Consider the following 101,294-nt stretch of genomic DNA (forward strand, 5'->3'; position numbering starts at 1 on the left):
AACAACAAACAACGAAAACAAAGCCGCCCTCGTATTGTCCGGATGCCTTTTGTTTACCAACTTCGTTGATTCTTTGGTGCTCATCTCTCAAGGGTTCGTGTCAACCCTTTTTGTTAGTTTATATGTGGAGCGTGTAGGCTTCTATTTGGATGAAGACGAAGATGCTATATGAATAAAAAAAAGTGTGTGGGGGGGGGAGGACTTGTTTGGAAATAAATGCGGGCTGATAAACAGCCCTATGATAACATAGGGTAATTGTGTGTGTGTGTGTGTGTGTGTGTGCCATTACATGATTCTTGAACACACTAGACGTAGTTAAGTGCATTTATGATAACTCTTTGGTAAAAAACTTGGGGTAGGGGGGTAGAGTTTGGAATGCTCAATGGTAGGGCATCTCCCCGAATTTGAAAGGTGTTTCCCCTTTCTTCGAAGAATATGAAGTCTTACTAGACCCCCATAGATGAGATCTCTCCTTCCCGCTGAGGTGACATCATATATGAGCTACCAAATATCAAAATGCATTTAAAATACCCCATTCTATATGAGCTACTGAATATCAAAATACATTTAAGCCTAAGAATTGGACACTTTGAGAGGTTACAGCACAGCTATACATTGTCAGGCATTTCTCAGAACACACACACACACACACACACACACACACACACACACACACACAGGAATATGCTGTGACAGACCTTCAGTTCATCTCCCAAGCCTGACATACCCACAGTCACATTACTCTCTAGCTCTGAGGGGCCTCTGGTACCCTCACAGATCTCTGCTGAATTGGTCAAACCAGTTTCTCCTGAGAAGCACTTACACAAAGGTGTGTCAAGTCTTTAATTAGACTGGACTTTCAGAAGAGGCCTGCTTCTATCCTGATTTCAAAACTCACTCACTATGTGGTTGTGCCTCATCTGCTAAGTGTGTTCCCCATGAGGTTCTTTCATGTTATTCTCCCTCTTTTAAATAGTGTGAGCAAAAGGCCAAAAGTTTCCTTTGTGTGGCAATAAGCTGTGTTGTCCGTGAAATCATTTTGTTCATCTATTTTCCACCAAGCAAACCACTAAGGAGCTGGAAATGAAGTTCAGAGCTTTGATTTATGATTGACTCATTTCTCTTCCTTCTTTGTACAAGGGTCTATAATTACAAGGAAATCTGTTGTTGCTGCTCAGACCATGTGTTTTATGTGGACCGTAAACCCTCTCTGCTCCCCTTTGTCTTTTGGATTGCATCTGTGGTCTGAAATACAGCCCAAGTTCCAGCTTTGAAGTTGACTCTCTTCTCCCACTCCTCTTACTAAAGTAAATTATTTATTTTTATTTTATGTGTATGAGTGCTTTGCCTGCATATCTGTCTGTACACCAATGCCCTTGGTTATCCCTGAAACTGGAGTTACAGACTGTTGCAAGCCAACATGTGGGTACTTGGAATTGAACCTGGGTTCTCTGGAAGAACCAGTGCTCTTAACCGCTGAGCCATCTCCCCTGCCCCAGTAAAGGATTCTTTAAAGGCCAATAGGATTTTGAGCTTAAGGCCTTTCCTTTGTTTTATACCCAGAATAAGGTTGTATGTTGCAGCCCGAGGAACAAGCTCTAGAACCTCAGAATTTATGTTCCAGCCTTGCAGATATGTGCAATTCCCAGAACACATCACTGTGGTTTCATGCCATCTGAAACATTATTTCCTTCTTCCTGAAATGACCTCCTCCTTCTGCCTCTTGTTCTGGCAGATGCTACATTGGTCTTAATGTTTCAACCCCTCAGCTGTTTCTTTGCAGAACCTGTCTTCATTGACTATAGGCTAGCGGAGGCCCTTTCTGCTTCCATGTTCCTTGAGCACAATATGCACACACATTATTTTCATGCTACTGATACTGATTTCCAAATAGGGTTTAGGGCCTTCACAAGGGCCAGGATTGCTTGGTTGCTCTTTTCACATGCCTACCTCAACTAGCAGTATGGTGAGCTTCTTTTATGAGTGAAACACTGTTCCACAGTAAAGGACTCATGATTGATCAAACACTTGCTCAAAAAAGCCGAACCAGCTAATAGGGCAAGCCTTGTTGCTGTTGAACTCTTGGGCCCAGCACAACTTCGTTGTCTTTTACTTTTTCTTTTTCTGAGACAAAGTTTCTCTGTGCAGCCTTGATTATCCTGGAACTCGCTTTGTAGACCAGACAGAGATCTACCTGCCTCTGCCTCCAGGGTGTTGGGATTAAAGGCGTATGCCACCACTGCCCTGTTTTTTTTCATCATCAGACTAAGCCTCAGCTGGTTTTCCCTGCTGTTATGATCCACTGCTGGCACATACTTCTGAGACTTCCTTGTATACTGACTGCCAAGTACCATACCAATTCCTCTTCCCCAGAAGAGCTAACAGGACTTATCATCAACACTTATTTTTGAAGGGAAAGAACAGAGATCTCATTACCTTTTGATCATTTTAGTATGGAACATTTCAAATAGTTCTCAGAGTCGAGAAACTAATGGAACGAAGCTCTATACATTCCTTACTTAGGTTCAAGAATGACCAGCATGTGGCTATCAATTTTAGATTGACACATATCTACCTCTTTTCTCTTCTATAACATTACTTTGAAGGACACCTCAAACATCATATCAATTTTTGGTAATACTTTTAGTATGTACTCATGATTATTACTTTTTTGTTAAGTTGATTGGATTTAGAATCACCATGGAAACACACCTCTGGGTGTGTCTATGACATGTTTCCAGAAAGGTTTAATTGAAGAGGTGGTTTAACGGAATGTGAGTAGTACCATCCCACGAGCTGGGATCCCAGAGTGAATAAAAAAGGAGAAAAGTGAGCTGGACAATAAAATTCATCTCTTTCTGGTTCTTGTCTGCAGATATGGGGTGACTGGCTGTCCTATGCAACTACCATTTTTACTTCCTGGCCATAACAGATTAGCACCTTCAAACTGTGGACCAAAGGAAACCCTTTGATCCTTACGTTGCCTTTGCCAGGCCATTAGCCATGGCGACAACAAAAGTGTATGTCACAGAAAACTGGTTCAGTTGTTGCCGAGATGAACCTGACTATGTGATTTGAAGGCTTTTGATACTTTGTGGGAAGAATGTGGAAGAGTTTGAAGTTTTTGTTTTTGTTTTGTTTTTTTTTTTAAAGATTTATTTATTTATTATGTATACAGTGTTCTGTTTGCATGTATCCCTGAAGGTCAGAAGAGGGAGCCAGATCTCATTACAGATAGTTGTGAGCTACCATATGGGTGCTGGGAATTGAACTCAGGACCTCTGGAAGAACAGCCAGTGCTCTTAACCTTTGAGACATCTCTCCAGCCCATAAGTTTAAAAAAAAAAATCCAGAATCCCTGAAACTCTGTAAGCTGAGCTCCATGGACAAGGCTTGTGGGAGTTTGCAGAGAGAGAGTGTGGGGGTGCACGTCTGGCTTTTAGGCTGGGGCACAGTCGCCCACTGATGACGTATGAAGGCGCCAGATGAGACCCCTTACAGTCAGGCTGTGGCTGGGCTGTTGTTCACTCTGTTTAATTCAGAGCTACAGTGAGAGCAGAACAACAGGAAAAACAAGCGAGAAATTTAAAGTTGTGGGCAAGGAGGTTACAGACAACACATCTGTAATTGTTAATGAAATTAGCCACGTTTAAAGAGAAATCTCACATTCTTCACAGGGACAACAGGAAAAAGGGCAAGAAATAAGAGTCAAAAACAGAAGACAGAGGATGAGGGAGAAGGGGAAAAAACAAGAGAGGGGAGGAAGGGGTATTTGTCCCAGAGGTAGGGACAAAGGACTACCTCAGAATAGAGGAGCCAGATGTGGCCCACCAGTAAATGGTTTATAAAGGTAAAAGGGGAAACCCCTGTGTTAGGATAATTTTAATTGAGTATATTAATTGGGTGAACCAAAGGGGGCTTTTGATTACTAGACTTCAATACTTTGATAGCTGGACCTTGGTTGTCAGCCTCAGGAGGAGGAAATGGCCAAATAAGGGAATAGACCTTGTTGGCTAGCTTTAAGAACGTAATCTAATGGTTTTTAACGAGGCAGAGGGAATGAGGGAGAAGGGCAAGGCCTGCCAGAGCCATGCTTAGGCTGGCTAGAGTCTCTACACAGGCTACATCTCAAGCTAATAGCAGACCTGGGCAATGTTGTCCATGTAGTATTTGTTTTATAGGCGAGAAAGATACAAAGTAAGAGGGTTATAGTTGCTTACATCAAAGTTCCAGAAAGTCAACAGGACAAGGCAATGTGCAGTAGGGTTAGATTCCCTGCAAGGAAGACCTGATAGGCTTAAAGCCAGGAAGATGGAGTCTAAGTTGCAATGCAGACCCAGTGTCTTAGTGAGGGTTTCTACTGCTGTGAAGAGACACCATGACTGCGACAACTCTTCTAAAGGAAAACATTTAATTTGGGTGGCTCATCTACAGTTCAGAGGTTCAGTCCATCATCATCATGGTGGGACATGGAGGCATGCAGGCAGACATGATGCTAGAGAAAAAGCTGATACATCTTGATCCACAGGCAACAGGAAGTGAACTGTACCACACTGGGCATAGCTTGAGCATAGGAGACTTCAAAGCCCACCCCCGACCCCCAGTCACACATTTCCTCTAATAAAACCATACCCACTCTAACAAAGTTACACCTCTTAATAGTGCCACTCCCTTTGGGGGTCATTTTCTTTCAAGCCACCACACCCAGGGTGCTGGAAATGTCCAGAACATGGGATGTCAACAGAAAAATTCTGTAGGCCCTTAGTGGAGCTACACCAAGAGAGAGGCTCTGGGTGCTTGCAGGAAGCAGAACTGGAGAAGTTATGATGACCAAGGCCATTGGAACCAGGATGATTCCATCATGAGCCCCAGACACTGGACAAGGATCTTCAGGATTTAGTGTTTGCTCTGCTTGGTTTCAGTCTTGCTTTGGTCCTGTCTTTGCCCTTATTTCTCCCTTATGGAGTGGGAATGTTTACTGTGTGCCATTACGTGTTGAAAGCACATAACTTCTTTTAAAAAAATTTACTGTAGTTCATAATTAAGAAATTCTTTTGCATTTCAGAAGAGACTTCAGACTATTTAATATTTTTCATGTAATATGTTTTGAGCATAGTCTTTCTTTCCCCCAACTCCTTCCAGGTCCTCGTAATGCCCACCCAACTTCATAATCTCTCTCCCTCTCAAAAAAAAATCAAAAAATGAAAATCAGAACAAATAAACAAAACCAGTAAGACAAAAGAAAAAAAAATCACACAAAAAATATGGAGTCCGTTTTTGTGTTGGCTAACTACTACTGGGTATGGGGTCTACGCTGATGTGGGGGGTTAATATACCCAGTGACACTCCATTGTTGAAAACTGATTTTCCCTTTCCCAGCAGGTATGAGTTGCAAATATTTTCTTCTTTAAGGGTTTTGTGTCCACATCTTCTTCTTAGTTCAGGGATTTTTGTCTGTTTTGAACACCCGTGCAGGTCTGTGCATGCTGTCACAGTTTCTCTGAGCTCGTGTGTGTATCAGTTCTGTTGTGTCTGGAAGATACTGCTTCCTTGGAGTCATCCATCAACCTTGACTCTTACCATCTTCTTCCTTCTTCTTCTGCATAGATCCCTGAGCCTTGATGGGAGGGGTTTGACAAAAACATCCCAATTAGGACTGAGTGCTCCAAAGCCTCTCACTCTCTGCACATTGTCCAGTTGTGGTCTCTGTGTTAAAGACCATCTACTGCAAAAAGAAGCTTCTCTGATGAGGGGCAAACAATGTGCTGATCTACGAGTATAGCAATATGTCATTAGGAGTCCCTTTAGCAGGATTATAGTAGTAGGTTTTCCCCTAGAGCCTATGACTTATGTAGCTCAGGTCCTTGGCCACTTTAGCAGTGTCATGCATGGGTTCCATCTCATGGAGTGGGCCTAAAATGAAATGATAAAGTGGTTGGTAATTTCCATAACATCTGTGCTGCTATTCCACCTTTTTAGACATCTAACCTCTGTGGTTATCATAATTTAAACACACATCTAAAACCCAAAAGCTGACATTAACATATAAGAGAAAACATGCAATATTTGTCTTTTGGGGTCTGAGCTACCTCAGAACGATTGTTTCTACCTATATCTATTTACCTGCAAATTTCTTCATTTCATTTTTCTTAACAGCTGGATAATATTCCATTGTGTAAATGTACCACATGTTCATTATCCATTCATCAATTGATAGACATCTAAGCTGTTTCCAATTTCTGGCTATTCTGAATAGAGCAGCAATGAACAGGGATGAGCAAGTGTTTCTGTATTAAGATGTGATGACCTTTGCGTCTGTCACCAAGAGTGATACAACTAGAGCTTGAGGAATAGCTCTTTCCAGCTCCCTGAGGAACCTCCACACTTTGTTCCATAGTGGCTGTACCAGTTTGCACTCCCGTAAGCCAGGAATAAGTGCTGCCCTCCCTCCGGGTGCTTGTCAACACTTGCTGTTGTTTGTTTTTACTGATCTTGGCCATTCTGACTGGAGTGAAAGGAACTCTCAGAGCACTTTTAATTTGCATTTTCCTGCTGACCAAGGATGTTGGACATTTTTTAAAAGTGTTTTTCATCCATTTGAGTTTCATCTTCTGAGAACTCCTTTTTAAATTAGGTTATTTGTTTTCTTGTTCAGTTGTTTAGCTCTTTATATATTCTGGATACCAACTCTGTCAGATGTATAATTAGTAAAGTCTCCCCCACTTTCTGTGGGCTGCTGCTTTGTTTGAATGTTGGTGTCCTTTGTTGTAACAGAGAAGTCTTTAGCTTTGTGAGGTCCTGTTTATTGTTGTTAATCTTAATACCCATGCGTCTGGCATCCTGTTCAGAAAGTTCTTCCCTATGCCAATAAGTTCAAATCTATCCTTACTTTCTCTTTCAACAGATTCAGGGTATCTGATACTATGTTGAGGTCCTTGATTCATTTGTAGTTGAGTTTTGTGCAGGGCAATACATATAAATCTATTTGCATCCTCCTACATGAAGCTATCTAGTTTGACCAGGACCACTTGTTGAAGATGCTGCCTTTTCTATAGTGTGTATTTTGGGCTTCTTTGTCAAAAGTCAGGTGTCTGTAGATGTATGGAATTATGTTTGGGTCTTCAATTGTATTCCATTAATCAACATGTCTGTTTTTATGCCAACACCACACTGTTTTTATTGCCAGCTCTACAATAAAACTTGAAATCTAGGACTGTGATACATCCTGAAGTTTATTTATTATTCATGATTGTTTTAACTCTCCTGCTTTGTGTGTCTGTGTGTGTTTCCATATGAAGTTGAAGACTTTTTTTCAATTTATGTGAAGAATTGTGTTGGAACTTTGATGGGGATTGTATTGAATTTGTAGACTGATTTTGTTAGGATGGCTATTTTTCCAGTATTAATCCTACTGACCTATGAACATGGGAGGTTTTTTGCATATTCTGGTGTCTTCTTCAATTTTTTCCTCAATATTTAAAGTTCTATTATACATATCTTTCACTTGCTTGATTAGAGCTATCTGAAGACAAATTTTTTTTTGGTTTTTCAAGAAAGTTTTCCCTGTGTAGTTTTGGTGCCTGGTCTGGATCTCGCTATGTAGACCAGGCTGGCCTGGAGTTCACAGAGATCCGCATGGCTCTGCCTCCAGAGTGTTGGGATTAAAGACATGCACCACCGCTCCCCAGCCCAAGATAATTTTTGAGGCTGTTGTAAAAGGTACTGTTTGTTTTTTTGTATACAAAAAAGCTATTGATGTTTGTGGGTTTGTTTTATAACCTTCTACTTTGCTGAGAGTATTTATCAGATATAAAAGTTTCCTGGTGGAGTATTTAATGTATGCAACGTAATTGTCTGCAAATAAGAATATTTTGACTTCTTCCTTTCCTTTTTGTGTCCCTAGCTAAGACTTCAAGTTCTATATTGGAGCAAGATATTTGTTCTGAAAAGGCTGATCTGTAATCACACATTTATTTTAAGTTAATGCCATTATGGAAATACATGTACAAATTAAAACTGACAGTGCCCCAGCCTATGTCTCTAGTAAAATGAAACATTTTTTTGCATATTACAACATAAAGCATATTATAGGTATGCCACACAATCCTACAGGACAAGTAGTTATAGAAAGATCTAATTGTACTTTAAAAGATATGCTTAATAAACCGATAGGGGTAAGAAAGACCCTCCCCCTAGAGATAGATTACACAATGCCTTATTAACTTTAAATTTTTAAAAATGTTAATAAGAAAGGAATGACATCTGTGGAGAGACACTGGACAGTAGGAAAATGGCTGAACTAAATCAGCCTGTATACTGTAAAGATGTGTTGACCTCAGAATGGAAACCAGGATATGTGTTATATTAGGAAAGAGGTTTTGTTTCTATGGAAACCATCAAAATTGATAAAGATTAGACTCAAACAGGAAAGACCTCTTGATTAGGAGAGGCAATAGTTTATCAGTGTGCCTATTCAAATTAAACTAACTTATAAGACTAACAAATGCTTTTCATTTGATCAGATATAACTTGCCAAAAAGGGGAACTCCCCAAAGTTAGGGTTGGAGCACGGTTTTGTTTTTGTCTTTTCAGGAGAATGAAAAGGCATTTTCAGGCATCCAACTAAGGAGTCTGAAGTCCACTGGACAAATGAGACATCTGGAGAAAAAGGACAAATCATCAGAGAAAATGTCCCAAGAAAAGACTAAATTGGCTTATTGGTATAGCACATTCCCAACAGGATAAAATCTCATAAATCTTCCCAGATGTTTGTTTCTGCTGTTCTCTCCAGACATATAAGGCAAATGGTCTTTTTGGAGTCCCAATTCAATTAAAAATTTAAGTTGGCTTTGGAGTTGGAACATGACTCTCTCCTTCTCTAAACCCAAGCATGCTTGTTAAAATAAAATCCAAAATCTCTATCTCATGTCAGATGAGCCACCTGATATGGGACAGAAGAAAAACCAAAATTAGAGACTATTCTGTTGCCACTAATCTCATAATCCCTTGGTTTTATTTTAACTCTTTAAAATTTTCTTAAGGTATAAATGTTATCTCAAAATTTATATATATATATATATACCTTCTGTCATGATATTAAAGGTCATATAGAGCACTAACTAATTCTATTTTTGGTTGTGAGCCTAGCCTTTAACAGCTGAGCCATCTCTCCAGCCCTAACTAATTCTGAAAAAAGGCTTCATCTCACTTCCTGTATGTGACTTAGGGCTTGAGTCTGAAGCAGGTAATTAGGAACTAAATTTGTGTACCCCAGACGCTTTTCATAGATTGTGGGCCTTTAACCTCTCTGATATATGCTGCATATGACATTCAAAATGTTTACCTTTTCTGCAGTAAACCATGAACATTCGTAACAGTGACCTTTAAAGTCTCCAAACGGCCAGGCGGTGGTGGCACACGCCTTTAATCCCAGCACTTGGGAGGCAGAGCCAGGCGGATTTCTGTGAGTTCGAGGCCAGCCTCGGCTACCGAGTGAATTCCAGGAAAGGCGCAAAGCTACACAGAGAAACCCTGTCTGTAAAAACCAAATAATAATAATAATAATAATAAATAAATAATTAATTAAGTCTCCAAATGATGTTGCGGCCCTACAACGATGAATCCACCTGGATTGTGGTAGCACCACTAGCTGCCAAACACCACCCAAAGATCAGCTTCGGAACACAAACAGCTCAGTATAACTTCAAAGCGGTTAGCTGAGATGGTCCAGCCTTGTAGACTGCTCCAGTCAGGACTTCAGATAAGCCTTGCACTCTCGCATCACACTGAGACTGAACAATAGCTAGCTCTCCTAGAACTTGATCTTTATCTTAATTTTTTTCAGCGCCCCCTAAAGATACCATTGCCTCCAGACAGCAAGACATAATTTTAAGAACACAACATCCACATTCCCAATAAATGAGATGGGTGGCTTTTGGTCATTCAATCATTTAAGGGGGTTTGTTACTATTTGTTATTGGTCATGGTTAGAGAGGAAACTAAGAAAAGGAAATTAGATTCAGGGATCTCATTCTGAATAAAAGAGAGGATATAGAAATGATAGGATAGAAGGGTAGGTTATTGAATCTACTTTCAAACTAAAAAAAAAGCAACTACTAGTCTCAAATATTTTACATTGGTATGGATTATTGTATATTGATACAAATCTAAGGTTATTTTTGTTATACTATATATGTTTCTACTATTGTTTAAGATATTTTTGTATATTGACACAAATCTAAGGTTATTTTTGTTATACTGTATTATATGTTTATATTTCTTAGGGATTGTACCTATGCAGCTCATTTAAAAATATAATGTAGGCTGGTGGTAGTGGTGCATGCCTTTAATCCCAGCACTTGGGAGGCAGAGCCAGACGGATCTCTGTGAGTTCGAGGCCATCCTGGTCTACAGAGCGAGATCCAGGACAGGCGCCAAAAAACTACACAGAGAAACCCTGCCTCGAAAAAAACAAAATAAAAAAAATGTAATGTAAAGTTCTAGTCCTTGAAAGCTATTTAGGATAATAAAGAAATACAGGTTAGTAGTTAGTCATCTATAACAATCAGACTTATAATCATGTAAGGTATGTTTTCAAGGTCAGTCAGAGACAAAGTACAAATATATAGAGACCTTACAGAATACAGCATTTTAATTTTTAATAACCTAAGACTTTTTTTTATGACAGTTAGGTACCTTTGTTCCTGGCAGCACCAATTTACTTCAAAAGAGGATGACAGACATTGAAGACCCTTCATATGGAGTTTGCTTTCGTTTGTGGCAAAGTTAGCCACTGAGCAAAGAAACTGCTCTTGCTTCAACTACTGACAGTGTGCTGTCCAAACTGGACAAGCAGGACACAAAAGAAGGCAACTGCTCAACTTTGCCAAGACAAGGTAGGACAGTCCTTTAAAATTCCTGCTTCGCCAGGCAGTGGTGGTGCACACCTTTAATTCCACCACTCGGGAGGCAGAACCAGGCCGATCTCTGTGAGTTTGGTCTCCAAAGCGAGTTCCAGGAAAGGTGCAAAGCTACACAGAGAAACCCTGTCTCGAAAAACCAAAAATAAATAAATAAATAAATAAATAAATAAAATAAAAAATAAAATTCCTGCTTCACAGAAAAGTCTGTCAGCACAGCCTGTTGGCCAAAGATGAATGCCTCAACATTACAAAGGAACCCTGGGAGTGACTGTCCAGGCAGCCAGATATCTCTGTCATTTCTTAGTTTGGAAGGTTACTTGCTCTGCACTTCCTGTTTACTCAGGTGATATTATATCCTTCTTGGGTCTTTGATGGAGTTGAAGATTGGATAATTATAATTACAGTTTTCCTTAGTTATGATAGAAAGTAAACTAGGTACAAAACTTTGGAATCACCAAGATAGAATAAATAAAGTATTTTCTCTAAATTTGCCAAACACTAATGGACTAGACATTGTGAATGTATTTCTTACTTGATAATTGTTCCTATTGTATATATTTTTACTATGTTAGAGTTGAAACCTTCCCTTTCTATTTAGACAAAAAAAAAGGGAGAAATGTAGTTGGAGAATTGTTCATACAGCCATTCCACAGTGCCAATAAAGCCACCTTGAATCAAAGGATGGAGTCAGCAATCAGCTGACCAGGATCAACCACAGAGTTGCTGGAGGACTGAGGAGGTATGCTAGAGAGGAACAGGAAGAGAGAAGAGGGATTTCCAGGGGGATTTCTGGGGCTGATTGATTGGGAAAAACATAGAGAGAGGGTCAGTCAATCGACTCTCCACTGTTCTTTGAATATATCAGATCATTATCTCAATTTCTGACTCCTGAGTTTTTATTATACTGGAATAATTTAGGTAATCATTTCACTATATTGAATAGGTATGGACAGAGTGGACATCTTCTTGTTCCTGATTTTAATTGAAATCTTTGAATTTCTCTGTTTAGGGTGAGCTTGACTTTGGGCTTGCTGTAAATTGCTTTCATTATGTTGTGATATGCCCTTGTATTCCTAATCTCTCCAGGTCTTTTATCATGAAGAGATGTTGGATTTTATCAAAGGCCTTTTTGGTGAATGAGATGATCATGTGGTTTTTGTCTTATAGCCTTTTTATGTAGTATATTATGTTTATTGAACCATCTTTGTATCTCTGCAATGAAACCATCTCTATCACACTCTGGATAATCTTTTTATGTGTTCTTCAATTTGGTTTGAAAGTATTTTACTGAAAATGTTTGCATCTGTTTTCATAAGGGATATTGGTATATAATTTTCTTTTGAGGGTGTCTTTGAGTGGTTTTGATAACAGAGTAGTAGTGGCTTCATAAACAGGATTAGGAAATGTTCCTTCATTTCTATTTTGTAGAATAATTTGAGGAATATTGATAGACTTCTTTGAAAGTCTGGTACAATCCATTCTGTGTTAGATCCATCTGGCCCTGAGCTTGTTTTGGGAGGAGGGGAGAGATTTCAGTTGCTACTTCTATTTCATTGAAAGTTATTGGTCTGTTTAAATCAGTGGTTTTCAACCTTCCTAATGTTGCAGCCCTTGAATACAGCTCCTCATGTTGTGGTGACCCCCAACCATAAAATGATTTCATAACTCTAATTTTGCTACTGTTATGAATTGTAATGTAAATATCTGATATACAGGATATCTGCTACATAACCCCCCAAAGGATTATAACCCACTAGTGGAGAACCACTGTTTTAAATTGTTTATTTCATCTTGATTTAACTTTGGTAGGTTGCATAGATCAAGAAATCCAGGCCAGGTGGAATACAGATTTTTAAAGTCTATCATTATGATTGTATGAATCTCCTCGGTATCCATTGTACTGTCTCCCTTTTCATCTCTAATTTTATTAATTTGGATCTTCTCTTTCTGCTTTTTGTTAATTTAGCTAAAGCTTTGTCAATCTTATTGATCTTTTTAAAAACCAAAACAAAACAGGAATCCCTCAAAAAAAAAAAAAACCACAACTTTTTTTTTTTCATTGATTCTCTTTGTTTGTTTCTATTTCAATGATTTCAGCCCTGAGTTTTGCTATTTATTCCAATTTATTCTTTTTGGGTGTTTTTCCTCTTGTTTTTCTAGCACTTTCAAGCATGTTATTAAGTTACTAAAATAAGATCTCTCCAGTTTTTTGATGTAGGCATGTAGTGCTGTTTGCTTTGAACTTGAATCTGAGAACTGCCTTCATTGTGTCCAATAGGTTTGGTATGTCATGTTTTCATTTCCATTCCATTCTAAAAAGTTTTAATTTTTTTCCTTGATTTCTTTCTTTACCCAATTTTCATTCAATAGTGAACTGGCTAGCTTTCATGTGTATCCTTTCTGCTGTCTCTATTGTTAATAGCCAGCTTTAACCCATGGTGATCAGCTAGGATACAGGGTGTTACTTCAATCGCTTTATGTCTGTTGAGACTAGCTTTGTTTCATAATATGTGGTCAGTTTTGGGCTGTTGAAGAGAAAGTGTATTCTTTAGTATTTGGGTGGAATGTTCTGTAGCTATCTCTTATGTTCGTGTGATTAATGATGCTATTTAACACCAGCATTTCTCTGTTTATTTTTGACTGTACCATCTATCTATTGTGGAGAGTGGGATATTGAAGCTAACTGCTATCAGTGTGTTAAGGTCAATCTGTGGTTTTAACTGTAGTAGTATTTCTTCTATGAACTTGGGTGCCCTTGTGTTTAGTGCATAAATGTTTAGAGTTGTAAACTCTTGTTGGTGGATTTCCCTTACTGAGAATGTAGTGTCTTTCCCTATCTTGATGTTAGACTTTTGAATGGTGGTGATGCAATTGAAGATTATGGGAACTTTTGGGGTGAGTATATTTTGAGTTATGAGATGGTCATGAACTTATATGGGGGTAGAATGCTGTGATTTCCAGTGATGTCCTTGGATTTCAAGTTGACATTGGGTGGAACTGTAATGGCTAATCTGCTTTGTCAGCTTTGCTGGACTTAGAATCACCATGGACACGTACTTCTAGTTGTATCCATAAGGGTGTTCCTAGAAAAGTTTAATTGGAGAGAAAAGACCCACCCTGGATGTGGGTGGCACCATCCTGTGAGCTGGCATTCTGGACTGAATGAAAAGGAGAAGGCAAGCCGAGTACGGGCATCCATCTCTCGCTCTCCTCTTTCTGGCTGCAGACGCAATGTGACCATCATCCTCAAGTCAACCACTGTGACTTCTATGATGGACTGCACCTTCAAAGTCAACCCTTCCTTTCTTAAGCTGTTCTTGTGAGGCATAAAAATGTAATGAGTAATGAGACAGTAACTAATATAGTGCTTTTTAAAAGATATGGACCTGTAAAAAGCGTGAGCACAGTTATCATATTTTTTTACACTGTCTTTCATTCAGCCATGGTGGCATGTGCCTATCATGACAGCTACTTGGGAGACCGAGGCGAGAAGATTGTTCCTAGTAGCTTGAATTTATTCCTACTCTTCTAGGAGTGCCAACTGTTGAAGTTGTAATTAGAAACTTAATTCACTTTTAAAATATATATTTTTTCCTGTACTGGGGCCTTGTGTATTCTACAGAAGTGCTATCCCACCGAACTACAGCTCTGTGGAGACCCACAGAGGCTTCCTAGTGAGAACTTACTCAGGGGTTGAGAATCTGAGCTTGCTTTACCCTGCAGGGCTGCATAAGGGGATGATTTGACCAAGGGTGTGGTTACCAGGTGTTTGGAAGGGTCTCCTTTTGGCTCTGTGGTATGCTTTGATCTTGCTAGAGGGAGGGCTTTTTGCCCTGCCCCTTGGCATTGTTATTAAAAGCCCTTTTGAACAAATGCAAGGGGCCATTGGGTAGCAATCCAGGCCCTACTGAAGCTATCCTGTGTTTCTGTCTTTCTTCTCGTCAACTAGGGCTCTCTTTCTATCTAATATTTCCTTATCCCTCTCTCCTCCTCCTAAGAACCCTAGACAAGGCAGAAAAGGTAGGAGCTGAACTCGCACAGTATCCCACACAGCTCCAGGTAGAAACATTATTTCATTCACACCAGAGACTTTAATGATACTACCAAAATAGCCCCCCCCCCTTCCCTCCCCTCCCTCCTTTCCCGCTTTCCTCCTCTTGGTCGAATTCAAGGTGTGCTACAGAATTCAGAGTACAACAAAGATGAACAGGCCATTCTGGCAAGATTTCAGATTGCGTTTACTCTAAATTCAAAATGTGGACGTAGCTGAATGAAAACAGAGACAATGAGCCACTGTACGATATCTTTGTTCTTTTTTACAAATATTTAAACGTACAACAGGCTCCAGGATGACATTTCATTCTAACTGTAAGTGGGAAGAGACGTTATGGCAAGGAATCCAGATTCTCAAGAACAGCTTACTTTTTGCCAGTTTTCTTAAGTCCTTCTGCGGCCAGAGGGTCATCCTCATGGCCATGCTTTTAGCTCCCAAGTTTCTGCTGGTCCTCTCTTTGTTTTTGCTCCAAACCCTCAGCTTCCACACCCGCTTCCTAGGTCCGCTTCTTCGGCTGCCTAAGGGCTTCCTTTTGTCACTCTCTGTGCCCAACCTGGCACCCATCACTCCTTTCCTGGACCCTAATCCTTTGCCTTCATTTTTTAAGGTTTTAAAACTTATTTTATGTTTCTGATGTTTTGCCTGCATGTATGCCTGTGTATTTCATGCATGCATTGTCCATCAACACCAAAAGAGGACACTGGATCTGGGATTGAAACTTGGGTCCTCTCTACTATGTCTTCCTTGCTGGACTTTCTTTGGGACCGTCCACTCGCCAGTAACGACACAGAGACTTTTTATTAATTATAAAAGCTAAGCCTTAGCTTACGCTTGTCCCATTAGCTCTTATAACTTAAATTAACCCATTTCTATTAATCTGCATTTTGCCATGTGGCTCCTTACCTCTCCTCTGTACCTAGCATCTCCCACCATGCCAGATTCTAACCCTGAGTTCTTTTCTCTGCCCGGAAGTCCCGCCTATTATCTCCTTCCTAGCCATTGGACAGTCAGCTCCTTGTTAAACTGATTGGGTGCCTTAACCACTGGGCCATCTTGACAGCCCTCTCTTCCCTTCACTTTTGTAGTATGTCAAAGTTGTCATAGTCAAAATGTTGTTGGCTTACAGAAATTTAAAAACAAAAATAAATAAATTAGGCAGGGGATTCAAGAAGGAGCAAATCTCAGGCATGCATTCCCTGCCAAACAAGTTACACCCCCCCCCCACACAGACAGACAGAGAGACAGAGACAGAGACAGAGAGACAGAGAGACAGAGAGTTGCTACAGCCAGTACTTTGCACAAAGATGCTTGTCTAGTCTTGAACTAAGGTGACTCTTGCTACTGATCCATCGTCAGTCTTTTTGCTTTAAGAAACTTCCTCTTGCTTTAATATATCCAGACTTGGATACACTCGGACTTTGTTATATCACATCTATTTCCACTCAGGACTACTTCTAAAGAAGCTTATTAACCCTTGGAGACCATCCAGCACTTCAACTTCGATGGTCATTTTAGGTTGGTATTCTTATTAAAGAAATGCCTTAAAGGGAGGCTGGCTTAAGAGAGTGTCATTCATAACTCTCAACTGAAAAATTAAACATTTGTCAGCATCATTTATTGCCTCACTTGTTTTAAAAAATATTTTATTGTCATGGCATGAATATGGAGGTCGGTGGACAACTTGTGGGAGTTGAATCTCCTCTTCCATCACTGGGGACCAAACTCAGGTTATCAGGCTTTGGGGGAGGTGATTCCCCCTTCTCCAGCAGTCTCAACAGCCTCTTTATGTGTTGGCTTTATACGATGTACGATGGAGAAGAATTTTAGCCTGCAGTCTCAGGTGCACAAATACCTTCTGACTCTTTGTCCTTCCAAGTGGTGGGTTTTGACTGTTTTAAACAAAAACAAACTGGATTATGATTGCACACCATGGTGGATGTCTCGGATAGCTAAGTACTCCTAGAAAGATGATAGGCAATAATGTGGTGTAGAAACCAGGCTGGAATCTGAGAAACATTTCCTGGTTAGCTTTGGGGATAGGGGCGGGAGATGATTTTGATGGGTCATGAGTTGCACCCAGTGCCTCTCATCCGCTGCATCACACATTCATTTGAGTATGTTTCTGCTTGGGGATGTAGTTCCGTGGTAGATCACCTGGCTAGCATCCCACAAGGCCTGACATCTCTTTACAAAGTAGCGCTGAGCTTTGTGAGTCCCTTGGGCGGATTTCTTTTCTTCCTCTTCTCCAAGATGTAACACTCAGCTCTCCTGAGCCCTTTCTTCTAGTCACATGACTCTCACACCTTAATGTGCACACTCATTACCAGAAGAACTTGTTGGAAGGCTCTGGGAGCTCCTCTTGTGGAAGTGGGGCAGGGCTCATTAACTCACACTTCTAAAGAGCTCCAGGTTCCAGGGAGGATCAGCCTTCTGGAACCTTGCCCCTGCCCTTTCCAATGGTGGAATAATCTTAAACTCTCTGTGCTGTCCACTCTACAATAGTCCCTTGGGCAAACTGATGGTTCACCCCAGCCCTGGTTGGACTGAGTGTGGCATGATGTGGGCTCAGGGAGAAGACATTTGGGTTTCAAAGTTAATATTAACAGTTTGGGATTACAAATTGGGTCCTACTAATAAAATGCCCCCATCACATTAATATATAGACTTTATATTTATTAGAAATTATTGAATTTTTTTTGAGGAAGGAAAAGGTGATCATAAATGAATCCATTTTCCCGGGCAGGATTCTTTCATAATGGTTGGGGGCAGGGATGGCTTTTAGATTTGTATATCCTATCATTCAGTGATAAATAAATATTTATTGCAACAGAAAAACACAATCACCTTCACATATCCATTAAAAAAAGGCTTCAATGAATATCACATAATTGTTAATAATCATTGTTTATGATGTTGGTTCTACTCTGAATAAAATTTCTCTGAGCTTAGTTTCATTTTAGACACACTTACAATATTTGTTTTTCTATTTTGGATACCTAATGCACTTATAGGAATTTTTAATTTTTTTAAACTTTTTTTGCTAATAGAATATAAACAAACCCAATTCAATCTGGATTGGTAGCACTAAAAATCTCTTTGGCTGTGTTCAGGCTGTGTAAATGTGTATTAGGGGAGGAACAGAGAGCAAAGGACATCTGGGAATACAAAGATCCTGTTTTTCTAGGCTGTCATGGTGAACTGGTCAAAGGCTCTGAGCACCTGACTTTTGTGGGGGTGTTAGAAGAGAATGGTGAACTTCCACTGGGTTATACACAAACCAGAAAATCTAGGTTGGCTTCTGAGAATTGGGAAGACTCATTTCAAGTCTGGAGTCCAGGTCCACAGTGGGTCCCCATGGACTAGACTTTAATGTAGAACAATGTAAGCAAGGCCTTCAATATTCCCGTCTCTGTTTAAAATAAATACTAATAAAAGAGTTCATAAATGTGACACTAAATCACAGAAAGGGGTAATTTGGTAATGTTGGTCATGAGGCTGTAAACTGGGACATTATCAAACATCTTTTTGAGGGACTGAATCAAACTATAATTAGGTAGATACAAGCCTGTGCAACTATTTTCATAGTAACCTATTTTTTTTTTTAAACTTGCTAACCAACTTTTCAGCTTTATGAACACTGTCTGTGTCAAGAAATGATGGCCGGTTGGGGATTTAGCTCAGTGATTGAGCGCTTGCCTAGCAAGCGCAAGGCCCTGGGTTCGATCCTCAGCTCCAAAAAAAAAAAAAAAAAGAAAAGAAAAAAAAGTGATGGAGAGCTGGGTGTGGTGGTGCATACTTTCAATCCTAGCACACAGGAGGAAGAGGCAGGAGAATCTGAATTCAAGGCCAAGTTGGTCTATATATAGAAGGTTTAAGGCTACCTAGTGATATAGTGAGGACCTATCTCGAAAGAAGTAAGAGAGGAGGAAAAAAGAAATTGTGGTGAACCCTGATTCCATTCTCAACCATTCTGAACCCCTTTGGCCCCAACTATCTGTAACATTGACTACAGTGCCCTTCCTTTGCTGTGGGATGTTCTGTATGTCAAATGTGTTGCTCTGATTGGTTAACATAAATAAAGTGCTGATTGGCCAGTAGCCAGGCAGGAAGGATAGGGTAGGTGGGACAAGGAAGAGGAGAGGGCTGGGAACAGGAAGGCTGGGAGGAGACACTGCCAGCCGCTGCCATGAGAAGCAACATGTAAAGACACCGGTAAGCCACAAGACATGTGGCAAAGTATAGACTAACAGAAATGAGTTAATTTAAGATAAAAAAAAAAAAGTAGATAACAAGAAGCCTGCCACGGCCATACAGTTTGTAAACAATATAAGTCTCGGTGTGCTTTCTTGGTTGGGTCTGAGTGACTATGGGACTGGCGGGTAAGAGAAATTTGTCCTGACTGTGGGCCAGGCAGGAAAACTCTAACTACATTCCTTGGCATTGCCAATCTGTCTGTGATAAGACCACATCATTAGTATCCAACAAAGATAACATAGCCATGTGTGTAATATAAGTTTTTAGTAGCCACATGAAAACACAAAAAGAAATAGATGAAATTTGTTTTATCAATGCATTTTATTCAGCCTAACATACCCCAAATATACCAACATGTAAGCAATATAAAACTTTTGAGATCATTACAATTATGTTTTGCAAATGCTTTAGAATTAAAATATGTTTTATACACACAGCACATCTCTGTTAGTATTTGTTTCACTTCAAGTACTCAGCAGCCACATTGGATTATGGAACAGTGCAGGACCAGGTAAATGCAGCTGCGTCTAATAACAGCATATTATTTGTTGTTAGACTCCAACTATACCTTGATGTCCTGCATAAGCAAGATCTTAAAAGACCTGTTCTGACATGTCCTGAAGACCCAAGTGTCAATCATCTTAGCTTCTAAGATTTTTATTTATCCAATATCTTCTACTTGTAAAAATAGGATTCTCTAACAAATGGCCTAAAGTGGCTCCACAAATATTTTGTCAATTATGAGGTTGGGTATTTAATGAAATGCTGATGGAAAGTCTGTCTTATCCTTGTGAAACATGAACCTAATGTACGTGTTATGCAAATTCCTACATAACTCGTAAAGGTGCAGATTTGTAAATGGTTGCTAGAAGCTCATAAAGAGGTGCCATGATCTATTAAGTTCCTCAGCTCACTCTAGGTCATTATAGGTTGTCTTGGCGAGGTCTTGTGCAATGTTCATCATGTGGGAAACTTCCTTTCCCTCAAGTCTGTGAACTGCATGGCTGACCTGGAAACAAGGAACACGTCCATTTGCTTAGTCTCATGCAGTGAGCCACTGCCAGTGGCTATGTAGAGGAAAAGGCCAAATTCTTTATTGAACTTAATGAATTTAAAGCAAAAAATATTGTTTTAAGCCCAAGGACAATATCATGAGTTTGAGAGTAAAATAGCAGAACAAGCAAGCTGTGAGCTTCCACAGCAGCCGGAAGGGAGATGGAGGGGAGACAGTGAGGAATCCATGCTGCTTGGCTTAGACCGCCATGTTTCACAAGGGAAGTCAGCAAGCATTCACATGGAAGACAGAGGCTCATCGTCCTCTGTCATCAGTCAGTATTGAGAACACAGCTAACTTCTTTGCTTACTCTCTGGAAACACATGTCTAAGGCCAGGCAGATAAATACATCGCCATTGTGTAAATGTGTTAGAATTGTATTTCTAAGAATTTGTTCCACGTAGAATATCTCATTTATTGCCATGTAATTGCTCATGTTATTCCTTAAAGCCCTTTTTACTTCTGTCAGTTTGGTGGTGATGTCTCCTCTTTTGGTGATAATTTAATGATTTGAATTCTCACATTTTGGCAGTATAGTGCATGGTGTATCTTCTGGTTTCATGACTTCTCTCTCATCTGATTTGCTTATTTCTGTTGTAGGTTTTGACAAGTTCCTTCTGGTTGCTTGGAGGTTATTGTTATTGTTTGTTTCTTTTTCTTTTTCCTTTTCTTTGGACAGGGTGTTTCTGCCTGGCCTGGAATTGTGTCTAGTAATTCAAGGCTGGCCTTGAACGCACAGAGATCTGCCTATTTCTGCTTCCTAAGTGCTGGAATCAAAGGCCTGGACCACCACACCCAGCTCTTCTTTTATCTTTTCTTTTTTTAAAGATTAAAGTTGTTAGGTTATTGATTTGATATCTTTCTAATGAAGACAATTGAAACTGTGTATTTCTCATTAAGTACTGCTTCAATTGTAATAGTGTAGTTTTTTGTCATTTTCATCCATTGTATTTTCTTTTTGGTTGTGTTTTGACACAGGGTGTTATGTAGTCTGAACTTCTTATATAGCTGAGGATGTTCTTGAACCAGGATCTTCCTAACTCTGCCTCCCAAGTGCTGGGATCACAGGCACGTGTCAACATACCTGGTTTATTTTGTTGTTGTTCAATGTAAGGTATTTTCTGATTTTTCCCTTTAAAAAAATTACTTGATACATTGATTATTTAGGAATGAGTAGCCTAATTTATAAATCTCCCAAACTACTTTCATTTCTTGTGTGTGTGTGTGTGTGTGTGTGTGTGTGTGTGTGTGTGTGTGTGTGTAGGTCTGAGGTAGACATCAGATGCCTTTTTCCCATTGCTCTCTAACTTTTTTGAGACAGGTGAGCTCATCAGTTTGGCTAGGCTGGCTGGCCAATGAACTTAAGGATCCCCCTCAACCATCTCTCTCCATCCAGCAGCCCAGGGCTGGGGTTACAACTGTGCTCCACTATGCCAAGCATTTTATGTAGGTTCTTGGGATCTGAATTCAGGTTCAAGTACCTTCATGGCAGACACTTTGCTGATCCAGCCATCGACTTTCTCCTCGTGTATGAACTATTGACTTAGAGCAATAAAGATGTGTTAATACTCAGCAGTCAAGTGTAGCACATGTATTACCCTGTGGGGGATGTAGTAGTGAGGAAGGCTGTGCCTATGCCAGGATGGGGGGAGCTGAGGACACTCTCTACCTTCTGCTCAGTTTGGCTGTGAATCTAAAAATGTTTTTAGAAAGAAAGGAAGAAAGAAAGGAAGGAAGGAAGGAAGGAAGGGAGGGAGGAAGGAAGGAAGAGAGAAAGGAAGAAAGAAAGAAACAAAAACAAAAACAAAAACAAGGCCTTCAGAGAAATCTATTGAAAGGTACTGTGTGCTATGACAATCTACTGAAAAGTGTGGTCTGTGCTTGGGGTGCGGATCAGAGAATTGTTTGTTACTGTTCTGCTCTAAGATAAGGAGCTTGTTCTAGATGTCAATCAGTCTGTTGTTTCCTGTTTTCATAAAGCCTTTCCATAAAAAGACAAACGGGCTCAGCTGAGTAGGACAGTGTGCTTGTTTCTGTGGCTTTTGCATGTAGGAGACTTTGTCTGAGGAGATACAAAGAGGAGTCTGGCAGCAGCCTGCTCACAGGCTGTGGTGACAGAGAAAAGATGCTCCCATTTGTCTTGTTTCTCAGTAAGCCGAGCTCAGGACAGTAAGAGGCACTGAGCAAGAGGGAAACCACGAGCTGCTTCCTGGAAGCAGGGAAGGAGAAGGGGACTTGACATGCTGGTTAACATTTTGACGATATGTAGGGGAGAAAAGGGAAGGTATTTGAGGTAAATGCAACCTAAGCAAAGGTCTGAAAATGTGAAATTAGAGGTTGTAGTCAGAGACAAGGAGACAGTTTTAAATGGAAATGAGACATATACGTTAAATACATTGAAGAGAAGTCAGGAAGGGTTTGAAGGCAGACTAGGTAGGGCTTAGATTCCATACCGTGAACTTTGTCTTCTAGTTGGAGGATAATAGGAACCAGAAAATGACATGGCTCAGGTGTGATTTAAAATTAACCTTGCACCTCTACGGGAAGCCATCCAAACAGGAGGAACCTGGAGGAGAGGCTCCTTAGGATGCTGCTTAACCAGTAAGAGCCCCACGTGAGGGACTGAAGTGGCTCCTAAAGCAAGGGTAACATATGAAGCTGTGATGGAGGGAAGGCTGAGGATCTGAAAACCACTCAAGCGTGAACAAGGGAAAGAACGGGTGCCTGGAAGGATGACTGCACCAAGCCCAGGGTGGAAAGTCTGCATGAAGAACCGGTTGGGTGGGAAGATAATGATTTTGGCTTGGCTTGAGCTTGAGGTACTTGGCAAGACATCCAAGTAGAAATGTACGTAGGAAATGTAGGTCAGCAGCTCCAGAGAGGCATGAGCTCTGGGCAGCCAGCAGTGTGGAGATGCCCAGAAAGAGAAGCTACAGGAGAGAGGGAAAAGCTGTTCACCCGGGGAGAACCCTGGAGGTGCAGTGGGGGATGGAGGGGAGATCTGAGAATGGAGAAGAGCCGGTGAGAATGATTAACAGACAAATGTTCAGGGACAAAGACCCCCCGAAGAACATGACACCCACAGAGGGACAGGAGCAGACAATGGTGAGCCATGGTCATAGGCAGCAGGCTAACTACTGACTGTAATATTAGGGCACTAAGCTTAAGTCACCTAGGTTGTTTGAAAAGGCTCATGATGGGTTATCCCAAAGAGCAGGACTGAGGGAAACAAAAGGAAGCAGGAGAGCAAGAGAAGACAGGCTGCAGGGTAGAGGAAGTTGTTGAGGCAACAAGTCTGGAAAAAAAAAAAAGAGCTAAGAAGTTAAGGGTGGTGTAGAGATATGACCCTAGAAGAGTGGTTCTCAACACGTGGGTCATGACCCCTCTGGGGGTCAAACAACCCTTTTACAGGGATTGCATGTCAGGAATTCTGCATATCAGATGTTTACATTATAATTTGTAACAGTAGCAAAATTACAGGTATGAAGTAACAATGAAAATAATGTTGTGGCTGGGGGGTCACCACATCATGAGGAACTGTGTTAAAGGGTCGTAGCATTAGGAAGAGAGAACCCCCGCCCTAGAAAGAAGGAGGTGTGCTGCTTTATGTGGTTCAGGGGAAAAATATAAATGTAAGGGGTGCATAGTCAGTTTCACAGCAAGGACAAAAAGCTGAAGACATTCTTGGCAGGTGCTCTGCTCTCTTCTCAAGCAGGAAGTGAAGTCATCAGAAATAGGCAGGGGGCAGGGTCGGGGAAAAAAAGGAAAGATTGACCGGCCTGCTAGGATTGAAATGAAGAGCCTGCTATAAATGGGTAAACACACTTCTCACATCCATCAAAGGCCTGAGTCAAAAACCCAAGAGCGGCCCGGCGGTGGTGGCGCACGCCTGTAATCCCAGCACTTGGGAAGCAGAGGCAGGTGGATCTCTGTGAGTTCGAGACCAACCTGGTCTACAGAGTGAGATCCAGGACAGGCTCCAAAGCTACAGAGAAACCCTGTCTCGAAAAAACAAAAACAAAAACAAAACCCAAGAGTGTGCAGAGAAATCAGCTGGCAGGTTGCCAAAGTGAAAGCAGCAACTCTAGAGTGGGAACCTGAGTCAAGCCAAGCAGCCCCCTGTTTGTTTTATGTTGTCATTGAAAGCTAAGAATTGGTCTGGACTGCATTCGTTATTGTATTTCTAATACCCACAATGGCGTATTTTCGCGTGTGTTTACAAGTAGGTGTCAGCAGCACAGGTTTGCATGTTTACAGGTTGCTATTGTATGTGCACAGGGCCAGTGATCAACCTTGGGCTGCTCTCAGGTGTCACCCACCTTGTCTTCTGACGTGGGGTCTCTTATTGGGACCTGGGCCTTTTTGGCCAGGCTAGACCAACTCCAGGGAATCTCCTGTTTCCACTTCCAAGTGTGTACTGCCGTGCTGAGCTCCTTACATGGTTAATGGGTGGCAGGGGTAGGAGGCTGCTGATCACAGTGCATCTGAAGTTTGGAAGCAGAGAGATGAAGGTATAAGATAAAATCATTACTCATTTTGATGTTACAGGAACACATACTTGCTGGACATACCTTTTAAAAATTCATACTTTTACAGAGAACACTCCCTTAAGGGGCCAGGGGACAATGACTTGCTCTTGCTATTGATTGCATGTCATGGTCCTTGTACTACAGGAAGAGTAAATGATATGATGGCTGACAGGGAGCTTCAGTAAGGGATGCTAAGATAGGTCCCAGAGCGTACGGACCTCAACTTTGGCTCGAGGGCTTTATTTTGGCCTTGTGGCCTTCCCTGGGTCCCCAAGCAGTCTAGGGCACATCTGGACACTCTTCCCTCACTCCTTTACTTAGTGTCAGGACTTTCATGGAGTCAAGGGGATTTCTTCTTCTTAGGACTCAGAGAGCCTTCCGTCATTCACCTCATCATGGATTCTCTAAGGTCCTGGATTGACACAGATCTTTGATACCAGAGCCCAGATGTTAGAAAGGGGTGGAGGTGGGTGTCAGGCATGGGTTTCCATAACAACTCAGATTCTTCAAAGTGAGGCTTTCTCTGAGATCCTAAACTAGAGCAGGACAAAACTGCAGACCCCAGGGAAGGATTCCTTGAGGGCCAGGACTACAGGGAGGCCCTTCCTTAGCCCTCATGTGGGAATTTGACTCCTCTGTTTGACCTTCAGAAGCCAGGAGCTTCCGCTGTCTTTCAGGTCTAGGGCCATGCCCGAAGCCTCCAATGTTCCCTTGCGCAGTTGACCGGACGTGGTTTCCACTTTCGAGTTGTCCTCCGTCCTTCAGGACACATCCCAGGAAGGGATGGCAAGGAGACACTGAAGTTTGTTTATGCGTCTAGACTGGATGCCTCATGGTCATCACAGTGCCTCTGATGTTACTGTCATCATTATCACTGTTGTCATCGTGGCCCTCTTCTTCACGGTAAGTAGATCTTGCCCAGCTTCATAATTAGGAAGTGGCAGGGTTGAGACACACAGTCAGCTCTGTCTGACTCAGCAATGCATGCTGGGATCTCCAAGCACGCTCCTTGAGGGCATGTCTTATCCTTAGGTGACGACTCTGGTTTCTTCACTTTATACTTTGGGAGATGTGGGGCCTGGTGCTTCCACAGCTCCAATTCTATACTTGCAGCATGATGCTAGCAGCCTGCTTTCTTTCTTTTCTTTTTCCTTTCTTTCTTTCTTTCTTTCTTTCTTTCTTTCTTTCTTTCTTTCTTTCTTTCCTTTTTTTGAGACAAGGTTTCTCTGTGTAGCTTTGGAGCCTGACCTGGAACTAGCTGTGTAGAGCAGGCTGGCCTCAAACTCACAGTGATCTGCCTGCCTCTGCCTATTGAGTGCTGGGGTTAAAGTATGCCATCACTGCCCAGTCTGCTTTCTACAGGCTCCTTGCCTTCTCAAAAATCAGTCCCTCCCTCTCAAATATAAATGGAAAATAGAATGTAAGAATAACATTTCCTCAGCTGGACATGCTGGCTCACATTTATAATCTCCAAGTTGGGAAGGTGAGGCAAATTTGATTCCTGTCTGGACTATATAGTAAGTTCCAGGTAAGCCTGGCTACAAAATAAGATGCTGTCAAAAGAAAGAAAGACAGAAAGATAGAGAGACATAGACAGAAAAAGTAAGTAAGAATGATAGAAAGAAAGAAAGAAAGGAAGAAAGGAAGGAAGGAAGGAAGGAAGGAAGGAAGAGAAAGGAAGGAAGGAAGGAAGGAAGGAAGGAAGGAAGGAGATATTTAGATGGATGGATGGATGGATGGAAGGACAGAGATTATTTCCTCTGTGCTTAGTATGTGCCAGTCTCTATTCTAAGCACTGTTTGTTTGTGTGTGTGTGTGTGTGTGTGTGTGTGTGTGTGTGTGTGTGTGTTCATTCACTTAGCTTCATAACATTCTGATGAAGTAAGTGCTGTGTTGCTCTATCTCACAAGTGAGGAACTTAAAGTCTGGAAACACCTGAGTGATTTAGTCAAGGTCATACAGACAGCCAATGACAGGTCCTCTCTGGGACAGAGTCCCCACGAAGGCATGGGGATTGGTTTGTTTATTATTATATTTACTCAGTGCCTGGTATCAAGCGGGTAAGTGAATACCAGAACAGACAAAGGAGCAGGTCCAATAAGAAAAAGGAGTAGCTGATGAGTACAGAGGGGTATGAGGACACAGAGTCCAGATTTCTCCCACGCTAAACAGGTGTTTTCTGCATTTCTTGGTGCATCCCTGTGTTCCTATTATTTCCCAAGTCGCCTGTAGGTGTTTTAATGAGATTCCTGAATTAGTTCTTTTTTGTCCAGCTGATGTAAAGATATGGTTTCTGAATCTGCCACATTTTTTTCTGTGTCTTCTTCCACATAAGATTAATAACTATGTGAGCGACAGCGGAATATCATTTATCTTCTCAGGATTAGCTATGGCAGAGTCCTGGGGTTGCTGCAGCCCCTGTACCTTAGACCCAGTAGGAGATTCCATGGCTGATGCTTAGAGAAAGGCTTTGGCTCAATTTGTTATCCACAGGCATCACTTGGGAGACGTAGCTGCAGAGCACGCCCGACAGGCAGGGGTAGAGGACATCCTGGGCCTAACTTCTTGGATGGAGAGGTAGCCAAGGAGATCATTTGTGTTGTTTGTGGGTACTAGTGGAAGGTTGGCTAGACAGTCAGGAGCCTGGAATGTAGAAGGTTAACAACTGGGCGTTCTGGGAAAGCAATGCATGGGTGGGTCTCCAGATAACATTTGTGGATATATTCAGGTTCTAGAAATAGTCACCAAAGAGCAACTTTGGCAGAGGAGGACCATAATGAAAGTGAACAGGCTGTCCTATGCTGTGGGCATCAGCCCGTGTCTTCAGGCTCCCCTGCTTTTGCACAATGGATGTAGGTGAGATGTAGACTCCACGACATTTTTTCTTTCAAGGCTTATTAGCTACTGTAACTACCATGGCTTAGATGTTTCAAAACTAGAAGTCCATGTTTAGTCCCCCAATATGGTGCTGTTCCCAGAAGGGCTGAGCATTCACCTGGTGGTCAGTTTTATTATAAGAGACTATCATTTGACAGTCAGGGTCTTTATGTCTTTGAGCCAAACATCTGGGGTGATTGTGCCTGGTAACCTAGAAGAAAGCATTTCTGCCACACAGAAGGCTTTTAGACATCTCTTAGTGAAACACAGGGAGAGACTATAGGAGCCAAGAAAAATAGGTTTGCCAAGGGACAGGACCCGGCAGAATGAGGGTTTGGCCACTTGCCTAGGTGACAAACCCCATCTGAGCTGCTAACAGGAGCAGAAACGATTCGAACTCTACAGTAGAAGAAAGCTGTGGATGGCAACTGCGACCAGCGGCACAACAAAAGCTGTAGTGTCCATTCTTTGTTTTCCTTCTTGTTTATATTTCTATTAATGAAAAAAAAAATCCCCCCTCTCCTATTGTTTTGTAGAAAGAGTATGGGTGGGAACTGTCCACTTGGTTTGGGGGCTCTAGGGTGCCCAGAGTGGGAGACAGTGCCTGATGGCCTTTTCTGGAGACAGCAAGAGTGTCTTTGTGTAAAAGCATAGTTGCATTCTAAGGGGAGAAGCGCGTGCCTTGCTGATGAAGGGATGTTTAGACGTTATTAAATGGGGACGGATGCTGAGTAGTCAAAGGAACAGACTGTACCAATTTGGAACTGTCTCTTTAATCCACGGTAGCTCTTTTTTCTGTGGTCACATAAGGTTAAGCTGAGCACCAGCATCCATGTGAGAGCCAGGAAGTCAGTCTCTCACACTTCCTGTTAGCTTTTCTACTAAGAGGCACTGGTGGTAAGCCGGACGAGAAGGGGAGACACTACTTCTTTAATCGGCGAAACCCTTACTCAGATGAACTAAGATAAACCGTTAGCCTCTCCGGATATTTGATGGTGGTCACTGATGAAAACTTAACGGGGCTGAATTAAACAGCACTGAAAACCACAAGTCAGTATGCCATCAGTGCCTGATGTCATTGCTACCTATCAGAGTTAGCCTGGGTATTTTGACTGCTCTCTCTTGGGAAGCCTGGGGACTATTATCTGCCCTGGAGATCACTGTGCATTCCTGGCTTATTAAAATGTGCGAAGCGAGCCTGCGTTTTCCTGAGGTAGCGTTGAACCCCTTTGATCTTTATTAACTTCCACTGACAGGCTTTAGAAGTCTCTGTTGGCATCAGAAAAGACAAAAGAGGGGGTCAGATAGCTGTTTGATATTTGGCCTCTTTTAACTGAAACAATTGCAGTCTTTATAAGTTCATTTATTATTAATATTTGGTGACTAACTGTGCTTAAACATCTGTGAAGATGAAATTTCAAAAAATGATTATTTTGGCTGTACTGTGTGGTTGATTATATGAAATGTGACTGAAGTGGGCACGTCAGAATGGTTAATTCTCTGTTATGGGAATTTTACTTTGATTAAAGAAAAATCAAGTATCCTTGTTTTACAATGAATATTTTTGTTTGTGTGAACTGAAGTTCCTAGAAAAAAACCATTGATATGTGAAAGATTCTACAAAGATGATGGATAGATTAGAACATTAGGATTGTGGACTTGTAGACCCAGAACTAAATTATTTTAGACTGTCTTTGGCCCCTTAACAGTTATTCACCACCCACCTCTGTTTTACCTAGCACCCCGTGAACTCTCAGGGAAATGTCTGGAAATATATTAACAGACCATTAGTTTCCCTCAACCCCAAGGCTCAGACTACCACCAGACAGCATCTGAAACTAACAACAGAGGTCACGCCCCTGCCCCTCCCCCATCGCTCCCCCCATGTTGTTTTGTGACCCCCTTCTCTGTGACCGCCCACCTACCGATTTCAAATATGAAAACAGTAATTCACGACTTTCTTTTGCTCTGTAACTGTAAAAACCTCAGGAAACCATTTGCATGTCAGAACACAATATCTGGGGCAACCCGAGTTAATCCGTGTTTCCGGGTTATGGCCACTTATGTTTGGATTCAGAATAAACTATCCCTTGTTTCCTGTGAGGTGAGCTGCGTTTTGCCTGGACATGTGGCTATGATTTCACCTTGGTTCAAGGATATCTACAGGAGAGCTCATTGCCTGTTTCAGCTTATCTTTATGCCGAGAGCCAGTTAAAAGAGTTCTCAGATCTCAGGCAGTTTTTATCTCTAGTGACGTTCATGAATTTTAATCATATAATAGATAAAACAAGCCAGGAGCGACTCCCACTAACTACCAACTACATCAAAAGAGTGAAAACACCCAAGTATAAAAAATGGACAGGTTGTCTCAAGATTCTTTCTTATGAGAACTTAAAAAAAAAAAAAAAAAGACCAGTTTTAAACTTTCATGAAATCACTAGCATGCACTGATTGGGTAAGATAGTTATCATAAGATTTTATAATGTGAATACAAACAGCTCTGATTCCTGTTCAATATTAGTTTTTCATAATGCTTGTGTCTGTATGGATCACACTGTTCTCCTTTCAAAATGAAATATTTAGAGAAAAAGCATACCTCCTTTCAGGATGCATATTCATCTTCTTCAGATGCTGTTGAGGATTTTGGGGGGCCCAAGAGATGGCTTAATGGGTAAAGGCACCTGCTGCAGAGGCTGGTGACCTGCGTTTGATTCCTGGACCCATGGGTAGAAGGACAGAACCATCTCTAGCAAGTTGTCTTCTGGTCTCCACAAGCAAGGTGGCACCCCACACACACACCCATAAGTCAATAATGTAATAAAATTTTAAATATTTTTTTCTGGACTTAATATTGTTGGTTTGTTTTTCAGTGCTGGGGATTGAACTCAGAGCCCTGCACACGTTCAGCAAGCACTCTCCCTGAGCTACATCCCCAGCCCTGTTGATGAACATTTTCTAAAGCTTACAGTTATGAAGACAATCATTTTAAGTTTGTTTGGACATTCAACTGGATATTTATTGGTGGAATATATTTTCTATTTATTATAGCTTATCTTTAGTCTTGACTTAAAGCTTCAAATATTCTAATCCTTTTCTTTTTCAAAGCCCAAAGTCTTATTTACTTAATGGTAGAATCAATTTATACTAAGAGACATTGTTATTATTATATATTGGTAAGGGGCACCTTTTTGTTTGTTTGTTTGTTTTGTTTTGTTTTTCGAGACAGGGTTTCTCTGTGTAGCTTTGCGCCTTTCTTGGAACTTACTTGGTAGCCCAGGCTGGCCTCGAACTCACAGAGATCCACCTGGCTCTGCCTCCCGAGTGCTGGGATTAAAGGCGTGCACCACCACTGCCTGGCTTGGAGTTTTCATAGGGGCTTCAGAACAGAATTCTTCTCTTGGTCTTCTCCAGCTCTGAGAAGGTTCTTCAGCTCATGGCTGTCTGTTCTGGAAGCCAGATGTCCTGCATGGTCTGGGGAATGATCCCCTATAGCCCTGGCCCTAATTTTGGTTTTTGAATGAGTGAGCTTATTAAGTACATAGCAAGCCAAAGTACAAGAATAAATAGTAAGAGGTTGTTAGGGAAGTAGATAGGTAGGTAGATAGATAAATAGATAGATAGATAGATAGATAGATAGATAGATAGATAGATAGATAGATAGGTGCTCAAAACAACCAGCGGTAATTGATGTGGAAATACCCTTAAAGGCAGCCAGCTGAAGTTCTCAACTTCAAGTCCCATGCAAAGCAGAGTGTCCCCTCAGGTAAGGCTTCTAAAGAACAAAACAAAACAAATATCTACAGAGATAACATCGTCAAATCTAGTGTTCACCACAGCCAACAGAAACTAACTGAGAAAGCTGAGGCGGCCAGCTGGAGTTCCAAATGGAGCTTTCTCTCTCGTGGCTGAGCTTCCGGCTTCTCTATCTCCCTGTAGTTATTTTTATATCATGAGATAAACAATAGTAACGTCCTCTTGGAACTGGTTCACCTTCTCGTTGTTCTCAAGCGCACAGTGTTTTCACTCGTAGACTGTTTTTCTGCCTGTCACAGAATTTATAGATGAAGGGGATGAATGATGGATGGGTGGATGGATGGATGAATGGGGGCAATCTCATCTTAGACAAGGGGTCTTAGAGGACACTTGACATAAAAATACATAGGTCTAAAATGTGTGTGTGTGTGTTTGTGTGTGTGTTTGTGTGTGTGTGTGGACTGCTTCCAGAGCCAGCGTCTCAGTGAGCTTAAACAGCATGTGACAGTTTACCAATCTAAGCCCCATTATAGCAGCAGACATATAGCTTGTTTGGAATTTCTCACACTGCATCATTCAGACACCCCCCTCTTTCACTTACAATCATATCTGCAAAATTCATTCGGCTATTTGAGGTAATCAGTCCACAAGTTCAGAGGAGTACAGCGCTGACATCTTTAGGGGGCCATTATTCTGCTTGCTGCATGTAACAGTAAAAAAATAAATCACCAAAACCCAATGCTGCAAGGGTATGGGCCATATGAGTTCAGTTATGTTAGTTCGATACAATACCATGGTTCTGGGTGGTGGAACACACAATTTGGGTAAGCATGAAAAATCATCAAGAAGATGATATATTTGCCATCTGCTGGGGTGGGGGTGAATAGCAAAGGTCCTCACTCATAATGAGAGTGCTGGTGATTCAGACTAGCAAAACTAAGGTAGTTTATTCTACAGCTTTGCAAAGTCCAGTATCAGCCTATGAGGACTGATGGGCATGTTGACCATGCAGAGGATGGTTTGTAAATGCTAATAAATGACCCTTTCTCCTGTTTCTCTTACTGAAAGATTAGGAGGGCACAGTTCTGCTATCATTCATCTTTGTCTTTTCTCAACAAAAACTATATGTGAGTTCGTGTCTACATGTTACATCCTGTTTGTTTTAAAGCTTATTAGATGCAAGACCTTGCGGCAAGCTTGGCTATTAGTTTTTTTGATTTTTGGTTTTTTTGAGACAGGCGTTCTCTGTGTAGTCTTGCTCTCTAGATCAGGCTGGCCTTGAACTCAGAGATCCACCTGCCTCTGCCTCTCAAGTGCTGGGATTAAAGTCATGAGCCACCACCATCCATCAAACTTGGCCATTAGTAATTTTCTCCTCTGAACTCATAGTTTGGGTGTGTATTGAAAGGGGTAGCTTAGCAGACTTTGGATTGGGGGCAGGGAGAGGGCACAGGTAGATTAGCAGGCATTGGTCAGACTCTAAAGCAGTCGTTCTCAACATTCCTGATGTGGTGACACTTTAATACAGTCCCTCATGTTGTGGTGACCCCCAACCATAAAATCATTTTTGGTGCTACTTCATAACTGTAATTTTGCTACTGTTATGAATCATAATGTGAATATTTGATATTCAGGATATCTGATATGTGACCCCCTGTGAAAGGGTTGTTTGACCCCTGAAGTGGTTGAGACCCCACAGGTTGAGAATTATTGTTCTAGAGTTTTCTGTTCATTTGAACCTAAGTTAGATCAAAGCATCTTTGAAAATGAACCACCAGATTTTATCTCTTACAATGGGAAAGGGAGAAAGTGGGGAGACATAGATCAATGATAAATAGAAACAGTTGGTTTACTTCTGTAGTCAGATTTTTCTGTCCTTCCTGATAGCTCCCAAATAACCACATGGAGACTTATTAATTATGAAAGCTCGGCTGATAGCTTAGGCTTGTTTCTTACTAGCCCTCATAACTTAAATTAACCCATTTCTATTAATTTACTTTCTGCCTCATGTCTTTACTACCTCATCTCCTTAGTACCTGTCCTGCTTGCTCTGTGTCTCCCTTCTTCTTCCCAGCATCCTCTCTGGCCTGAAAATCCTGCCTAGCTATTGGCTGTTCATCTTTTCATTAAACCAATCTGAGTGGCAATATTTACAATGTACAAAAAGATTATTCCACAACATATTTCTTTAAATAAAATTAAAAAGATAGTTTTCTAATGAATGAATGTCTAATATTTATGATGATGTGCTTCATAACAAAAAGAAAGATAGAATTAATGAACTCACACATTATGAATTAAGATAACTATAATCTGACTTTATTATTATAAGGGGATAGTTTTCATAACAATTACAAAACATACTGGAAAGTGAATGAAAATTTGTTTAATATTTGCTGTATTTATTTAATTTAAAAATTTATGTTTGTTTTTCAAGTCAAGGTTTCTCTGTGTAGGTCTGGCTGTCCTGGAACTCACTCTGTAGACCAGGCTGGCCTCAAACTCAGAGGTCTGCCTGCCTCTGCCTCCCCAGTGCTGTGATTAAAGGTGTGCGCCACCACTTGCCAGCTAACATTTGCTATTTTTAGCATTTAGCATTCAATTTGATAGCTTAGTTCAAAGAGTGATACTTTTTTGCTTCAAGGAGGGAACTGTCTGTTTAGTCATAGCATTTGCATATCAACCTGGTCACTGGCTAGAAGAGCAGGAAGAAATGAAAACAGACCCATCTTAGGGGTAGACTGGACTCTCTGGGTACTATGGTTTGATGTTGAAATGCCACCACAGATGTATGTTTTGATACTTGGTCCCCAGCTGATGGTGTGGTTTGGAAGGCTGTGGAATATCTAGGAAGTGCTGTCTAGTAAGCAGAAGTAGGTCATTGAGGGTTATTTTTTCCCCTTGGTTTCTGCCTCACTGTTGGCTTTCTGGTCTACCAAGATGTGAACAGCTGTCGCCACATGCTCCTGCCACCATGAACTAAACTGTGTGACACCGAGGACCAAAACAGATGTTTTTTTCCTCTCTTAGGCTGTTCCTGACAGGTGCTGAGGTTACAGTGCTGTACAAGCAATGAATACACCAAGTACTGACCTGCAGAATATCAACTCTGTGGCAGAAAGAAACCTATTAGTTTAATAGAAAAAAGAAAAATAAAAGCTTGAAAGTCCCCTACAGATAAAAGTGTCAAAAAAAATTTTAAAAGGAAAGCAAACCCAATCAAACCAAAATAAAACTAGTATCAAAAATTTCAAAGTCAATTATGATGGTTATTTTTAATTGTCAACTTGACACAATCTAGAATTGCCTGGGAAAAGCATCTCTGAGAGGAATGGTCTGGGTTACGCTGGCAAGGGATTTCCTTATTTGGTTTCACTGAGGTGGGAAGAAGACCCACTCTGAATATAGGTGTTGTATGATATTTTGTTTGTGTTCTAACAAATAAAGCTTGCCTAGAGATCAGAGGGCAGAGCTAGCCACTAGTTAACCAGAGCCCAGGCAGTGGTGGCTCACACCCTTAATCCCAGCACTTGGTAGGAGGAAGCAGGAAGATCAGGAGTTCAAGGCCACCTTGGGCCACAAGAGATGGAACCAGTCTAAAAGAGAAACAGAGCCAGGCGGTGGTGGTGCACGCCTTTGATCCGAGCACATGGGAGGTGGGCAAAGGAATATAATGTGGGTGAGATAGGATCTCAACAGCCCATTCAGCCTGAGGATTCGTAGAGACAGGATCTCGGCCCCCATTCACTCTGAGATTTCATAGAGGTAAGAAGTCTCTCTAGTGGCTGCTGCTCTGCTTCTCTGATCTTTCAGCTTTCACCCTCAATGTCTGACTCCAGGTTTTTATTGTTAAGACTAATTAGGGCCGTTTTTCATGTGGGTGGTACCCTTTCCTGGGCTGGACCCTAGAAAGCATGAAAAGGAAAGAGAGAGTTGATCACTGTTAAGCAGGCATGCATTAACTCTCTTTCTTTTCTAGATGTTCGAGATGAGCTGCTTCAAGTTCCTGAGACCTTGATGGATTGTAACCTAGAACTGTGAGCTAAAATAAAGACCCTCCCCCCTCTAAGTTGCTTTTCTTAGGGTATTTTATAAGAGTCACAGGAAATGAAACCAGGACACCGATATACAAGCAAAGTAACAATAGACGTCATTTCCAAGAGCAGTGAAAGAAAGTGCAATCCAAACTCTATAAAAACTACCAAGTCCTGTGGAATATACTTTCAACCTTTATCCAACTCTGCCATCAACCTGAGGAGTCTCCTCAGGGAAGATTATTATCTCACCCACTGTGGTAATTACTATTGATTGCCAACCCCACAGGACCTAGGATCAAGGAAACAAGTCTCTGGGCGTGTCTGTGAGAGAATGTCTAGGTTAAGTTAGTTGAGGTTGGAAGACTCCACACTAAAAATGAGCAGCGCCGTTCCATAGGCTGGGGTTCCCTATAGCATAAAAAGGAGGGAAACTATTGGAGCATCCATGGCCCTCTCTCCCAGCTTCCTGATTGTGGAGTCAATATTAACTAGCCACATTCTATGACCACCATGCTTTCTCTACTCTGATGGGCCATGTCCTTTGGACCAACAAGTCAAAATGAACCCTTCCTGGCTCAGGACGCTTTTGTTAGGCATTTCATCACAGCTATGAGACTAGCAGCTAGTTGCCTTCTGAAGAAATGGAAAATGTCAACAGACTGATGTTGAACACTTAAAAAAAAGTACAGACATTTAAGATTAAAACAAAAATGGGAGCAAAGGTTAATGTACAAATGTTATACGTTATTATAAAGTTGGAAAAAGGCAGCTAAATTAGAGGCAAAAGGGAAATCTGAAGAAGCTTGTTGGTTGTTACCGACAGTAGGTGGGCTTTAAAAGACACATAGACAAAGCTACATAAGGAAACAGGGGGACAAGTAGAGGTCTGCAGCTAAGTTTACTGTCCTGCCAACACTCCCACAAACCCCACCCCCATCCTCCATCCCCCAGCCCTGAGTACTCTCCCTCAATCCCTCGTGTGCATGGACCAGGAGGATTCCAACAGGGTCGGTGACTGGAGGATTGATTCCTAGCCCTGTCAGAGACCCAAGCATTTCTCCATTAGCATTTTATGTATTCATCCAGGAACCCATACTGCCTGTCTCTCTCCATCTCTTGCTTTCTCTTTTTCAGACCCAGAACCTCAGCTGCACTAAGTACAACGCCCCTGTGCTTTGTATTTCTTTAGTTTGTTTGTTTTGCGGCAGGGTCTCTCTCTCTCTCTCTCTCTCTCTCTCTCTCTCTCTCTCTCTCTCTCCTAAGCTGACCTTTAACTCACTATGAACTTGATCTCCTTGGTGCTCCTGCCTCTACCTCCCAAGTGCTGGGATCACAGGCAGGCACCTTTCTTCTCAGTTTCAAGTGATGCTGGCAATCCAACCCAGGGCATCTAGGCAAACACGCCATGAACGAAGCCACTTTCCCAGCACTTTATTTTGTATTCCTAATTTAAAAAAAGTCTTCTAAGAGGTTGGCGCTGATTTAATTGACCATTACAACAGAGATTATTATTAAAGCAAAAAGCTACTTCGTCATTCTAAATGAAGTAATTCACACCACCTCAATGAAATAAAGCAACCAGAGAGCTCACACTACCTGCCTGAGAAAAACAGCGCACGGCAAGGGGGGAGTCCTGTGCCACAGTGAGCCATGGTGTGTCCCAAGCGGTTGAGGCAAAGGGAAGTTTTAGAAGACAAGAACATGAGGATTACATCGGATGTTTTGAATCAATAATCTTTGGCCACAACGATGATTAATAACAAGAGTGATGTGCTGTTGATCTAAGGTTGGTCAGTTTGTGTGCACAGGTCCTTGTAGAAGGTTGTGGTGTCCTTTTCTGGCATAGCCTCTCCTGATGGCTTCTATCGGGTAGCTCTCAAGTACACACCCTTCTTTCACAACCTTCAGGCTTTATTATTTATTTATTTATTTATTTACTTATTTATTTTGCTATTGCTACAATTGACACAACTGATTCTATTTTGATTCTGATGGCTTCCATATTTCTGTTACACACTGATACAAATATAGTTTTCCCTGGTGACGGTTTTTCTTTGGCCACAATAACAATGAGTCGTTCCAATTATTATAGGTGTCTCTACAATAATTTTACACTATTTCAAAATAGCTCTACTCTTGATATTTTAATAGGGACTTCATTGATTCTGTGGATTGCTCTGGGTAGATGAACATTTAAACAATATTTGTTCTTCCCATGGACAGACGAACATTTAACTATATTTATTCTTCCTGTGGGTAGATGAACATTTAAGGAATACTTATTCTTCCCATGGGTAGATGGGAATTTTAACAATATTTACTCTTCCCATCAGTAAGCATAGGATGCTTTCTCGTTTGTTTTAATTTCTCCAGTTTCTTTGTCAGTGTCATATAGTTTCAGCACACATATCTTTCATCTCTTTGGTTAAATCGATTCCTCGATATTTTTAATTTTGTAGCGATTGTTTTCCGGGCCTTTTTCTTGGCTTCTTTCCAAAAAGTTTGCTATCAGTTATGGAAAACTATCGATGGTTTCATCTCCTGCAACTCTACTTCTTTTATTCTTGGTGTTGGAACTCACACCCAGGGCATGCTAGGCACTCACTCTTCCATTGAGCTGCATTCACAGTCCCTAATCATTTCTTGTTAAGAGCTAGGTCACATGGTTGCCCAGAGTGATCTCAGACTTCTGGGTTTAAGTGATCTCCCTGCATCAGTTTCCCAAGGAGCTGGAACTACAAGCGTGTGTCATTGTGCCTGGTTCTACTTAAAAAAAAAAAAAAAAAAAAAATTATGTGTGTATGTGTGTGGGTTGGTGCACATGAGTGCAGTACCTGAGGAGGCCAGAAGAGGGCATTGGATCTTCTGGAGCAGGAGTGAGAAGTCCAAAGTGAGTGCTATCTAGATTTTGAATTTTCAGTTTTAGGGAAAACGACATACGTCATGTTCCCAGACTCAGAAATGATGTGCGATAATGGTGGATTTTTGTTTGTTTGGTTGGTTTGTTGGTTTTGATCATTTGAGACCGTCTTTCCTCATGTAGCTCATGCTTGCCTCAATTTGCCATCCTCCTGCCTCTGTCTCCTGAGAGATAGGACTACCAGTAGGCATGCATTGCCATGCTGGCCTTATGTGTATTGTTTTAAGCAGCTAATTCAGGGTCGTGGGCAATCTGTTTCAGAGCAGTGGATAAGTAAAGCAATTAAATCCAGTCTGTCAGCTAAGCAGAGAAATTGGAATTTGTCATGGAAGGGCATCCCCAGACTTTTAACAGTTCCAATGAAAGCAACATATTACATCACTAAAGAGCATCTCACGACTGTGCAAGAGGGCCAGGAATGACAGCCCCATCCGTGATAGGAAGTTTTTAGTCACCAAGGTCTCCTGAGGAGAAAAAGGCCACCCAGTTTGGATTACATACAGGTAACTCTCTCCCTTCTTCTTTATTGGGAAATAAAGATTTGTTCATTTCTCTGATTTTGAGTTTAGGTAGACAACCTTTCCTAGCCATCCTACTTTTTTTTTCTTTTTTGAGACAAGTTCTCATTATGCAGCCCAGGCTGGTCTCAAATTCAGAGAAAGCCACCTGCACTTGCCTCCCGATTGGTGGGATTAAAGGCACCACCACACCCAGCCATTCCCTCTTCTTAAAAAAATCTGTGTCCTATGCTCCGTAAGCAGTGGTGTGAGTAATCAGCTTCCCCGGGGGACTAGGAAGCAGAGTGGATCTACCCTAATTGATGTTGGACTTGTGGGGTCACTGTACTGACATAATCAAATGCCACAGGGACACTTGATGCCTAAGAAAGTTAGGGGAGTGTGGACTGGTGGAACCCGTGAGCCTCCTACCAGAAATGTGTCAGGATGTTCTTTGGGGAAGAGAGGCATGTAGGTACAATTAAACCAAATTATTTTGGATGGCAGTGGTTCTCAACCTTCCTAAAGCTGCCACCCTTTAACACAGCTCCTCAGGTTGTGGTGACCCCCAACCCATAAAATTATTTTCATTGCTACTTCATAACCATAATTTTGCTACTTTTATAAATTTTAATGCACATTTTTAAAATTTTTTTTGGAGATAGAGGTTTGCCAAAGGAGTCACAACCAACAGGTTGAGAAAATGCTTTAAGGTAAGCAGGCCGTGTATGAGAGTCTAATCTCCAAGCTAGATGCAGGGCTGTTGCCTGGGACAGAGGAAGCTTGGTGGCAGTCAGTATTGTGTGGGAGCCCGTCTGGAGGCTGCAGCTGTGTGGGAACATGGGTTTGTTCCTTCTGGATCAAAGACTCAGACCCTCCAGGCAAAGGTGAAACATTTCATTCTTACTGTGTTGGTTTGAAAAGTTTCTGATGTGCTAAAATTTGAGGAGTTTCCCCCTGACCCCAGAAAGCCAAGATGGCTCCAAAGGGCTTGCAAATGGCTTCCCAGAGCTTTACAGTGATCTCGAGAGGGTTACAATTTCCGGTTACTCTCACAGCTGGAGCTGTCTGTTGCTTATATGCTGGCCTGACTCAGGGCAGGGCAAGCTTTCCCTTTCTCGCTGAGTTGATTATTACTTTTTCAAGAGAAGCTGGAGAGAAATGTCTGAGTCTCTGTTCTCTATAAGCAATAACCACCAGGTACTTTGCAGCATATAGGACACGTAATAAAAATGATTAATATGTCCCAAACTAAACAAAAACTACCAAACATTTAAGATAATCACATGGTCCTTTCCAAGTATGAGTGGGAAAAAAAATGACTTTTGCATGAGGTAGATCTAAATCTGGAGGGGGTGGAGGGATGGTGCAGAGGTCAAGATCCGCCTGCCTCTGCCTCCCAAGTGCTGGGATTAAAGGCGTGCGCCACCACCGCCCGGTGACAACGTTACCTTTAGTTTCAAGATCCTGATCCCCTTGTTTGTGTTTCTCACAACTTCTAATTCTATAAAATACGGCAGGATTTCCAGTGACCCAGGCGCCAGAGGCTTGCTTTATGGACAGCAGCATGTGGAAGAAAACAGCACCAAAGTGGCTTTGTTGGCTCAGCCTTATTCCTCTGTAAGGCTGGGACTGGGAGATGGATCAACAGGATGAGATCAGGCTACTTCAGGTTCGTGTGTGTGTGTGTGTGTGTGTGTGTGTGTGTGTGTGTGTGTGTGAGGCCTAAGGCAGAAGGAAGTTAAGTAACAGGGTAACCGAAACTGGTTTGGGAAATTTGGCCATTCACCCTCTCTCCTGGTTTCTCAGAACAATGAAGAAAAGCTCCATTTTAATTTGCTGAAGGGGCACTGTTGCCAGTCAGGTGACGTTGTCCCTTTTGCGTCGGTCACCCTAGTCTCTCTGCTAGGCCGTCAGGGGAAATGGTCTCTCTGACTTGGGTGGCGAGGGCTGCTGGGAAAAGCCAATGCAAACTGTTGGAAGTAGTTGTGGTTAGGGCCACGCCTGTGGGAGCCGGTACAAGCAGCTGCTGCTGTTGTGTGGCTTCCTCCAGGTGTCTGGGGAGGCTCAAAATAGTGGGTGTGGACACAGGCTAAAGGCTAATAACCCCTAAAGCCTCCAGTGAGTGGAGAAACTCCAGACAGGTAAGCTGACACAAAGATAACACCTTCTGCAGGAAGTTAGGATCCAGCAAACTCTTTCAGAAGACAGCCTCCATTGACTGGCATTTCCCAACACTGAGACCTCAGGGAACTGATGGACTCTTCCACCAAAAAAAAGTTCCCTTTTCTGCCCTATAAAACTCCAAGTCCCAGGCAGGGTGGTGGCGCACACCTTTGATCCCAGCACTCAGGAGGCAGAGGAAGGGCGGATCTCTGTGAGTTCCAGGCCAGCCTGGGCTACAGAGTGAGTTCCAGGAAAGGCACAAAGTTACACAGAGCTTGGAGACAGCTACTCTGTCTCCAAAAACCAAACCAAACCAAACCAAACCAAACCAAAAACCTTTCAAGTGTCCCCCATGCCTTAACACATAGTCTCCACTCCTCAGGGGAGGCTGCTGTCCCTCATTGCTCTGACTAAAGGACAACCTGCTTCTATGGGGGTCCAGTCGTGCTTGTGTGTTCCCGCAGCCGCCATCAATCCTGACCTAACACCGGCCTCCAGCACAGGGGGCATGAAGCACAGCTCAGAGCCGCTTCTGTGGTCTTCATCGTCTTCTAGAAGCCGCTACTCCTCTGGCCAGGTGGGGTCTGCAGTGACTGTGCTGAGGACATTGACTAATAAATAGAAGGGCAACCCAAGGAAGGGAAAGCAGGACCCTCCTCCATCTTTATGGAGCTCCTCAAAGCCTGGTCAGAAGGGAGAGGACCTGAGTCAAGATGGGGTTTAAAGACATGGGTTGTGACATCACTGAACCTCCAGGTCCCCATGTGAACACAAAAGCGTTCCCTTCCTTGGAGGGCAGATGCAAAAACTAAATGAAATAATGTTTGCAAAGCCACTGCTCATAATAGGAAACAAGCTAACTGCTAAAAATGGCTTTTAAAAAATATCATTTCAATAATCCTAGAATTTAAGGGGCTAAAGGAGGTGGATCTTGAATTCCAGGAAGGCCTGTGCTACACTGGGAGATGCTGTCTCAAAAAAAAAAAAAAGAAAGAAAAAGAAAAGAAAAGAAAGAAAGAAAGAAAAAGAAAAGAGAAAGAAAGAAAGAAAAAAGGAAAAGAAAGAATATCACTGTCGAAGTTTCATGTTTTGTAAGTCTACACTGTGCAGAAAGTATTCATCTGGGGATATTTACAAAGGGAGAGAGCTTGGTGTGTCTCTGCTACAGACAAGCACTGAAATTGGCTGCAGGATTCACAGTTCCTCTCTTGGATTGGGGGGTTCTAAGAAAGTGAAGTTTCCCCGGTCAGCCGCCACCAGGTGGCGCAGTGATTCTTTGCCTCTGCAGTCCTACAAAATCTCGCTGTTTGGAAACCCTGGCAAAGTTAGAAACTCCCAGAGGTTCAGCTGCTCATCTAGAAACGGCCAGGAGACTAAGATAAACTCCCGAGAGACGTGGAGAAGGTAGGTAGAAGCCATCACCTCTCAAATACCTCCGGTCCCGTTCTTGTCAGGGGGACCTGACAGTCGACAAACGGCTTCTGTGGGATGTGAAAACTAAGGAAGAGATGGCACAGCCAGTTCTTTAACAATTCCTGTGAGCAGAGCATGCCTGCGAACAATCCCATTCCACGTGGGAAGAAACCGACTTTTAAGGAGGAGCAGCAATGAATCGAGGTCAGCTCCGTCTCCCAGCCAATTTTATGATCCTAGGATGGAGGAAGACATCAATCTATTGACCAGGGAGCTGAAGGGGTTTGGGGGATAACAGTATCCAGAGAAGCACACATAAGGAGCGAGAAGGTAAATGGTGCTTCCAGCTGTGACCATTTAGGACAATGCCAATACCGAAAGAACTGACTGTTGCGTGCCAGGTTATTTCCGTCACCGTTTCTGGGTATAACGCTGAAGGCAGAAGGAAATTTAATATCACACCAATTGAAATCAGTCTCTTGGGATCTCTTCTCTGCCTCAGTTATGTTTGTGTGGCTGTGACCACAACATCTGGAGAGAACAGCTCACGGGAAGAAAGATCAACGCGACTCACCGTTTCAGTCCATGGTGATAGGAGACGGCATGGCAGAGCATTTGGTTCACAGGTGAGGTGTGGAGTCCAGGCTGTTCTCATCACATCAGAACAGGAAGCAGAGGATTAGGCAGGAACTAGGGCCAGGAACGACCTCCTAAGGCCAACCCTAGTGATTGGGATTTCTGCAGCTAGGCCCTAATGTTTCAGTGTCTCCTTAAACTGCATCAACAGTTGGGGACCCAGGTGTTCAAACGGTGGGCCTGTGGGAGACATTTCCTTTCAAACCAGAATACCCCTCAACCCTGATTCCTCACAAAGGTGTTGTAGTGCCCTGGCTTCAGCATGGTGGTATAGGTCTCCAGCATTTGTGACTCCATCTTGAGTTTTATTCTGGTCTTTTGGGGCCCAGTGTAGGAGCGCAGCCCAAAACAATAGTCTTCAGTAATTTTTATTTGACATTCTTGGGACTGGGGATGCAGCTAAGTTGATAGAATGCTTGTCTTGCAGGCAGGCATGAAGCTCTGGGTTCAGTCCCCGGCATCACACAAACCTGGATGTGGTGGATCATGCCTGTAATCCCATGGTGAGGTGGAAGTAGGGAGGTCAGAAGTTCAAAGTCATCTTCATCTACATAGTGAGTTCAAGGCCAGTCTGTCTCAACAAACAAAAAGCAAGCAAACACCAGAACCAAACCAAACTAAAACAAACAACAACAAAACCCTAAACCATTACTCACCCAATATGCCAAAATAGCCATCACACTTTAAAGCTCATAGTGCTGCGTGAGCTTTACCTTAGCAAATAGCTCACAAGCAGACGGCTGGGTGTAGACGCCCAGAGGATCTCATTGACCTCGCTTCTCCCTGTAGGTACCACCCCACCTCTGACCATAGCATCTGAATTCCTCAAGCCACTATCTTCTATATCTCCTTGCTTTCAATGCTCTGGCCTTTGCTTATGAGTACAGGTTCCCCCACCCCCGTCCCACCCCAGCTGGTTGGTTTCTTAATCTGCTTCCTGGCATTACTGGCTTCCTTCCTTTTGAGAGAGTGTTGCTACCAAGATGAAGTCACTCTTACCAGACCCCAGTGAAATCCAGAGCTGGGAAAGCACGAAGTGTGTGGGAGGGTGACCCGCCTTCAGTAAGGAGGGTTTCAGGACGTCCTCAAGACCTGACCAGAGCATCCTGCAAACTCCTTGTGCCTCTCTTGCCTCGTGGGCTTCTCCAGTCAAAGCCGTCCGGCAGTCTGTATATTCACTACAGTGAAAGGACATCTCCTCCACGGACCTGATGTGGCCTTTGTATCCAAGCAACGTAGGACTTTTGCCAGTAAGAGCTTCTTCCGTCTTCACACGCTCCTGGTGTGCCGTCTTGTGAATCCTCAGTTCTAACCCTTCTGCTCATTTACCAGGTGATTTCTTAATGCTTGCCAATGCTTCTCTGCATTTTCTTTTCATCTGTAATACTTTCCGTAATATGGCCCATCTCCCACTCTTAGAAACAGTCAGAAGGTAAAGGTGCAGAAAACATCTCTAGCCCTCCCTACCCCCACTCTCTCCAATCTATGTGTACTGCACAGACCATGCGATCTAATTTATGAAGAAATGAATGTTGAGAATTATAGTTAAATGTACATCACATGAAATTTACCATTCAAACCATTTTTAACCCTACAACTCAGTGGTGCTAAATGAAGTCCTATATCACACCACCGTCATTATAATCCACTTTGAACAGTTTTCTTCATCCCAAATAGAAATAGCGAACCTATTTATTACATAAGCACTCACCACTTCCCCTGACCTACAGCCCCTGGCATCTACAACTATATTTTCTTCCTCTATGAATTTGACTGTTTTAGACATCTCATGTAAATGAAATAATAAAATTATTGTGAATTAAAAAAAAGAAAGAGTCAGAAGGTTCTTAGGGTCTCCCCTTTATCTCCTGCGCCTGCTCCCATCTTTCCTATAACTGTCTTTGCTCTGCCTACACACAGAGTCACCCCACAGGAGGAGAAACAGTGGCTGTTCTTTTGGGGAATCTGCCGAGGGCATGCCCAGTCAAAGATGTGGGCCTTAAAAATGTGGACCTCAGGTTTAAAATGAGGGCCAGTCCTTGTGAATACAATTCAGCACAGAGACAAACACAGAAATTATCCAGGGACGGAGTGTGTTATGTAGTTAGCCTGGGAGCTGTAGACACTGAGGATGCCGGCTGAACTGATGGAGTTGGAAGTTCACAGGCTGAGGCCTACTTAATGTTTATAAAATGCCGTGTCTTGAGGGTAGCAGGGTCATTGACTTGCTCACCACTGTAGATCTGCTCTGCTGTCACCAACCTTTCTGAATAGGTGTGTCAGGAGAGCATGTTGGAGAGTCTCTCTGCTCAGCCTGCAGGGAAGCAAGGGTTGGGAGGACAGGAGGAAGAGTCTAGACACATGGACAGAAGAGATCAGTTCTGGAGATAGCCTGCTCCAAGTGTGGCCACGGCATTGGGGGCTGAGGCAGAGGTGAGGAGGAGACAAGCCACCTGGGTTTGCAAGGAATTCCGGACTGTAGGAATAACAGTTGTATTAAAAACAGTAAATGCAGGGACTGGGGAGATGTTTCAGTCAGTAGAGTGCCAAGCTCATGAGCATGAGGATCTGGGTTCAGATCCCCAGCTTCCACATCACAGTGGGTTATGGTGGCACACTGCCTGCCACCCCAGTACTGGGAGAACCAGGATAGGCGGAATCCTGGAGCTCCTTGGATAACTAGCCTAGCCAAATCAGTAAGCAAAGTAGGTTAATGGCTCAGCCAGTAAAAGTGTTTGTTATGCAAATGCAATGACCTGAGTTCAAATCCCCAGCACCCATGTAAAAATCAGGGCATGGCCATGCTCAAGATCTTACACTTGTAACCCCATTTTTGTAGGGGGCCAAGATAGGAGTATCACTTAGCTGACAGTCTAGCTGTGGTTCAGTGAGAGACCCTGTCTCAGGGAAATAATGTGAAGAGTAACAGAGTGGGACACTTGATGTCTTCCTTTGATCTCTGTGTATATGTCCATGTGTGCACACCTGCACATACACATGTGCGAATAGCGCGCGCGCGCGCACACACACACACACACACACACACACACACACACACACACACCTAAGAAAATTAACGTGGAGAACATTTAAGGAAAACATCTGACATTGACTTCCAACCTGCACATGCACACACATGCATGCACACTTGTACGCATATGTACATACATTAACATGTCTATATAGAGAGTATGCCACATGTGCATGTGCACAAACACACACACACAAACAATTAAAACAATGAAACTGGTAATTACTTCAAGAATGGGAAACCTAGAGAGTGGCTATTACAGCATTTCTTTCTATTTATATATTTTTATTCTTTGACAATTTAATGTGCGTTTACAAAGAAATGTACTCAGCCCACCCCAGTTTCCCCTCTTCCTCTCCCCTGGGACTTCTGTCCCCCAAGTCCACTTCTCAATTTCATGTTCTCTTCTCTCTGTTTAGTTCAAGGAAAAACCTGCTACACCCATTTAGTGCTGACTGTATGTATATACATGGCTGGTGCAACTAGAGGCCACGCCCCCAAAGAAGAATGATTCTCCTTCCTCAGCAGTTGGGCTAGAATTTACAATGTCTCTAAGTCAGCAAATAAAGTTCGTTTAACTCAGAGCCTCATGAAGTCATAGCAGCCAGGATCCACGGGAAGCAGTGAGAGTTCCAGCTACTCCGGAGGATTGCTTGAGCCTAGGGGTTCAAGACCAGCCTGGGCAAGACAGCAAGCTCAGTCTCACCAGAAAAAAAGGTCCTAACAAAACTCACCCACTCATTCTTTTCTTTCTATTGGAGGGTTTTCAGCAGCTATATTGTAGTAGCCTCTGTTTTCTTAGGAATCTAATAATGTTAACTTATAACAGTACATATAAAAGACGATGTATAAATAGCCCGGCATAGGATAGTGCAGTCAAGCAGAGAAGCTGTATTGGGAATGAAATAGTCTTTGACAAAGCAGGCATACCTTTGACAAAGACACATACCTAGTGTGAAGACAGACTTTGAGCTCCACATGCCTTACATAGGACAGACAAACCACAACTGTCTCAATGAAGTTCCCCTTAAGTGACTTGCTATCACAATCAAATAAACATCAGTAAGTTATTCCTGAGAACTTTACCATCACTAAATACTTCACTGGTGACAGCTGTATTGTTAAAGATGAAATACAAGACTTTGGAGATCAATTTCAGGAACATATTTCAATCCTAAAACAACGTAGTCACCAAGATTCAATATACGCCAAGGTATGTGGACACCGGCTGGGAGCAGAATTTCACAATGCGCTAACTTCATGGTCGTGGGAGGTCATGACAAATACGTAAGAGTCTGGCTTTACCGTAGACGTCTCATTAGCAGAAAGCAAAGACCAGCCCTTCCAGGTATTTAGAGGATGCTTACTGATAATGTAGTGAGAAAACCGTATTTACAAAAATCAGTTACTTATATATACACACACGTATCACTTACTCAACATGTGTACATCAGAAACTTGAAGACACTCATCTCTCCTAAGTGACCCACAGAAAATCTGTATGGTACATCCATTCAGTTTCTTTTTCATGGTGCTGGAGCCACGCCCAGAGCTCCATGCTAAACAAGTGCCCTGTTGGGTTGTACCCCAAGCCCCACCAGCTTCTTAGTAATTTGGGTTCAGCACTAAATAAAATTCACTAAACAACTTTTCAAAGAAGGGTTACATGGCTCCCACAAATGTGTATATGAGTAATTAACAAAAGTAATGTCTCCTTTCTGCTAGGTTTTGATATGTAGCTCTTCATTTTGTTAGGGACTCACAAGTGAGGTGGCATCAATGACTTATTGAGTCTTTCCATTAAACACTTCCTCTGAGGCAATTGTAAAAGCTGAGATCGTTGTAAATAATTGAAGATTCAGATGCAGGGGTTTTTTTTGTTTGTTTGTTTGACTGGTTTTTGTGGGGTTTTTTTTTGTGGTTTTTTTTTTTTTTAAAGATTTATTTATTATGTATACAGTGTCCTGTCTGTACATATCCCTACAGGCCAGAAGAGGGGACCAGACTTCATTACAGATGGTTGTGAGCCACCATGTGGTTGCTGGGAATTGAACTCAGGACCTTTGGAAGAACAAGCAGTGCTCTTAACCACCGAGCCACCTCTCCAGCCCCCATTTGTTTGTTTTTTGAGACAGGGTTTCTCTGTGTAGCTTTGTGCCTTTCCTGGAACTCACTTGGTAGCCCAGGCTGGCCTCAAACTCACAGAGATCCGCCTGGTTCTGCCTCCTAAGTGCTGGGATTAAAGGCGTGCGCCACCACCACCCGGCTTCAGGTGCAGTTTTAAGAAATAATACAAAGAAATCCCATGTTCCTTTTACCCAGTTCCCCCAGTTTAATACTGATTTAGGTCAAGATGTGGATACTTCATCACCACAAGAATCTGTCGTTACCCACTTGTAGTTACGTTCGCCTGTCTCATTCGGTACCCAATTCCTGAAAACTCCTGACACAGTCTTCGTTGTTAAATTTTACATTCAGAATGTTACGTTAATGGAATTCTATAATGTGAACACTCTTGTGGCTTGTTTAATCACTTAGCATAATCATCTGTGGATTCCTCAAGCCACTGCTTGTATCAATAATAAGTTCCTTTGTAGTGCTTGGTCATACTCTATGTTATAGATATATTGCCATTTGTCTTACCAGCCACCGGATGATAGGACATCTAGTTGATTCAGAAGAGAGAAAGAGGAAGAGAGAGAGAGAGAGAGAGAGAGAGAGAGAGAGAGAGAAAGAGAGAGAGAGTTTTGAAACATGGTCTTTCTATGTAACCCTGGCTGTCCTGAAACTTGCTATGTAGACCAAACTGGCCTTGATCTTACAGAGATCTGCCTCTACCTCCTGAGCGCTGGGATTAAAGATGTGTACCATCATGCCCAGCTGATTCCAGTTTTCTAACGTTGAATAATTTATGTGTGTTTTTGTTTTTTGGGGGAGGGGGTGGTGTGTGTGTGTGTGTGTGTGTGTGTGTGTTATGCAACAGTATGGAGGTCAGAGGTCAATCTTGTGAAGTCAGTTCTCTCTTCCTACCATTTTAGGTGGGGTTCAAGAACTGGAAGTCTGGTCATCGGGGTTACTTGGTAAGCACCTTTTCCAGCCCGATAGCATGCAAGTCTTTGTGTAAGCAGATGTTTTCATTTCTATGGGATCAATGTCCAGTTTCTGGTTGGTAGGCAACTGCATATTTAGTGTTTTAGGAAACAGCCAAGCAGCTTTTCAGTGCCCATTCTATTTGATATTCCCAGCAGCAGTCTATCACTACCTGCTTCCTTTAGACCCTTCTTGACATTTGCATATATTCCCAACACTAGCCCTTGGCCAGATGTGCAGTCTGCAGACATTAGCATATATCCCCAACACTAGACCTTGGCCAGATGTGGAGTCTGCAGACATTCTGTCACCATCATCCGTCTCTTCATCCTTTTAACAGAGTCCTTTGCATAACCAAACTTAAATTTTAATGAGGTCTAATTTATCAAAATTTCCTTTTATGGCTTGAGCTATTGTTATCAAGTGCAAAAACACTCTGTCAAACCCTGTTCCAAAGGTTTTCTAATTCTTTCCATCTCACTGTAGTTTCACATCCGTATGTTTACAAACATGAGCCCTTCTGACTTAGTTTTTATGTAAGGTCTGAGGTCAGCCCAGAGTTCACTGTGAGTGTCCATATACTCCATCACATTTGTGTGATTTGGCTGTCCTCTCCGTGTTAAACCTCCGTACCTTTGTAAAAAACAAAACAAGACAAACAAACAAAAAAACTCAGTGCAGCATACTCAATCTGTTTCTAGATTCTCTGTTCTGTCCCATGGATCCATGTGTCCCTGGCTCTATTAATAACAAAGTGTTTTTCTTACTATTGATACACAATGCATCTTCCCGTTGGTTCAAATGATTTCTCCTACTTGTCCATTTTTTTTGTCAGTTTTTTGAGACAAGGTTTCTCCATGCAGTTTTGGTGCCTGTCCTGGATCTCACTCTGTAGACCAGACTGGCCTCGAACTCACAGAGATCCGCCTGCCTCTGCCTCCAGAGTGCTGGAATTAAAGGCATATGCCATTGTGCCCAGCTGTTTTTTGTTTTGTTTTGTTTTTAAAGAATTTTTAAAGCTATTTCAAAGACTGCAAACCTTGGAATATATATATTTTTGTGAGTGTGGTGCTTGTGATTAAACATAGGGCTTTGTGCATGCTAGGCAAATGCTATGCTCCTATTCTGGAATACAACTTTTATAGTAAGCCTACATATGTTTATTAAGACCTTGCTGGGGTTTTTGTAGAAACTGCATTAAGTCCAGAGCCCAGTTTAGAAGAATTAACCTCAACTCTATTTTGTGTCTTCAAATCCATGAATATGGTAATCTTACTTATTTAAGTCTTTGATTACTTTTGTTAGCATTAAAACTAATTTTTCATCATATAAATTCTACACATAATTTGTTAACTTTATACCCCAAATACTTAACTTTCTTTGGAGTGTATGTTATCATGCTTTTAATTTCATCTGTTTTTAATATATGAAAATTTGTTCAAATTTTGTGTGCTGGTATTATATCTTGAGACCTTACTATGCCCTTTAGGCTTGTTGAATTTTCTTTCTTCTTTAAAGATTTATTTATTTATTATGTATACAGTGTTCTGCTTGAATGACAGAAGAGGGCATCAGAATTCATTATAGGTGGTTGTGAGCCACCATGTGGATGCTGGGAACAACCTTTAAGCAGTCTCTGCAACCCCAACTTGTTGACTTTTTAAAAGTGGATTATTTAGAATTTTCTGTGTAGATAATCAGGTCACTGTAAATAAGGATATCTTTCTTTCCAATTTGTATGCAGTTAATTTTTCTTGCCTTATTGCTATTTCTAAAACTTCTCATTCAGTCCTACAAATTTTAACTCAATGTGAATTCCCAGAGATTTGCTAAAACGCATTTGCTTCAAGAGGGTCCATCTGTCTCAGGCCCATGAGCTCTCAATATTGTTCTCGCTGTTCGGCCTACTCAGATTTCATTTCTTATAATTTTAATAAATAGCTGATAATACTCTTTAGTGTTTCTAAGTGGGACCTGCTCTTAAAAGCCTTTGAAGCACCATCCATAAAAGGAACCTGATCTTACAGGCTAACAAAAAGACATCAGTAAGACAGATTGGGAAGTGGTAACACTTAGAGGATTGCTATCTGAGATCAATTTATGGAGTACTTTAGCATGTATTTGTTCTTCCAGCCCTTCCCTACTGTATATTGGGAGTAGCAATCATTTTAAAGCATAAGAAAATACCTTTAGCAAATCTACCCTAGGATTATGTATTAGAAATAATGATTGTTGGGGGTGCTTGTGAATTGGCTTAAGTCAAATTTAAAAAAAAAAAAAGGCTTTGCAGCTTCCTGGGTTTCTAGTAATCAGCACTTAAGTATATTTTAGCAACACAAACTCTGCTCGTGTCTTACTTGGTTAAACAAAATTATTTTGTTTTAAGAATGCATATATTTTCTACATTTGTGTTGTAATGTTATGTTCTATAACATACCTGATCCACTAAAGAGAGTCTCTAGCCATTATAGAAAGATAGAAAACATGGATACTGTTAGAGCCTTTCTGGCCTTGGTGGTACGTGCTTTGGTTCAATCAGGCCTCAGGTATATACACAGTTTCAGTCTAGTGTCTTCCAAATGCCAGAAACTCTTGTAAATGGTTTGTTGAGAAACTTCAAAGCATGCTCCCTACCCCGGCACTCCTGGCACCCCCAGCAGTGACAAAGGATCCCCAGGCAAGTTCGTCATTCTCCTTTATAATCACAGCCCTAGCTTGATGACTCCCTGTGCATGTCAGGAACGCTTTCATTTTTAAAACTGGAAAATGTGAGGGTAGCACCCCATCCATCATGTGCAGTGAACTCAGGAATCTGAGCTTGGGATACTGATTGGCTCTTTATGAGCCTCAGCCTCCCCGCCTGAAAGAGACTCTAAGGACACACATCTTCCTGGGTAGGGCTTCGTGAGGTGACTTTTGTTGAGGGTCTGGCCCAGGGCTGGGCAGTGAGCAGACTCTCAGGAGAGTTCCTTCTCTTGCACATTGCTTGGCTTTCTCTATTGCGCTCTCCCCCTTCCCGCCCCGCCCCCATCTTCACTACGTCATGTGGAAGGAGGTGCGTCTTATTTTGGATGTCACGTGTTATGAATGGTGGAGGGGCACATTCTACCAGAAATACTAGCAGTGGGGATCTGGGAAGCTCTATACCAAAACCATGACATTCTCACTAACAGTCTGCTCATCCACAACAGGCCGTGCACAAAACTGCACGTTCTTACTCCACCTGCTATACAATGGGGGAGAAGGCTCCTCAAGTGACCTGTACAGTCTAGAAAAATACATCTGCAGTTCAGTGATGTAGTGAGTAACCTTCAGACAGAAAGCCTTCCACCTTGCCCTGAACCCACAGCAACGCAATGCAGAGCACATTCAGCTCTTTTAATGGAATGAGCTTCCATCTGAAGCACTGCTTTCGGATAGTAAGCAACACAATGTTGTCATGATACAAGGCAACAACATGGCACATATGCATCACCATCTATTTGTTTTTTTTTTTAAAGAAAAGAGCAGCAACCACCACTTCTGTTTTGACAACCATGGTTTCCAAGGGGTGTGTCTGGATTGAGTACAGCATAGACAATCTCTTTCTACGTGAAGTGCCTCTGTGGATGGTAGATCTGCAAAGGACCACTCCAGTGAATCTCAAGTCTAGCCCAAGGTCCCCTGTTCATCCTTTCTCATTCTGCTGCAGGATGACAGGGCGGCTAGGCACCCTTCGACAAAGAGACAGCAGTCAGGCAGGGACTGTCTGGCTTCTTCACTCCAAAGGTCTTTACTTTAATGCAAAGCCCAGGACTTTTGCATTACTGTCAAGCTTTTCTGGGAGCTGCTTTGAAGTATTCCTCCCTTGGAATGTCCGATACACCTCCATACCATTTCTGAAGCCAGATGTGCTCTACCCACATCTTCATGAAGAACCATTCATACTGGCGGGGCCATTTCCTCATCCCTGGATGCCTGGAGAAGCAAAGGGAGAAGACAGTGAACCTGCAATCGTCAGTGGGTACACCTCAGCCAGTCCCAGGGACCTCCCACCTCTGTGCCTCATACGTGCTGAGAGTTGCTCAACCCCACACCCCAAAAGGTAGAAGCTAATGAGCTGGGGAGCAGGGGCTGGGGTAGCCTTAGGAAGGCAGGAAGCTGTAGTCTCTGTACATAGTGGCTAAGGGCTCCATTCTGGAGTCAGCCTCTGAGGTGTGAATCCCAGTTCCATCGCTGATGGGTTTAGATACTAATGCTGCACCTATGGCTATCCCCTCCCCTGGCATGTGGGTGAAAGTGATGATGCAAACAGGAAGTGCATACGGAAATAACATTCAGTGCTAGCCAGTGCTCAGTGGATGCTGATGATTGTCAATGGGAAACATCAAGAAAGACCATGTGTGTTTCTGAATGAAAGGTAACAGAATTGTGAGCCCATGAATGCATCTCCTCATGGGGAGATTTCCAATCCTGTGGGAAGCTGAGAACCAGGCAGCATAGACAGGGAGCTCTACCTTCCCACTGCTATACTGACACCTGCCTTCCAAATGCATGGTAATATTTTCAGAGGCTGGGCCTAGAGTTGGTCTTTTTTTTTCTATTTTATAAAAATAAAAATTTCTTTCACTTCTAAAGATGTTATAAATGTAAGTCAAGGACCAACGGCAAACTGGAAGACCATCTGTAACAAAGCAAACGCCCATTATGATCTTCATAGAGATGTTTGAGCATGTCCGTGGCCCTGGTGTGGAGGCGGGGCTAGGAAGGCTCAGTGGCTTTCATTGCAAGGCACATGGGCTGGTTGGTTTTTGCCAGTTTGACAAGGACAAGGGTCATCTGGGAAGAGGAAGCTTCCAAGGAGAAAAATGCCTTCATCAGATTGGCCTATGGGCAATTTCTTGATTGATGTGGAAGGACCCAGCCCACCATGGGCGGTACCACCCCTATGCAGGTTGGCCCTGGGGAGTATAAGAAAGCCAACTGAGCAAGTCAGGAGGAGCAAGCCAGCATGTAGCATTCCTCTACCATCTCTGACATCCATTTATTCTTGTCTATTTTGGGACAAACAATATTTTGCTGTATTTTTTTTTATTTTTATAGTAAAGTCTCACTACATAGCTTAGGCTAGCCTTTATCACTATGCCATCCAGACTGGTTTCAAATTCTGAATTTTTCTGCTTCGGCTTTCCAAACATTGGACATGCACCATACCTGGCTTCAGGGAGGCCAACTTTAAAGCATCTTCATACCTTGAAAACATAGCTTGCTTGGCGAATTCTACCTCCCCTGGTGGCACCATGATCATCCGGCCAGTGAGTGTTAGCCGGGCACATCGCTGGTCTTCTGGGTCGACGATGTTTTTTCTGCACAGGAAGGACATTGTTCATGTGTTTAGGCAATGGTGACACAAGAGTCTGAAATACTGAGGATTTCATCAAACCTTTAAAATGGTCACATTGCTGATTATACCAATGCAGACTTTTGTATTGTCTGTAACCACTGTAAAATATTTTGTCATAGGCAGTGTCTACTTTGTGCATATGCTGGACACCACCAAGGTAGTCACAGGACAGCTGAAGTACTCTGGGCTAGGGCCCACATGCCATGGGAACAGTGGTTTGTGGTTGTGCTAAGGACTTGGCCCTCAGGTTGGCAATACAGAGAGATGATGGTACCCTTGAGATGGGGAGGGGAGGGTATCTAATGTTACATGACAATGTCCCCACTCACTTGTTACCTGAGAGCTCAAAGTGTGTCTCAAGGAATCCACAATCCATCCTCACTGCTTAGGCAGTCTACTTGAACTGCTGTCTGTTTGCCCAACTGCCCTTCTATTCTGACCATGTTTGGAGACTTTCCTCCATTTTCCTGTCTCTGCAGCTGACTCAATCAACCTCATGGCCCTGTGGGCCAGCTCACCTGGGAGACCCGCAGCTTTGTGTCGCCAGCAACACTTTGATGGGCATCTTTTATGCTTTTATTTATGTGTCCAAGTGTTTGGCCTGCATGATAGCTAGGCTCCAGGTGTATACCTGGTGCCCAAGGAAAACAGAAGAGGGCATTGGATCCTTTGGAACTGGAGTTGCGGATGTTTACAAGAACTATGTGGGTGCTGGGAATCAAACCTGGGTCCTCTGGAAGAGCAGCCAGTGCTTTTAACCACTGAGCCATCTCACTGGCTCTCTTTAAGGGGGTTTCTTAATATCTTACCAGCTGCAGTGATTCTGTATCTGCACTGGTCCTCTTCCTCTGCCTCCCAGGAGGCTGCCTTAACCCTTTGGTAGCCATTCTGTAGCCTACATATATTCCCTTATGGCTACAGATGAGGGTACTCACTATGGGGCATACAGAGCAGGATCTGAGCGTTTCCTAATGGAGACTGGGAATACATAAACCTGTGTTTTCCAATTGTCATTTATTAAGGGAAACTGGGATTGCCAGGGAAGTTGCAGCCAAGGGAAGGAAGGGAACTTGTTATTTGTTGTTATTCAATAACTCCAGACATTGTGGAGAGATACAGGTATGTCCATCTATGTTCTGGTATAGCATCATTACTGCATGCCGTTCCCATCATGACATCTTGTCCCCCAAATGAGCCATGAGCCTCAGCTTTCTCTTGCTTTTCTGTGTCAGAGATGTCCATGAAGAAATTCTCAGCTTGTGAGATCATAAGAACTCCCTGAACTCCAGGTCAGGAAGGTCCTGCCCCATGCCCTGGAGAAAGAAATGCTGGCCAGAGATGCCTAGAAGAGCTGGATAGACTCCACTGTCTCCCCACTGCCTGTTCCCATTCTCACAGATGCCTTGCCCAATCACTTTCTACCTGCCCGTCCACACTTCGTCCATCTAAGTCTAAGTGTGGTAGTTCACCTGGGGCCTTGGAGTTCAACCTGCAGGCTCCTGTATCATGTAAAACTATGACTAGATACAATGTAACACTCTCCTCTCCTTAGAGTATTTATCGTTGAAGGGATGCCTTTTTTTTTTTTTTTTTTTTTTACCTTTCTAGAGCTTTATTGAGAGAGAGACAGAGAGAGACAGAGAGAGAGAGACAGAGAGAGAAAGGGACAGAGACAGAGAGACCACACAGAGGGGAGAGGGGAGAGAGAAGGGGGAAGCAAAGGGGTGCCATCTTGTGGCACCATACTGACATACTGAAATCAAGAAATCACAGGGTTAAAGAAAGCAAACCCGGCTTGACTTATGTCCAAAATAGAGCCACAAACCAAAAAAAAAAAAAAAACCAAAACCAAAAACAAAAAAAAACCAAGGCTCAGCAAAACTGAAAGAGCGTTCTGAGAGGAAAGCCGCTGAGCCGCTCCCAAGTTCAGCCCATGGAAGCTGAGGCCTATCCGGCTGGTACTGAATTTTGTCAGTTCATTGGAATGTTCAGGATAGGAGGAAAGACTGGTCACCCCGGTATTTCTCAAGCCTTGAAAGGCATTGCTAGGTTCCTAAAATGTGTTCCTCAGGGCAGATTCAGTTCCAGACAGTGTGTCTGTGTGGCTGTCCTGTCAGCAAAGTTCAAAGGCTTAGGAAAGATCCACTCCCCACCCCCCTCCACCCCGGGGTGTCTCACTCTGTCTTTCTCTTTGCTTCTCCCGCTTCCCTTTGTCTATTCTGTAACCATTTTGACTTATTGTAATGACATGCACCATGCAACCTTGTCAGATCTTGAAGTTCCATAGTCTTTGTCCTTTTCTTCTTCATTTTTTATAGGAAGACGTAAGCAGTGAAGCCCCCACATATTGCCTCAACGCCTTTCTCTTTCTGCCTCTTGGAGTTACCTTTAATTTAGGGTTTTTACATCTGGACATGTTTTTGTATTTTATTATTTATAGGCACCAGCAAGCAATATCTTGCTTTCTGTATGCTTAACATGGTGTGCATATATCAAATCATAAGCCTGCAACTTGATGTCTTCCACTTGATTTATGTGGGAGATTTATTCTTGTTGACAGCGGGTAGTTCTACTCCACTTATTTTTGTCTTGCCTATAGTAGTCTATGATAAAAACATTTATCAAATTTATTTATTCCTTCCAATTTAGTTTCCCCATTTTCAATTTCATTTGGTTGTAAATGATTCTGTGCTAGTCACTGCTGCCTGGGACTCCCTGGGCAGATCTGAGAATTGCTGTTGGTTGGCATGATCTCTTTGGCTTTGCAAAGTGCTTTTGCAGTTTATATTCAAAGCAAGAAGGACCTTGTGGTGATTTATTCTGACACCTGATATTCCCAGAATAAAGTTTTTCCAATGAAAAGTCTCAGCAGTGTTTTAGTTGCATCTCCTTGATTGTATATAAAGTTAAACAAATAACATGCTTCTACAATTATTGCTCAATGGTTTTTCTTTTCCTGTATATTTTTCTGTTGGGTTATGTGGTTTGCCTTTTTCTGACTGATCTATAACCACGCTCTCACATTTTAGTCGCAACCCTGTCTCCAGATATCTATATATTTATATTTAACTTTGATTCTAAGTCTACCTATATAATATGTAATAACCTAATTAGAGTTATCAGATAAAAGAATTGCCTGGGCCATACTCCCAGGAAGAAACGTATTTGTTGTTTATTAGAAATTTAAACATATGCAGTCAATTTTTCATTACTGAGCAAAATAACTTAATGGAGGAGGGTTTACATTGGTCCATGGCTTCAGAGGTATTAGTTTGGCATCAGTGAACCTATTGCTGTGGGTCCAAAGGAAGCTGAGCACTCTAGTTGGGGAGCGTGAGGAAAGGAAGGGCTGTTCACTTCCTGGTGGATGGGAAGCGGGAAGGGGAAGGAGGAAGCAATATCTTCCCAAGGCATGTGATTTACTTCCTTTGTGATAGCTATTCTTGGTTGTCAACCTGACTGTAGCTGGAATTAACTGAAATCCAATTGTCTGGGTACACCTATTAGGGATGTTTTCCCCCTTAGTTAAATCATTTGAAATGGAAAGACCAAATTTGGTCCTGATCTTTTGAGGTAGGAAGATATACCTTTAATCTGGATCACACCTTCTGCTGGCAGCCTATGGAAAGGATGTGGAAGAGGAGGCTTTCGATCGGCCTGCTTGATCTCGCTGGCAAGTCTACTCCTTCCCTGAGATTTGGTTGTGTACTGAAGACCAGCTGAGACATCCAGCCTCATGGACTGAACTACTGGATTCTTGGAACTTCCATTGGTAGACAGCCATTGTTGGATTAGCAGGACCATAGCCTGTAAGTTACTCTAATAACCCCCATCTCTCTCTCTCTCTCTCTCTCTCTCTCTCTCTCTCTCTCTCTCCACACACACACACACACACACACACACACACACACACACACACACTCTATCAGTTCTGTGCCTTTAGAGAACCCTGGCTAATACATGTTCTAACTATGCTTCACCTTCTGGAGTTTTCATCAGGTACCAAAATTATGCTGTCAAAGGGAGACCGAGTTTTCACACTTGAGTCCATGGGGAGTATTTTATATCCAAACCATGCACTCTCCCTGGGCCCCAAAGACTCATGGTCATCTCTTAACAGCAATATGCATTTAGTCCATCTCCAATGTTCCCCAAAGTCTGAACTGTTCTAGCATGGCTTAGAAGTTCAAGCCCAAAGTTTCTTCTAAGACTCAAAGCAAACTCAGGGAGGAGCCTCTGCAAATTCAAAAGGCAAGTTACACACTTAGAACATAATACAATGGGAAAGTAAACATTCCCACTTCACAAAGGAAGAGTCAGGGAACAGAGAGGAGGGGTGTAAGGAAAGCAAGACCCAAACCTAGCAGGGTAAACACTAAATCCTGCAGCTCCTGGGCACATGGAGGTGTGAGATCAGCTCCACTCTGCAGCTTTGATGCTCACAGCCCTCTAGGCTTCTCTCTTGGGTTGGCTCCATTTGCTGCCTGGGTTGGCTCCATTTCATTAATAGCTGCTTCACACTCGGGGTTCCAACATCCACAGTGTCTATTGCAGTGTAGGGGGCACCCTGGAAGCTTTATTCATTGCCCTTTCTAGGGGGTGCTAGAAGTGTTCCGGCCCCACTACACATTTTCAGGCCTTTTAAACTTTGCTTGGAAATCTGGGTGTAGGCTTCCATGACCCCATCATTTTTGCATTTTGCATTCATGCAAAATCAGGACGCACGCAGACAATGCCAAGTCCTTCTGTCAGACTAGCGGCAGCCAGTCCTTCTCAGACCACGTCTTGGTGGTCTCTGAGTGTCTATAGAGTTGCAGTGGGAAAGGAGTTCCAGGAAAACGGCTTCCTGTGAGGTCCCCTGAGCCCTCTTCTCCAAGCCAAGTCTTTCACGCAAGTTTATTCCTTCACATCTTTAGGCCAGAAAAGGGAGGAGTCTGCCCAGTTCTCCAGATGCCCCCAGACCATCTTTGCCAGTGTTCTGGTGCAAAGTAGGAACTTTCTCTTTTTAATTGGGGCTAATCTGTTCTGCAATGCTGCCCTTCCGAACTTGAAAAAGACTTTTTCCCTTGTCTAAACAGCAAGTTTTTCAGATCTCCCTGATCTTCCGTTTGCTCTCAAATCTCATTCTAAATCATTATAATAAACATGCAGCAAAACCCACAGCACAGCCTGAATGCCGAAAAGCCTCCCACAGAGTGTTGGGGAATGGGCGGAATGGAGGCCAGGCCTTTGTCACAGTGTAACTGCTGTGGATATCGCTCTGTATAAATAAAATACTGATTGGCCAGTAGCCAGGTAGGAAATATAGGTGGGACAAGCAGAGAGGAGAATTCTGGGAAGTAGAAGGCAGAGATGGAGACACCTGCCAGCGGCCACCAGGACAAGGAAGATGTGTACCGGTAAGCCACAAGCCACGTGGAAAAGTATAGATGAACGGAAATGGGCTGAATATAAAAGTAAGAGCTAGACAATGGTAGGTCTGAGCTAATGGCCAAGCAGTTTAAATAATATAAGCATCTGTGTGATTATTTTATACGTGAGTTATGGGACTGTGGGGGCTTGGTGGCACCTGGAGAGAAACTCTCCAACTACATGTAACACACACACAGTCTCCAGTCAGTTCTCAATACAATACTTTGCTCCCACCTGATGTCAACTGTGCACAGTTTTGCTGCCACATTCTAGTCAGCCAGAATCCTACTCCTCTCGGCTCACCATGTTCTCTGGCTTCTTTGGATTGCATTTCCAAACTTCTAGACTCATCTAGCAAACCAGTTCCAAAAGCCTCCAAACCACGGATCAGGTTTCACCACAGTTTTCCACTGAGCAAAAAGAATTTAAAGGAGGATAGATTTGCTTTGTCTCCTGGCTTCAGAGGTTACAACCATTGTCTGCTACTTCTACTTCTGTGGGCCCAAAGGGAAGCTGAGCATCTGCTGGAGTAAGCAAGCTCACCTTAAGATGGACAAGAGGCAGAGAGGGCCAAGAGGAGAAGGCAGGGACAAGGTCCAATTTTCCAAGGTATGTCCCCAGTGACCTACTTGCTCCAGCTAGGCCCACCTCCTGAACTTTCTATCTCATTCCAAAGTAGTGCTACTTTCTGGGGACCCAGCCTTTACCAATATGGAGGATACTTCCCATCCAGATTATAATATATGCAAAGCATAAAACTGCCCTTTAAACACATCTAGTCATGGAGGTTTGTGTATCCACAGCCTTGTGCAACAGTCTAACTTTAGACCATGCACCACAGCATGTGTGAGTCAGACTGGGTGGTGGATGTAAACTTCACATGGGATAGCAAAATTCCAACAGTCAGCATCACTGTAAAGAAGGGCAGCAAAGCTAGAGGCCTTTCTCTGCCAGAAAGTGAGCTCAGCCGAAGTCACAGTCATTGACGCAGCTCCTGGGCATTAGTAGGAGAACAAAGGATAGACAAGAAGACCCAGGAACAGACCTTTCATATAGGATACCTAGCTGACAAAGACTGAAACAGGAACCAGCAGGTAACATTTTATTTTTCAATAATTAGTGATGAAAAAGTTGGCTAGATAGAAAAAAAAATTAAAAATAGATCATAATGAACTAGCATAGTGGTGTACACCTTTAATCCCAGCACTCAGGAGGCAGAGGCAGGTGAATCTCTGTGGGTTTTAGGTCAGTCTGCTCTACAGAATGAGTTCCAGGACAGCCAGCACTATGTAGTGAGACCCTGCCTAGAAAAAACAAAACAAAACAATACCCCCTCCTCCAAATCCTTATGTCACCCTGCACACAATTCAGTCCTAAACAGAATTGTGAAGCAAAACTTTACTGCATTTGAGATGAAATGTGGGGACTATATTGTATTTTATAGCTTTAAATTGGAAAGGATTTCTTTTTCTGTTTTGTTTTGTTTTTTTGAGACAGGGTTTCTCTGTATAGCTTTGTGCCTTTCCTGGATCTCACTCTGTAGACCAGGCTGGCCTAGAACTCACAGAGATCCACCTGCCTCTGCCTCCCAAATGCTGGGATTAAAGGCGTGTGCCACCACTGCCCAATGGAAAGGATTTCTTAAGACAGAATGAATAGATCATATAGACTGAGTAGATTTCTTAAAGTATCAATTTTGGGGCTGAGGGGATGGATCCAAGGGTAGGAGGGCCCGTTGTGCAAACAAGAGGATCTGAATTCAGATCCCAGCATCCATGTCAAAGCAGGGCATGGTTCTGCATGCCTGTAACCCCAGCACTGGAGGGCAGACACGGGCGGATCCTAGGAGATGGCTGGCCAGTCAGCCTAACTGAAATGGTGAAGTTCAGGTTCTCAAGAGACCCTACCTCACAAGAGAAGGTGGAGAGCAATAGACTCTATTGAATAGAGGAAGACAATCCTTGTTCTCTGGCCTCTGAATGAGCATGCAGGGTTGCACACTACAACCACACATACACATGTGCATAACACACACACACACACACACACACACACACACACACAGAGAGAGAGAGAGAGAGAGAGAGAGAGAGAGAGAGAGAGAGAGAAACTTTTCCCATAACCAAGATCTGCCTGCTTCAACCTCTTGAGTGCTAGGGTTAAAGGCATCTGCCACCACACCTGGCTCATAGCTAAATCTTTAAAAATCTATCCTTTGGGCTGTGGTGGTGGCACATGCCTTTAACTCAAGCACCTGGAGTGCAGAGGCAAGCTGATCTCTGTAAGTTCAAGGCTATCCTGTACTGCAGGAAGGTCCAGACTATCCAGAGCTACACAGGGAGATCCTGTCTCAAAAAAAAAAAAAAAAATCTATCGCCAGGCGGTGGTGGCGCATGCCTTTAATCCCAGCACTCAGGAGGCAGAGGCAGGCAGATCTCTGTGAGTTCTGGTCTCCAAAGCGAGTTCCAGGAAAGGTGCAAACCCTGTCTCAGAAAACCAAAAAAAAAAAAAAAAAAGAAAAAGAAAAAGAAAATATTTAAAAAAAAATTTTATCCTTTGATGGTGAGACTACTAAATTAAGCAAATAAAGATAGACACCCAAGTTTATGATGCCATAACAATATAATTTCTGTAGTCTTTACAGTTTCCACTGATGTGGTTAACTATATGAATGGAATTCATTTTTTTTTCCACTCACAGCTCTGCAAATCAAGTGGGTATCTGGGATTGTGAGTGCAGCTTGCTGACAACATAGTGTGGACTTCTGTTTCTATGTGAACTATTTTCATAAATCGTTCTAGTCTCCGAACAGTCTAGCTGGTATTAAGTTTGTATTCACTCTGTAAATGATGAGACAGTTGGCACCCAAGGAACCAAATCTTGGGTTGTCTATCCTCTGGCCCCATGCTCATGCACACATATGTGTATGTATCCATGTCTACACAAACAGACACGTACATCATACTTCAAACAAACAAATTCTGGCTGGGTTTAACTGCTTAAGTATGCAAAGCAGCATGCCAACACACCAGCAGGCAGTTCATAGCACATAGTTAACTTTTCAGCCATCAGGAAGTCTCACTACCTCTCGTAAGCCAAGACTGTGTCTTATATAATATTCAACAAGCACTGGATAGCATCCTAGCACCCTTATTATCTTTGGCAGGGCAGACAGGATGCTGATCTCCTGCCCATACTCAAAGCAGAGGGAGTGCGCAGGTGTCCAGAGACAGGGGTGAAAGGTGCCAATTTGGAGTTCTGCTGCCACCCTTACGGAGAAAAAGTACAAAAAAAAAAAAAAGAGGAAACAGGAAACTCAATCAAAATGATACCAATTCTAGCCTGAATGCAGCTAAGGCAGTCACTAGAGGACAATCTGTAGCCCTAAATGATTATCCTTAATTGACTGTGAACACAGTGAGTACCCTATTAAAGGAGTCAGAAGCAAAACAAAGGGAAGGGAGGAAGGGAAAAATGCAGATACCAAGAGTGTTGACTCCAAGAGAGAACAGAGACATGCAACACAATCCACAATGAAGTCTTTGAGAACTGGAAAGTCGGGCGATGAAAAAGAAGGAACCAATAGTACGAGAAATGAAAAGAGGAACATGAAACATGAGCATAAGTTCAGAAGGATAGCATCACAAGTATCTTCATGTGAAAACGTGAAGACTTGGATGAAAAAGAAAAAGAATTTTAAAGTATCTTTCAAAAAGATACCATAAAATAGAATCAGTTGTACTTACAAAGCTACTACGGGGCTCAGTGATTTTATATATTCATTTTCTAAACACCCAATGAACAGAAAAATCACCATTATGCCTGTGGTTGCAGAGATTTAAAAAAAATGCTCTATTGATTGTGCTCTCTGCTCAATTTCTACTTTTAATTTTTTCCATACAGATAATAAAAGAATGTCAGCACATATTTGAACAATTCTCTCATAACAAATTTCCATGTTAGTGAGAGTTTTTGTTTTCTTTTTAAATCACTATGACAAAAATACCTGAGCAAAACAATGAAGGGGGGATTTATTTTGGTTTCAGAGATCTGAGTCCATGACAGCCTGCTGCCATTGCTGTGGGCTCGAGTGACTCCATGTCATAGTGGAGGATAGCGGGGGAGCAAAGCTGCTTGCCTCATGGGGGACAGAGAACAGAGATTGGCAGGAGAGAGAGGGGCCAGGAACAAAGGCATGTTCCCAGTGGCCCACTTCTCCAAATGAGCATACCTCTTAAATTTTCCACCTAAAGCATTCATCAATGAGCCCATGGGTCTTTTACCTGCATACATGTCTATGCATCACTTGTGTGACTGGTACCCACGAAGAGCAGAGGAGGGCATTGGATCCCCTGGAACTGGAGTTACAGATGATTGTGAGCCACCATGTGGGTACTGAGAATGGAACTCATGTTCTCTGGAAGAGCAGCCAGTCAGTGCTCCCAACTGCTGAGCTATCTCTCTGGTCCGGAAGCCTATTTTTTAAATCCCTTGCATCACCAAGGGTGCAGCTGTGTTTATGGCAGATTTGGGTTGTTGTGATATTGGAGGAGATTAAACTAAGGGGGTAGTAGATGATGTGTGAGCAGGTATCAATCAACAAAAAAAGTTGAAAGTGTTTTGGAAAATTCAGGTTTCAATGGAGATTATGTGTTTGTTACAGATCTTCCAGGAAACACAGGAGCTTACAGGAAAAATGTATTTTATATTTTACTATCTGTAATATGATCAAACATGATGTCCTGGGTTTTATCACCAGGTAGAGAAGCTGATGTCTGTTGAAACCATAGTGAAAGCCAGGCTCCATCTTAATCAGACCGCATTTTGTGGGATATGGAAATTGGTTCAAATCTCCTAACTTGGTTAGTCAGTTGTTTAGTTTTAAAGCCAGGTATAATTATTTATCATGCATATATTTTATACTTTAGAGATTGATTAATCCTCACAACATCCATTTGATGGAGTAATACACCAAGAACAGCAATAGTGCTGTTAGCAGAGGAGTAACTCAGAAGGCTTGGGTTGTTCAAATACAGCATAATCTTAGAAAGGTCCATCTTCAGGAGACAGACCCTTTAACAGTTCCTGGATGACAATCTGAGTCCTTTAAGTGCACTAACTGAGGACCTTGGCCACACCACATCATTTGGCTCCTTGGGAAGTTGAAGTTGAAGTAGCTGAGATCAAATACAGTTCCTGTGGTGTGCATCGGACTGGATCATACTTAAAACACAGATTACCCCAGCCCAGAAACTTGGGTGGCAACACTTTGCACATATTTCTATACATCATTACTTGGAAAGTTGAATTTGCCCCACAAAACTCTGTGGTGGGAGACACTTGGCAGTTTATGTCTGGTACCTCTTGGACTTTATGGCACACACCCTGTGCCTTTGCTGATCTCACCCTGTGGCTTTTCAATGAAGTGATCCATGAGCTTTTGAGTCCCGTGAGGCTTTCTAGTAAGTCACTGAGCCTGGGGGAGCCTTGGGGACCCTGACACACTGATGGCAGATATCATAAAACAGCTGTCTGGAGGCATGACTCAGCCCCACTCATTCTCATTCATTATGTTGAAGTCTTGAGAAAGACACCTCTGTCAAGCCATGGATGTATTTAGCATAGACTTCAGGAACTAGTCTTTACCTGCCTGGAAACTTTTCTTTATCACACACCCTGTTGAGTCTGGACAAGAGAGGGTAATAGTGGCCATGCCCACGGATTCAGACAAATTGCTGCATGGAAGAACACCATGTTCCGTCAAAAAGTATCATTTGTGGTGTTTTCAACACTGCAAAAGTCTAGTTGCTGAGTTGTGGATTTTTCTTATGGGCTGAGATAAAGGAATCACAGAATGCAATCACAAGAAAAATAGAATCTACTCGGCACTTTGTTTGTTAAAACAAACAAACCAACCCTGAGCAACACAGGAGAAAATAAATATAATCAGCAAATAAGGAACAACTTTGCGTGCATTACAAGTAATTAGAAATTGTCTGGGTGAGAACATTATCAGCTTTATTTGTTCATGATTAAAGCCAATTTCTTCAACAAAATCTCTTGAATGAAGCAATGGAGTTAATAATAAAGTATTGTATTTAAACAAGGAGCTTTCTTCTCTTCTCTATTGGTGGTGGTTATACAGAACAGAAAAGAAATTATGTATTTTATGTAAGTACAGAACTTTCCAATTGTACAATGGGAAGCCCAGCATATCTTGGTATCATTTTTCCCCTCTAAGATTGGTTGAGTAGTGAGCCCTCAGAGACGTGCTCATTTTCACCTCTGGAGCATGTGAATAAGCTACCTTAGGTGGCAAGACAGAACTGAGGTTAGTAGTCATCTGACATTGAATAGGGAGGTTTTCCTGGGCTGTGGCTAGATCCAAGATAACCACAAGGCTCTGTTGTTCTTCCTGTCTTTTTACTATCAATTTACTGACATAGAGTCTCACTAACCTAGGCTGGCCTTGAACTTTCAATCCTCCTGCCTCAGCTTCCTGAGTACTGGGATTAGAGGAATAGGTCACCACACTTGGCTACCAGGTTAAAGTAGGAGAAGGAGGCGAAAGGAAGTGTTGAAGGGATGGGACGTGAGAAAGACTCTGCCGCCGGAGTCTTCGAGTGTGGCAGAGGGCATAAGCTATGGAAGGTACACGAGGCAGAAGCTCAGAAAGCCAAGAGAGCCGTTCCCCTAGAGCCCTCAGAAAGGAACAGGGCCCTGACGACTCCTACACATTAGTCCAGCAAGACCTGCTGCTGGTTTCTGACCGCAGCACCATCATATAAGAAATCTGGGAAGCCGGGCTGTGGTGGTGCACGCTTTTAATCCCAGCACTCTGGAGTCAGAGGCAGGCAGATCTCTGTGAGTTCGAGGCCAGCCTGGGCTACAGAGTGAGATCTAGAACAGGCACCAGATACACAGAGAAACCCTGTCTTGAAAAACCAGAAAAAAAAAGGAAAAGAAAAAAGAAATCTGGGGTGCTTAAGCCACCAGGCTGTGGTAGCTTGCTGCAGCAGCAACAGGACACTAAGGAATCCTGTAGAGGACTTTGGCTTCAAGTTGCACCTATGGTTGCCAGCAACTGCTGCCTCTGAATTGGCCAGCAAATTTAATACCGACTAGGAGGGAGGACACTGTATACCCTGCAGGCCCCATGGGTGGCTGTCAGTCTGTGAGCAGCTGTTTTTCTGAAGAGGGCAGATGGAATCATTGTTCCTTTCCCCGAAACACATCTCAGATATTGCTTTGTTACCTGCTCCTCTCTATTGTCAGATCCAGTAATCCTGTGCCATTCTCAAGCCTCAAGCTTCAGGAAGGATGCAGTTGTTCTGATAAATACATATGTAGCCTTTGCCAACACTTTATGACCAGAAGGTTAGTTATTTAAAGGTCTATGTGTTTGTGTTCAGAAAAAAAGAAAAATTAAGGGAAAATGTTATAGGAAAGGATATATCTTGATCTTTGAGGCTTTGGAAAGTTATATAAGTATATACTGATTATATATTAAACAAATTATATTAAAATAGTTACTCATCATCCACTTGGATTCTCTTTAAAATTATTTTTCTTTGGCAATTTCAGATATGAATACAATGTATTTAGACCATAAATATTCCCACTCCCCTCCTACAAGTACCCCTGGGTCCCATCCCCCTCCTAACTTCATGTCCTCATCTTTTTAAAATACCCACTGAGTCCAGTTAGTTCTCCCCACATGCACATCAGTGTAGAGCATCACCCATTGGAGCATGAGCGACCAACCACAGGTCATAACACTGGAGAACACTGACTCCCTCCCTCTCTGGCTACCGACTGCCAAAGCTCCTCAGATAGCAGTGGGACCTTGTGAGCCCCCTCCCCTCTCCATGCAGGAGTATTGATTGACTTGATCTTGTACCAATCTTATGCCAACAGCCATAGCTGCTGTGAGTCCATGATCAAAACAGTCCTGTTTCGATTCTTTAAAATATAGAAAAAGAGAATCTGTTTTGTTGAGTTACCAAAGTGTAGAGGTTTCATGAGACTGGGCAGCACAGCCCACTGGTAAAATAATGGTCACTGCATAGTGGTTTTCAACTGCAGAGAATTCTCTTTAAAAAACAATGGAAAATCTGTGGTCTTTCTTTGATGTCACAGAGGTTAGGGGAGGGCTCTATTTGCATCCAGTTGGTAGAGAAATCCAGGGATTTCCTATGTTCTACAATCATAGGATGATTCTACTCCTGAAGTTGTTCTGAACAATAGAAATGGAAGGGACATTGCCAAACTCTTTTTATGAGGCTACAGTTATTCTGACACCCAAACCACACAGATAAAACAAAGAAAGAGAATTACAGACCAGTCTCCCTCATGAACACTGATACAAAAACACTCAATAAAATACTAGCAAACTGAATGCAAGAACACATAAAAAAAAATCATCCACTATGATCAAGTAGGCTTCATCCCAGAGATATAAGTATGGTTCAACATACAAAAATCAGTCAATGTAATATGCCATATAAACAAACTGAAAGAGAAAAAAAAACCACATGATCATTTCATTAGATGCTGAAAAAGCCTTGGACAAAACCCAACACCCCTTCATGATAAAGGTCTTGGAGAGATCAGGGATACAAGGAACATACCTAAACATAAAGGCAATGTATAGCAAGCCTACAGCCAACATCAAACTAAATGGTGAGAAACTCAAAAGAGATTCCACTAAAATCAGAAACAAGACAAGGCAGTCCATTCTCTCCATACCTATTCAATATAATACTTGAAGTTATAGCTAGAACAATAAGACAGCCAAAGGAGATCAAGGAGATACAAATTGGAAAGGAAGAAGTCAAACTTTCACTATTTGCAGATGATATGATAGTATATATAAGTGACCCCAAAAATTCTACTGGGGAACTCCTACAGCTGATAAACACCTTCAGTAAGGTGGCAGGATACAAGATTAACTCAAAAGAATCAGTAGCCCTCCTATATACAAATGATAAATGGGCTGAGAAAGAAATTAGAAAAACATCATCCTTTACAGTAGTCACAAATAATATAAAATACCTTGAGATAACACTAACTAAACAAGTGAAGGACCTTTTTGATAATAACTTTAAATCTCTAAAGAAAGTAATTGAAGAAGATATCAAAAGATGGAAAGATATCTCATGCTCTTAGATAGATAGGATCAACATAGTAAAAATGGCAATCCTACCAAAAGTAATCTACAGATTCAATGCAATCCCCATCAAAATCCCAACACAATTCTTTACAGACTTGGAAAGAAAAAACAGTCAACTTCACATGGAAAAAGTAAAATACCCAGAATAGCCAAAGCATTCCTGTACAATAAAGGAACTTCCAGAGGCATCATCATCCCTGACTTCAAGTTCTACTATAGAGACATAGTAATAAAAAAAACAGCCTGGTATTGGTGTAAAAACAGAAATGTTGATCAATGGAATCAAACTGAAGACCCTGACATTAATCCACACACCTATGAACACCTAATTTTTAACAAAAAAAAAAGCCAAAAGTATACAGTGGAAAAAAGAAAGCATTTTCAACAAATGGTGCTGGCATAACTGGATGTCATCGTGTAGAAGAATGCAAATAGATCCATATCTGTCACCAAACACAAAACTCAAGTCCAAATGGATCAAAGACCTCAACATAAATCCAGTTACACTGAACCTCTTAGAAGAGAAAGTAAGAAGTAGCCTTGAACTCATTGGCTCAAGAGACCACTTCCTAATTATAACACCAGTAGCACAGACACTGAGAGCAACAATTAATAAACTGGACCTCTTGAAACTGAGAAGTTTCTGTAAGGCAAAGGACACGGTCAATAAGACAAAATGACAGCCTACAGAATGGGAAAATATCTTCACCAACCCCACATCTGACAGAGGGCTGGTCTCTATAATATATAACGAACTCAAGAAACTAGACATCAAAATATCAAACAATCCAATTAAAAATGGGGTACAGATATAAACGGAGAATTCTCAACAGAAGAATCTCAAATGGCTGAAAGACACTTAAGGAAGTGTTAAACATCCTTAGTCATAAGGGAAATGCAAATCAAAATGACTCAGATACCATCTAACACCTGTCAGTATGGCTAAGATTAAAAACACTGATGACAGCTTATGTTGGAGAGGATGTGGAGAAAGGGCGACACTCCACCACTGCTGGTGGGGAGTGCAGTCTTGTACCACCACTCTGGAAATCAGTATGGCAGTTTCTCAGAAAACTGGGAATCAACCTACCTCAAGACCTAGCTATACCACTCTTAGGCGTATACCCAAAAGATGTTCAACCACACCACAAGGACATAGGCTCAACTGTGTTCATAACAGCATTATTTGCAATAGCCAGAACCTGGAAACAACCTAGATGCCCCTCAACCAAAGAATGGATAAAGAAAATGTGGTACATATACACAATGGTAATGGGAAAAAACAAAAAACCACAATATTATCACGAAATTTGTAGGCAAATGGATGAAACTAGAAAAAAAAATCATCCCGAGTGAGGCAACCCAGACCCAGAAAGACAAACATGGTATATACTCATTCATAAGTGAATATAAGACACAAAGCAAAGGATAACCAGACTGCAATCCATAACCCCAGAGAAGCTAGGTAAAGAGGAGGACCCTAAGAGGGACATGTATAGATTCCCCCAGGAAGAGGAAAGGGTTAAGATCTCCTGGGTAAACTGGGAGGGGAAGTAGAGGGAAGGGGATGGAAGGTGGGAACATAAGGCTTTGAGATGGCCAAGTTGATGGAGGGATGAAGGAGAGCAATGAAAGAGATATCTTGACAGAGTGAACCATCAAGGGATTAGGGAGAAATCTGAAATTAAGGAAATCCCCAGGAACTCATAAGGATGTCTCCAGCTAAGACTCATATCATCGGTGGACAGGGTGCTTGAACTAGCCTTCCACTGTAGTCAGATTGGTGTCTACCCTAGCTGTCATCATAGAACCTACATGTAGTGACTGGTGGAAGTAGATGCAGGGATCCACAGTCAAGCACTTGGCCAAGGTCCTGGAGTTCAGCTGAAGAGAGGGAGGAGGGACTATAGCAGCAAGGGAGGTCAGGATCATGATGGGAAAAACCACAGAGATAGCTGACCCCGGCTAGTGGGAGCTCATGGACTCTGGACTGACAGCTGGGGAGCCTGCGTGGGTCCAAACTAGGCCCTCTGAATGTGGGGGACAGTTGAGTGGCTTGATGTGTTTGTGGTCCCCTGGCAATGAAACCAGGACTTATCCCGGGTACAGGAACTGTCTTTTTAGAACCCATTCCCTATGGTGCAATGCCTTACTCAGCCGTGATGCAGGGGGTAGGGGCTAGGCCCGGTCCCAACTTGGTATGCCAGCCTGTGTTGACTACCTAATGGAGGCCTTACTCCCTATGACGAAGGGATGTGGATGGGATGCGCGCGGGGGGGGGGGCAGGTTGGAGAGAGTGGAAGAAAGGGAGGGAGGGGAACCAGGTTTGGTATGCAAAGTGAAAAAAATGTAACTAAAAAAATTTCAGCATGACTTCAGAGGTGGAAGGTAAACCACACTGGAAACACATCCCTTTTTCCTTAACAACTTTTATATGTACCAATAGGATTCCCTATATCAAGCCTCTCATTAGTTCATTCCCCAGGATCATTTGGCTTCCTGGGTGCCACTATTTTTCAGGTGGTCCAGTGGACAAGGTCACAGAAACATCATACTTTGGATTTAGATTTATCCCTGTCCTATTAGAAACCTCTTTTGGATATTCAGCTGCTTGTTCATCCAGCTACAATTCCATATCATTTGTGAAATTTGATGTAAGACACACAAGTATAAATCTACCCACATTGTTTTCCCAGGTCATTTTTTCCCTATTTCCTCCACAAATGTGTGTTCATGCAGACCCCGGCTAACACCTCTTTAAAACTGCTTTCATTTGGATATCAATCATCTCCCAAAGTTCATGTGCTAAAAGGCTTGGTCCCAGGACGGCACTACTGGGAAATGGTAACACATTTTGAAAGACAGGGTTTGATGAGAGGTCCTTAAGGGATTAGGGGAGCTGGACCCCTTCTCCTTTCTATCTTTTGCTTCCTGGCCATGAGGTGAACAAGTTAGCTCCCATGAACCTCCACTGTGATGTGCCCTCTTGCCATAGGGAAACAGAGGCGATTTGTCATGTGTAGGAATCTACAGGTGGGAGGCCAACTTGAGCTTCTGGAAGCCCAGCGCTCCCTGAGGCTCCATAGATCCAGGGACAGCTAACTGCTGGGGAAGCTGCTGTGTAGCTATTTCCTCCTCCAGGGATGTTCTTTAAGGCTCAGTAAGAACAGGGCACTTTTTAAAGGATAAGCAAGTAAAAGGTTCAGGAAGTCCCTAAAACTGACCAGACACATTAGGCCCCTCCTACTCCAAGCTTATATAAGCATGGAATATTGAGAAAGAGAGACTCTCAGACAAGCCCAACTGCCGAGAAGACGTGCAGACTAGCCAAGCTTCTCGGAAGAGGCTCAGGCTAACTGAGCTGCCTAGAAAAGGCACGCTCCAGACTGCCGAGCTGCCTGTAAGCTGTGCAGTGGACCACACGCTTCCAGATGCCACGAGCCATCACCCATACTGGGGTAGGCTTTTGATGATGTGGTTGTCTTTGAGTCATTTCTGTGCCTGTAAGAAATGCTTCAAACAAACTCCCGTGAGTAACCAGTTGGACTTCAGTGGTATCTGTACTTCGGTCTGTTGTCAAGCCCCTGAGTGGGGTGAATAGACATTTGTTCACATTTCCTCAGAAACAGTGTCACACAACAGAGGCCAAGACATTTTATTCAGGGGTGTAGCTACTAGTACGTTGCCCATGCTTCTGTAAATAACCCCTCCCCCATGCTCTTGTAAGTGGAAGGAGGATCTAGCTGGAAAGGGGAAGGTGATTAGCACAAGTGGCAGAGGACATGGGAGGGTAACATGGTGGTGGTGGTGCAAATGTGATAGAAATACATTATGGACATGCATAAATGTAATAATGAAATCCATTATTATATATAATTAATATATATTAATAAAACTTTCTAAAAATGAGATTTTTCTCTTTTAAAAAGGCTGATTTGGGTTGGGGATTAAGCTCAGTGGTAGAGTGCTTGCCTAGTAAGCGCAAGGCCCTGGGTTCGATCCTCAGCTCAAAAAAAAAAAAAAAAAAGGCTGATTTACAAAATACCAGAGCTCCAGGAAGCTGACTAACATGGAAGCCTGTAATGGTTTCCCAGAGTATCATAGGGAAGCTCTCGAAGGAAGGCTGGCCTTTTGAGGTGATGTCCTCCCCTGTAGGTGGTCCTTTCTCAACAGTCTGACAAGGAGTCACTCTTGAAATCACTTGTGAGGTCCACAGACCCCTCCCAGTCTCTGGATTTTTCAACTCTGAAGATTTGTCCATTTATCCTCAGGCTCTCGCACTGGTTTCCACCCCTGGGTTTGAAGGTCCTACCTTTGAACTCTCTGAGTCTCTGAGGATGAAATTGGAGTGGTTCAAATCCATTTCCTTATTCATCTGGGGCTAGAAACTTCTCTCACTCCTTGTCGAGTCTTAGGATTCAACAGACACTGACCAGCCACACACAACAGGGCCAGACAGCTAAACCCAGAAGGAGAGCCACTCCTGGGCAGAAGGGAAGCAAAGACCATTCCACTGTGAGCGGCCATGCTTCCCTCCGTAACTACTTGCTGCTGCGTTTTCCCATCTCTCTCATTCTAATACAACTGGAATACAAGATTTACCTTCACCAACCAATTGGATACTATATGTACTAGAAACACACACACGTTTCATTTGTGAAGGAAAATTCCCCCTAAACACAGGGCCCTAAAACAGGCACATGGTTCTAGGAAGTCAAGCTCATGGAATTGCCAATGAATGACTCACCCCCCCACCACACACCCAGAAGCCTGGAGGCTGCAAAAAAAAGCAGTTTGATTTAGTTCCCACCCCACAGTTTCTAGGCAGTTGAAGGCATGCCCTCCCTACTCTCTACCCCCAGTTACAAAAATTGCCCTCAGACTCTGGACTGCACATTCCCCTGCACCCTTGGATGCTATGCCACAGGACCCTGAGGCTCCCCTTTCAGACCAGTAAATGTCTGCTCTTACCATTGAGGTTGATCTGAGTTTTAAGTCTTGCATTTCCCTCTGCCCGTTTCATTCTTACAATGTGTGTGGAAGAGATACGTGTGCCTGTGTGTGCACTTTTGTCCATGCATATGTGAGCATGTGTATGCAGAGGCCCAGGGGTTAGTGTCAGGAGTCTCCTGGATCCATCTCCACATTTCTTCTGTTTGAGGCAGGGTCTATCAACCAGACTCAGAACTCACTGGTATGGCTAATTTCACTAGCCAGCTTGCTGGAGAGACTGCCCGTTTCCTCCTCCTGAAGAAGCTGGAATTAGGGGTAAGCTGCCACGACTACCCAGCTATGAGTTCTGGGGATCCAAAAACAGTCCTCTTGCTCATGTGGCAAGCACTCTAACTACTGAGCTGTTTCCTTAGTCCAATATTCCCAGTTCTATATTTTAAAACATTTCAACTATAAGTAGGTACAATCGTGACACCCCCAAAAATACCAAAGGGAGGCACTGCATACATTAGAATGAATTACCATGTCTCTGTCCTCATTTGCAAGTTCATTTAAACTGGCACATCCATCTCAGACAGGTTAAATTCACAGCTCCCCCAGAGATGTCCATATCCTAATCCCCAGAATGTCCTGCTTCATGGATGCGATTAGGTTACATCTTGAGAGGGAATGATGACCTTGTGTTAGCCCATAGATAAAATGTAATCAGACCAATCTTCAGGGCAGGGGCAGAGTTTAAAGTGGGCAATAGGATCAGGGATGGCCAAAGCCAGGGCTGCAGTGATGAAAGTGTGAGGCTCTGCGCCAAGGACTGTGAATACTCTTTGTTCTGAGAAAAGCGGAGACATGAATTCTCTCTTGTAGTGGATAGTCATCCCAGCATTGGCCTGGTAGTTCCAACCCCCATTGAGGCTTCGGTAATGGTCACGCCCACAAGGCAGGGCGGAGGAGGAAGCGGAAGATTGGGAGGGGAGGAGGTCGCTCGCTTGGTTCCGGGACCCTGGACGCTGGACGCTGGAGGTAGACCGAGCAGAGTTCTCCAGAGAACACCGCTGGACTACGTTATACCTTTGCCAGACCCTGCAACCTACCCCTTCATTTGTAAATTACCCCACAAAATAAACCTCCCTTTTAACTACGTGGAGTGGCCTTAATAATTTCACCAATACTTTTGGAGCCTTCAGAAGGAAGTGACCCCATGGCCTCCTTGGTTTTAGCCTTGTGAGACTCACTATAGACTTCTGCACTCTAGATTAGAATAAACCTGCTATTTAAAGCCCCAACAGAACTCACAACATTTCACTAACTACAGAAAATGAGTCCACCATTCCTCAATGCCCATCTTCAAAAATTCCATACATTCAACCAATAATTACCGGATCCCGCTTTCTGCTAAAGGCTCTGTCTGTGCTGGTTGTGCTGACCAGGGAGAGAAGGAAGGATGCAGCTCTGGGCCTCCTGAAGCTCGCAGCCCAGCAGGAAAGTCTGGCAAGCTCGCCACACAACTAATGGTTTACTTTCTAGATGACAGGGATCCTGCTTGTGTTCTGGGGGCCAAGGACAGCCAGCCGAATGCTGGGGAATCAATTCAAATGAGATGAGGTGGGGACAGGAAGGGCAGTAAGAAAGAAGTGTCCCTTGCCATATCAGAGACCTCCATCAGTTCTCCCGCCCTGGACACGGAGAGAAGTTGGCATCTGTGAACCAGGAAGCTATTGAATACGCCTTGACCTTGAACTTCTTTGACTCCAGAGCTGTGAGAAGTAAATACTCGTGATAGACAAGCTAATTCAGTCCATGGTAAATAACTGTTTATGAGCCACTGGTCTATGGTGAATATCTACGGTATAATGTAGGCTACTCTGTTCATGGTTTTTGTTACAGCTACTGAAGGGATAAGACATTGTCACAGAGACCAAGAAAAGGCAAAGGGAAGAGTGATATCTGACTACACATGTGGATCGCCTAGGCCTTGAAGGGCATAGTAAAGAGTTTTATATTTTTTAAAGATTTATTTTTATTATTTTAAATTATGTGTACATGAGTATGCTTGTGTGTGGGTATGTACACGTGAGTGCAGGTGCCCTTGGAGGCCAGAGGCATCTGATCCCTCAGTCACCTGATGTGGGTGCTGGGAACCGAACTCAGGTCCTCTAGAAGAGCAATACCAGTATGTACTCTTGGGCTCTGAGTTATCTCTCCCGCCCAAGAGTTTCAAATGTGATCCTGAATGAGAGAGCACTGAGCAATTTTAAGCAGGGTGGGAGAATGATGATATGGGCATTTTGAAACTATCCTCTGACTTTAGGATGGAGAAAGGGTTTAAAAGGGGTCAGTCTGGGGTCCAGGGAGACCCGTCCAGAGCACGTAAAAAGGATGAGAGTGGCAATGGGAACTTGGCGCAGAGAAACAGGGAGCAGTTCCAGGTGAGTAGGGCTATCCTGCTGCCTGCTGTAAGAGGGAGAAGCCGCTAAGGGCATTGCAGGGGACTTCTCAGAATACCAGAGTGGGTGGGTACCACGGCAGAAAAGGGCTCTGGGGATCTAAGAAGAGACTGAGTTCAAGATGTCCTCAAAGGGTCCAGGAAGCCGATGGATTTGGCATCTAGAGCTCAGATGTGAGGTATTGGCTGGGAATAAAAATTTAGAAGTCACTGGCACTTATATGGAGTTGTTTGGGGTGGTAGGAGAGATGTAGAATAAGACAGTACCAACCATCTCCAGGCCGATGTTGGGATAGTCTATTGGCATGTATTGTCATGGGTGTATTTACAATAAGCCTTGTGAATTACCTTGACTTTAGTGCAAGTCATGGAGTGGAAATGATATACAAACGTCATAAATCAGCCTACAAAACACTTAGCATTTGAGTCTGTTCTTTTTGAAACTTGGATGGTCCAATCCCCTACTCCCTACACCCCGCCCCCTGCCCCATTTCCAGGATACAGCTTATGACTGTGAGTGTTAACTGTTAACTTGAGGGCATCTAGAACTCTCTGGAAGATGAGCAAGCCTGTGAGGGATTTTCTGAATTGGGTTAACTGAGACGAGACTATCCATCCTGAATGTGGATAGCTCCACCACTCCAGGAACCAGGCCCCAGAATAAATAAAAAAGAGTTTGTAGCAGGAATCTTAAAAGTTCTTAGTAATGAAAATAAAACCTGGAGCCAGGTATTGGGGTGAACACTAAATGATCAGAGAAATAGAACAAGCCACATCCACTTCACTTTGCCAATTCCTCAGCTGATCCTGTTTCCCTAGACTGGAAGCCTCTGAGTCCTCATCCAAATGAATCTCAGCTGAACTGCTTCTCGAAAGCCTAAAAGCTTAACCAGCTCTAGTTCCTGGTTTTCATACCTTAGATACCTTTCTGCTTTCTGCCATCACTTCTTGGGTTTAAAGGCGTGAGTCACCATGCTTGGCTGTTTCCAGTGCGGCCTTGAACTCACAGAGATCCAGGCAGATCTCTGCCTCTGGAATGCTAGGATTAAAGGTGTGTGTGCCACTATTTTCTGGCCTCTATATCTAGTAGCTGTTCTGTTCTCTGACCCCAGATAAGTCTATTAGGGTGCACAATATTTTGGGGAACACAATACCACCACAGGAGTTGAAGCTGAGCACTGGCATGCATGCGTTCATCATTCTCTGTCCTTGAGTGTAGATGGGATGTGGTAGCTCCAAGTCCCTGCCGCCTTGACCTCCCACAGTGATGGACTGAAACCTGGGGTTGTGGGTCAAACAAACCCAATCTATCTCCAGTTGCTTTTCTCTGGGTATTTTATCATAGCCACTGGCAAAGAAACCAAGATGCGCTATGTGGGGCTGGAAAGATGGCTCAGAGGTTAAGAGCACCGACTGCTCTTCCAGAGGTCCTGAGTTCAATTGCCAGCACCCACATGGTGGCTCACAACCACCTGTAATGAGATCTGGTGCCCTCTTCTGTATACATAATAAATAAATAAATCTAAAAAAACAAAAAAGATGTGCTATGTGAAGAGGGTAGGCGCTGGGATGACAGGTAAATGGAAGCATCAGCTCATCTGGGTTTGAACCCCAGCCCCATTACAACTTGGTAGGTGGATCCCTGTGCAAGTTCGTCACACTTGTAATGCCTCAATTTCCTTTTGTTAAAACTGACCATAGCACCTCTGTCATGGGCATCTTGTAAGGACCGCGTCAGTTTTTATGTCACTTGCTTAGGACACTTCATATATCTCAGATGTCATGCAATACTTGGAAGTTATGCAGAGACAACGGGGCTCTGTCAACTCATTTCTCTATGCTTCTGCCATCCTCCATCCTGCAGGGAGGCAACAGCTGTTAACGACAACCGCTCCCATTTGTTAGCGCCGAGCAAGGGGCCACACACTGAGACAGTTCATCCCCGTAGCAGCCTTACAGCCACCATTACTCCTATTTTTGGGTAAAGGAAGTTGAGAATCAGACAAATTGAGGTACTTAAAGCCAGGCAGATCAACTGGAAGATTTAGCACACAGACCAATCAATCAACCGCAAATCAGAAGCACTTTCATCTACAGCAATCATTCTCAGATCTAAGCGTGCTCCAGGGCTCCCTGGCTGCTCCTTGAAGACACCTATCTTCAGAGACTGCTGGAACCAGAAATGGACATCGATGAGTGGACAAGTAACTGCTGCCCTGAGCTCAGTTTCTGCTGTGGTCCAGTGAGATAGTTCCAGAAGCAATACCGATGGAGTCAGGACTGGTCTCAATCCTGTTCCTATAGCTAGTCCTAACCGGGCAGTTGGATTGCAGCTGGGGAACTCCAAGCTCACGTTCAGGGCCACGCTGATGCTTCATCCCCAGAATCACTGATGCATGGTGCCCTTCCTGCCTGGCTGCCTGCAGCCAGGACAGACCCTGATTGGACACCATCATGACAGCACTCCTGAGATACCTTCTAGCTCTCTCCCATTCTGCCAACATTCTCAAACCTGTCCTGGGCCAAGGAGATCTGACTGCTGAGTCCTGGCCACTTCAGATCCCCTGTGGCTCCTTACCATCTCTCAGAACAGCACCCTGAGAAGGCACACTTAGACCCACAGAGCTTTCAGGATGGCTTTATGTTTTGCCTTATTCTGCATCGCAGTACACCAGAGTTGTCCCTGTTCTAACATGTGTGTGACGTGGGCATCTTCTAATGGCGATCTTCTGAATTGCTCACTCAACTACAAATTCTGCTATTCACCTTGCTTAGAGATGAGCAGCACATACATTGAAAAAGAAATCGCCCGATATCTTAAAGGAAAGAAGGCTGTTATAGTATCTGTCTTTTTTATTTATATATTTTTAACTAGTGATGGTGCCTCTGTCTCCTGACACTTCAAGGACTTTGTGCTTTCCAAGCCAGTGCTCTACCGTGGAGCGGCACCCGGTCTAAGTCTGTGGATCTGAGACTGCTTATTTCAAACCACTTGGCATTCCAAAGTCCTGTGCTTTGCGGCATCGTGTCTGAGTTTGAGGGCTGCTCATCCACCTTGTTGTGGAGAGGCAGGGATTTAACTCCCAGGAGGCTGCAGACACACAGGCGTGTGTCAGAGCCTGCTATATATTAAGTCAACTCATCGGTGACAAGCAATCAGGGAACAGCCAGTGTCGTTAAATCTTACTCATACATGTCAAGCATACAGTAAGTGTTCAATAACTATCATTTGAAGCAATAAGATCTTGCTTCAATTATAATATTTAATAATTATAATACTTAATATGTTGCTTTGTACATAATATACTTAATAGGTGTTTAACTGATTACAAGTCCAATTAAGGTTTAATTCAGTTTTATTATCTCACTCTGTTTTATATTATTGGAGTAAGACTTTTCCCTCACAAAATCTTTTGAGTCTGATTAATTAAAATCTGGTTTTTGTAGGTGTGTGTGTGTGTGTGTGTGTGTGTGTGTGTGTGTGTGTACACACTCGCACGATGGGGATTGTGCCTAGGGACTTGCACGTCACCAGCCAAAGTCTGTTTTCTCACTCAGACATTTTATTACCATTTCTACACCCTAGGTAATTTACTCTCCCATATTATCTTGGGGAATATTAGTTTAGTTCTTTGCTAATTTGATGGGAAAGGCCCCATCTATAACAACAAAGGGAAGCAGCATGTGTGGTGTACGTATCTATAATGTCAGTCATTATAACTGAATTCCAGTTCAACAGGCCTCTGACCTACACACAGACACACAGACACAGACACACACACAGACACACACACACACACACAGACACACACACACACACACACACACACACACACACACCACACTAAAATAGACTTTATAAAGAGAGAAAAAAAACTCTTTAGTGCTAGGGATATGGTGTAGTAACAGAGCACTAGTGTGTGCAGATTTGTGCTCAAACCTTAGCACCAAAGAAATGACGTGGACACTGATCAAGAAAACATACAATCAGTATGTCAATACTGAATACTTAGCAAGTTCATGTTTCTCTCAATGATTGAAGAAAGTTGGACACAGAGGAGAAAAATATACTTACAAATCATATGTTTGAGAGGGATCATATCTAGACTATATAAAGGAATTCAACAATAAAATAATAGATAACCCATTTTTAAAAAATGAATAAAGGGCCGGGTGGTGGTGGCACACATCTTTAATCCCAGCACTTGGGAGGCAAAGGCAGGCAGATCTCTGTGAGTTTGAGGCCAGCCTGGTCTACAGAGTGAGTTCTGGGAAAGGTGCAAAGCTGCACAGAGAAACCCTGTCTCGAAAAACAAAAACAAAACAAAACAAAACAAAACAAAAAAAAAGAGTAAAGGATTTGAACGATGGTTCTTCTAAGAAGAGAACAAATGGCCAGTCAATCCACAAAAGAGTACTTAACACCACCAATCCTCAGGGAACTGCGAATCAAAACCACTGTGTGATGTTACTCCCACAACTGCACAGACTGAACAGAAAAGGCAGACAATAACCAGTGTGGGCAGGATATGGAGGACCAGAACCCTCAAGTGCTGTGGGTGGGAATAGAGAATGGCATGACCACTCAGGGGAAAAAAGCTTGGTAAAGAGTTAACCATGGAATTAGCATGTGATCTAGTGATTCTACTCCTAGGCACACAACAACGAGACTTGAAATGTATGTCTACCCAGAAACTGAACATGGATGCCCATGGCAACATTCATGATTCGTGGTAACTGCAGCATGGGGACAAATGTCCATCAGACCACCCAGAGATGGACAGAAACTGACAAACTTGATAAGTCAAACAATGGAATATATTTGGCCACTAAAAGGAATGGATTATAGATAAATGCTGTAAAACCATGGACCTTGAAAACATAAAGGTAGGTTTTTAAAAAGCCAGTCACAAAATACCACATAGTGTATGTTTCCATTCATATGATATTCAAAATAAACATGTAAATGAAATATCCCGAATATATAAGCCCATAGGGACAGAATAGATGAATAATTGTGTGGGATTTGGGGCCCTTTGATAACACATTTTCATCCACCTTCACAGTGCTAAAGCCTTTGTGAAGAGTCTACATTTATGGTGTTCCCCACCTTGTCTCATTGGAGTCCCTTCCTGTTTAAGATGGAGACTTAACATTTGCAAATCAGATGGGGAGGAGTCGTCGGAAGACAGAAAGGGTAGTGTAAGGACAGAGGAACAGGAACGTGGGTGAATTAATGACTAGCTGGAACCCCAGGGACTGAACTTCATAGAGAGAGCAAAATGGCTGTTGTTTGCTAAGGGATACGCCTGTAGAAATGAGCAGAAGATGGGAGAGAATCCTGGACACCTGCTCATCATGCTTTCGTTTTTTTTGGAATCCCTGCATGATCTTTTAAAAGCTACTGAGATTGGTTTCGCTCCAGGAATACAGGAATGTTCAGGCAAAGTGGGGTGTGTGTGTGTGTGTGTGTGTGTGTGTGTGTGTGTGTGTGTGTGTGAGAGAGAGAGAGAGAGAGAGAGAGAGAGAGAGAGAGAGAGAGAGAGAGAGACATGGCTCTGCACAGAGGGACATGTCTTACTTAGAGGATTTATCGATTGCTTTGAAGAGGCATGAACAAGAACCAGGGAAGAGAAATTGGATTCAGTTCCTGAGTCTGATTAGGACTGTACCTTCTGCTTTGAAATGCATATCACGTCTCTGGTGGATGCAGTTTTCCAGACAGAGATTCATCACAGTCATTGCCGAACAAGTTGCTGCCAGCAGATTCTTACAATGTGTCCCCTTGATGAAGATCATCCTGGGAGCTGCTGAATGAACAGAGTACCTTCCAAAGCTGTCCCAAGGAGTCAGGCCCAGAACTGCGTTTGTTTGGTATCAGGCTGATCCTCAGCTCACATCAACTATTCTCATTTAGTCTTCTGTTTGTTTTTGTTTCCTGAGACAGGGTCTTGCTATGTAGCCCTGACTCATCTGGTGTTGGCAAGTTAGCTCAAGCAGGCCTTCAGCCTGTGGGAATCCTCCTGCCTCAGCTTCCCAAGAGCTGGGATTACAGGAGTGTATTACCCACCTTGATACACATTTTATTCTTATAAAAACAGTTAATGGGCATCTACATGAACAAGGCATGGCCAACCCCAACCATATCTGCAATCCCAGGATTGGCAGGCAGTGATTGGTGGATTCTGGAAATAATAACAACAAAAAATGTGGAGAGTGATGGGAAAGACTCCCAAGACTCCCTGGATCCTTCTGGGAGTACACACACACACACACACACACACACACACACACACACACACACACGGTTAATCGATGAAGGGGCTGTAGTGGCCTTTGGTCATTGTCATTTCTACAACCTTTTTTCATATTTCACAAAGAAATCATTAAACACAGACATACTAACTCGGTTGTTTCTGCTCAGTAAGGACGGAGGGGTCTCTGAGCCCTGGCAGCATCTGTGAAGCCCTTTTTACCAAAAGCCTTTTGGGGAAGAGGGGAAATGCTTCTGAAACCTTGTTTATGATCATCAAATCAAGTTCACCTGGCATGTATCCAAAGTCACCCTTCAGTTTCTTCTGACTTCAGGAAAAGCATTTGATAACTCTTTGGGTTCCATGGATAGCGCAGTCATCAAAGTGAAAACAGACCCACTACCTTTGAGCAGAATGTGAATCAATGGAATGGCCCTTCCTGGTCGAGAGGGTTTGCTATCCTGCTCATTAAAGGATGCAGTGCTAAATGCGTGGTTCAAGTATGCCTGCTACAGATGGGGAGAGGCTACAACAGAATTGTTTGCTTCTGTCAGTTGTAACCAATTAGATTTTTACACAGCCAAGTCTAGTGTCTGAGTGTAAATTCACACAGGGGCTGGGCACCTGTCCGCGCATATAGGAGTATGTGCGTTGATTGGAAAAAAAATGAAGGAAGCGTACCTGGTTGCCAAGGTCTCCTTTAAGATGAAGTCTTTTTCAATTTGCTGCCTTAACCTGGGCTGGGAAATAGATTCCCAGCCCTAATTCATTTAATTAATTAAATGAAGAAACCACAGCAGCCCAAAGTAAACAGACTAATTAAATAAAACACTTGAAATAAACTAATGATTATTAATAATGGCAAATTTGGAGGCTGTGGTGGCTGATGAGCAGAACGGCCTCCTCCCTTGCTGCTTCTCAGGCTGTGTCCTTTTCATTGAAAACGTTTAATTGTCAAATTCAGAGCAAATTCATTGAAGGCATGCAATGCCATGACTCACTGCGTGCTGACGTGTGGACATCGTGTAATGATTGCCACAATCAACTTAGGTGGCCTATGCATGCTGAGCCATGCTGAGCAATAGAGCCCTGGACCTGTGTATCATATCACTGGAAGTCCTCACAATGTCCAGCATCGCATTCCTGTCTTCCCTGGTTCCTGCAAGTACAGTCTATTTTTTGCTTCTGTGAACTTGACTTCCTTAGATTCTACATGTATGGGAGCTCACACACTATTTCTCTTTTTTGTTTTGTTTTATTTTGTTTTGTTTGAGACAGGGTTTCATTGTGTAGCTCTGGCTGTCCTGGAACTCACACTGTAGACCAGGCTGGCCTTACACTCGGAGAGATAGATCTGCCTGCTTCTGCTTCCCAAGTGCTGAGATTAAAGGTGTGTGCCACCATGGCCTGGCACTATTTCTTCTTTTTGTCAGATTATCATTTTCATTTTGATTTACTATGGACATGAGTCATCGTATGGGCCAAATTACAGTTATTCACAGGCTTTTCTCGGAAGCACTGGAAATACATTTAAGACTCAGAAATGCCTCCATCTTCCAGAGGCCTCAGATTTCACCCTGGAGCACCTTCAGACTATAAGCCCTCAGACTCTGTAAGAGGTCTGGCCCTTGGGCTAAGGGAGGGATAAGGCTGTCATTAATAAGTTTCTTTTGTCTCTGCCCTCCAAGTAATTGAAAGGCATTCTTCTCTCAAGTTTTGGGGGTTGTACTTTATAATACACAATCTTTGTGGAATATACACACAGTTATCCCTTGGGATCCCTGAGGACTTGCATTTGGGATGTTCCTTGGATGTCAAAATCTGCAGGTGTCTGTGGTGGTTTGGAAGAAAATAGCCCCCACATTAGGAGGTGTGGCTTTGTTGGAGTAGATGTGGTCTTGTTGCAGGAAGTGTATCACTGTGGGGTGGACTTTGGGGTCTCCTATGTCCAAGCTATGCCCAGTATGGCACACATTTGCTTCTGCTGCCTGAGGATCAAGATGTAGAACTCTCAGCTCCTTCTCCAGCACCGTGTCTGTGTGCATGCTGCCATGAAGATAATGGACTAAACCTCTGAAACTATAAGCCAGCCCTAAGTAAATGTTTTCTAAGAGTTGCTGTGGTCATGGCGTCTCTTCACAGCAACAGAAATCCTAAGATGGCACCTAAGGCCCTCTATAAAGTAGAAGTATTATATTATACTTCATTTATGTTGTGTGTGCACATGTATGTGCATACCATAGCACATGTGTGGATGTAAGAGGACACCTTGGGGTGTCAATTCACACTTCATGCCATGTGACTCCCAGGGATCAACCTTAGGTCATCAGCCTTAGCCACAGACATCCCTATCTGTGAAGCCTAGCCACAGACATCCCTATCTGTGAAGCCTAGCCACAGACATCCCTATCTGTGAAGCCGTCTTGCTGGCCCCTACAGGTATTTCAGTAATAATAATATTTGCATATCATCCCCCCCCACACACATAATTTAAATTAGCTCAGGTTCCTTATAATATCTAATTGATGCAAATGCTATACAAAGAATTGCTGTATTGCACTGTTTGGGGGGGTCACAGCTAAAAAATGTCATTTTTGTTCATTACACATTTTTTTCTGTAGTTGATTAAATCTATGGATGAAGACCTCACAGACGGACAGTCCTGCTGTATAACACATAGCATCCTAGGAGGCTGTTCTCACCCAGGATTCACTGTTGCAAGGTGAATTCAAGCACAGATCCAGGGGCCCTTGGATTCAACCCCCACATTCTCCAAGATGCCAAGAGAAGCCTGAGTAGGCAGCATAACTCTATCCCAGCAGGGACTTTTCCTGGCTACATGGATGCATCGAAATGACCGGTCTAGTACTTTCCTAGTATTGAATCACTTTAAATATGTTTGTTTATTTTTATGTGTGGGTGTTTTTGCCTGTATGTATGTATGTGTACCACATGCACGCAGTGCCTAAGGAGGCCAGTAGAGGTCATGTGAATCCCCAGAACTGGAGTTTCACGCAATTGTGAGCCACCATGTGGGTGCTGAGAATTGATCCTGGGTCCTCTGCAAAAACAGCCTATACACTCTTAACCATCTCTCAAGCCCTGCATGTCACTTTTGAGGGCAGGGTAAAGGCACTCAAATCAACATGCCTTGGCCAGGACAATTTCACCCAAGTAACCTTAGTAACTTTACTATGACATTAAACAATAGAGTGCAATAGAAAAAAGTTTTGGTAAGATCTCTGACTAGATGAGGTGGCACAATGCAGGTTCACTTTACAAATTCATTTAAAAACTCCTTGCCAGGCTTCGAGAGACAGCTCGGCAGTTAAGAGTGACCGCACAGTCGTGCAGACTGGAGTTTGGATGCCAGCACCCAGGTGATAAACAGACTCTAGCTCTGAGGGATCTGTCACCCTCTTCTGGCCTGTACGTGGTTAGGCATGTGCACACACATATGTGCACACACTCACACACACACATACATGTAAATAGAACAGTAACTCTAACAAGAACAAGACTTTTTCTGGTCCTCTAAAAATCTGTCGCTTAGGAGGAAGTATGCTTTCTTTTCACCATTCCCAGGAAATCAGTTTTTCTTTCCTTTGGTTAAAGAAATTACATGAGCAGCATTTTCCTCATGGTTGCATTTTCTGAGACTCTGGAACCCAGAGACTCCAGAGCCCTGGATCCTCAGTTTCCTTCACCCATTTCCACTTGGATTTAACCTTTACAAAAAAGATTTATTTTTACTTATATGTGCAAGTATATGTCAATGTACTCAGGTTCCCATGGAGACCAGAAGAGGGCGTTGGATCCCCTGAAGTTGGAGTAACAAATGGCTGTGAACTGCCTACCATGGGTGCTAGGAACCAAACTCAGGTCTTCTGCAGGAGCAGTAGGGCCTGTTAACTGCTGAGCCAACCCTCCAGTCCCTGCCTCAAACCTTTTAATACACAGGCAGCTAATGGGCTGGAAAACCGTTTTGAGTGACATGCTGTGGGGGCTACTAAGTGGAAAGTGTTTCTTAGCTACCTGCCAAAGTACTTTTGCAAGCTTTGATCACAATAAGCCTTCAGGTCAGACTTTTAATTTGATAAAACTGGATATAAATAAAATATTAAGAGAGTTGGCAAAGAGAAGCATCGGGCATAGTGATCTGTTCTGAAAAGGAACGAATGTCTAATCGTACAGGCAGGGCCCGGGAGGATTCTGGTAATTTCCTTCATGAAAGGTTTTAGCAGAGGCTTGGACCAGCGCCTTTACGGTCGTCACCACCATGAGAACAGGAGGTTTCTCAATCCCCACCCCAGTCAGAATTGCTGCACAGCACTTGACCTCATGGTCTCACCAGTGGTCCTCCAGGCCCTGGGAACAGGCAGGAGTCAGCTGTTGGTCTTTCTAAACTCTAGCAAGGTGCTTGTCTGGGATGCAGTTCTGATAGCTGCTTCTACCAGATGCCTCTCTCTAGTGGGATGGCTCCAGAAGCACCATGCTTGCTTATTTGGGGGCTCTGGCACCCATCTGTCTTTTGATGCAGGCTTTGACTTATTCAGCCCTTGTTCTTAATGTTACTAACGTTCTAGATTTCAGGAGTAATGTCGGGTGCAGTGCTGATTGTGAACCTCACATCTGGGCCCAGCCCATTCACAGGAAGAAATAGGCTTACTTCAGAACATTTGCTTGGAAGTCTGATCCTTTCTAAAGCAAGCTTAATTTATATCATGTTTCAATATTTTGGAAGTTTAATGAGTGCTAGGGACTGGCAGTTTTGGGAAACAGTTCCATGAGAAGATTCTAGACACAGGGTACCAGTGGGTGTGGCTTTTTCTGTCCATAGGTTAGAGATACTGGTATGCCTTTGACCCTGGAAGCATCACTTCTGGCCAGATGCTGTCTCATTTCTTACTCAGCATGGTATGCAAATGTTTGCAATTTCTCCGTGTGGCCTTGCACAAAGGAGTCACAACACACACACACACACACACACACACACACACACACACACACACACCCTGAGATTGTGCAGCCAAAGGCAAATGGCTGGCTTCAGGCACTCTGAGACATGCCCCGCCCCCTCAGCCTCTATGGAGACTGCTTTCTCATCACTCCAATTTTTAGCCCTTGCACACATCTGCCTGAGGCCTGCAGGCAGGCAAACCTGGTGCAACTGCAAATTGCTCTTGGAACTGAATTCTGTGGCTCGTCTTCAAGAGCAGGTGAGCTCTGGGTTCCGGGATCTACAATGTTACAGCAGGTGTTTATAGGACCGTGGAGTTGTGGGAAACAGCATGTTTAGGAAATTCTCCTGGGAGCATGTCTCTAGCAGCAGTGAACTTGCTGACTAAGAATAGGGGGACTATTCTATGACAAAGGAGTGCTATTTCCCTGGCTGGCCATAGCCCGAGTCCTGTGGTTTGAGTCTCTCATTGCTGGGGATAGATGATGGGAGTGGGGTTGTTGGCAAGGCCTTTCCCAGGCTGCACTTGATACCCATTATTGCTCTAATTACTTTCCACAAGAAGAAACAGGGTGGTTGGTTGTTTTCTACGCTGTGCATAGAGAATAGAGCTCCAGAGTGGGATGAATGCTCTTAATCACCTCTGTATTTGCAGATGAAATGGTAGATGCCAGGAGTCATTCTGGCCTCCCCTCCAGGCCACCCTGTGACCATTGTTAATCTTTGGGGTAGGGAGGGGACCTCCACAGGAGTTCAGTAAAGTGTCTCCCCGGCAGCAAATGATTTGGGGCTTTGTAATAAGTCGATGATATCTGAATGGGTACTCCAATTTTGCTTAAATGTCTTTAGAAGGCTTTTCTTCTAGAGAGCTTTGGAGAAAGTGTATTAAAGGATGCTGGCTTTGAATTCCACACATCCCTTGGGGAGAGCAGGGCTATAAATGAATTGAAAAAGCAATGGCCTCCAGCCTGCACATGCCAGAGAGACAGACTACTGGATCTCCTTTCAACTCCAGCCCTTTGTAGTACTATAGAGTTGCTATGGCCCACCTGGGTGTCAGATGAGGCACCTAGGGCCGGGAATGGAGCTTGGTTGGTGGAGTGCTCATCCAACATCCCTAAGGCCCTAGGTTCAATCCTCAGCAGGGCATTCACCAAATGTGGTGTAATAGGTTCAAGGCCAGCATGGGCTACACAGGACCATGTCTCAAAAAAAGAAAAATGACCTCACAGAAGGCACCTTGCATCTATTTCCAAGGTTCATCAACACTCTGTAGGGTAGCAATGATTACGAATACCAACTTCTGATGGTTCAGATGAATTTTCATCTTTATGTTGGTCTCAAAGTGATATACATTCAGCAGACTTTGCGTTGTGGTTTTTAATTCTTTTTCTTAGGCTGTGACTACAGAAAAAGCTTCTCCTTTTCCTTTGAGTACGGTAGTCAACAAGGTACCTTGTCAAGATTTTATTATAAACTAGGCTTTGTATTAGCTGACTCTGTCCACCTGCAGGTCAAGGCCAATGTTCTGAGAAGAGTTAAAGTGGGACTAGGTTGGGCAGGAGGTGGGGGGTGGGTTCGGTAGGTCCAGTGTAGCACACACATTGCAACTGACAAAACTTTCACTTTGTAACAGGCTCGCTGGACATGTGACCCCAGTGAAAGTCCAAGTCCAAGGATCCTCCCATTTTATAGATGAATAAATGTTAGGTAGCTTGTTCCAAATCACACTGCTTGGTCGGCAGTAGAATTCTGAGAGTAAAGATGCCAATCTACATCTGTGACCATGCACAACCCACCTTCCACCTCCGCCCAAACCTGTAAGAATAAATCCTCCCCCTCCCCCTCCCCTTCCCTCCTCTACCTGCAAAAATCTCCTTCAGATTCCGGCAGCATCAACGAGGCTATGGGGTTCTTGACCAGGTCAGCTACCACAGGGTCCTTGGCTGTCATGTAGAAGAAAGGAGTCCCCGTGCTGTTGTGGAGGGGGCCATCGCTGATGGCCAGGCAGCTCCCAAAGGGCAGCCCTTGGATCTAACAAATGCAACAAATAACAACAAAAAGGTGTTTGGGTGGCAGAGCTCCTGGTCACACAAGCTGGTGTGTGTGTGGGGGGGGAAGGGCAAACTTTGTGTTCCTGGGCAGGAGATACAGCACTGGGGGCCTTGTTTGGACCAGTGGATTTTGACGGGTATACTAAGGCTAGGTGGTCCCAATTGATGCAGCTCACTCAGGGATGGTTTCAGAATTTCTCTGGGGAGATAAGAGTATTCTGTCTGGGAGCTGCCTTCACACTTTACTCTTTTATTTATTTATTTATTTATTTATTTATTTATTTATTTATTTATTTATTTATTTTGAGCTGAGGATCGAACCCAGGGCCTTGCGCTTGCTAGGCAAGCGCTCTACCACTGAGCTCAATCCCCACTGCACTCATTTTATTGGCAGGTAGGGACTATGAGGCCTGTGGGGAAGAAGAGAGCCTTTCCCACAAGCTCCTCTTAAATACTCACTGCCTTCATCATCTCCTCCATCTTTCTACACTTTGGGGATAGAATTTAATTCACTTTAATGAACTGCTTGGTCTTTGGAGGCCAAGAATATTCTGTGCCGTTTCAGCTAGGGCAACAGTTCTTTGTTTATTAGTTGTATTTTATATTGTGATCAATTACCTTTCGGCATATAACTGAACAAGTCATGGGAAGTTGATCAGTTAGATACCCTTTTTTGCCTCAACGGAAGTCACAGAAGCATGGTATACTGATCTTTGCCCGTGCTCATCTAGGAGATGGGGGGGGGGGGGTCCCGTGTCACATCTCTGTGACTTTAAGCAGAAACAAAAGCATTTCACTCTTAGCATTTCCCCCAAACTCTGCCACACCTGCTTTGTCTCTTACAAAGAGCCCTGGCTCCACACCCCTCCCCCCTGCCCCCCCCCCCCCCCCCCCAATGAGGCTGCCATGGTTTCCCAAGCACCTGACAGTATACAAGATTGTGAAAGGAGGGGCTTAAATCATTTAGAAACGTGAAAAATTAACGAACTCTCCAAATGGCAATATTACATCATCCACAGATTCTATTTTCAGCCTATCATGGACTGCTCAGCAGTTCCTGCAAATGTTTTCTGAATTGACTGAGTTTGGGCTAAAAGTCAGTATTGGAAGGGGAAGGCCTATGGAAGCTACCCAAAGGCCTGTTGAAGGTCAAAATCTCTTCAAGACAAGGACGCTAGATGCCTTTTCTTCTTGATTGTTTATGTTTTTGTGAGGCAGGGTCTGGATATGTAGCCAGGGCTGGCTTTGAACTCCCAATTCCCAATTCTCCTACCTTAGCCTTGGTACTGGAACTACAGGGGTGGACCAACAAGCCTGACGGGCATCAGATTTTTCTTTTCTTTTCTTTGTGTGTGTGTGTGTGTGTGTGTGTGTGTGTGTGTGTGTGTGTGTTCGTATTCATGCATTCTAGTGTACCCGTGTGTGTGCTCATGCATAGTGTGTACACGTGGCGGTCAGGGGACAATCTCCTGGTTTCCTGGTATCATTCCTCAGGGTCCATTACTGTTAGGTTTTTTAGACAGGGTCTCTTGGTGGCCTGGAACTCCCCAAGTAGGATAGGTTAGCTTGCCAGCAATCCCTAAAGATGCACCTGTCTCAACCTCCTCAGCACTGTGATTACAAATTCCCGCCATCATGTTTGGCTCAAAACAAAAACAAAGCAAAGGAAAAACAAAAACAGAAACAAAACATGGGTTCTGGAGGTTGGATAATCCTCAAGCATTCTACTGCTGAGACATTTCCCAAACTTTAGGCACTAGGTATTTGTGTGTGTGTGTGTGTGTGTGTGTGTGTGTGTGTGTGTGTGTGTGTGTGTGTGTTTACCATGATTAACTTCATATTTAACCTTCATATTCTATTAAGGTATGTTTTAGAAGTGTAAAAACACTGGGAATACAAAACTGGCTGGGATTCTGACATAGAAAGAGGACATGATCACGGGCATTAATAGGATAAAATTGTCACTAGATAATTTTTAAGAAAACAAAAAAGAAATTCCATGCTCTGCCTATAGAATTACTTAATTTTATATATGGGGAAAATAGGGTGCTTTGGCTAAACCGGGGCTAGTGAGACACAGAATTGAGGCAAGGGCTTGACTCCCACACAGTGTGATATATATCAGAAGGATGCTAGTCCTTCCGTGCACAGATTACTTAGGAGCTCGGGTCACATCTCTGTCTATTATACAGGACCAGAAGCTTTCTAGAGGCTATTCTTGCAGAATATGCCGCTTCAGGGCCTCTCCATGCTATTCTGGGTTAACGTGTGAAAAAAGCCTTGGGGACTGAAAGAGACATTGTAGCTTGAAACAGCTCCCTCCAGAGTAGTTGCGCGTTGCCTAAGTCGTCTTTCTCAAAAATTCGAGTTCCATTGTTTTTTTAAGTGTAAATTTCTACCAGTGCGTGGATGGTGCCTTTCTCCCACGCCCTCTTGGTGTGGGAGGTGGTGCGGGAGTCTGTCTGCGGGACAGTGCTCGGAGCCCGCAGGGACTGAATGCTCCTCATTTGTGATTCCAAAGGCGATCCTGTCTGCTTTCCAGGTCTCCGTGTGACGCTGATTATTCGACACCATCTCTTTGGCCATCTTAAGACAGAGATTCAGTCACTAACCACCAGACTGTTCCCCAGGGTCTCCTTCCTCCCTACTCTCGTGCACTTGGCCGGATGAACCGACTCCTGCACAGCCGGGTTCCGTTATTCACAAGGCATCTACAGTCTAGGCACCTGTGAAATCCGAGTCGCCCAGTGCCCTGGGCTCGCCCCAGAATTGACGGACCACGACGAGACACGCACCACCCCCGCGTTCCGACCTCTCGCTTACCTTTTCGTGGGTAGATGCAGTGGCCAGACAGCCCCACGAGCTGGCGTGGACCAGGGAGCGGGCGGTGCCTGCACGCACCCTGGGGCCGGGGGATGCTACGGATGATCCGCTCTCCCGCCGGTAGGAGAACATTCCACGCGGGGCCGGTGCGGGCCTGGTGCGGGCAGAGCCCCGAGGCCGCAGGTGCGTGTCCTCCTTGTGCGCCGAGGCCGGGAAGCTCTGCTGCCAGATGCTACCCGAGTCCTCCAGTAGCGCGGGCAGTGCCTCCTCCGTGGACGCGCTGTCCAGCTCCTCGTCTACCTCGTTGGTGACAGCCCAGGACACCGAGCTCACGATCACGTAGCCGGCGGCCGGGGACAGCAGGGCGCTGCAGCACAGCAGCCAGGACAGGCGGGTCCCTGGCCCCGCAGGGCGCTCCCCGCCGGACAGCGACATCTTCTTGCAGGCGACGCGCCCTGTGGTGCGGACCGATCGCCTAGCAGCGGCCGACCAGGGGCGCCCCCCTGCGGCAGAGCGTGCGCCTGGAGTTCCTTCTCTTCGCTGTAGGATTCCCGGGTCGGGGATCGCGATCAGACCCTGAGGTGCCCTTACTGCTTGACACCCCAGTCAGAAGAGACGTCTGCCGCAAGGCCAGACTCCTCTCAGCTGTGCGTAACGCCGCTGCTGGACGCAGAGTCCAGGCGTGCCAAGGCGGGATGGCTTGGTTTTTCTGCAGACTGGCACGTGTTCTGCAGCCAAAGGGTGGGCGTTCACAACTCAGGCTCAATGCACTCCTCCGCTCCACAGCTGTGAGACTCTGCAAGCTGCTTGACTTCTCTGTGCCACCCCAGGACCGTGCCAGCAAGAAGGACATCACTAGGCTCAGTGACTGCACCTTGAACCCCCCCAGAGCCATGAGGCACATGACACCCACATTCCCCTTAATTCATCCAGTCTGTAGTGTCATGCCATTAGCAACACAGACTAATAGGGCATCTTAAAAACATCTTGTTCCAGTAAGACGTTTAATAAATATCAAAATAACTTAAAATGAATTATAATTTCTTGCCTCTTCTTATGACATGCAGACTTTGTCCCACCAGGGGACACGTTCTATAGCTTGTATTCCTAAAATGCAGGAGTCCTGCTCTAATTGGTCCCATAAGAAAATAACTTGAAATAGCATTTGAGTGTTTGCTACATTTCATCCTCGGCGCACCCAGCTTCGATATCTCCTCTGCCCCATCCTGCCGCTCTTCCTGGATGCGGAGCACCCTGCCAGTGTAGACACAGCTGGCCTCTCTCTTCTGCATGGTGTTTTGTTTTCTCTCCCTTGCTGCCCCTGGCTTCTCTTTTCATCTTTCCGAACTCTGCCCTTTGTCCGCTTCTAAACACTGAAGTTGTTTTCAGTCTCTCCACGAGCTATCCTGTTTATATTCACTGCTTCTGCCTTTGCCTGCTGCTGCTCTCCCCAACCTCCCACTCCCTCTCATCCCGGTTCCTGGGAAGATGTGACCCACAGTCTTGAGAAGCAGGATGGTTAAGTCATTGAAACCCCAGCCTCTGCAGCCAGCCATGACGGCACACACCTGCTATCTCGGCACTTGGGAGGTGAAGGCAAGAGAATCTGAAGTTGAAGGTCATCCTTACCTAGGTAGCAAATTGGACACCAGCCTAGACTACATGAGATACCATCTCAAGATCAAACAAATAAAAGCCAATAACCTTTCAGATTGAAAATAATCCAGACCTTGCTCAATCAGGTCCTGATTGTGGGAGACTGACCCGTCACCTGACACTTCTGTCTTTGTGTCTTTATCTGCAAAATGGGGCCTGTTACATCTCCCTCACCAGGTTTTGGATGTTAAGCAGACTGTCTTTAAGTGTCGGGGCGGGGGGGGGGGGGAGGGAGTGCTCATGAGGAGTTTGACCCCGCTATGTCTGCTCAGAGGGAAAAGGATGTCTGTTCCAATCTCAAAAGGAAAAGAGACAGAACTAATATATCAGTCCAGGAAGAGGACCTGTGTATGGTGGTCTCAGCCCCCAATCTGCTTTTCACTTCAGGATCAACCCACCTTCTCTTTCCTCGCGCCTGAGGTGGCCAGCTGTGGGGGAGGCATGCACCTTCTCTGCCTAACCCACGAGTAAGTTCAATTATAGAAGTCCTGCTTGCTCAAAATTTCTCAGTTTTCTTTATTGTTATCTCCATTGTCTTGCCCATTATCTCCATTATGCTTTCTGATTCTTGTATTTTATTGCCCCAAACAGACTCAAACTCAAAGCAGATTTAAGGCAACCATCAGCCAGGACATGGCAAGTATCGAGCATATGACAGTATCTTTGTCTTTGGCCTCCAGGGGTCTACCGGTCCTGTCACTCAAATTTGAGGAGATAATTTCCCTCAGATTTCTTGCATTCCTGTGGGGGGCCAGATCTGTTTGATTAGTTGTGAAAAGCTAGAGACAGTGTATTCATCTAGATTCACGGACTGCTCCCACAGACCCTATTAGAGGCCTATTCTTGTTAGTAAAGATATGGGTATGGGTGTGCTTAAATTTGTTAATTAATTCTATGCAAATAACTTTGTTATATGACGTCAAACTGGCATAGACAGCAATTATACTATCAGAGTATGAGAGTTCCTATTTTTCTGCATTCTTAACTATTCAGATTATTGTCAAATTTAAAAAATAGTTGCCCCCACCCAAATCTAGTAGATGAGCAATGATGATTACTTGCTAATGTTTGCCTCAGCCTGAGGACCATTACACTAGCTGTTTTTCCTTCACTGTGACTGAATTAACTGACATACACAGATTGAAGGAGGAGAGTTCTGTCTTGGCTCCTGACGTCATAGGGGTTGGTCCATCATGGTGGGAAGGCGCATAAGGAACAGAGAAGTTCATGTCATGGTGCATCAGGAAGCAGAGGAAGGAGAATTCCAGTGTGCTCCAGTGTCAGCCTTTCCCTGTTTGCTCCTTCACAGACACACCCAGAGCTGTGCTCTGCCATCTTCTAGACTATTCTAAATCCACTCAAGTTGACAGTTAAGATCATACCAATGGAACAGGTCATTTTTCTGTTTAGGGACCAGCATAATGTCCTTTGTGAAATGCCTGTTCAGGACGTTGCCTGTTGGCTACCCACCTCGGGGGCCCCCCCTTCCCCCCTCTCCCGCTCCCATGGTAAAAGCCACAGACAGCATCAAGTCTCTCATCCATGTATGAGAGTTCAGCACAACCTTGTCGACACTATGTGCCTTTCTGCAGAGGGGTTTGTAGAATGTTTGCATCTTGCCTGAAATTCCGCATCCTCTGAACAGCAACTTTCTGTTTCCTTTGCCCAGCCCCTGGCAAGCACCTCTCTGCCTTCCGTTTTGACGAATTTGACCATTTTCATACCTCAGGCAAATTGGATCTTGCAGAATTGGTTCTTTGACTGGTTCATTTCCTTCAGTGTGATGTTCTCAATCTCTCATGGATGTGTTGTAGCATCTCACAAAGTTTCTCTCTTTTCAAGATTAATATTCTGCTTCATCTGTATACTGATTTCTTCAACCGTGTGTCCATCGGTGAGCATTTAGGTTGTTTCCACTTGGCGGCTGTTATGAGCTATGTTGCAATGAACTAAGGGATGTGGATATATAGGGGCATTATCCATTCTCTCGGATAAATACTCAAAAGTGGGATTATTGTATCTTACGGCAGTTTTGTTATAAAGTTGTTTGTGTGTGTGTGTGTGTGTGTGTGTGTGTGTGTGTGTGTGTGTGTTTTGAGACAGGGTCTCTCTACAGAGCCCTAACTGTTTTAATTTTTTTTTCCTTTCTACATTAAAGAATTAATTAAAATATATTTACATCATTTACCTCCTTCCCTTTCCCCCCTCTGATGCTTCCCAGGCTCCTTCCAGTCCCTCCCATCTTTCCCTCACTCCTCTCAAATACATGGCCTCGTTTTCTTTGATTATTATTGTTACATATGTATACATAAATAAATGAATGCATCCTGCTCAGCCCATTTAGTGTTGCTTGTGTGTCTATGATTTCAGGTCTGACAGTTGGTATTGCATAACCAGTTAGCAGGCTTATCCCTAAGGCAGACCAACTCCCCCTGCCCCTCCCCCCATGGCAGTCTTTAGTTGACTGAAGTTCTCTGTCTATGGATGGGGCCCCCATGAGATTTTTCTCTTCCATGTTTGCATTTCCATGCTAGCTGGTGTACTGCTGTAGGTCCTGTTTTGATAGCCATATTGTTGTGGTATCACAGGGGAAGCTTCCCTGACCTTCTAGGAGACACAATCTCACAGCAAACTTCTTGGTCCTCTGGCTGTCATAATTTAATTCTTTGTATTATCTCCAGCACTGCTTATTTTCTGGTTCTGTTTGTGTTTGCTTTTAAGTGATGCCATCCTCACAGGTGGGAGGCGATACATCACTGCATTTTAGGTTTGTTCTTCCCTGACGGTTAGCCGTGTTAGCATATTTTCATGTGCACTCCAGCCATCTCTGTATCTTCTCTGTAGAAAAGTGTATTTAGGTTCTTTGCTCCTTTAAAAATCAGGTTTGATTGTTTGTTGTTGAATTGTAGGGGTCCCTGATGTATTTTAGACATTAAGACTTTGCCCTGGTTTGCTCTCTGTTGCTGTGATAAAACACTTGGACCAAAAACAACTTGAGGGGGTTGTTAATTTGGGTTCTGTTGCTCTGATAAAACCCTGACCCACAGCAGCTTGCAGAAGAAAGGGTTCATTTCCTCTCAAAACTCCCAGGTCACAATCTGTCACCAAGTGAAGCCAAGGCAGGAACCTAGAGGCAGAAACTGAGGCTGGGTCCATGGAGAAAACTGTTTACTGGCCTGATTCCAGGCTCACATTCAGTTACCTCTCTTACACAACTCAGTACCCCCTGGCCAGGGGTGGTGCCGCCCATTGTGGGCTAGGCCTTGGCCTATCAACTAGCAATCAAGAAAATGCCCCAGAGATATGTCCACGAGCCAATTTGATGGTGGCAAGTCCTCAGTTGACGTTCCTTCTTCCCAGGTGTCTCCAGTTTGTGCCAAGTTGGGAAAACTAACTAGCATAGGGGAGGAAAGGGTTTAGTTCAGTGTATAGGTTATAGACCGATATTGAAGGAACTCAAGGCAGGTATTGAAGCAGAAACCAAGGAGGATCTCTGCTTGCTGGCTCACTCCCCAGCTCATGCCCAGCTAGCTTGTTTGTATAACCCAGTGAAAGGACCAAACAGACACCATAGCTGGCTGCTCAGTCTTCTCTCAGAGATCAGGCCTCGAATTCAGTTTCCTGAGACCTGGCCAAGCAGTTTCTGGGAGATCCATGAACATAAGACATAGTCCTTCCAGTGGCTCCCTTTCTGCGCATACTCTGACTGCTCAAGGTTCAGCCAGTTGTTTACTGTCTGGGACTCCTCACCAACTTAGAGCTTCGTGCCTGAGTCAAGGACAGAGCCTGGGCCACTAAGTCAGCCCCTACAATCAGTACATGCTAGGCCAGCCAACCTCCATGGCAGTTCAAGGACAAAGCCTGGGACTTGTCCTGCTCAAAAATGGTAACTGTAAACCCCACCCCCACCCCCGCCACACACACATATACACACACTAACCCTAGCCAATTAAAAATTACTAATATGATTGCCACTTGCATAAACCAATCCTGAGTCTGTTCCTATGTAGTCTGTAGACACCAAGCCCTCTTTGCTTTAAAAACCCCGCCCCATTGCTACTCAGGGTCTTTCCTGCTCTGCTGCTGTGTCAGACCGACGGAAAGTCCCAAGTTAACTTGTAGTAAAAAGACTCTTGGCTTTTGCATTGGATTCCATCTCTTTTTTTTTCTTTTTTCTTTTTTTGAGATGAGGATTGAACCCAGGACCTTGTGCTTGCTAGGCAAGTGCTCTACCACTGAGCTAAATCCCCAACCCCTGGATTCCATCTCTTAATGGTCTTTGGGGAACTCTGGGTATCACACCAGGACCATCTATCTAGAGATGGTGGCAGCCACCATGGGCTGGGGCCTCCCACATCAATTACAAATCCAGACGATCTCTCCCAGACAAGGCCACAGGGCCATCTGTCTGAAGCAATTCTTGAGTTCCTTCTCCCCAGGTGGCTTTAACTTGTGTCAAGTTGGCAGTAAGAATGAGCCAGTGTGACACCTTGTCAGAGACGTCATTGACAACTCTTCTCAGTCTGTACTTTGTGGTTCCTTCTGCTGAGGCGTCATCCACCGCCTTGGGGCCTTTTGATATGCCCGGGTTTGCTCTCACTGCCTGTACATTTGGTGTCATTTCCAATACATCCCTGTGGAGACCAAGCTGAGGAGCTTTTTTCCTCTGTGAGTTTTACCTGGATTTCATGGCTAAGTCTTCAGTCCATTTTGAGTTAATTTTGTATGTGGTGTAAGATCAAGGTGTGCAGACACGAGGCGTTTAAAAGAGATATGCGGATGAAACCCTCCTGTGCCCATTGTGTAGTTTCAGTAAACCTGCTGAAGACTAGTTGACATATGTGAGCGCCTCTGTCAAAACCAAACTATTTTTTTCTCTTCTCTTGGTTTTTATTTCTACTCTAATCTTATAATTCCCTTCTTTCTAGTAACTGTGGGCTTAATTTCTTCATTTTGGTAATATGCTGTGGTGCAGACTTGGGTTATGTTTTTGTTTGTTTGTTTATTAACAGAGTCGGTGTTTCAGTGTGTAGTCTAGGCTGGCCTTGAACTCACTGCATAGCCCAGGTTAGTCTCAAACTCACAACATTCCTCCTGCCTCCAGTGCTGGGATTACAGGCACCACCACAACTGGCGTTCTTCTTTCCATATGCAGGTTCCTGATGCTGCAAATTTCCTTTGTTACCACCTTTTCTGTGTTCAGTAAGTTTTGGTGGGTGTCCTGGTTCTTGCTTTCTTTCTCTCTTTTTCTTCCTTCCTTCCTTCCTTCCTTCCTTCCTTCCTTCCTTCCTTCCTCTCTCTCTCCCTCTCTCTCTCTCTCTCTCTCTCTCTCTCTCTCTCTCTCCTTTTGTTCATTTTTGTTTGTTTGTTTTGTTTTGTTTTGACACTGGCTAGAGCTATCTGAGGAGAGGAATCTCAGTTGGGAAAATGCCTCCATCAGATTGACCTGTAGGCAAACTGTAGTACATATTTTTGAGTAATGATTGGTGTTGCCCATTATATCTTTTTTGTATTGTATAGACATCAATGTATTCTTAGTTGTAGTTATTTGTTCTTGCCTTTTAATTTCTTTTTAAAAAGATTTATTATTATTATTTTAATTCCTGTCTTTTTGGAGTTTACACACACCATGTGTGTTCTGGTTCTTATAGAGGCCAGAAGAGGATATGAGATCCCTCCGGGACAGTTATAGGTACTTGTCAGTTGCATTCTGGGAACTGGACTCAGATCTTCTGCAAGAGCAGTGAGTGTTCTTAACAACCAAGCCATTTGTCCAGGCCTTCTTGTTAACTTCTATAACTGAATTAAATGTGATTTTTGCACTAGACCAGTATCGTAATATTTATAGTTATCTGTGTGTTTACCTTAGCACCTAATTCACTGTTGCTGTGAAAAGACACTATGACCATGCCAACTCTTATAAAGGAAAACATTTGATTAGGGCTGGCTTATAGTTTCAGAGGTTTAGTCCATTATCATTATGGCAGGGAGCATGGTGGCATGCAGTTAGACAGTGCTGAAGAGTAAGTGAGAGGTCTACATCCAGACCCACAGCCATCAAGAAGAGAGATAGTCACTGGGCCTGGATGGTGGGCTGGGGTCTCCTGACTCAGCTTTCCTCTTCCCAGAATTCTACTCGTCTGCTTGTCCCACCTATACTTCCTGCCTGGCTACTGGCCAATCAGCATTTTATTAAGCCAGTGTACAAAAGCATTATCCCACAGCAAGAATCCACTGGGCATCTTAAAGGTGTAGTCTCATTTCCTTCCACAGATGTGGGGAGTCCACAGCTATCTTTTAAGTAAGCTTTGTACACACCTCTTTTTCTCTTTTCTTTCTGGGGTTCCTACCATGCATTTACTGTTGCCTGTTATGGTGTCAAATAAGTCCCCATCTCTTTTTTCTTGTCATTTATTTGTCTTTTGTTCATCTTGGTTGGACCTTAAGTATCCTTATCATTCCATGTTCTTGGTCAAGTCTGATGAAGTTCTCCAGTCCATTTTTTTTTTTTTTATTTAGTTACCATGCTTTCAGCTCTAAATATTCTGATTTTTTTCTCTCTTTGTTGATACAGGCTTATTTGATGATATAGCTTCTTTTATGATTTTTGATTATATAGAGATTCTGTTACATAGGTATATTAAAATACTTACTGTTATTATATATCTGATAACAGACTTAAATTCATAGTGTACAAAGGTCATTTGTCATTCAACAACAGACATCTTCCCACGGAGATAAGCAAATGGCCACCGAGTACTTGAGAAAGTGCTCAGCATTAGTCCTTAGAGAAATGTAACTTGAACTGTGATAGGTTACTGTGTTCCTTCCCTAGGGCGGCTGCAATGGAACAGGCAGGACACACTCGTGAGGAACATGCAGATAAATTGGATTCTTCATCTATTGCTGATGGTTGTGTAAAATGATGCTGCCACTAGGAAATCAGTTTGC

General features: G+C 43.4%; 1 protein-coding gene across 1 annotated transcript; it reads right to left on the minus strand.

The window, feature by feature from the left end:
• Nucleotides 1-52,597: 52,597 nt before the first annotated feature.
• Creg2 (cellular repressor of E1A stimulated genes 2) lies at nt 52,598-93,366 on the minus strand. The gene is made up of 4 exons (XM_036168285.1): nt 92,688-93,366; nt 89,675-89,844; nt 54,465-54,578; nt 52,598-53,190 (listed from the first exon to the last, which is right to left on the minus strand). Exons 1-4 carry the CDS (start codon nt 93,120-93,122, stop codon nt 53,043-53,045), a joined length of 867 nt encoding a protein of 288 aa, XP_036024178.1. The 5' UTR covers nt 93,123-93,366; the 3' UTR covers nt 52,598-53,042.
• Between the last annotated feature and the right edge of the window lie 7,928 nt (nt 93,367-101,294).

The sequence above is a fragment of the Onychomys torridus genome, chromosome 18, assembly GCF_903995425.1.
Source record: "Onychomys torridus chromosome 18, mOncTor1.1, whole genome shotgun sequence".
Lineage (NCBI taxonomy): Eukaryota > Metazoa > Chordata > Mammalia > Rodentia > Cricetidae > Onychomys > Onychomys torridus.

Coding starts and splice junctions, on each gene's coding strand:
- Creg2 (XM_036168285.1), bottom strand. CDS start 93,122: ATGTCGCTGTCCGGCGGGGAGCGCCCTGCGGGGCCAGGGACCCGCCTG. Junction 89,845..92,687: donor CTGCATCTACCCACGAAAAG/GTAAGCGAGAGG, acceptor TGCATTTGTTAG/ATCCAAGGGCTGCCCTTTGG. Junction 54,579..89,674: donor TCTGAAGGAGATTTTTGCAG/GTAGAGGAGGGA, acceptor CTTCCTGTGCAG/AAAAAACATCGTCGACCCAG.